The 126070-nt window shown below is 42.5% G+C and overlaps 3 protein-coding genes across 8 annotated transcripts; all 3 read right to left on the bottom strand.

Annotated features, from left to right (window-relative positions):
* Window positions 1-8737: 8737 nt before the first annotated feature.
* LOC115155536 (enhancer of polycomb homolog 2) lies at window positions 8738-18959 on the bottom strand. 3 transcript variants are annotated; one of them, XM_029702226.1, is made up of 14 exons: window positions 18529-18959; window positions 17371-17530; window positions 16897-17042; window positions 16519-16725; window positions 15835-15983; window positions 15140-15275; window positions 14677-14889; window positions 14449-14556; window positions 14131-14279; window positions 13603-13928; window positions 12902-13038; window positions 12580-12730; window positions 12105-12384; window positions 8738-10026 (listed from the first exon to the last, which is right to left on the bottom strand). In XM_029702226.1, exons 1-14 carry the CDS (start codon window positions 18679-18681, stop codon window positions 9954-9956), a joined length of 2388 nt encoding a protein of 795 aa, XP_029558086.1. In that variant the 5' UTR covers window positions 18682-18959; the 3' UTR covers window positions 8738-9953. The 3 variants fall into 3 exon arrangements, with proteins under 3 accessions (XP_029558086.1, XP_029558087.1, XP_029558089.1); XM_029702227.1 differs by having other exon boundaries at window positions 14473-14556; window positions 18529-18958; XM_029702229.1 differs by lacking the exon at window positions 18529-18959 and adding an exon at window positions 18165-18252.
* A 385-nt stretch (window positions 18960-19344) lies between these two features.
* Window positions 19345-61469, bottom strand: LOC115155534 (methyl-CpG-binding domain protein 5). 4 transcript variants are annotated; one of them, XM_029702222.1, is made up of 10 exons: window positions 61120-61469; window positions 49158-49856; window positions 34158-34260; window positions 33776-33956; window positions 30786-32951; window positions 26806-27041; window positions 25645-26670; window positions 24630-24706; window positions 22293-22368; window positions 19345-22123 (listed from the first exon to the last, which is right to left on the bottom strand). In XM_029702222.1, the coding sequence occupies exons 2-10, from the start codon at window positions 49265-49267 to the stop codon at window positions 22061-22063; spliced, it is 4038 nt and encodes a 1345-aa protein (XP_029558082.1). In that variant the 5' UTR covers window positions 49268-49856; window positions 61120-61469; the 3' UTR covers window positions 19345-22060. The 4 variants fall into 4 exon arrangements, with proteins under 4 accessions (XP_029558082.1, XP_029558084.1, XP_029558083.1 ...); XM_029702224.1 differs by lacking the exon at window positions 61120-61469 and adding an exon at window positions 40662-40796 and having other exon boundaries at window positions 49158-49233; XM_029702223.1 differs by lacking the exons at window positions 19345-22123; window positions 22293-22368 and having other exon boundaries at window positions 25707-26670.
* A 4348-nt stretch (window positions 61470-65817) lies between these two features.
* LOC115155533 (activin receptor type-2A-like) lies at window positions 65818-123636 on the bottom strand. Its single transcript, XM_029702221.1, has 11 exons — window positions 122469-123636; window positions 100273-100495; window positions 97530-97642; window positions 94736-94890; window positions 74614-74757; window positions 74118-74261; window positions 73598-73743; window positions 72779-72893; window positions 72361-72499; window positions 70900-71030; window positions 65818-69162 (listed from the first exon to the last, which is right to left on the bottom strand). The coding sequence occupies exons 1-11, from the start codon at window positions 122521-122523 to the stop codon at window positions 68968-68970; spliced, it is 1560 nt and encodes a 519-aa protein (XP_029558081.1). The 5' UTR covers window positions 122524-123636; the 3' UTR covers window positions 65818-68967.
* Window positions 123637-126070: the final 2434 nt, after the last annotated feature.

The raw sequence follows: 126070 nt of genomic DNA, 5'->3' as shown, positions 1-126070 counted from the left end.
GCCTAAACATTTTCCACCTCAGACATTTTGTCACTGTTGAATCTTTTGACTGCAAGCAGGGTCTGACAAGGTGAGAAAATAGTCTGTATTGCATCAAGCAAGGTTCCATGACTGTGGTGACCTTGTTCCCTCCAGATCTCTTTCAGAGTAAGTGTGTCTAGAGTAAGTGTGTCACAGTGTAAGTGTGTCACACTAAACCAGTCTCCTCTTGCTCTGAGGTACAGCCGGAGCAACTCTAAACTGACCTCAGATCAGTTATTCTGTCTGTCTAGGAGGTGTCACACTAAACCAGTCTCCTCCTGCTCTGAGGTACAGCCGGAGCAACTCTAAACTGACCTCAGATCAGTTATTCTGTCTGTCTAGGAGGTGTCACACTTAACCAGTCTCCTCCTGCTCTGAGGTACAGCCGGAGCAACTCTAAACTGACCTCAGATCAGTTATTCTGTCTGTCTAGGAGGTGTCACACTAAACCAGTCTCCTCCTGCTCTGAGGTACAGAGGGAGCAACTCTAAACTGACCTCAGATCAGTTATCCTGTCACAACAGTACGCCTGTCTGATTATTCACTTAGTATAGGACAGATAACCTGTCTCGTTACACTGTGGCTGTTACAGATACAGGTATCCTGTGTGTATTTGTTTTCTCTCCTTCCGCCCTAGTCACAGGTGGCAGTCATCAGTCGCCAATCTGTCGCCAATCTGAAGACACACCTGCTCCTTTTCTCTTACCCAATCACATCCCCTTTCCCTTGGTTTAAAAGAAACCCAATCAGTTGTCTCTGGAGCTATCGCTCTTTTGTTTTTGTGCCTACATCTCACATTGTCTGTTATCATGTGAGTATGTATTGCTGTGGTGTATGGCTGTTTGTTTGTTGGTGGGAAAAGAAAAGGGGACACCAAGCCAAGTCGCCCTTGCGCATACATTACCCGTAGGAGAACTTTGTGTAAGTACCCTAGTTAGAACTGGGCGGACCACCCACTGTATTTTATTGGTTAGTTAGCTAGCTGTTCTTGAAGCAGGCAAGACTAGCTTAGTTTTTTTTTCTTTAAATAGTTATTAGTTCTTTCCTTGGGTCCAGCTCAGCCCCTTTACCCCCCCATTACCGAGTGTTTGAAAAAATTAAGTGTTTGACGGTAGATTTAGGTTGTCTGTTTTTAGTTCTCACTGTTCCTTTTTACTGTCATGATTTGCATGAGATATGTTACGGGTCTCGATTCCATCCCCCCTGGACTGCAGGGCCAAAGGGATTCGTAACAGTGGGCCTGGAGGTTACTTTGGAGACAGAGACAATCACAGATTTTTCTGTTAATAGCATCCTGGGATGGGCTTGAATGAAGCAGGCCCACAAACAGTTACACAGGAAAACAAAGGATGGAGAGGAGACATTTTCAAGACAAGATTTGTATTTATGGATCTCCATTTCCTGGGGTCCAGCAAAATTAAGGCAGTTATACAATTTTCAAAGCACACGAAATGTGTGCCCTCAGGCCGCTACTCCACTACCACATATCTACAACAAAATCCATGTGTACGTGTGTGTATAGTGCATATGTTATCGTGTGTGTATGCATGTCTCTGCCTATGTTAGTTTTGCTTCAGAGTCCCTGCTGTTCCATAATGTGTATTTTTCTGTTTTTTAAATCTAATTTTACTGCTTGCATCTGTTACCTGATGTGGAACAGAGTTCCATGTAGTCATGTCTCTATGTAGTACTGTGTGCCTCCCATAGTCTGTTCTGGACTTGGGGACTGTGAAGAGACCTCTGGTGGCATGTCTTGTGGGGGTATGGATGGGTGTCTGAGCTGTGTGCTAGTAGTTTAAACAGGCAGCTCAGTGCTTTCAACAGGTCAATACCTCTCACAAATACATGTAGTGAAGAAGTCAGTCACTCCTCTACTTTGAGATGGTGGGTTATGAGTGTTTTAGTACTTGTGTGTATTTGTGTGCGTGTAGTTGTGTATGTGTCTCATTCCTCTAGTCTCTCACCCCTCTTGGAGACAGGCCACCACCAGACACTACTCTATACTGCTGTAGGAGTGAAATATTACTTCCCACGTTGTTGTCCTGCTAGTCTAATCTAAAAAAAATTATCTGGGACAGTTGACATTCGGTCAGTGTCACGTTCGTAGTTAGAAGGAGACCAAGGCGCAGCGTTCCACATCTTTTAATAAATGAAACTCAAACAAAACGTGACAAATGGCGTGCTCACAGGCAACTAACCAAAAAACAAGATCCCACAAAACCCAGTGGGAAAAGGCTGCCTAAATATGATCCCCAATCAGAGACAACGAATGACAGCTGCCTCTGATTGGGAACCGTATCAGGCCAACATAGAAATACAAAAACAGATGTTCCCATCCGAGTCACACCACATCCGAGTCACACCCATGTAATTACCTTAGTTTAACAAAGGAGATTATTTGAAAAGCAGCAGAATTGATGGATCTTATAATGGGAGGTTCCTCCTGACTAAGAGTGGGTTTACTCACCCTGGGGCATTGGAGTGAGGTGGGGGTGGGATTCATTCAACTGAAGGTCATATGCATTTTCCCCGTCAAGCAACAGTGTTTCTAGCTATCCTCCAGAGTCATGTTCATCAAAGCCCTTTAATAAGTACAGTGCATTCGGAAAGTATTCAGACCACTTGACTTTTCCCCCCTCATCAATCTACACACAGTACTCCATAATGACGAAGCAAAAACATTTAAAAAAAAAATGGTGGGCAAATTAAAAAATAAATAAAACCTAAATATCAAATTTACATAAGTATTCAGACCCTTTAATCAGTACTTTGTTGAAGCACCTTTGGCAGCGATTAAGGCCTCGAGTCTCCTTGGGTATGACGCTACAAGCTTGGCACACCTGCATTTGGGGAGTTTCTCCCATTCTTCTCTGCAGATCCTCTCAAGCTCTGTCAGGTTGGATGGGGAGTGTTGCTGCACAGCTATTTTCAGGTCTCTCCAGAGATGTTCGATCAGGTTCAAGTCCGGGCTCTGGCTGGTCCACTCAAGGACATTCAGAGACTTGTCCCAAAGCCACTCCAGCGTTGTCTTGGCTGTATGCTTAGGGTCGTTGTCCTGTTGGAAGTTGAACCGTCACCCCCAGTCTGAGGTCCTGAGTGCTCTGGAGAAGGTTTTCGTCAAGGAGCTCTCTGTACTTTGCTCCGTTCATCTTTCCCTCGATCCTGACTAGTCTCCCACATCCCCACAGCATGATGCTGCCACCAACATGCTTCACCGTTGAGATGGTCCGATGTTTCCTCCAGACGTGACGCTTGGCATTCAGGCCAAAGAGTTCAATCTTGGCTTCATCACACCAGAGAATCTTGTTTATCATGGTCTGAGAGTCCTTTCGGCAAACTCAAAGCGGGCTGTCATGTGCCTTTTTACTGAGGAGTTCCTTCCGTCTGGCCACTCTACCATAAAGGCCTGATTGGTGGAATGTTGCAGAGATGGTTGTCCTTCTGGAAGGTTTTCCCATTTCCACAGAGGAACTCTGGAGTTCTGTCAGTGACCATCGGGTTCTTGGTCACCTCCCCGACCAAGGCCCTTCTCCCCCAATTGCTCAGTTTGGCTGGGCAGCCAGCTCTAGGGGGAGTCTTGGTGGTTCCAAACTTCTTCTATTTAAGAATGATGGAGGCCACAGTATTCTTGGGGACCTTCAATGCTGCAACCATTTTTTGGTACCCTTCCCCAGATCTGTGCCTCGATACAATCCTACCTCGGAGCTCTACGGACAATTCCTTCGACCTCATACCTTGGTTTTTGCTCTGACATGCACTGCAAACTGTTGGACCTTATAAAGACAGGTGTGTGCCTTTCCAAATCATGTCCAATCCACTGAATTTACCACAGGTGGACTTCAATCAAGTTGTAGAAACATCAAGGATGATCAATGGAAACAGGATGCACCTGAGCTGAATTTTGAGTCTCATAGCAAAGGGTATGAATACTTATGTAAATAAGGTATTTCTGTTTTTTATATTTAATACATTTGCAAACATTTCTAAAAACCTGTTTGCACTTTGTCATTATGGGGTATTATGTGTAGATTGATGAGGAAAATGTTTTATTTCATCCATTTTAGAATAAGGCTGTAGCGTAACAAAAGGAGAAGGGACCCGAATACTTTCCAGCAGTGACCATGTAGCTAGAATGCTAACATACTCTAGTCTGGTTTATAATGTTTTGTCAAATTAATAAAAAGTTGATAAACAGAATGACAAACAAATTAGATGTTGGACAACTGGAGACAACTCACCCTAAAAATTTACTGAAATGAAATACAGTAGAATTCCACAGAATAACTTATGCCTGTAGGGAGAGATTGGCTGGTGTGCCGGCTTTCACATTCTCCACTGTGTCGCAGTAGTTTGTGAAGACTACACCCTACACTACTACCCCTAATTCCCCCGTGGCCGGCTACAGCCAGGGAGCCAATAGGAACGTCAGGGCTGCTTTACTGTGATGAAACATTTATTTGAGCTGCGCTGTCACGCTACCCAGATAGGAGCGTGAAATGTCTTAATGAGTTCAGAACGCTCTCCTCCTGTCTACCTACACTCGGGGGAGGCTAGTGTTCCATACAGTTGAACACTAACACATGGAATTGAAAGTTCACAGACCCCAGTATTTAGTGCTGGCCCTCAACTTCACATGACTGTCTGTTCATGTTGGGCAATAGCTCTTTATGTACCATGGTTTCAGGGGGCATTGTTTTACGATGTTTATTTATGGGTCTCAAACTCCATCTGTAACTGCAACACTGATCCACAACATTGAGCCATAAAAGTATTTTATCTCTGCCTGTCTTTGTTCTGGACCAGCTTTCTGACAGAGGAGCGATTTTTCTTTTATAGCGCAGGCAAGTGTGACAGGAAGGCTGTCTGCTGTGTCTCAATCTCTTGTTCAGTTGAGACCAAGATCTTCCCAGCATTGTTAAGGTACTGCGTTGTGTTCTATGACGGTTCTAATGCTACAAGAACTGTCAAAGAGACAAGGTTGCCACTCTCAACCATTCCAACTGTCAGAGAGACAAGGTTGTCACTCTCAACCATTCCAACTGTCAAAGAGACAAGGTTGTCACTCTCAACCATTCCAACTGTCAGAGAGACAAGGTTGTCACTCTCAACCATTCCAACTGTCAGAGAGACAAGGTTGTCACTCTCAACCATTCCAATGTCTTTCTAAGAGAATGTTTTCAATATAGAATGAAATAGTAACATGCCACGTCTCCTATAAAGGCACCTCAGGTCAATACACCCCATGTGTTCTAATTGACATGTAAGCATTACTTCAGCCTAGCTTGAAAGACAAATGGGAAACCCATAGCAGTATGGCAGAAATATGCAAGATTTACAAATGTGACCACACACACACACACTATATCCCACAATCTCAATAAATGATGTGTGAACACACAAACACGCAGCAAGCACACACACACACACACACACCCGGTCAAAATGCAATTTTCTCAATAATAGATGTGTTGTCCCAAAGGAAAGCCCAGACCTTCGCTCTGCTGGAGTGCATGGTTTCCATCCCGATGAAGGATTCAGTTCAGGCTTTATTAAATCAACATGCTCTTATTGTGTGCTGTGGACATCACTATGGTGGAGGACTGCCTGACTAGGAACATCTTTCAGCAGAATAAACCTTCTCTGCATCACCTAGGGAAAGTAAAGACAACATGCTCTTTTGGCAAACCTGATGCAGAGAGGGAGAGTTCATGTGTTGCTGTGGGAGAAAACCACGTCAGATGTACACCTGTACAGTGTGACCAGCCATATCAGCCTGTTCTTGGTCAGGGATAGCTAGTGTAAAAGCACATGCAGCAACTGTATGTCTGTGTGTTTGTAATTGTTGATGATGATTCCAGCCAGTGACCTTCTGCTCCCCTGTCAATCATTTCTAATGACCTCCAGCCTCCATCGTCATGGAGACAGAATTACCCAAGAGACTGTGCTCCTGCCCCTGTTTAGAGGGAACATTTATCAATAGTAAAGAAAGACACAGCACTATTTCACCCATATAAAACACACAGACTGGAACAGAACTGAAACAAGGCTGAACTTGTTTGCTTTAATACTGAAGAAAGTCTATCCCCTCAATAGCCTACACATTGTAGTCTCATGTCATTGTTTACAACAATGTATTTTAAACTGTAACACATACAAATGAATCATTAATTCAGTTCAATATAATGTATACAGTATATCCTCTGTATCTGTTTAATCATTCATGTTCTTTTTATTTCTCATTTAATTTGCGACCGGTGTGAAGCTGTTTGAGGAGTTGCAATTATATCAATGAAATCATCAGCTTCTTTCGGATAAGCAATTAGACTACTGTAGGTTACAAAATGGAAATTATACTGCAAATCAATACCTCTAAATGTCAGGGCAAGAATAAGAGGATTACATGGAGCATTGCTTTATTTTACATGATACTCTATACTCCCCTGGGCTAAGGCAAACACTGGTCAGGCCATATGCAACCATATGTGTGTGTGAGCAAATTATGACGTGAGTGTTTGTGTTGGAGTGTCAGTATGCGTGTGTGTAGAGTCCTGTGACTGTGCACAGAGGGTAAAAATACAAATAAAGTACAAGGGTCAACTCAAGCTCACTTAGATATTGCTGTGAAGTTGTATGTGTGTGTTTGTTTGTTTGTATGTCATAAATGTAAACAATTTAACATTTGCTAAACACCACCACCGTTAGGCTATGGCAGCCTCTGCAGCATCACTCTTCCCATGATATGAAAGTATTTTTTGAGGAGGCGCGAAAATGAAATACATTATTTGGTACAATTTTGATTATGGAAGATTGAATAGGCTTGCTTGGAATTATTTGTAGCTGTCGTCTTTATCTGTGCATGAGAGCGCATCCAACTCAGTTTCCCTATCAGAAAACACGCGATAACGTCAAGTCGCGCACGCAATTCAGGAAACAAGCGCGGATGAGAGTCAGCTCACTGGACCGCAGTAAATGACTGGAGATGCTTCCATTGATAGCAGAATTATTGCTAAAAATGTCGGTCCCTTTTGGCGTTTACACCATTATTATTCCAAACAATTGCCAATTAAGGCCCCAATGAATCACCATCCATGTCCATGATCAATTTACACATCACCGTTTCTTTTGCCAAACTGAATTTGTGAGTGAATATAAGCACCTGTGCACCATGGCTTTGTTTGTAGACTACACAATGAACATTAGGTCTATCAAATTGTTTTGCTCACCGTTATTACCACCGTATCTTTGTCCTTGAATTTCGGGATGTATTTGTCTCCTCTGTTGGTTCAAGGGCCTGAATCGGCACATCACTTTCACACCGCACTCAGCAGCATCCGCCATGTCCACAGTACTACGTTGTATCCAACCAGATATCCAAAATAACTTTCTCTGCTTATCGTGAAGTTTACACCAGTTTTCTTCGAAGATGTGACGTTAACCACTCCTTTCCATTGTGGTTCGCTGAAATTCAATCTCGAGCGTCCATTCCTGTCAATTAAACAATCGGTGGTAGGTTGAATTCAAGTTTTAAAAAATAGCTTGATGAATGGTCTGTCTGTTATGTACTTGAGTTCAAGTTTCCCTTTTCGTGGTCAAATATTTGCTTCAGACTTCCAGTATTCCCGTATCCACCGACGGCGCCTTGCATCATAACCAGCATCCACCAATTTGAAGCTCGTCGCACTGATGCTGTTCAGTCAATCCCATCTAGGTCCAGCCAAGTGATGGGGATGCTGATGTTGCAGTTTATCACGTGCTTGCATCCCGAACATGACACCTATGCAATTTTGGGAGCAGTAGTGAAATCATATTAATAAACGATAAAATAAGTTATTGCCATTGATATTACTTTGCAAATTTTGTTATACACCTAGTCCCCTAATTTAACTCATCACCACATAAGACATTTCTGTGTAAAATAGAATTGATGGTCCAATATGATCCTTTAAGAAGGCACAGTGATGCCGAAACGTTGATGTTTTGCCCAATAAATTACTGGGAATTTATATATGTTCAGCTATTTTTTTTCTATATAGCTTGCAGTTTATTCTGAGTTAGTCAGCACCTCTATACAAAATACTTTTCTCTGGGTGTGCACCAGCTCATGCTTCTTATTCGATAAATATGATCCTTTGAAAGCTAATCACTCAACCCAATGCTTCCCTCTAGTGGGTTTCCTATGAATGAGGGGGCCTCTGATGTTCCCAATGCTAATAACGGGTCCTTTCAACCTGGTCTCATAGATGTAACATAGCTGGGTTAGGGGAAGGGTTAGCGAACCTGCTAAATAGTTGCAAAGTAGCTATAACTGTCCATGATGAAATTCGAACAGGTTGCGAGATGTTAAGAGTTGTACACCTGATCAACCACACTGCTTTTGTTTTTGCCTCAAGTAACCATGTCTTATGTAAACATAAACCAAACATATACTAACTTGAGCATCTCAAATTTACCTCTACTATGTTACGTCTAGTCTATGAGACCAGGCTGGTCCATGTCTTTAGTTGGCCTACCTTACATGACTAAAACCTCACTCTTGATCTTGTTCGGAATACATTTCAGACTGCAGTGAAGGATAACTACTAAGCACAGTATAGAACATTCTGAAGACTAAAACATAGTAACAGATGTAGCATACAATCACTTTGAGTAAAACTTCACTTAAGGCTAAATACATAATTCACTTCGGGGGGAAGAAATAGCAAACAAGAGGAAAGAGTTAATATACTGATATGAATAGATATGTTTATTTCCCAGCACTTTTTTCTGAAACCCTCCAAGAACAAGTAACAGGGAAACATGTATGTCTGAAGAAATAGTGCATGAACACTAGATAATTATCTAAACATGTTTCTAATATCTGTACAGGAATCACTACATCAACTACACTAATCTACAGGAGGTCAAGCACCGACCATCAGACATCGTTTCAACATGTTTCTTGCCCCTTCACCAAGGGAGAAAAAAAAATCCCCAAAATATTGATCTGCACCCCCCAAATCCAAAGGGTTAGTCATTCAACAGAGTTGCCAAGTAATCTTCCCGATTTTACCGCGTAATACATTAGAATGGTAAGATTCCTATGTACTCTTCATTGGCTCCCTACCTGTTTAAAAAGACAAATATATTTAAAAAAATGTTTTCCTGTTTTACATTTGCAGATAGATCTTAGGATGCATTTATTTGTCATTTCAAAGTCAATTTAAATAAATAGGTTTGTATGGCGAATGGCACATTTAAGATGTCTTCACTGTTTTTGGACAATTCTGCATCGAATGAAAAAATAAAAAACAGAATTAAAAAGACAATTCCTGTTACAACTGACAAAGTAACAGAAAATAAATTGTCTGAAGGGGAAAATACCATTACTAATCTAATGTTACTTACAAAAAGACCATATCTATTCAATTTGTGAAACCAAATCAAAAATCAGGATAATTTTTCCATCTTCAGAAAAAAAAGCACAATAATAAAATATGCTAGCAACACCGATGTCCACATTTTGTGGATTAATTTCCTCTTTAGAGATACAAAAATGTAAACATTGCAAAATAAATAGTGAAAACGAGTGATACAGGATCCGTGGTTCATGCTCATGATCCCAACAAACATGTCTTTTTTTTGCTTTTCTACATGTACATTTTTTTTTTGCATTTTCAAGTGCAAAAGCATGATGACAAATTCGCTAGAATTCAAGTAACAGAAAAAAAAAAATACCAATGATACAAATATACTATTTTACAAGTTAGTGATATTCCCAATTTACAAAATGTACATTTATAATAGACAAATTTGTTATAATATTTTGATATGCTCGATTCTGTATAGGTCCTTGTATATGCTTGCCCTCTGGTGGCTGGGGCTTGCATTCTTCCTAGCGGAGGCGAGTTAGTTTGTCACATTCACCGGTCTGAGAGGAGGAGGAAGGGAGGAGGTTATGTCACCTCCATTGGTACTGTGGTCTCTGAAATACCGTTCAACGCAAGTCTCTCCGGTTCGTGATTATCCCTGAAAAAAATTAAGAAATAGTCATTCGTTATTCAGATAAAAAGCAAATTGGTACACCTGGAAAATTAAAAACAAGTTATGTATAGTACCAGTCAAATGTTTTGACGCACCTACTCATTCAAAGGTTTTTCTATATTTGTACTATTTTCTACATTGTAGAATAGTGAAGACATCAAAACTATGAAATAACACATATGGAACCATATAGCAACCAACAAAAAAAAAAAGTGTTAAATCAAAATATTTTTGATTCTTAATTTAAAAAAGGCACTCGCACATCTATCTTTTTTGCAGGTGCATGGTAACAGTTGAATAAAATGAGAAAGAAGAACCCTGCACACTGCTCGACAGTATCACTGCTCTTTAATAAGCTTTACGTATCAGCCTCATGGCCTTCGTCAGGGCTTTTGTGAGTTTTTAAAATTAGCACCCTTATGTTGACCTAGCCCCACCCACATCCGTTCCACACATCGAATGGGGGTTAGAGTTGAGGGAAAATAAATACGCACTATCAAATATAATATGAATTTCATAAATATTCAAATAAAGTGTGTACATAAAACGTATTTAACACGTCTGTAAAACCACAATGAGGACATAGACCTACCAAGCAAGTTTTCATAAATCATAGTGTACCGCGCAAGAAAAATGTCAAAGTAAATCTGAAATAGGGGTATAATTCATGTTCAAATTTACAACATAACATACATAGGCATTTCATCATTAAGACCTTTAAGAAATAATGTCTAGAGGGTGAAAATCTAAAAATGATCTTTTGCTCAGAGTATTATTACTATCACCTCCCCTGTTTGATATCATACATTTCTCTATGCCACAAAATCTTTAAAAAAAAAATGTATCACAGGCCACATTGACATTTAATAATTTAGATAACATGGGTGGTGGAGCACATAATGTCGAACCGTTTTCCTGTATGTGGGTGGCAGAAATACACACTTCATATTGTTGCACTGTGCACAACCTCTGCATTTATAGCTGCCATTCGGGAAGAGGGCATAAAAGAGCCTGGCTGATTTTTTTTTGTGGCTGGCAGTTGGCATGGAACAATTTATCGTGGTGGATTCTTAAATTCAGCTGGCAAAGCTGAGTCCAATGATAAAATATGCCAGTGTTTCTTGACAGCATCTCCCACTTTTCACGAGTTCAAAGTATATGTGGTTGTGAACATTAGAGTTATTTAGCTCTAGTGGCTCTTTTTTGGTCAAACAGCCTTGGTGTATTTAGGTCATTGTCCTGTTGAAAAACAAATGATAGTTCCACTAAGCCCAAACCAGATGGGATGGCAGATCGCTGCAGAATGCTGTGGTAGACATGCTGGGTAAGTTTGCCTTATTCTAAATATATCACAGACAGTGTCACCAGCAAAGCACCCCCACACCACCTCCTCCATGCTTCACGGTGAGAACCACACATGCAGACATCATCCGTTCACTTACTCTGCATCTCACAAAGACAACAGTTGGAACCAAAAATCTCAAATTTGTACACAGACCAAAGGACAGACTTCTACCGGTCTAATGTCCATTGCTCATGTTTCTTAGCCCAAGCAAGTCTCTTCTTATTGGTGGACCTTCATGTTTTAAAGTAATGATGGACTGTCATTTCTCTTTGCTTATTTGAGCTCTTCTTGCCATAATATGGACTTGGTCTTTCACCAAATAGGGATATCTTCTGTATACCACCCCTACCTTGTGACAACACAACTGATTGGCTCAAACCCATTAGGAAAGAAATTCCACAAATTACCTTAACGCACACCTGTTAATTGAAATGTATTCCAGGGGACTATCTCATGAAGCTGGTTGAGAGAATGCCAAGAGTGTGCAAAGCAGTCATTAAGGCAAAGGGTGGCTACTTTGAAGAATCTCAAATATAAAATATATTTTTGATTTGTTTAACACTTTTTTGGTTACTACATAGTTTTGATGTCTTCACTATTATTCTACAATGTAGAAAAGAGTAAAAAATAAACACCCTTGAATGAGTAGCTGTCCAAACTATTGACTGGTACTGTATATCAGCCATTCTAAACGAAAGAAGAAATTAAAAGGTCTTACCTGGCCATGCTGCCGATGGCAGGCGTCACCTTGGGCACGCGGTCCAGGCTGCTTGCGGCCATGGTGGCCAGCTTCAAGGCAGACGGTGAGGGCCGGGCATTGTGGTGGTGGTGGGCAGGGGAGACAGCGCTGCCGTGGCCCCGGTGATGAGGCAGAGACTGGGGTGTGGTCGAGTGGGAAGCAGGGAGCAGAGGGCCACCGCTGGAGGGGGTCCGACCTGACCTGTCCAACCCTGTGCCGCCCTGGGATGTGCTGGTGGAGTGAGGGGGTCTGGAGGTCCCTGCAGGAGAGGTGATATGACACCGTCAAACCTGAGTAGGCCTATTACCTGAATAAGCAAATATCTTAAAATGTGAATTAATTAAGTGGGGTGGTCATTTAGCAATGACTCAATTCCTTTACGGAACCCAACAACAAAATAATATCTGAGAGTAGTCCATAAGATTTCAAATGTATGATATATTCTGAAGCGGACCTAAAGGCTGGACGACCCCGTTGACGCTGGTGTTGTCTGGTTTGTTCTCATTGTTGACCTGGCCTGGAGCACTGATCACAGCTGACGCAGCAAAATGGGCGCCGGCCGAGTCAAGAGTCTTTGATATGATACAGTCAGTGGAGCCAGCAGTCTACAACACAATATAATCACAGTCTTTAGAACAGAACACGGCCATAGCAGTCATCCAAACACACACGGAGCTGTTTGAAACCTATCAACACATTAAATGAAAATGCATTCTGCCCCACCAACTGGACTGTAGTCATTAGGAATGCTGTGTAAGGGGTGAAAGACTGTGTACCTGTGTGTTTTGTCGCTCGGGCAGTGAGAAATGCTGCTGGGGAGGAGGAGCTTTCAGCTGCAGTTGAGCCAGCTGCTGTTTCTGCATCTGGGCCAGAGCCTGCTGATGGACCTGGTATTGTTCCTCTGTGATGCCACCTGCAGATACAGGAGATCAAGGCCATCAGACTAAGAACAACAGAGATAAAAGAGAGACCAATACATATACTAAGGTGGTGTACACAGCAACGAGGGAGGGAAGACGAGCAGACTGTAATACAGCATCCTTGAAGGGAGGAGGAGATGAAGACTGCCTGCGGTGCCACTCCTTAACACTAGGGGTCAGAGAGAAGAAGCAGCCAAGGAAATTGCAAACAGAATGAGGAGAGAGGCCAGTTCCTTAATATGCAACCTCCTAACATGCTACGGTTCAGTGGCAGTCTTTCCACTTCCCTGAACAAATAATTTCTGATTGGGAGTTGTGAATCAACATTTCCTGGCAGCTCTGAGAACAGTTTCTGTAGAGTAATGTGAGGAAGACCAGGGGGGCTGACAGGAAAACAAAAACCACAATGTGAAAATTAACAGAAAAACCAAATGTGTTCCACAAGCAGTACTATCACAATATAGCCAAGATAGAAACTGTATACAGTTAAATTATGTTTGGTAGAGGCTTGAAAAGTGGAAGATGGACCTTCACTATGGTGTTGAGGAGGAGCTCACCTGAGCCACTGTTCTTGGTGTGGACAAACAGCCCTCCAGACAACCTGTTGTCCATGGAAGGTCTACCCGTCCTCCCTTCCCCACTGCCGTCACCCTGTGTGGACCTAGGTCTGAAAAAGCGCCACCTCAGGGCTTGAATGTTGCTCAGAAGGTCTGTCAGCGAGGATGCAGAGCCAGGCATAGTTCGATGGTTCTGTGAGGGTACCTGGAGGTCAGAGAGCTCTGGAACCGCAGAAAGGCCCTTGGGGAAGGAGGAGCTGAAGACGGCTGAGTCTAGCTGCTTCAGTACTCCATCCAGGTCTGACGATGCCCGATCCAACAGGACCCTGAGAGAAGAGGAGAAACATTCATTCTGATAAATCATAATGCGAGTTAACATTTATGAATAGACTTAAATCAAAGTCACGATAAATACCTAACCTACAATATACCTAACCTATAGCATAACTATCTGAACAGAAGACAGCGAAGACAAATATTTCTAAGGAGAATAAGTGGACGCAGTGTGAGAGGTATGCTGTGACGTACCTGCCACCTCGGCCCACCCTCCTACGGGCCAGTCCCACACAACGTTGGGGTACAGAGAGAGCGGTGAGTGATTGACGATGCCGCAGAGCATCCAGCCCTGCCAACTCAGGGTGATCCCACAGGAGCCCGGAGGTCTGGTCCAAACAGGGCTGAAGAGACAGAGGAAACCGTTACTCATTTAGGCTAGCTACCACAGTGATATACAGACAGGATCAAATACCACCTTAGCCACAGACTAGACCCAATAGCACAATATTACCACCGATACTAATAATGTGTGGAATTGCAAATGAATGTGAGAGAATATACTTTAATTACAGTTGTGATTGCAGTGAGACTCACAGCAAGGTAATGGCATCCTGCTTTCCTTCTGAAGGCAAACGTTCCATCTGGATCATTCTCCTCGTCCGGTTCTGATGGTGGAGACTGAAGAAGACAAAACCAACACTATAAAATGCACACTTGCACACAACCTAAATATGTCATAACGCATGAACTTCTTCGATATGATATGATCATCAGAACCCTGTTCTCAGAGGTACTGACCAGTGGGTAGTCCTCCTCTCCAGAGCTGTGGAAGTCATACTGTTTAATATCGGCCTTGTTAACGATGTGCTGGCGCTTGGCAGGCCTGCCGGGGCGGCACAGAGGTTCCCGCCTGGTGTACTTTTTCTTTGGTCTGACAAAGTCAAAGGGATCCTCGTCCTCCACCGAGACGTGGTGGTACCCATGGTGCTGGAGACCACCTGACTTGTGCGTCTGAAAGAGAAAGACAGTGGAGTTAAAGGTCGTTAAGTGTCAGAGCCACACAGACAAGATTTCTTCAGAGTCAAATGATCAGAGTGAGAAGAGTTCATTGCTGCACTCAATTTTTTGAAATGTGATCAGTGTGCTGCAGGTTTCATCCTCCAGCATCTCCCTATTCTGAACTGCTTGATGGTCAAATGTAAAACCCCCCACCCCCAGGTAAAAGAGGTAATGTTATGGTTGATAGAAACCCTAATATTACCTTGATTTTGATATCAGCTTTGTGGTTATGGCGGTTCCCGTTGGTTACAGTGATTGGAACTGTGTAGACGGGCTTCTCAGCCAGAGGGGCTGTCACCTCACTGAGGACTTCACCCGTAAAGTCACCCATCTGATATCTACACGGAAACAAACATAAATAATAAGAATACATTCATTCAATATACAGGGGGGGAATGTAAAATAAAATAGGCAGCTGTAACTTGACCATCATTCATATTGACTGACGGTATTCACCATCAACATGAAAGAACAGGCTGAGACAAGCCTTTTCTTTCAGCACCGGAACTAGTAGCGTGTTACAGTGTTAGAAACTAGGTGACCTGCAGCCCACTCGGACAATGACCACCCGGCATGACCTGCAGGTCATGCAGCCCGCTCCGACAATGACCACTTGGCATGACCTGCAGCCCGCTCCGACAATGACCACCCGGCATGACCTGCAGGTCATGCAGCCCGCTCCGACAATGACCACTTGGCATGACCTGCAGCCCGCTCCGACAATGACCACCCGGCATGACCTGTAGCCTGCTCTTACACAGGAAGCCCTGCTGGGTTCCTCCATGCTCCACTAGCAGGACACAGGCTACAGTCACACGCGCATTGTGAGAAACAGGGCACCAATAAGGCACAGACTACAATTTCACAACACCCCCCTCCAATGCTTTTAAGGCTCACCTTTTCTCCATCACCTCCAGGGTGAGGTGCAGCAGCTCTCTCTTGCTCTTCTCCCGCCGCTTGATCATCTCCAGGATGGTGACCGTCCGGCTGAACTCCCTCCTCAGCTTCAACATCTTCTCATAGGACGCCTCGTCATTCTTACGGTTCTAAACATCGAGAGACACGGTCAAACAACTATAACAACCCTCAGGATCATCAAGCATACACAGGGGACCTGAGTGAGTGACATGAAACAAATCACATGCAACATCATTCAATTAATAATGAAATAGTGCAAAGCTCCAAGCCTTGATAGAACAGAAACAATTTTTACAAGTTTCCTTTGCAATGGGGCTCCTGAGTGGCGCAGCGGTCTGCGTCTCAGTGCTAGAGGCGTCACTACAGACCCTGGTTCGATTCCAGGCTGCATCACAACCGGACATGATTAGGAGTCCCGTAGGGCAGCACACAATTGGCCCAGTGTCGTCCGGGTTAGGGTTTGGCCGTCATTGTAAATAAGAATTTGTTATTAACTTAATTGCCTAGTAAAATAAATAAAATAAATAAAATAAAATAAGAGTCGCTACAATGAAGGCCATCAAAGACTGAAAGAGCAGCAAATGATTGCCTAATACTGAAACTGCATGTAATCTAAGTGCGAGGAGACACTTCAGTCCAAGCCATGTGATTCTAATTTCTCACCTTCCTGGTCTGCATCTTCTCTGTGCGTCGTCTGAAGGCCACGTAGGCGTCGTTGTTGGTGGAGCCGTCCCTCTTCTCAAACTTGATGAGGGGGATGAGCGACGGGCCCCGGCAGTTCTTCCTCTTCCTCACCCAGTAGTCGTACACTGCCTTGAGGAGGTAGTCATCCTCGTTCAGCAGCAGTTTGGCCTCTGTGATAGTGACCATCTGTGAGAAGATGTGAGATGAAAGTTTAGTTTATTACACCGTTTTCTTGATTATTTTCCAGAGCAAACGCCTCTTAACACAGCATTACAACCAGGTCAATCTTCTATTAACTCAGAGAACCTCTTTTGATAACACAATTGCTGCTGGTCCAGACGGAGGGTGTTATGTTACCTGATTTGTGCTGGCTTTCTCCAACCTGTCCACCATGGTCTCAAACTGTATGGGTTTGATTTCCATCTTGCGGTTGAGTCTGTTGAGGAGGATCTCATCCTCTGAGTCCATGTCGTAGTCTGGCTGCTCATTGTCCAGACCCAGGGCTGTGAGAGGAGGAAGAGAGGATATAATGAAGTTAGCAAAGGCTTTCTTGGTGCAAATGCTTTAGTGTAGGGCCTTTTTAACCAAATACAGTTGGTCGGCTGCTGGACAGATTTCATCTTGTGAAAGTGTGGTAACAATTGACATCAATTGTCCTGTAACCTTGGCTAAAAGACAGACAGTCATATGTACTAGCTAGCTGGTCAAAGAGTCACTATTCAGATTTGGCACGCAACCTTTCAGAAACTATTTGATAGCTTGTCGACATTTGTCCTCTGAGTCAATATGCGTGCGTGTGTGTGAGGCTGCTTCCAAGGAAATGCTACTGACGCTGGATGTGGAAGAGCTGTTTGGGGATCCTGAGCTCTCCTTTGTAGAGGCGGTCATAGTAAGTGATGTTGCTCTCCGCCTCAGGCACCGGGATGACCATGTTCTCCTTTTTCTCCCTGAAAACCGACTGAGCAGAGATGGCCCTCTGGAGATGGTGCTCCTGAGAGAGGGAGAGAAATATTCAATTTCTTTGAAACCCTATATTTGCACAATTCAGAAAGCGAGAGTGAGAGGAAGAGAGAGAGAAAGAACCAGATACAAGTGAGTAAGGGAGAGAAAGAATGAGATTATCTTAATGTGTTTATTTTGTAACTGACCTGCTCTGTATTTTAAATTAAATAAATCCCATGTTTGCATAGCATGACTGCAAGAGGCTGCCTTTCATATACTGTACAAACGGAGAGCAGACAAGACCGTTTTTGTCTGCAAATAACACTCTGTATGGCCTGGGTTCATTGGCAGCACAGCTGCACAGGGAAACCAACAGCGGTTTGCAGTGATGAAACCTCCTGCAACAACTTGAAAGGTGTAGGACTCCTTTCATTGCTGTTTGACTGCAGGCAAAACTACATCTGCACTGATGTAACAAGAACACAGATCAAAGGCAGAAGTAGCTAGCTACCCTGCTAGTCTAACAAGTGGGCCACGGTTCTTTTACTGCGCCTATAGCCATCTGCCACCCGCACATCTCCTGTTAGTTACTTAGTAAAGACAGCTAGCTAGAGTTAACCCAAGTTAACTAACCGTTAACCCAAGTTAACAACTCGTATACAGTAGTTACTTTATTTAATTACCTACTTCAGACGTATACAGTTGGATAAGAAACTCATTGCTAATGTTAGCTTAGCTAACTTGTTACGACAACGCACGCCTGTTTGTTATCAATAGCAACCAAGAACATTTACGTAAAATCATTCACGTCACTAGTCGAAGAAAGCGTCACCAATCACAGAGAAGCCTCGTTATTTACGCTATGAGAGTATAAATTGGCGTAAAGACCACGATTTACTACGCAACGAGCGTGAAATGAAGGACCCTAAGCATAGACAGAACATACGCACAAGACGTTGCGTAAACGTATCGAGAATACAATCGCCCTGCTGTGCACCTGAAATATTTTTTTTTTTAAGAGATCTCAATTTTAAAACGTTTTCTTACCGATTCTTCTTCTTTTTCCATCCCCGTAGGCATTTGCGGCACAGCCCGGTTGATCGAAACGCAGTCATTTAGGTCTGGAAGGTCTTTGTTGCGGTATATGGGGAGAGGTTTGGCGGCGTCTAGCGCTCGCGCTCGGAACGATAGTTTACTCATTGTTGGCCCCTATCGCAATCACATTGAATGCGAAGAAAACATGTATCCCGCCCGAATTCGCTCAAAAACTCGGTATAAATCCACAAGGGACTCCGCTGTTTCCACAATAGAAGGATTCATTGGTTCTCATTCGGTCGAAATTCAATGTGAAAAGCCATTTCTGGTCGCGTTCACATGGATTTAGATGCTATTTTTCTCGGTTGATCCTCTCCCAGTGCCATGAAAAACATGGCGGACATGTCCACAGCGTCTGAGAAATCCCGACAGCCAGCGCGACACATCCGAAAAACATGGGCCCTGGTGTTGCGCGCGCATCTCATACAACACGCATGAAGAAATCATGTAACATGGTTTTAATGACTATGCATGCACCACACTTTGAATTTTGCCTGGTTAAGTATGACTTTTTAGTTGTGTTGGAAAAACATAACATGGGGATTGTTCACTTATCCCAAACACTCAGCCCAGTATGCTCAATAACATTTCAGCCAATCATTTCAAAAGTTGCAAAGAGGGTAGTTGAACAATTTACAGATCACTTAAGTGTCCTTGAATATACAAAATATAACATTTTACACTGGCAATGTAAAATACAGATGTGTTCGGATTTGAAGTGAATTAGGGTAGGACTGGAAGAGACTATAAAAATCACATAAGCCACAGTTGATAGAATACATAATTTTATTGCAAAATTAATGCAATACTATGTCAAATTTGTACATCCCTTTGGAACAAACACAATGGAAAGAATTTGAACGAAGCATAATAGCCACCTTCCACTGCCTGTAATTTCAGGCACACTTTTTTAAATGTGAAACATTTCTGCTGGAGAAGCAGAAAGGGGAGATGCTACAGCTGTTATGTATGCAGAAAGATATTAAAAACTATAAGAACCTCAAGTACAAAATATACTTCAATATTGGTGCCACATTATGTGACTGTTAAAATGCCAAATGACTTAAAATAAAAATACTTTACAAAAAATAAAAATATTTTCACACCATAAAACCAATGTGGGCCACTCAGCTTGTACCGTACCGTATGTTCTGAAATAAAGATCACAAAATGACATGGAAAAAACATTCAATAAAAAGCTAATTCAAACAATGTTTTTTATATAAGATGGCAAAACATTTATTCCATATAAACACAATCACTCAAGATCATTGCAGTAGACAAAAAGTTGAAAATGGAAGACCTAAATAATTTTTATGCAATGTAACTCATAATACTTTAATGATAAATAGGCCTAGTATTAGGCCAAGTATTTTGAAATGGAATACAACATTTAACATGATTTACTTAGTCCATAAACTAGTGGTGAGCTCTTCATATTTTAGGAGTAAGAGTGCTAAATTAAATAATTATAAACAAGATAGATATAATGTTGATGACACTCGTATTAACACTTGGTCACCTAGCAATTACATTTTAGGATGCCCTGTTGTTCTGTTAGAATTTAATACAGATTACTTGATATTGTATTTTAAATACAACATTTTTTGGACAAACTTATCAAGAACATTTCAGTTATACAATTTCAGATTTACCCAAGACTGATCAAATCAGAAGGTTCCCCTCCTGAGTCAGGGTATAAAGTACAGAAAATTAAGTTCACTCATTTAATATAAACATTTAAAAAATGTCTTCAGGCCGTGGGTATATACTCAGTTGACACAAGTAAGAAAAAAACCACTATACGCACGTACAAGCATCCAAAGACATTACACTTCATAAATAAACACAAATATATAAATTCATATTTAAAAACCACTGACTGAATGTTTATCCATATATAGGCTGTTAATTTGTTAGGAGAAAAATATAATACTATAAAGGCTTTTCAGAGTGTACAACTCTTAGTATTATTGCTAAGTAACCATTTTAATGCAATGTAACAAATCTACAAATAAATATGTGATTCATAAATAAATAATAAAGTACAAAAGCAACACAATGAAAATCAACTAAATTAAGGCCACCTATTCAATAGAGTATTAAAAAGGTAAATAATATAAACTAAGTCCCAACCTGTGATGGGGCATAGCTTTGGCAGCAGGGGTTATAGCATTGGATATAAGGCTCAAATCAAAGTTCACTGTCATACTTTCTTGGGTCGTTTAAACTTGCTTTTCAGAGCAAAGGAAACCAATGCGTATAATACTGATCTCTTCTGAACTGTAAATGTGCAGTTCATCCAATAAGGCATTTTGACACTTGAAAATGACACATTCAAGGGAAAAATAAACAAGAAAAAAAAAAAACTGAGCAATGCTCAAATTACATGATTTGCACCATTTAAATATTAACTTAATTGTAAATTAAACACTAGTGACAGAACCATATATTATAACTGTTAATATTGAATACTTAAGTTTCAGAATGCATGTATACCACAAATTTGTTTATACTTTACAATAACTTACCCCTTTTTTAAATGAACACAAAACACTCACAATTAAAGTCATTTGGCAGATATAACACAGAAAATCTGTATCAAAAATATTCAGAGAAAATACATTTTAATTTGGGAGTAAATATAATTTAACTTAGAAGCATTTTTCAGACTCCTTCCCTTGATGGCTTTTTCTTTTCTTGGATAAAAACATAAGAGAAAGTATTTGCATGTCTCTCTCTATGTTCAGATAAACCCACAGTATCTATCTTCAAACCTTCCAGTTTACTTTTCTTGGGACTCCTCTGTATGCCTTTCCAGCAGGAGAAGATCATCCTTACTGAAAATAGTGTCTGTTGAAGTTCAAATGTTCCTAATCCTTCTGCGGTTTGATGCTTAACAGCATGTTTCAATAGATCTGTAGAAAAACGCCTCTATGCTGCTTTTCTTTCAAAAAAAGAAATCTCTGGCCGCACTGTTTTGTGCAAAATAAAAACATAGGAGATCGACATGTACATTAGAAAATGAGCATTAGATCGACTCATCTATGATAATACTGAACAATATATACAATTAAATCACTGAATATAATGTACTGTTTTCCTTTGTCTATAGTACATCTAAAATGCATCAGAAATATTTGTACCAACAATTTCCTCATATGGAAAAGAATGAGATTCTATATAAGGACAAGCTAGCAGTGGATATATCATAGCGATTATTTTGCAGCTAGGTTCCTCCATCCTTGTACTTCTTTCACTGTCAGTGTCTTGGTGGTGGTCAAGGTGGAAGGGGTGTTGACTAATTGTAGCACCAATCCAGTTGGAATAAGTACCAAGCTGATTTAACAGAGTGGACAATGGTCGCGTCTAATGCACACACAGCTAACTAGCTAGCGGTTCCACATCGGCTACAATGAAACCCATTGGCTAGGTGGACCGCTACTCAGAAGGCCACTGAAGTAACAGATCCACACATTCACTGTCATCTGGAGATCTTCCTCCTCTTGGGTTTAGGGGTCTTGACTTGTCTGTCTCTCTGTGACATCTGGTGCGCCAAAGAAATTGGGAAATGAAAATGGAACACCATCTTTAAAGACTGTAGACTCACACACATTTGGGCACCCAAAGGTCATGTCTAGAGAGGTGTGTATATACAGTACACACAACCAAGTACTATGAATCTACCCATGATGTTTAGACGTCAGAGTACTCACATTGCCTGTCATCTTATCCAGCTCGCTCATAGCCTCCTGTATAGCAGCTTCTAGGTGGTTATTCCGTTTTCCCCCACTGTAAGAAAGATAACATTTGTATTACTGTATCCTTATCTGAAAAAAACTACAGGAACAGATTTTATATATATTTACATTTTTTATTTAACTAGGCAAATTCTTATTTACAATGACGGCCTAGGAACAGTGGGTTAACTGCCTTGTTCAGGGGCAGAACAACAGATTTTTACCTTGTCAGCTCGGGGATTTTGGTTACTGGCCCAACGCTCTAACCACTAGGCTACCTGCCGCCCCCTGGTTCTACTTATATCCATCTATATCCAGTCAAAAGTTTGGACACACCAAAACATTAGAGTTTCTTTATTTGTACTATTTTCTACATCAAAACTATGAAATAACACATATGAAATCATGCAGTAATCAAAAGTGTTAAACATATCAAAATATATTTTATATTTGAGATTCTTCAAAGTAGCCACCTTTGCCTTGATGACAGCTTTGCATTCTTTCAACCAGCTTCACGAGGTAGTCACCTGAAATGCTTTTCCAACAGTCTTAAAGGAGTTCCCAAATATGCTGAGCACTTGTTGGCAGCTTTTCCTTCACTCTGCTGTCAAACTCATCCCAAATCATCTCAATTGGGTTGAGGTCAGGTGATTGTGGAGGCCAGGTCATCTGATGCAGCACTCCATCACTCTCCTTCTCGGTCAAATAGCCCTTACACAGCCTGGAGGGGTATTTTGGGTCATTGTCCTGTTGAAAAACAAATGATAGTGGGACTAAGCGCAAACCAGATGGGATGGCGTATCGCTGCAGAATGCTGTGGTAGACATGCTGGTTAAGTGTGCCTTGAATTGTAAATATATCACAGATAGTGTCACCAGCAAAGCACCCCCACACCTTCTCCTTCATGCTTCACAGTGGGAACCACACATGCGGAGATCATCCGTTCACCTACTCTGCGTCTCACAAAGATAGTGGTTGGAAACAAAAATAAAAATGTGGACTCATCAGACCAAAGGACAGATTTCCACCGGTCTAATGTCCATTGCTTGTGTTTCTTGGCCCAAGCAAGTCTCTTCTTATTGGTGTCCTTTGTAGTGGTTTCTTTGCAGCAATTCAACCACGAAGGCCTGATTCATACAGTCTCCTCTGAACAGTTGATGTTGAGATGTGTGTTAAGTGAACTCTGTGGTGCAGTTAATTGCAGATTTCTGAGGCTGGTAATTAATGAACTTATCCTCTGCAGGAGAGGTAACTCTGGGTCTTCCTTTCCTGTGGTGGTCCTCATGAGATCCAGGTTCATCATAGCGCTTTATGGTTTTTGCGACTGCACTTGAAGAAACGTTCAAAGTCCTTCAAATTTCCGGATTGACTGACCTTTATGTCTTAAAGTAATGATGGACTGTCGTTTCCCTTTGCTTATTTGAGCTGTTCTTGCCATAATATGGACTTGGTCTTTTACCAAATAGGGCCATCTTCTGTATACCACCCCTACCTTGTCACAATATAACTGATTGGCTCAAACGCATTAAGGAGGAAAGAAATTCCACAAATTAACTTAAGGCACACCTGTTAATTCATATGCATTTCAGGTGACTACGTCATGAAGCTGGTTGAGAGAATGCCAAGAGTGTGCAAAGCTGTCATCAAGGCAAAGGGTGGCTACTTTGAAGAATCTCAAATATAAAATATATTTTGATTTGTTTAAGACTTTTTTCATTACTACATGATTCCATATGTGTTATTACATAGTGTTGATGTCTTCACTATTATTCTACAATGTAGAAAATAGTAAAAATAAAGAAAAACCCTTGAATAAGTAGGTCTGTCAACTTTTGACTGGTACTGTATATGTTTTTTAATTAAATATACTCCAGTCTGAACTTAAATGACTAAAACCAGGTAGAAAATGTGTAGAAGTAAGAATAAACGTATATATAAATAATATATATATATATATATATATATCTACCCTCTGGACAATTTGTCTTAAATCACAGTATTTTCAATATTTATTAGCAGCGCTATTTAGCGGATTTGGTTGATTTTGTGGTCTCAAACCAGTGAGCTTGACATTCTTCATCAAGAATATGGGAAATTGCAATTATTGATAATGAAAAGGTGGGACTGTTGTTCTCGTTATGTAAATTGGTGCATTTACTATCAACATGCATTAAACCTAGTTTTCCAGATTTTTGGCATTTTGGCTAAACAAATAATAGCAATGTGAATATTGGAGCGAGACAGACAACCTGGTTCAATTTGCGTCCAGAGACAAAACCAGTTGAGAACCACTGATTAGGGTAAGTAACTTACTTTCTAGTTATTTTGTTAGCTTTGTGTAGTGTCTCCAGATCCTCTGTTAGTGTCCTCTGGAAATTGTCTGACTCTACCTGTGGGCAAGTAGAAAAAAACATTACCAAAACACCGACCGGGGGAATAAAACCAAAACTTTACCAAAGGATCATCTGCATTGAGAGTGTTAAGACAGCCAAGTGAAACTAAAAGAACATTACCCTGTTCTCAGGACAGGAGTATTGAATGAGTTTGCAGAATGACTCATGTCAAAGCAATGACTTCATTTAACACTCAATCACAACAATTCAACTTCAATAAAGCCTTATTGTCTTATGACTAACTGGCAAGCTTCTTTAATTAAACACACGACAGAGAATTTAACAGTTTTCTAATTAAAAGAGGCAGCATTTTCTCCTACCCTTCCAAACTGCTTTCAATTTCTGATTTACTCAACACAAGGGGTCAGATTTATTCAAATAGCTGTCTACACATAGGCCTATAAAAAGGATGGGTGTGGCAAATTCATCCACCACTGCATATTATCTGTACGGTCAAACTAGGCAAGAAACCAAACTGAAATAACGCCTAGTCCAAATGTTAGCCTAAATTAACGTGTGTCACACAAAAAATATAAAAGCACAAATAGGCTGTAAATAAATTCAAGCAATGGATGTCGACAGAAGTGAAAATGGGGGCGAAACGACTAATTCTTTGGCATCACCGAGGCCGTTGGCAGTGCCACAGAGCAGAAATCGTTTTTGAATGCAGAACACCTGAGTTCTTCTCTTTCCCTGCCATGCTCCGTGTGAAGAATATAATATCCTTCAGGGACATGCCATGCATAATATCAGCACACTCCTCTCTTATACAAAGCATCATCAAAGGTATGGTGCACAACAGTAGTAGCAGCAAAAGTGTAATGTAAAATAGTGTTGAAACTGAGGGTGGAATTGTGATGGAGACCTCCACTTCCTTATGTGGTGTAGTCATGTGACCAATCAATCACACAACATTGACAATACAATAATCTCACTTTGCCCTGTATGCTGTTCACCATCCCAAGGGAGTACATGTGCCCCTCGCTCCCCATCTTGCCTGGCCATGGAGGGAAACCTTTGCCCTGGCCCCAGAGCAGCTCTCCCGGGTAGTGGGTCTGAGTTCTTGGCCTGTGGTGGAGCTGGAGCCCCTCACTGGAGGATGGTGAGTCCCCAGGCCTCAGGTCCTCCTCGCCGCTCAGGCTCCCGTTCAGGTGCCCATTGTAATACCTGTTGTAGCAGTGACCGTTGAGTTGGCCGTCGAGTTGGCCGTTCAGATGTCCGTTGAAGAGGCTGTAGTCCTTGGTGAAGTGGCCCTCTGGTGGGGACAGGCTGGGGTGTCTGGGTCTTCCCGAGGTGTGGCCCCTACCGTTGCCATTCATATGGGCATACAGGCCACTGGGGACTTGCAGTGGTGTTTGATCCTGGGAGCCTAAGTGGGCCTGACCTTTGGGCCTTTCTGGGTAGGTGCCGTTTCTGCTCTGGGCTAAGGACAGCTGTTGGAGGGGCTCGTCATCACGCCACAGACCAGCCTGCTCCTTGCCCTCTGCCTCCCCGTCCCATTGTCTTCTCTGGCCTCCACGTCGAGGCGAGCGGAATCTTGTAGGAGATTCCATGGCAACGGGGGAGAAGATGTTGTTCCGTTCAGGGGTCTTCTTGCGGGGCCGGCCCACCTTGGGATGGTGTCGGTGCTCCGGCACTGGCTCCTGATATGTGCGGAGGGGGCCGGTGTGGATGACAGAGTTGACCGCATGGGAGAGGTCAACAGGCTCGCAGACAACAGTAGCAGCGAAGGTACTGCTACCACCCGTTGATGTAATGACATTAGACGTGCTCTTGCTGGCCGTGCCCATCGCTTCCCTGTGGATAGGATCAATAACTTCTCCCCCACCACTGTGAAGGCCCTGGGGAGACTGGTATTCTCGATGACCCTCCTGGAGGCAAGGGGCACCGGTTTGGGACATCATCCCCGGTCGACTCATCATAGCTCTGTTGGGCAGTGGAATCCTCTCAGGCAAACCCCCCTGTAACAAAAAGAGAGGGAGAAGGGCTGTTATGTTGACAGTAATCAACAATAATCATCCTTAAAATACAACACTAATCCAAATACACAGAAGAGAAAATAAGGCTCAAACAGACCAGGAACACATCAGCCTGACCTGGAATCTCTGAAGGAGGCTGTTCATGGGGTTGGAGGAAGCACCACCAGGAAGAGGGGCAACAGGATGGGAGCCCTGGCTTTGTAACCTGTGGAGCTGCTGGCTCTGTATGGAGTGACGACCCGGACCCTGAACAAGCTGTTGCTGTGTATTGGCTTGGCTGCTCCTGATGAGAGACTGGAGACTCTCCTCTTGGGCCTGCCTCAGCTCACAGCTCAGAGAACTACTGACCTCAACTGTACAGGGAGGGAGAGAGAGAGAGGTGTGAGAGATTACAAAGAAACACAAGAGGGGTGAGAAAGTTGGGAGAATGAGGAGTGAAGTGAGGGATTAGGTGTGTAGAGGGAGATCTGATCATGAGTGAAGTGAGGGAGAGTCTAGGGAGATCTGATCATGAGGTCAACACCGCTCCAAGCTAACTGAGGCTTTTCAAAGATAAGCAAAACACTGAAGTCTTGGAACTTGGCAAACTACAGACGACAACGGGAGACCTAAGCAGGGGATTCTCTGAGAGGAAGTAGTGAAGGGGGATCACTTGGGAATAGCACAATCACTCCAAATAAGACAATTACCTGTGGTAATTGGAAGAGGATGTGTTGAAATACAATGAGACAGTAAAAGAGAGTAGTGTGGTCGTAAAAACAAGCCCAAAATGTACTCCCATTTACTTCCCTTGATTTGTGAGGACTTGATTGTACAAATACGAAAGAAAAAGGAAACCGACAAGACAAGTGAGAAAAGAAAACAATGTTGTTGAGATGAAAACCAAAGGGGTCAACTGGGGTTCATTTGGGCTTTTCCTGACTACACACTGACTTCAGACCAAATATAGGTGTTTTAGATAAGATGGCTACTGACTCTTAAATCAAATCGGGATATAAAACTTAAAACGTACACTTCTAGAACTCGAGCCATATGCCTAGATGGATATCCATACATTACCTGAAAACTGTCAGCAAGGGTATGGTGTAGAACAGGACAAGTAGTCAACAATAGCAGTCAGTGACAACATTAGGAGTCTATTGCTATTGAAATAAAAAGGTTCATTTAACAAAAACAGATGACAAACCTCAACAAAGTAGCCAGTAGCCACCATGATCCGCTAACTTTGACGGTTTCGGAGGACATTTGCTGAATCCACAGAGCTTGGACAGGAAGTGAATGTGATCATATGTGTGGAGCTCCTGTATCGAAACAGAAATGCATCCATGTTTATGGATGTGTGGCACATCTCTCACTGTAAGGGCATTGGCTTGTCCAGGTGAAAGTGCTCCCTACTCTCTGGCAGATAGCTAGTGACTAGACACTACTATGAAAGTGTATAAAATACAAGATTCCACCTACTGTAATTAGCTTACGCTAAAGGGTTCATCTGTCTAGATACATTCGACTCCTGATAATTGCACATCAAAGGAAATGCAATTTCCCTTCAAGGGGAGTGCATCTCACTAGTCCCAATTCAAATTCTTAATGTTCTCGTGCCACCGCCTGCTATCGGCATTCACAACAATCCCAAGCCGTTGCATACATCAGGAGTGGACTGTACGTCATTTAAAATCAGACTAGGGCTAAGAGAATGTATCTAGACTAAATGCCATTACTAACCTTTACTTTACTACGTATCACTTCAGAATAAAATGACAGAGACAATAAGTATATGGTGGCATAGCTGGTATCCTACTCATCCACCCAACTACCTATAACCATTAAGATTAGAGCTGGGATGATAAACCGAAAACGATCGACACCGACCATACCGATCACTTATCGCAGACATTTTTGCTGATGTCATTCATTGCAATAAGTAGCCTATACTAGAGAAATGTGAAGTTTGAAATGAAATAAGTTCTCTAATATAGGTGACTGTTAAAGAGACAATTGATGGCTACAACCCTCAAACTAGTAGTAGTAGTAGTTTAAAGAATAATAATAATAATAATAATAATAAACAGCATGGTGCACATTGTTATAAACGTATCCTTTGGTTTATCATTATGGCATCAACTCAGGCAATTTAGAACCATATGGATTTTTGTCCATATCGCCCAGCTCTAATTAAGATCAAATCCCAATCTCAGTAATTCAGATTAAATATTACATTACTTGTTTACTAGAACCGCTGTTCTCATTTTCCATGACCCTCTCGCCCATCCTTCGCTCTCTAAGTGCAGGAATGTAGGTTACTAGAGGCTAGCTCCAGGACACAGAGACATTAGCCAAGAGGACGCACACAGCGAACCAGTGACGCGTGGCTAGTGGCGCTTCTTGGGCTCTCAGTCACAAACTGTCACCCTTGGCAATGCAGAGGCCTGGCTGCAGACCACAGAGGACATAGCAAGGAAGTGCATTCCACAACACTGAGGACTCTCCACTCACTGTCTAAAGGCTGATTACAATGACACAGATAGAAACTAGGCTTACTGTTTACAGTAGAACAACTTCTAGCATAATACTTGATCATCTAACTTGGTGAGTCGTTGTTATTGTCGTTTGGTCTTCTATCATTTCATACAATGAGAAACACACATGATCATAATAGCCAAGATGGGAGAGTTGGGTTTCAGGTTAAAGCACTGCTGAAAAGATGACTTAGTTGAGCTGAAAATGGGTTAAAGAAATTAGAGCCAAAACAAAAAAAAGCACGAACAATAAGGCCTGATGTGAGAAATACAAGTTGAAAAACATCAGAAATGTTTTATCTGCCTGCTTGTACAAAATGTTTGCCTTTAAAGAGGTCTTGCACAGGCTTAAAATACATCACTTTTATTTGGCTATGCAGCAGAAAATGTTTTGCAGTCAGCTCAATGTTGAAAGCTTCTAAAAGAGCACAAGTGACAAAGACGCCAACAAAATGAGACTGAACTGAATGAAAAGGACAAAGAGTTATGCAAAAAATAATACAAAATAGTCGTTTTTTTGTGATCATTGTAATAATGTAGGCTAATGTACACTACGTTCAAAAGATTGGGGTCACTTAGAAATTTCCTTGTATTTTTCCCATTAAAATAACAAATTGATCAGACATACAGTGTAGACATTATTAATGTTGTAAATTACTACTGTAGCTGGAAACGGCAGATTTTTTATGGAATATCTTCATAGGTGTACAGAGGCCCATTATCAGCAACCATCAGTCCTGTGTTCCAATGGCACGTTGTGTTAGCTAATCCAAGCTTATCATTTCAAAAGGCTCACGGATCATTAGAAAACCTTTTTGCAATTATGTTAGCACAGCTAAAAACTGTTGTCCTGATTAAATAAGCAATAAAACTGGCCTTCTTTAGACTAGTTGAGTATCTGGAGCATCAGCGTTTGTGGGTTCGATAACAGGCTCAAAATGGCCAGAAACAAAGAACTTTCTTCTGAAACTCATCAGTCTATTCTTGTTCTGAGAAATGAAGGCTATTCCATGCGAGAAATTCCCAAGAACCTGAAGATCTCGTACAATGATGTGTAATACTCCCTTCACAGAACAGGCTCTAACCAGAATAGAAAAAGGAGTGGGAGGCCCCGGTGCACAACTGAGCAAGAGGACAAGTACATTAGAGTGTCTAGTTTGAGAAACAGACGCCTCACAAGTCTTCAACTGGCAGCTTCATTAAATAGTACCCGCAAAACACCAATCTGCCGTTTCCAGCTACAATAGTCATTTACAACATTAAGAATGTCTACACTGTATTTCTGATCAATTTGATGTTATTTTAATGGACAACAAATGTGCTTTTCTTTCAAAAACAAGGACATTTCTAAGTGACCCCAAACTGTTGAACGGTAGTGTATATCCAATTATTTGCAATACTAGAACAAAAACTATACCAGTTCTCCATAAGGTTGCACAATAAATTACTGTCCTTCGCTTAACCACAAAAACGTGTAGGTAGAGACTATTGACTTAAAACATCATAATATAAATCTATGATTTTGCTACACACTTAGCATAAGAGGACAAAAGTCAACAAAATCAAGAAACAGCTGCTTACCTGACTTAGAGAGTGCTTGGACACTGCCATTGGACATCATGGGAGGCAATCCTGCCCTGCCTCTGAAGTGGGGGTTGCCTTGCACCTGGGATGGTTTCTGATAACGTCCAAACTGCTGCTGCGAGTTTGGGTTGTCCTGCATTGACCCCATGGCTGCATGTTGTCTACCACCGTAACCCAGCACACCAACGTTCCCAGCTGAGGCGGGATCCTGCATTACGTTCATTGGCCCGTTAAACTGCTCCATGTTTAGATCTTGGCCTGAAATCTGACCTTCGTTGTTCATGTTCTGGAAGAAAGGGACCAACGCTCTGCCCTGGAGCTGAGGCCCCCGCAAGCTCTGCTGCAAAGCTGACATATGAGGCAAAGCTTCCTCCAAGAAGGGAGATTTGCTGGATCGGGCTGGGCTGTGGCCCACGTGGCTTGGCCCATTATGGGCACTCTGGTGGCTCATGGACTGGAGTAGCTGGGCCATGGATGTGTTTGGGGGCAGGCTACCCTGCTGAAACATTCTCCTCAAAGGCTCTGGAAAGCTAGCCGAACTTGATCCTGAGCCACCCATTGGATGCTTGAGCACGTCGAAAGCCCTGTCATTGTTGACGCCACCACCGCTGACATCATTGGACAGTTTCCGCTTGCGATTCGCCTCTCTCTGCTGAGCCATACCCATGAGTTTGTCTCTTAATGCTGCTCTTCCGGTTTGAACCTCGCTCGCCAACGGCCCAGGATTAGGTAGATATCGCTGGTTTAAAGTGCTGTGTCCATCTAGGTTCCCACCTCTGCCTCCACCAACTAGCCCTGGGTGTCCCAAACCGCTGCCACTGTGAGCCTCTGCGCCTGCAGCCGCTGCGCTGTCGGGATGTTTGTTTTGATTCACTAGCTGTGCTTTGGCTGCGGCTGACAGAAGACTGCTGGCTGGGAAGGAAGCAGGATTCTGCTGATCTAGCATCTTGTTAAGGGGCATTCCTACCGAGTGATTCCTTTGAAGGACACTATCAGAACCAGGAGCTGGAGGGCACATGGAGTTGGAAAGCCTGCTTAGACTACTGTTCATCCCCCCTGGCAAGTAGTTGGGGTTATCGTTCAAGTGATGGAGTTTGTCCATCTTATATGAACTTGGCGGCATTGCAGGTCGAGGGGACCCCAAAGAGGCCCGAGGGGACCTGGGAAGTGGCTTTGAACCCCCACAAGGAACCTGGAGTCCCGTGGGGTGAGCGAAGCTCCCATGTTCAGAAGATCCGGAGGAGCAACGTGAACGGTGGGGTGACTCCTCCACCCTGGCAAGGACAGGCCCAGCCATATGTACCGGGGACACAATAGGCGAGGACGAGACAGATGAAGGGGTAGGGTGGTGCTGGACCCTCTGGCCATGCCCAACATGTCCAGACTTCCCAGTTGGTAAAGGCAGGTTGCTGGGCAAAGGGACACTGGTAGGGGGGATGTTTACATTCATTGGTGGTACCTGAGAATGAGCACTGTGTTGGAGGCCAGATACATTTGACACTAAGGGACCCTGGCTTGGAGCCTTGCTTGGAATGGGGTCCAGGATACCAAGAGGGTCCATCTCAGAGGAGGGAGGGAGCTGAGACAGGGACAAGTGCGACTGTGGGTGTGGATGGCATGCAGGCTGGAGCTTATGTTGAAAGTTGTTGTGGGGGAAGCTGTAGAAGGGCTTCTGCATATTGGGGCTTTTGGCATTGATGGGTACATTAGTCCTTCCTGCTATGGCACACGAGGGCTGGGTGGCCGAAGGCGAGCCGTGGAGCAGAACACTAGGTGGTGAGAGAGGTGTAAAACGATCACCGTTCATAAGGGCAGAGCCTGGGCTGCAAGCCCCATGAAAACCAAGCATGTTGGGCTCAGGACTCCCCAGAAGTTCAGTCCTTGGGGAGGGAGTCCCATCACCATAATGCTGCGAGCCACATGAGGTGGAGGAGGAGGGGCTGAGCAGGACACTGTGGCGGATACGATAGGGTGACCGTTGTTGGCTACAGCGATCACTTCCCCCCAGTCTTGTCCTGCTGTAACCAGAGTACGGATCTCGCTGAGGAGAACCCAGTTCATGGTTATAGTACCGTTGACCAGGTATTGTCATCTTGTTGGGTGGACCATCGTACATATTGTTCTTTATTGCTGGATGACTCATGGGACCCACCGTCGCCGTACCTGCAAAGCAGAGTAATATTGTTCATATTAGTAATCTCAGTTAGTAGTCATCTTAGTTTTGTCAAGTTGATATTACAGATCAAAATTGAGATGATTCTGAGTGACACAATCAGCATTTTCCATTCTGAACTTGCAAATATACAAACAGTGCTTAATTGACAACAGACACCTTATATTTACAGCAAACAGTTAGAAAACAGCAGATAAGCGGACTGAACGTTATCGAAATATAATCTAGCTGATATGTGTATGCATGTTCAGACAGTGTCACATTTTTGGTTGTCTTTTATAACACAATGCTGACAGGGCACAATGCAGCACAGCAGCTGTAAAAATGCTGCATGGAACAGAGCATTTCTGACAGAGCTGATCTCAATCTGTCATAAAGATATTGTCTTTCATTTTAATTTCTCCATGGCATATGGAAAAACTGAACAAAACTTGCTGAGAATGCACAGATGCTCACGTCATCATATCTAGTGACACCCATTGGAGGGTAAAAGCAATTGAATGGCAATCAAATGCTGTAAGATCTCAAAGCACTGGTGAGTATAGGCCTATTTCTGAACGTGATCAGATATGAGATATTGAACTTCATTATCAACCAATAAGCTATATGAATGGTTGGATTGTTGTAAGTAAATAATAAAAATAACCATTTAGCAGATGCTTTTATCCAAAGTGACTTAGTCATGCATGCATACATTTCACGTATTGCTGGCCCCGGGAATCGAACCCACTATCGTGGCGTTGCAAGAGTCATGCTTTACCAACTGAGCTACAGAGGACCAGGAGGCAAGCTTGCCTCTCAAACCTCCACATACCAGTGCTACTACCGTGACTAGCCAGAGCCAGCGAGGGGTGCAGTGACTCCATGTTCCTGTGCAGAGTTGCCGTGGCAATGATCTTCCTCTTGTGGATACACAGCTTGGTGACATCGGCGTCGGCTCGTGCATCCTCAGCCATCCTATGCTTGACAGCCGCCCCGGGGTCAAAGCTGAATATCTGAAGGGGGGTGAAAGATGTTAGCGTGTGTAAGTGGCTACTCCTATAACATACGTGTCACCTCTCTCCTCCAACCCTGGCTACAGTTAGAAGTGTGTTAGTGTTCAGCAGCATGTGCAGTGTTTTCCCTTGAACTTTATGACCCAGCTACCAGGAGTGGCCCCATCACACACACCCACAAACAACTCCTGGCTGGCTCACCTTGTGGATGGTGAGAGGACACTCCAGGCCACACTTGCAGGTGCCATCAGTCAGCAGGTAACTCTTCACCTGCTCCAGACAGGCTAGCACAGAGCCACTGGGACTGGAAAGTGGAAGACGAGAAATTCTGTGACTGACCAACGTTAACGGCATACAGTAGCACAACCATACAGTAGCTACATAAAGACAGTCTGCATCAGAAATGGCCCCCTATTCCCTAAAGTGGTTCTGGTCAAAAGTAGTGCACTATACAGGGAATAGGGTACCATACGGGACAACCATACACATTCAATTATATCAAAATGGCCTGAATAAAGTAAATCAGTCACAGCAAAAAAAGCAAAGCTCAGAAAACATGGGAGGCCACATTACCATGACAACGGCTCACCTCACAATGACAACGAGTGTCATCAGCTTAAAAGGCTTGTTTCCGGAGAGAAAAAAAATCATTTACAAGCGTCACACCAAAAAAAAAGATCTTAATGAAAGTAAGGGAGTGAAAAGCGGCTGACGCGTGGAGAATTATGGTGCCATAAAACACAGATCCCGACAGCGTTTCACAGTTTTTCAGAGGACACAATTTTCTCTGTATAATACAGTCACTGTTCTCAAACATGCTTCCCCTCAAGGCCATGTAGCCCAGATCTGCCCACCAGAAAGGGAATATACTTAATATGAAGAGGGAGGGTGGCAATATTGGACTCTGGAAGATGTTATGCTTGACTGGCCCTGGTATTGAAACGCTTCCCTTCACTACAGCTCATGGACAGACAATATTGATATAATAACCGTCATGTCAAAGAAAATTTGGAGTCATGCAATGTGGTGTATAGCCCTCCCCACGTCGACTCGGGAAACCACACAGTTTATTAGACTACAGAAAAAATAAGTTATTAACTTCACTGGGTGGTGAAAGTGCATGGTGATGAGCTTGATGTTGCTTTCCAATAAATATTGAGGGTCTTATTCTGGTGACATGATCATCGATGCTTGGCTGTCATTTGACAAATAAAAATATTCTCGCTCTTATCCGTCATCTCATCATGTAGACTAGTCTACCCACACAGCCTACCCGCACTGTATCGAGGTGTTGGCTAGAGTGTAGGTGCCCAGACCAGAGCAGGCAGATACAATTAGAGTTGCAAAGGGTCAGAAACTTCCCTGTACATTTCCAGAATTTTTCCATGGGAAGTTAAGCCCAGGAATTTGGGGAATTTTGCTTAAATTCATCAAAAAAAGTTAGCTTATAAACAGTGAACCTTTTTTGTGGGATACACATTAGGCAATTCTAGGTCTTGTAGCATATTTTGGTTAAACTATCCCCAATTCAATGGAATTGCAACCCTCTGCACGCACAGTGCATTCTTCCATCACATGTGCAGCTGATTCTCAAGATCTTGCACACTAATGAGATGCTATTGAGCCCACACGACTACACTGTCTGGGCCAAGGACGAAATGCTGTCTGGTAAGTTTTGATTACAATACTGGGTGGGGTGAATATATTTTCTATGACCAACATGTTTTTTTGTTAACTAGTAAATAGTAGTCTACAGCAAAGTGTGTTTAAATCATTTCTAACTTGTTAACAATTTCTGCTAGTTAGTTTTTGCTACCATGTGGGTTTTAGCTTGCTTGAGCCTGCTAACTGAGGAGTGTTAATTCACCTTTTTCCATACATGTTTCATTTTAAAACATTTATCTTACAAAGGAGTTGTTTATCTGATTAATTATTTATCTGTACATGGAATTGTATTTGGGTTTTTTGAAACTAATTTTTTCCTAGTCTTTACAGAAAAAACACCATATGATATGGAGACATTTCACTGCAGCTAATGTAGAAGGAAAAGCTGTGTACATTTGCAAATACTGTGCCAAATCATATGTGAAGAATGCAACAAAGATGCAGAATCATCTGGCCAAGTGCATAAAGTTCCCTCAGCGCTCACAACAAGCAACCTCTGATAAAAGTCCCTCTACCTCTATTTGAGGTGAAAATAATGAATCAGAGACCTTATCGATAGCAACAGTCCATGGTCCTCCTGGAATCAGAAGTTTATTTGACTCAATGGAGGAACGTAGTCAGAGAAATGCTGATGAATGTCTTGCTCGAGCTATGTATGCAACTGGTTCACCTCTGATGCTCACAGGGAATGTGTATTGGAAGAGATTTCTAAATATTCTCCACCCAGCATACACCCCTCCAACCAGACATGCTTTATCTACTCATTTGCTGAACGCAGAGTTCAAGTGAAGGTCAAGCAAATCATAGAGAAAGCAGACTATTGCAATCATCTCTGATGGGTAGTCGAATGTTCATGGGCAAAGAATAATTAACTACATCTCCACCCCTCAACCTGTATTCTACAAGAGCACAGACACCAGGGACAACAGACACACCGGTCTCTACATTGCAAATGAGCTGAAGGCATCCATCAATGACCTTGGACCACAGAAGGTATTTGCACTGATGACAGACAATGCTGCGAACATGAAGGTTGCTTGGTCTAAAGCGGAGGAGTCCTACCCTCACATCACACCCTTTGGCTGTGCTGCTCATGCATTGTACCTGCTCCTCAAGGACATCATGGCACTGAAAATAATGGATAGACTCTACAAGAGAGCCAAGGAAATGGTTAAGTATGTGAAGGGTCATCAAGTTATAGCAGCAATCTACCTCACCAAGCAAAGTGAGAAGAATAAGAGCACTACATTGAAGCTGCCCAGAAACACCTGTTGGGGTGGTGATGTCATATTTGACAGTCTCCTGGAGGGGAAGGAGTATCTCGAAGAAATGGCCATATCAGTCTGCCGATATGGCCAGTCCCATCAAGATGATCCTCCTGGATGATGTATTTTGGGAGAGAGTGGTAAGCAGCCTGAAACTCCTGAAACCTATAGCAGTAGCCATTGCACGGACTGAGGGAGACAATGCCATACTGCAAGATGTAGACTCTGCTTGCAGATGTAAGTGAAGAAATCAGTACTGCCCTGCCCACTTCACTGTTGCTAAGCAGAGGAAACTGCAGTTCTGAAATACATCAAAACGCGTGAAGACTTCTGCCTGAAGCCCATACACGCCGCTGCATACATGTTGGACCCCAAGTATACTGGCAAGAGCATCCTGTTTGGTGCAGGGCCTATGGTGTCATCACTATCATGTCTCGCCATCTTGGCCTGGATGAGGGCAAGGTTCTTGTTATTCTGGCGAAGTACACTTCCAAGCAAGGGCTTTGGGATGAAGATGCAATATGGCAGTTGTGCCATCATATCTCATCAGCCACCTGGTGGAAGGGACTTTGTGAATCCTCAGAGCGCAACTGGTCCTTGTTTGGGAACACACACACACACACACACACCAAAGCACGTTGAAAATAGAGGTCGGCCGATTAATCGGAATGGCCAATTAATTAGTGCCGATTTCAAGTTATGACAATCGGAAATCGGTATTTTTGGACGCTGCTTTTGTTTTTTTTAACCTTTATTTAACTAGGCAAGTCAGTTAAGAACACATTCTTATTTTCAATGACGGCCTAGGAACGGTGGGTTAACTGCCTTGTTCAGGGGCAGAACGACAGATTTTTACCTTGTCAGCTCGGGGATTCAATCTTGCAACCTTACGGTTAACTAATCCAACGCTCTAACCCCCTGCTTTACATTGCACTCCACGAGGAGCCTGCCTGTTACGCGAATAAGAAGCCAAGGTAAGTTGCTAGCTAGCATTAAACTTATCTTATAAAAAAACAAAGTACACATGGTTGATGATATTACTAGTTTATCTAGCCTGTCCTGCGTTGCATATAATCGCTTAGGTACACGTTGCTCCAACCATAAACATCAATGCCTTTCTTAAAATCAACACACAAGTATATATTTTTAAACCTGCATTTTTAGTTAATATTGCCTGCTAACATGAATTTCTTTTAACTAGGGTAAATGTGTCACTTCTCTTGCAAACAGAGTCAGAGTATATGCAGCAGTTTGGGCCGCCGGGCTCGTTGCGAACTGTGAAGACGATATTCTTCCCAACAAAGACAGCCGACTTCGCCAAACGGGGAACGATTTAACAAAAGCGCATTTGCGAAAAAAGCACAATCGTTGCACGACTTAAAAATAAAATCGGCCGATTGAAATCGGCATCGGGTGTTTTGGGCCTCCAATAATCGGTGTTGAAAACTCATAATCGGCCGACCTCCAGTTGAGAAAAATTGGTGGCCATCTGGGCAAATTTGAGGCTTTTTGAGCCTGACAACGAGCCATCCTCAACAAGGTTGGAAAGTGACAGTGAAGATGAGGCCTCAGTCTGATGTTCAAGAGGTGGATATTGAGGAGTTCCAGGGAGAATACAAAAAACGTCACATTTAAATGGCATTAACATTAATTTGCATATATTCCCATTAATTCCCACGGAAAGTTTCCACCTCTGAATATTCCCCAAAACGTGCAACCCTAGATACAATTGCTATTTAACGCAAAAGTTGCGTCACCCCACTTGGTTCTGAAATCATCATCATCATCACCCACTAATTAACTTGTTTCAAAGTAATGCGCACAAGTACAGTGAAATGCCTATCTTGTTAGCTCTACACCCAACAATAGTACAGTAGTAAACAGGTAGAACAAAAATAAAACAATGTTACATTTACATTTGAGTAATTTGGCAGATGCTCTTCTACAGAGGAACATACTGTAGTCAGTGCATACATTTTCATACTGGTCCCCTGTGGAAATAGAACCCAAAACCCTGCCGTTGCTCAACCAACAGCTACACAGGCACATAAGCAAGCATACTATATACAGGGTCGATCAGTTCCAGTACCATATTCACAATGTGCAGGGATACTGGAGTGATAGATGTAGATGCACTATATATACAAAACCATGTGGACACCCCTTCAAATCAAATGAATTTACATCAGCTGATATCTCAAAGTGCTGTACAGAAACACAGCCTAAAACCCCAAACAGCAAGCAATGCAGATGTAGAAGCAATGAGTGGATTAGGATATTTCAGCAATACCCGTTGCTGACAGGTGTATACAATCAAGCTCACAGCCATGCAATCTCCATAGACAAACACTGGCAGTAGAATGGCCTTACTGAAGAGCTCAGTGACACAACATGGCACCGTCATAGGATGCCACCTTTCCAACAAGTCAGTTAGTCAAATTTCTGCTCTGCTCGAGCTGCCCCAGTCAACTGTAAGTGCTGTTACTGTGAAGTGGAAACGTCTAGGAGCAACAACGGCTCAGCCATGAAGTGGTAGGCCACACAACCTTACAAAACAAGTGCTTAAGTGCGTAAATACCATCTGTCCTCGGTTGCAACACCCACTACAGAGTTCCAAACTGCCCCTGGAAGCAAGGTCAGCACAATAACTGTTTATCGAGAACATGAAATGGGTTTCCATGAGCCACCGCGCACAAGATCACCACGCACAATGCCAAGCATAGGCTGGAGTGGTGTAAAGATCGCCGCCATTGGATGGATGGATGAATCACCCTTCCCCATCTGGCAGTCCTACGGACTAATCTGCATTTGGCAGATGCCAGGAGAGCACTACCTGCCCAAACGCATAGTGCCAAATGTAAAGTTTGGTGGAGGAGGAATAATGGTCTGGGACTGTTTTTAATGGTTCGGGCTAGGCCCCTGAGTTCCAGTGAAATCTTAACGCTACAGCATACAAGACATTTTAAAATGTTTACATTTTAGTCATTGCTGAGCGACTTACAGTAGTGAAAACATACATTTCATTTTCATTTCATGCATTTAAAAAAAATAAAAATTGTACTGGCCCCCCGTGGGAATCGAACCCACAACCCTGGCGCTGCACACACCATGCTGGCGTTGCAAACACCATGCTCTACCAACTGAGCCACAGGGAAGGCCATTCTAGATGATTCTGTGCTTCCAACTTTGTGGCAACATTTTGGAGAAGGCCCTTTCCTGTTTCAGCATGACAATGCCCCTGTCCACAAAGCGACGTCCATACAGAAAGTGTTTCTTGAGATTGTGTGAAAGAACTTAACTGGCCTGCACAGAGCCCTGACCTCAACCCCGTAGAACACCTTTGGGATGAACACTATACTGGAAACACTCAGTATGTTATTTTAACTAAAACATAACCAATCTTTGTTAAACCTAAATACCAAAAATAGTTTTTTCATGGATTCTGCGACTTGGTTAGCTTTTAACAGCTAGGACCGCTATTTCTTATCTCGGATACCCACTTAAAGTCGGCTTGAAAGAGCCACTAACTAAGCTAAGCTGCTAACGTTAGCCATCAAGCTAACGAAATTAGTCCCTGATGAGTTTTCCAATGGAGCCCTCTCTGGAAAAGTAAATGAATGGTTCCAGCGCTGTATTCACTATGCTTTGATCGGGAAAAACTGGATCACTCAGAGTTCCATTGCAGCAAGGATTATAGGCTTGAGGTGGCTTCTTTAATCACGCAGGTAGCCAGTCAACGTAAGAAACTGGGGAAAATGCAGAGTGGAATGTTTACCTTTTCTACAGCGGTGGCTTGACGGTGTTCGCGCATGTTGGATGAATCTCCGTCTTGTTGTTTGTCATTATGCGACTGGCTGGTGTTGCCCGGAGTTCGTTCGCCAGGGGAGCCATCTCTGCCTCTCCTCCCCATCTGATAGAGTCGAAGGAGCACAGCAAGAGGAGAATGGCAATCAAAGATCGTCACGTCACGAGCCGCAGAAGCCGAAAACAGCAGCCTCCCGCAAAGCAGTCTACATTCCCAAAGAGCGGTCCGGAGCGGATACAAATACTGAATAGTTTCACCACGCTGTAGCCTGATCTTCCTACACCTTCGTCGCTGGGGGTACCTGTGTCTGCAGCCGCTGTGCCTACTCCTATTCCTACGATTTAGAAGTTGACGTTGGCAACCTTTCATCCCTGCTCTGGATCAAGCGGGGCGTCTCCATCTGTCTGGAGACCTGCACCATCCTGTGAACAGTGGGAGTGGGCAGATTTCCTTGTCCTTCTCGCCAGCTGTGATTTTGGGCAGCTCCAACATAAGAAATGTGACTGTTCCTGGTGCAAAAACAGTGTTCTATCCCAGAGCTTGAGTAAATGACATTACTAAGCTGCTCGTGAATGTACTACGCCAGGACATCGATTCTATCGTAGTTTCAGTGGGTTTTAATGACATTATGAAGGGCAGCTCTGAACAGTTGAAACTGGATTTCAAAGAGCTGATTGACTATCTGCTAGACGCTAATAAAAGACCCATCATATCTGGCCCTGTGCCCTCTCTGAATCGTGGCATTGAACGCTTTAGCAGGATTCTTTCTCTTCACAACTGGCTATGTGATTACTGCAGCTCAATGGGTATAACTTTGGTTGACAATTTCAATACCTTTTGGAAACAAAACATTTTATAAGGAGGATGAGATCCACCCAAATCATTCAGGTTCCTGGATCCTTTCACAGCATTATAAGGCTGCGTTGAGACAATGACTTCAATGACCCCAGCTCAGTTAATCCCTACCATTGTGTCGCTGAGTCATCATAATGCTTTAGCAAATGTACATTATACCAGGGGCATAGACAACGTAAGTAACCTAATTTATGTCCCTCTAACTGCCCTGAATGCCTCTGCTGATCATACAGCTATTGTATGCAGCAATCACGTGTCTATGAATCAGATTTATGCTGTTAGCAATGAGCCGGTGTGGCCTAGCTGAAAGTCCACTGTGTGCAACTCACCCTGCACTAACATAAATAACATGAGAATATCTACTTCTGCTAAGCTTCCCAGTAGAGCTAAGAAAACAAGCAAGCATCCCAGAAAAGTGGTCAAAAAAGCCCACATTAACATATGTAGGTTAAGAAACAAGGTACATGAAATTAATAACTTGCTAGTAATAGATGGCAATCATATTCTGACTATCTCCAGAATTCACTTAGACCAGTGGTTACCGAACTTTCTATAGTCCCGTACCCCTTCAAATATTCAACCTCCAGCTGCGTACCCCCTCTAGCACCAGGGTCAGCACACAAATGTTTTTTTTTGCCATTATTGTAAGCCTGCCACACACACACTATACGATACATTTATTAAACATAAGAATAAGTGTGAGTTTGTCACAACCCAGCTCGTGGGAAGTGACAGAGCTCTTATAGGACCAGGGCACATACAATATAATAAATCATTTTGCTCTTTACTTAGCCATCTTACATATAAAAGCTTATTCGTTCATCTAAAATTGTGAATAACTCTCCACAGGTTAATCAGAAGGGTGTGCTTGAAAGGATGCACAAAACTCTGCAATGTAGGGTTGTATTGGAGAGTCTCAGTCTTAAATCATTTTCCACACAGTCTGTGCCTGTATTTAGTGTTCATGCTAGTGAGGGCTGAGCATCCACTCTCACATAGGTATGTGGTTGCAAAGGCCATCAGTGTCTTGACAGCATGATTTGCCAAGGCAGGACACTCTGAGCGCAGCCCAATCCAGAACTCTGGCAGTGGCTTCTGATTAAATTCAATTTTCACAGAACCGCTTGTTGCAATTTCAATGAGGCTCTCTTGTTCAGATATTGATAAGTGGACTGGAGGCAGGGCATGAAAGGGATAACAAATCCAGTTGTTAGTGTCATCCGTTTCGGGAAAGTACCTGCGTAATTGCGCACCCAACTCACTCAGGTGCTTCGCTATATCACATTTGACATTGTCCGTAAGCTTGAGTTCATTTGCACACAAAAAAAATCATACAATGACGGAAAGACCTGTGTGTTGTCCTTGTTAACGCAAATAGAGAAGAGCTCCAACTTCTTAAACATAGCCTCAATTTTGTCCCGCACATTGAATGACATGCTTCGAAGTACGGTAATGGAATATTTATAATTTTTTTGTCACGAAACGCGCCGGGCGCGTCACCCTTCGGATAGTGTCTTGAACGCACGAACAAAACAGAGGATATTTGAACATAACTATGGATTATTTTGAACCAAACCAACATTTGTTATTGAAGTAGAAGTCCTGGGAGTGCATTCTGACGAAGAACAGCAAAGTTAATCAAATCTTTGTAATAGTAAATCGGAGTTTGGTGAGGGCCAAACTTGGTGGGTGTCAAATTAGCTAGCCGTGATGGCTGGGCTATCTACTTAGAATATTGCAAAATGTGCTTTTGCCGAAAAGCTATTTTAAAATCGGACATTGCGATTGCATAAAGGAGTTCTGTATCTATAATTCTTCAAATAATTATGTTTTTTTGTGAACGTTTATCGTGAGTAATTTAGTAAATTCACCGGAAGTTTGCGGTGGGTATGCTAGTTCTGAACGTCACATGCTAATGTAAAAAGCTGGTTTTTGATATAAATATGAACTTGATTGAACAAAACATGCATGTATTGTATAACATAATGTCCTAGGAGTGTCATCTGATGAAGATCATCAAAGGTTAGTGCTGCATTTAGCTGTGGTTTGGGTTTATGTGACATTATATGCTAGCTTGAAAAATGGGTGTCTGATTATTTCTGGCTGGGTACTCTGCTGACATAATCGAATGTTTTACTTTCGTTGTAAAGCCTTTTTGAAATCGGACAGTGTGGTTAGATTAACGAGAGTCTTGTCTTTAAAATGGTGCAAAATAGTCATATGTTTGAGAAATTGAAGTAATAGCATTTCTAAGGTATTTGAATAACGCGCCACGGGATTCCACTGGCTGTTGAGTAGGTGGGACGATTTCGTCCCACATACCCTAGAGAGGTTAACAAAGTTAACCCTTTTCACTGTAGTGTCCAAAACGTCTTTCAAGCTGTCAGGCATTCCCTTGACAGCAAGAGCCTCTCAGTGGATGCCGCAGTGTACCCAAGTGGCGTCAGGAGCAACTGATTGCACGCGCATTACCACTCCACTACATCTCCCTGTCATGGTTAAAGACCATTTGATGTCACAAAGCTGTCCAGTACTCTCCTGTTGTCCTGGTTTGCAGAAGAGGATGTCTTCCTTAATTGACACCCCATAAATGTAAGGGACATATACCAGGAGCTGTGCCAGGTCCGCCACGTCTGTTGACTCATCCAGCTGTAACCCATATAATTCACTGGCTTGTATGCGAAGCAGTAATTGTTTCAAAACATCTCCTGCCATGTTACCAATGCGTGGTGAAACAGTGTTGTTTGATGACGACATTGTCTATATAGTTTTTTGAACCTTTCCCCGAGCATTGTCCCAACCATATTCGCGGCAGCAGGAAGAATGAAGTCCTCCACAATAGCATGGGGATTGCCTGTCCAAGCCACTCGGTAGCTCACCATATAAGACGCTTCTAGCCCCTTCTTATTAATGGTATCTGTTGCTTTTATACATGTCTTACTACTTGAAAGTCTTAATTCTCACTCCAAAAACTCCCGTGGCTTATTTTTCAAATTGGCATGTTTTGTTTCTAAATGTCTGCGCAAGAGTGAAGGTTTCATCGAGTTGTGAGATAGTATTTTTGCACATATAACACACTGTGGCTGAGGAAAGGCACTACTCCCAATATAACTGAAACCCATTTCAATGTAGTTCTCATCATTTTGTACATAATGCTGCTGCTACCGTCTCTTATGACCGAAAATAACTTCTGGACATAAGAACAGAGATTATTCACCACGAACTGGAAGAAGCTTTTTCCTTCAACAAATCCAACGAGAACGATATACTGCTCAGATCCCTGTCATTTGTATGAAGAAAAGACTGAGGAAAAGAGGACGTAGATCGAGCTGCCTTCTGAGAATCCATAGGCGATCGAGTAAACTCCCAATGCCTTCCGTTCTACTTACTAACATGCAATCATGGGAAAATAAATTTGATGACCTACGATTATCCTACCAACGGGACATTAAGAACTGTAATATCTTATGTTTGAAAGAGTCATTGCTGAAAGACGACACGGATAATATAGAGCTGGCAGGATTTTGCATGCACCGGCAAAACAGATGCTACGTCTGGTAAGACGAGGGGTGGGGGTGTGTGTATTTTTGTCAATAACAGCGGGTGCGCGATGTCTAATATTAAAGAAGTCTCGAGGTATTGCTCGCCTGAGATAGAGCATCTTATGATGAGCTGTAGACCACACTATTTACCAAGAGAGTCATCTATATTATTTGTAGCCGTCTATTTACCACCACAGACCGATGCTGGCACTAAGACCGCACTCAACCAACTCTATAAGGCCATAAGCAAACAAGAAAATGCTCATCCAGAAGCGGCGCTCCTAGTGGCCGGGGACTTTAATGGAGGTAAACTTAAATTTGTTTTACCAGCATGTCACATGTTCAACCAGAGTAGAGGTCGACCGATTAATCGGAATGGCCGATTAATTGGGGCCGATTTCAAGTTTTCATAACAATCGGTAATCTGTATTTTTGGTCACCGATTTCTATTTTTTTTTTTTACACCTTTATTTAACTAGGCAAGTCAGATTAACCTCTTATGGCTAGGGGGCAGTATTTTCACGGCTGGATAAAAAACGTACCCGATTTAATCTGATTATTAGTCCTGCACAGAAACTAGAATATGCATATAATTATTAGCTTTGGATAGAAAACACTCCAAAGTTTCTAAAACTGTTTGAATGGTGTCTGTGAGTATAACAGAACTCATTTGGCAGGCCAAAACATGAGAAGATTCTGTTCAGGAAGTACCCTGTCTGACCATTTCTTCCCCTTGTTGATTCTCTCTATCTATTACAAGGGATCTCTGCTGTTACGTGACACTTCCCACGTCTCCAATGGGCTCTCAGAGCCCGGGAAAAACCTGAATGACGTAATTCAAAGCCCTGGCTGAAACACACGAGTGCTTTTGCTAAGTGGTCTATCAGCAGACAAAATGCTTAGGCGCGGGACCTGCCTGCCCCCGCCTTTCTGTTTTTCCCTCTGTTTACAGACACGCAGATGCCCGGTCGGAATATTATTGCTTTTCTACGAGATAAATTGCATAAAAATTGATTTTAAACAGCGGTTGACATGCTTCGAAGTACGGTAATGGAATATTTTGAATTTTTTTGTCACGTTATGCGCACAACCGTGATTTACCATTCTGATAGTGTCTAGAACTCACGAACAAAACGTCGCTGATGGAACATAACGATGGATTATTTGGGACCAAACCTACATTTGTTTTTGAAGTAGAAGTCCTGGGAGTGCATTCTGACGAAGAACAGGAAAGGTAAGACCATTTTTCTTATAGGAAATATGATTTTGGTGAAGGCTAAACTGGGTGGGTTTCTAAATAGCTAGCCCGTGATGGCTGGGCTATGTACTCAGAATATTGCAAAATGTGCTTCATCCGAAAAGCTATTTTAAAATCGGACATATCGAGTGCATAGAGGAGTTCTGTATCTATAATTCTTAAAATAATTGTTATGCTTTTTGTGAACGTTTATCGTGAGACTTCAACTGTACATGTTTCAAGCAGACCCCCATAGTCTCTGTGCCCAATGAAGCGAAGGTAACCTGCCTAAATGATTACAGACCCGTGGCACTCACGTCGGTAGCCATGAAGTGCTTTGAAACAGGGCTGTAGTGGAGCGGGTCGAGAGATTCAAGTTCCTTGATGTCCACATCACCAACGAACTATCATGGTCCAAAACACACCAAGACAGTCGTGAAGAGGGCACGACAAAACCTTTCCCCCCCCAGGAGACTGAAAAGATTTGGCATGGGTCCCCAGATCCTCAAAAAGTTCTACAGCCGCACCATCGAGAGCATCCTGACCCGATGCATCACCGCCTGGTATGGCAACTGCTTGGCATCTGACCGTAAGGCGCTACAGAGGGTAGTGTGTAAGGCCCAGTACATCACTGTGGCCAAGCTTCCTGCCATCCAGGACCTATATAATAGGCGGTGTCAGAGGAAAGCCCATAAAATTGTCAGAGACTCCAGTCACCCAAGTCATAGACTTTCTCTGCTAACGCACGGCAAGCAGTACCAGAGCGCCAAATCTAGGACCAAAAGGCTCCTTAACAACTTCTACCCCCCCAAGCCATAAGACTAACAACTAATGAAATGGCCACCGGACTATTACATTGACCCCCCCCCCTCCAATTGTTTTGTACACTGCTGCTGCTCACTGTTTATCTATGCATAGCCACTTCACCCCTACCTACATGTACAAATTCTCTCAACTAACCTGTATCCCCGCACACTGACTCGGTACCGGTACCCCCTGTATATAGCCTCGTTAAATGCTATTATTATTACATTTTTTACTTTATTTGGTAAATATTTTTCTTAGCTCTTCTTAAACTGCACTGTTGGTTAAGGGCTTGTAAGTAAGCATTTCACGGTAAGGTATACACTTGTTGTATTCGGCGCATGTGACAAACAGTTTGATTTTGATATTTCCACCTTATTCCCATATTGTCCTTTTGCTTGTTTGATGACTCTGCAGAGGTCATCGATGGACTTCTTTTACTTGTTCCTGGCGGATTCTCAAAACATATTCCAATCAGCACTAGCAAAGCAGTCCTGTAGCAAAATATCTGATTCTGGTGAGCTTCTGCTTGTAAACAGGAAGCAGGAGTACAGAGTCATGATCTGATTCGCCAAATGGTGAATGAGGGAGGGCCTTGTATGCATGCCTGTGGGTAGAATAACAGTGGTCTAGGAATTTATCACCCCTAGTTGCAGAGGAGACGTGTTGATGGAAGTTGGGCATCGCGTGTCTTAACGTGGAATTTAAAAATCACCAGCAACCAGAAAAACAGCATCCAGATACATGTTTTCCTGCTTGTTTATAGCCTGTACATGTTTTCCTGCTTGTTTATAGCCTGTACAGTTTGTTAAGTACCAGCTTGCTGTGTGTGTAAACTAGTTTGTTAAGTGCCAGCTTAACATACACAATGAATATATAAGACAACTTTGGATTTCATCCCATCTCAAAATCATATGGTTTTGACCGTTTTAAAGTTTTAGTGATCTTCTACTCTCACCTCGGCCATGCAGCACGCCTAACAAAAGTGATTGCTGTCCTCGTTATAAAATTAATCACCTTTCTCCTTTATATCTAAAAATGACCATAAAGACTGATTTACTAAAGCAAAACCACCAAAACTATTGCTGATGGTGAACCTGAACAATCAAAATAAATGGTATTGTAGGTCCCATTCAGCAGGTAGCCTACAGCAAGATGAGAGTTGTCTCTGGTAACTTACTTTTATTCCGGTAAAACTTATTACATGCTTAGTTCGACACTGAAGGAGAGGATGCATCAGTTGTTACAAAATATGAGACCTTTTTGGAAGGTAGAAAGAAAGTACAAATATGAGCAGAACATTTGATTAAATCAGAGATTCGTAACGTTTGAATCGATTTTCTGACAGATGCTACATCTGGATCGGTTTGGGTTCCGCAGACTGATCATAACTTAATTTATAATTTTTTTCCCCAGAGGTTAGGTTGAACACAATTTTATAAAATAAAAATAAAAATGTGTAACAGGTTTTAGTAACAGATTTGAACAACGTTTTTAATTATATGTATTTTTTTATTTAACTAGGCAAGTCAGTTAAGAACAAATTCTTATTTACAGTGACGGCCTAACCCGGCCAAACCCTAACGACGCTGGGCCAATTCTGCGCTGCCCTATGGGACTCCCAATCACGGCCGATTGTGATACAGACTGGAATCGAACCAGGGTCTGTAGTGACGCCTCTAGCACGGATATGCAGTGCCTTAGACCGCTGCGTCACTCGGGAGACAAAAACACTTAAACATGTCAAAATCGGGGACCGATGCGTATCAGTGAATCATTACATCCCTAATGACAAGCATCTCAGAATATGAAGTAAAAGGACAATGGAAAGGGTATAGTGGGCCTAATATGCAAATATATGTTTTCTTTTATATCCTGTATGAAGGAACCTGTTCAACAAACACATTTCAAATGGTTACAGACAATTACATGAAAATCTTCCTGTAGAAGGAAAGAAGTCATTAGCCTAAATTCTGACTGGGCAGATGGGCCCCAGGCTAGTTTAAATACAGGTAGAGTAGGTCTTACCTTATGTAGACAACCCCGCTGTGGGTGATCCTCCGCTGCCAACCTATAGGGACTTCAGCCGGGGGCTTCCCCTCAGAACACAGACCTTCATACTTCTTTGTTCTGTTCATTGTCCGCTCCTTAAGTCCACACAACTACACCCTTGCGATGTGAGATATCACAAGTCTGTCAGAGAGCTCAGACTAGTGTGCGTCATCCTGGGGTCTCTCAGGAGTGAACTGACCAAGCAAGAGATGATGTGCTACAACAGCTTCGATGGTTGGAACTGCCAACTGCCAATCCCACCGTTGCCTGCCTCTTCTGGGACAGGTTCACTGTGGAACCAGACCTTTGAGGCCCTTTGTCCCCATCCTGTTTAATGTCGTCATGTTTAAAATCACCATTTTCATCAATGTTTTTGTGAAGAGGCCATGGTAATGGTGGGAGAACCTGCCGAAATTGAGATGGGTGACCTGAGGGAACTTGAAGCAGCGCTGCCCAGGCGACCTCTCTCACAGACCAATGTTTCACTTTCAGTTCACAGAAGCTGATATTGGACAAATCTGGATGGATCTGGTTATCAATGGTGATTAAGTGAGCTCTGGCTGATGCTAACTGCCGCTGGTACCTTAAAACTCCTCATGTTGCAGGTTATGTCAGCATTACATCCTCCCAGAGAGGATAATGGATTAAAGCAGCCACTGTCCCATATATTCCAACCTGTAAAACAAGTAAAAAGTAACACCATCAAATTTACTACAAAAAGCTTTTAAGAATATATTTATAGTCTAAATATATTTATAGTCTAAATACTCTCAATGAGTAGGAGCTCATTGAGAATAATATATCTAAATATTTCCCACACAAGACAGGCTTTGCAGAGCTTTTACATAGCCCAAAATAATGTTAAATCCATTGTGCACATTTAAAAATATTGTTTTTCCTCTAAGAAAGAAATCGCTCTTCAATGTAATTAAGACTAGTTGTAGAAGTCACTAGCGGTAGTTAGCTGTATTTGGCTATATGCAGAGTGAATGGTCACAAAATCATGATGGATTGGATGCCATTGTTCCAGGCACTGATGTGACTCTGAATACTGCTAAGGCTTAATGATACTGAGTCGCCACGACAATGGGCCAGCCTACCTGCCTCCCATCCCCCTTTTTAATCAAGCCCTTCTCTGGCCAATACTTTAAGAGATCAGTAGTGGCCATAGGATGGGAATATTCCCCCTGTGTATCCACAGCCATTTCTAGGTGGGTGGATTTGGAGGACAAATATATTAGACTTTATAAGCTATAATTTTCATTTTTGTTGTTTAATTTTAACCAGAGTCTTGCATTCTGTCATCTGAATGGTCAAATCTGTCTCCATCTCTTGTGAATTCTCTTGCTGAAATAGTGGGAGTGTAAAGGTGACAGTGGGCCTCCCAGGGGCTGAAACACTCGATAGCCCTGTGTGTCTCCTGGGCTGCGAGGTGTTCGTCTTCACCGCCAGGCCTGTCAGACCGACAACTTATCTGTAACTCTGGGGTGAAATAAAAACAGCAGCACTTTGATATTGCATTACAGAGTGTGAATCACGCTCGCTGTGCATTTTCTGTGACGGATGACTCATCCACACAGCCGAGCGTGCACAGAAAACGCTGGTAATTAAAGCAAGGGTGCCTTCCTTTGCCTAGATACCAATACAAAATGGCTTGGTATTAAATCAGAGCGCACACACACACACACACACACACACACACACACACACACAGAATTGCTCCATGATTGAGAGCAGTGGTAGTGCCACTGCCACAGACACCCTTGGGATATGTCTGAAAGAGGACAAACGGAACAGCAAAGGCCAATATTCAAATCTGATTGTTAGCCTACCATCATTGTGCCATCCTTTATTTTCATAGTTGACTGAAAGCCTGCACAATGTCAAAAATAATCACAAATATGGACTGTAGAAAAAAAAAATCAAAAAAAATCGAAGGTGTTTAATTTGAGGCTTTATCGTGTTTTACCTTCACAGTATGTGTGCCTAAAAGCCAGGCACATTTGTAGAGCATGATAGGCCTACTAGTCCCTCCCACATGATAAATCAGCCATAAAACACTACATGGCTCTCCAGTGTTCCGTCACTGCTCCATAGCTTGGAGGGGAACAGAGCGAGTTGAAAAATAGGCCAGGCTCTCTTGGATGCAAGGTAGCTGTTGCAAGGGGGGGGGGGGCTTCAGTGTTAGATTCAACAGCTTCAAATATTTTGGCAGTGTAGAGTTCCAGGGACACAGCATCTCTACTTGTGATATTGTGAACAAACAATCGAACTCCACGCCAGATGACAAAAGAAAACGATTGACCCAATGTATTAGAACGACATGTAAATGCAGCCTAAGTACCCATACAGTACAATAAAACATATTCCCTGGATAATAAAACAGAAAGCAGGCACACTGGGACTTAGTGCTGGGCAATATGGCCAAAATATATCACGGTATTTTTGTCATTGACGGTATGAAGCTATTTGACGTTTCTGAATAATAACTTGCTTTATGAGTAGCGCATGACCCTAGGATGCCATCAAATTCATTCTAAGTGGTTTTAAAATGGGCTTTCTCCATTCTGATTGCTTTATACTGTTCAAACAAACTACAACCAAAAATAGTAAGACATTACTGAAAGTGAAGTAGTCTTATTTGTAGAACAACGAAATCCTATTTTGTAGCCTCAAACTCTGGTACTCGATCAATGGTTGCCATTTCTATAGTTATTTGTTCAATTCCAGCCTTCACTTCCATAGTTTTGTCCAATTTCTTAATTTCCTGCACAAACACTGTCAAGTGCATTTTGTCTTAGTACGCCTCTATAAAATAAAAAAAAGAATATCAGAATATTATCATCATCATCATCATCATCATCATCATCTTTGACCATGTACTTTCGGGTTAATTTGCAGATCTTAATAAAAAGGGCAGTCGGACAATTTCCGGTGGTCTCTACTCCGAAGTTGTTGATTAGTTGTGCTAGCGTTTAGCTAGCAGTTCTCAGCTGTTAGCAGTTTTGTACTGGCGATAAAAATGAATTATTGCAAGAATTTGAGTAACTACAGAATCATTTAATTAAACAAATCAAACAAAATCACGTTAGAATGTAAAGTAAAAATCCACACCGGTGTGTGTATCTAGTAAAATGCAGTAAACTAGCGATGTAAGGATTAAAATGCTTAAGATGCAAGTGCATAGGTTCGAGGAACCCAAACCGATCCAAATATAGCTTGCATCGGTCAGAACATCGATTCGTTACAAAATCACTGATTTCACTAAAATGTTTTGCTCAATTTACTTTCTTTCTACCTTCCAAAAATACCTAATTTTGTGATAACTGATGGGTCCTCTCCTTTAGTCTTGAACTAAGCAAGTAACTGTGTTGATAGTCATTGATATAAAAGTAATTGTGCATGCCGAACAACCCCAGGGAATATCAGTAGCCTAATGACAAATTGAAAACAGGCTTTTAGAAATGTATTAAAAATTAAAACCTGAAATACCTCATCTACATAAGTATTCAGACCATTTGTTATAAGACTCAAAATTGTGCTCAAGTGCATCCTGTTTCCATTGATCATCGTTGAAATGTTTCTACTACTTGGGAGACCACCTGTGGTAAATTAAATTGATTGGACATGATTTGGAAAGGCACACACCTGTCTATAAAAGGTCCCACAGTTGACAGTGCAGTTGACAGTGCACGTCAGAGCAAAAACCAAGCCATGAGGTCAAAGGAATTGTCCGTAGAGCTCCGAGACAGGATTGTGTCGAGGCACAGAAGTGCAGTATTGAAGGGTCCCCAAGAACATCAATCTTCAAACATTCTTAAATGGAAGAAGTTTGTAACCACCAAGACTCTTCCTAGAGTTGGCCGACCGGCCAAACTGAGCAATCGGGGGCGAAAGGCCTCGGTTAGGAAGGTGACCAAGAACCAGATGGGCACTCTGACAGAGCTCCAGAGTTCCTCTGTGGAGCTGCGAGAACCTTCCAGAATGACAATAATCTCTGCAGCACTCCACCAATCAGGCCTTTACGGTAGAGTGGCCAGACAGAAGCCACTCCTCTGTAAAAGGCACATGACAGGCCACTTGGAGTTTAGAAAAAGGCACCTAAAGACTGTAAGACCATGTGAAACTAGATTCTCTGGTCTGATGAAACCAAGATTGAACTCTTTTGCCTAAATGCCAAACGTCACCTCTAGAGGAAACCTGACACCATCCCTACAGTGAAGCATGGTGGTGGCAGCATCATGCTGTGTGAATGATTTTCAGCGGCAGGGACTGAGGGTCTAGTCAGGATCGAGGGAAAGGTGAACAGAGAAAAGTACAGAGATCCTTGATGAAGAGCGCTCAGGACCTGAGACTGGGGCGAAGGTTCACCTTCCAACAGGACAACAACCCTAAGCACACAGCCAAGCCAATGCAGGAGTGGCTTCGGGACAAGTCTTTGAATGTCCTTGAGTGGACCAGCCAGAGGCCGGACATGAGCCTGATCGAACTTCTCTGGAGACACCTGAAAATAGCTTTGCAGCAACGCTCCCCATCCAACCTGACAGAGCTTGAGAGGATCTGCAGAGAGGAATGGGAGGAACCCCCCAAAATACAGGTGTGCCAAGCTTGTAGTGTCATATCCAAGAAGACTCAAGGCCTTAATCGCTGCCAAATGTGCTTCATCAAAATACTGAGTAAAAGGTCTGAATACTTATGTAAAATGTGATAAGTTATTTTTTTACTTCTTATAAATGTGCAAAAATTTGCAAAGACCTGTTTTTGCTTTGTCATTAGGGGGTATTGTGTGTAGATTAAATCGTTTTTCCCCCCCCTCAATCAATTTTAGAATAAGGCTGTAACGTAAAAATGTGGAAAAAGTCAAGGGGTCTGAATACTTTCCCGAATGCACTGTATATTCATTGGCTATCTAATAGTGGTAGTGAGGTGGTAGATGCCTAGTCTCACGACTCAGCTCAGGTTAGGGCTGGGCGATATGGTCTAAAAATGATCACGTCCCCCCCCCCAAACATGGGCGATTCACGATATGCTGTATATCGCAATGTTTGAATGCTGCTGCCACAGTTCTAAAACAAAAACGTCTTTCTCCCTTGAGGTAAACAGTGTAGGCTAGTATAACTTCTTTGTCGGTGGTCTTGAAGGCCTTCCCACCTCATACCTATCACACACAAACTAAAATGTCCAGTAACGTATCAGGCTGTTGGATGAATTTATCCGGCGTGAGCCAGCACTGGAATTCAACCGTATATTTTTATAAGCAGTTGTCATTTGAGCTTATCATTGTAAACTAAACACTGGAGCAGAGTTCTGATGCTGCCCAATAGCGCTGGGCCGTATATTGTGCATCTCACAGAATGGACCAAAAAATAAATGAAACTTAGGATCTGTGTTTATTCTACAGTACTCTTGGGGGAGTACACAAAAAAGCAGAGTTAAATAAACAAATAAAAAGCGTTATGGATGTTACATGAAATGGACAAGCTTTTTGGGGAGACTGAACATATTAGCAAAAGTCTGAGTCTTAGGTCAATACATGGATTGCCATTTCAAAGGCTTGGCTGAACACAAAAACAATAATTTAGAAAATATAGTAATTTCCATTATTAATTTAGAAAGTAAAAACAACTCACGGATGTTACATCCTCCATTACAAATGTTTGAGAGTCTAAAATAGACATTCACATCTTAAAAAGGGAAACTCCAATGTTGACACAGTCCTGAAATGTTTTGTATGTCAGCAGTCAAGAAATTGGACATTCAAGAAGCAAAGTGTCACCGGTTAGTCCTAGGTGCCATCTCCGTTCTGATAGGATGGTTGAAGCGCACGATGATAGCAGTCTGCCCAGAGAAAGCCAAGTGAGCTAAAGAGCCAAACCTTTTAATTACATTCATATGAGACAGCCCTCCATCAAGACAGCAGAGCCCCCGTTTCATCAGCATGTTATCTACACCGAGTGTACAAAACATTAGGAACACCTCTTTCCACGACAGACTAAGCAAGTAAATCCAGGTGAAAGCTATGATCCCTTATTGATGTCACTTGTTAAATCCACTTCAAATCAGTGTAAATGAAGTGGAAGAGACAGGTTAAAGAAGGATTTTTAAGCCTTGAGACAAATCAGACATGGATCGTGTATGTGTGCCATTCAGAGGGTGGACATCCAGCCAACTTCACACAACTGTGGGAAGATTTAGAGTCAACATGGGCCAGCATCTCTGTGGAACAATTGACACCTTGTAGAGTCCATACCCCAATAAATTGAGGCTGTTCTGAGGGGAAAGGGGATGCAACTCAATATTTGGAAGATGTTCCTAATGTTTTGTACACTCAGAGTATAGTTCGTCGGTATTAGATAGAACGTTGCAGCCGTGCCCGTTTGGAAAACAACTTGTGGTTACCTAGGTTACCCCACCAGCTCACAGCAAAAACTTGACCTTTTTCAAAACGCAATTTTCTTGTTGTCTGCTTGTTTCAGTCAATTACAAAACGACATTCAATAAAGAGATATATCTCTATATAAATAAATAGTTTAACTAGGCAAGCCAGTTAAGAACAAATTCTTATTTACAATGACAGCCTAGGAACAGCGGGTTAACTGCCTTGTTCAGGGGCAGAACGAGAGATTTTTATCTTGTCAGGTCGGGGATTCAATCTAGCAACCTTTTGGTTACTGGCCCAATGCTCTAACCACTAGGAAAAGTAAAACATGTCTAATGATTACTTTTCAACATTGCCTGCTCCCGAGCATTCACACTACTTTAAAAAAAAACGTAATATTGTAGGACTTCCCTCATGCCCCTTTTAAAGACTGTGCTAGAAGCCACATGAGTGAGTGCTAGCTACCACCCGGAATATCTAGCAAAGACCAACAAAATTAACAAACGGAATATAAAGCTACAAGTTGTGAGTGGAGTTACAAACGGACTATACTAAAGTTAAACGTCTTACCTGTGTAGCCTATTTTGACACCGGGTCCCAACATTTTCCACACCAAATAGCCTGAAGCCACAGGGCTCATCTCGCAGGCTCTATTGAAGCAATAAGGCACAAAGGGGTGTGTTGTGCCTGGATACAGCCCTTAGCCGTGGTATAATGGCCATATACCACAAACCCCTGAGATGCCTTATTGCTATTATAAAAACTGGTTACAAACTTAATTAGAGCAGTAAAAATATATGTTTTGTCATATCTGTGGTATATACCACGGCTGTCAGCCAATCAACATTCAGTGCTCGAACCACCCATTTTATAATTCCCTACGTGGGACAACACAGTCGCTTTTTGACATGTTTTGCTATTTCTGTATAAAAACTATATATAATTCGACGAAGTTGTCTCTTTTACAATGAGGGTGAACGGGAAAATGTTATCCACCAATTTGTGGGTGTGATCGAGGACAACTCATTATTATGTAAATATCAATTCGGAGTATAGAAGAACATGGAGTGAGCACCTCTCCCTCCTTGCGTCTCAGCCATGAAGGATTCTCCCATAAATTGAATAGATTTTCCTGTGCTGTTCTATAATTGGAAAGGACCCCACATCCATAAATATGGGATTTATGAAACACGGGAAGTAATAAGTGGTCCGGCGGGATGTAAACTCAGCAAACAAAGAAAATGTTCTCTCACTGTTAACTGCATTTATTTTCAGCAAACTTAACATGTGTAAATATATTTGTATGAAAATAAGATTCAACAACTGAGACAAACTAAACAAGTTCCACAGACATGTGACTAAAATAATTGGAATAATGTGTCCCTGAACAAAGGGGGGGTCAAAATCAAAAGTAACAGTCAGTATCTGGTGTGGCCACCAGCTGCATTAAGTACCGCAGTGCATCTCCTCCTCATGGACTGCACCAGATTTGCCAGTTCTTGCTGTGAGATATTACCCCACTATTCCACCAAGGCACCTGCAAGTTCCCGGACATTTCTGGGGGGAATGGCCCTAGCCCTCACCCTCCGATCCAACAGCTTCCAGACGTGCTCAATGGGATTGAGATACAGGCTCTTCGCTGGCCATGGCAGAACACTGACATTCCTGTCTTGCAGGAAATCACACACAGAACAAGCAGTATGGCTGCATTGTCATGTCAGGATGAGCCTGCAGGAAGGGTACCACATGAGAGAGGAGGATGTCTTCCCTGTAACGCGCAGCGTTGAGACTGCCTGCAATGACAAGCTCAGTCCGATGATGCTGTGACACACTGCGCCAGACCATGACGGACCCTTCACCTCCAAATGGATCCTTCTCCAGAGTACAGGCCTCGGTGTAACGCTCATTCCTTCGACGATAAACGCGAATCCGACCATCACTCCTGGTGAGACAAAACCACGACTCGTCAGTGAAGAGCACTTTTTGCCAGTCCTGTCTGGTTCAGCGATGGTGGGTTGTTGCCAGTGATGTCTGGTGAGGACCTGCCTTACAACAGGCCTACAAGCCCTCAGTCCAGCCTCTCTCAGCCTATTGCGGACAGTCTGAGCACTGATGGAGGGATTGTGTGTTCCTGGTGTAACTCGGGCAGGTGTTGTTGCCATCCTGTACCTGTCCCGCAGGTGTGATGTTTGGATGTACCGATCCTGTGCAAGTGTTGTTACACGTGGTCTGCCACTGCGAGGACGATCACCTGTCCGTCCTGTCTCCCTGTAGCGCTGTCTTAGGCGTCTCACAGTACGAACATTGCAATTTATTGCCCTGGCCACATCTGCAGTCCTCATGCCTCCTTGCAGCATGCCTAAGGCACGTTCATGCAGATGAGCAGGGACCCTGGGCATTTTTCTTTTGCTGTTTTTCAGAGAGTCAGTAGAAAGGCCTCTTTAGTGTCCCAAGTTTTCATAACTGTGACCTTAATTGCCTACCGTCTGTAAGCTGTTAGTGTCTTAACGACCGTTCCACAGGTGCATGTTCATTAATTGTTTATGGTTCATTGAACAAGCATGGTAAACAGTGTTTAAACCCTTTACAATGAAGATCTGTGAAGTTATTTGGATTTTTGCAAATTATCTTTGAAAGACAGGGTCCTGAAAAAGGGACGTTTCTTTTTTTGCTGAGTTTATTGTGCTATGACAGCTCAAACCGACACCCATATAGTGGACTTCTAGTAGTTAGACCGACCCTGTACATTCATTATTTGTCTTATTTCAGTATTCCATTAACGCGCAGTAGTTTATAAAGAATGGCCAGACCAGCTAGCCTAGCTACCAAAACTCCTTGCTCCGACCAAACGCCATGCCCACGGACATTCGTTTCTCCTCCGCAATGAGTCTGGATCTGAGTAACTAGCTCTAACGCTAACCTAACGCAGTAGGCATAGAAAGATGAGATCCCACTTCGGTATATTTTTCTTGCGACTCATCATAGGCTACTAGAACGCAAACGCATTCTAAGGGTTCTGATTGGTCACAGAAATCGATGGGTTGGACCAGAGCCAAAAGGGTTGGGCCAAAGTTGCGTTTACTAAATGAATCATTGGGTTTGATACTCTGATTGGTTAGAGACGATCCAATCGCTGATGACCTTGTTTTGTACAACACCCCAGACGTTGCATTTTAACGTTCAGAAACGTCAATAATCATCGCTGTCATACAGGTTTTCGAAAACATACACTGATATGCCCCATGTCTTTTATATCAGCTAGAAAGAATCTTTCAAATAAAAAAAAGATGCACTTACTGCAGCAGTTTTGCACAGATCCACAAGCTGTGTGTGCCCTCAGTTAAGGAACTACACTTCCTCCCCAGTTACTTTTACATGCTGACCACACCACCCGCGTTGCATGCACGAGCTTTGCAAAATAAACATATTATTCAATAATTTCATCCGAACTGCTCGGCTACGAGCTTCTGCATAACCATCAAGCATTTTAGATGCTAGTGTAACCGATGTGAAATGGCTAGCTAGTTAGGGGGGTGCGCGCTAATAGCGTTTCGATCGGTGACGTCACTCACTCTGAGACCTTGAAGTAGTTGTTCCCCTTGCTCTGCAAGGGTCGCGGCTTTTGTGGCGCGATGGGTAACGATGCTTCGTGGGTGTCAGTTGTTGATGTGTGCAGAGGGTGCCTGGTTCGAGCCCAGGTAGGGGCGAGGAGAGGGACAGAAGCTATAATGTTACATTTGATGCACTGCAAGTCCCGCCTCTCCCATCTCCTCATAGTTTTTTTATTTAACTAGGCAAGTCAGTTAAGCACAAATTCTTATTTAAATAATGGCCTAGGAACAGTAAGTTAAATGCTTTGTTCAGGGGCAGAACGACAGATTTTTACCTTGTGAGCTCGGGGATTTGATCTAGCAGCCTTTCGGTTACTGGCCCAATGCTCTATCCACTAGGCTATGTGCATATAACCATGTGAGTGATTGAAGGATGAAGCAGGGCCACACTCCAGTCCATTTGTTGGTGGTAATGCACCTTAAAATTGGTTGTCAACTGCCATATAAAATCCACAGAAGAAAAATGAACAAGGAGAAAAACGAACTAGAATTCCTCCTTTTTATCTGTGGATTAATTGACAGAGTAGAGCGCAAACGATTTTGTATGACTCAACATGGGGTCAAAATTCTATAAAGATCCAGCTAATCCAGTCGGTTTTGATATTTTAACCTGGATGTCATGAAAGCTTTTGGTAGGGATAGACAAAATCAACACAGGCATGATGGCGCACACAGACGCATGCTCGTTGCCGGTTTGGTCAGCATGTTACACACAGGTGTTCAGAGCAGGCTATATAGCCAATTACCACAGGTGGCCGCCTATGGCTTCCCTTGTGGGGACACTAACCCTATGAAAGGTGTAGTCATTTATCCTTCTGTTTTTTTATTATTGTTTTTGGCTGATATCAAAGATATGTTCCTTATCTTTCCAAAAACGAGTGCAAGTGTCGCGCTCTTAACAATACTCCCCTGGTCCGAAGATACTATTGTCAATAGGCACTAAAGCAGTTAGCTTTCATGAATGGGGTAGCAACAGACCAGACACTAATGTATAACATTACTTTCAACTGAAATGAAAAGGAAAACCACAATAATCCCCAAGATGTTGGGAAACAAATAATGGATCTCTTGATGCAACATGGTAATTTTTTGTCCTTACCTTTATCATAAAAATAAGGTTTTGACAGTGGAGCAATACTCTATTCTCTCTCACAAATTAATATCTACTAAGATTTCATTCTCTGTCCTATGGGATGTTTGCTGGTGGCCTATGCAGAGGGTCTGATTAACATTGGAAACAGACCAGATGCTGAACAAGCATCTAAACCCATACGAACATCTGCAAAACCAACATTCTGTTATTAGGCATTACAGTATAATAAATTAAAAATAAAAATAAATACTGTTACGGATTGCCATCACTATCCACTATATAGGAGGGAACCAATTAGGCCAGGTACATTATTACTGTGCCATAGCCACACTCCTCTGAAACCAGACAACACGGCATAAGTAGTTAACGTTACATATTGATGACATTATGTCGTGTGTGCGTGAGGTAGGCAGCACGCGCACTATTTTGAAAACCATGCGCGTTGTCGGGTGCTGATTTGACTGGCAAAATAATCTGCGTAGATAACTAACTGTTAGGGTAACTAACTTTCTTGCTAACTATAAAAAGTATGTAAATTGCAGCTGATAATTGCATGCTAATAGCATGCTATCTAGCTGGCTACCTAACCTTACTTCAGCTTCCTACTGGTGGCTAGCTACGCGTACGAGCCTGCTGCTATTGACGATGCCATAACAAACACAGCAAGAGCAATTTCACAGCCAAGCGACACGGATGGAGGAGATAGCTACAATAGTAGTCCTGTATGATAAAATAATATTTTTTTATTTTACATAGATTTTGGTGTTACTAGTCGCTAGCTAGCTATTTAGCTAGCCAGCTAGAGTTGCCTATAAATGCTTTCTTAAAATGTGTAAACTAATATAGCACTCTTACCTTTATAGCTTCCCATATCAGAAGACAAAAAACACGACACGGAGAATTTAGTTCAATAACAACATGAACCGAAGCCCTTTGCAGAAATGTCAGTCGAGCCAGGGCCAAAATTGAGACAGACACCAGGCAGAGGTCTGTTGCTGAGAGGCTTGAGAGTCAGAAATAAGGTTTAGCATATCCAAAATACCATGCCCTCCATTTCAACAGTTCACATTTTGCTTTTCAGGATTACATGTAGAGAAATGTAAAAATAAAAAAGAAGCATAGGTTCACGTTTGCTATTCCTTTGAAAATCTACATTAAAGCGCTCCCACGTACAAGTGCCACTGCTAGATTTCTCTCGAGCTTGTTGGGAATAGAAAGATGGGAGCGATGGATTGCGCATGCGCCACAGCTGGAGCCTGGAAAATCTGTCCCAGCATGCAACAGAATGTAAAAAGAACGCAAGGTTTAGAAATGGAGACATGTTGAAACATTCTAGTATCTTCAAAATTATTGTGGTGGATGCATGCCATAATGCAGGCATATTCTGATTATTTAATATATTGTGATTATTTTATGTGTTTATAGTACACTACTGCTGGACAGTTCATAATGCATCCATTGAATGCATTTCATTTGAAGGATTTCCCCCACAACATTCATAGTAAATAATGTGTATACATTTGGATTCTTGTTATTTAGCCGACGCTCTTATGCAGAGCGATTTACAGTTAATCATGCATTCATCTTATTAAAGGTCGACTTTGGGCACAAAAAACGGTCAACTCCGCCCCGTTCTCAATTTTCGAACATAAATGGAGTGTGCCTTTCTTTGGTGGTTATCGGTGTGTCATTCTGGTCATGCGTGCCGCGACCGACGTAGCAAAGTCGTTAACTAAACAAGCCACTTTAGCTAGCCAGTAATGGTGCTTTTAAGACAAATGGGAACTGAATAAACATTTTTTTAAATGAGGTCAAATCATGTTGTCAGTGATATTCAGGCCGGAAAGTCGGAGCTCTAGAAAGATTCTCGACTTGGAATTCGGAGTTGGAGGACCTTTCAAAACGATTTTTCCCAGTCTGAGCTATTCTTTTCCGGAGTTCCGAGTTGTCTTGAACCCACTGAAGTCGGGGATTTACGAGTTCCGAGTTGTTTTGAACGCGGCATAACTCATCCAGAATGTGTTTGGAAATAGGCAAAAAATAGCACTTCTGTAGCCAAATGTCTTTTTCATAAATGTTTGTTTTTAAGCATTAAATGACCTGGTATGATGGTGCATTGATCAGTTAGTTATACAGTTTAAAAGAGGTTATTTTTACCGAAAGATAACCTTTAAGATAGCTAGGTGATAAAACCACATATCATAGTTATAGTAAGTACATTGTTCCTCAATAAAGAAGTTAATGCTAGTAGGCAAAGAAAAGTGCACACGTATTTATTTATTATACATACATCTTAAGCGTATGTATTATCATACATCTTAAGTGTATCAAGCCCCAGCATGTTCAATTCACTGTAGGAGCCTTGCTGCTGCATCAGGATCATGCCTCCATCCCATAGTGTGAGAAAGGGATTCTGAGATGCAATGGGCTTTGCTGCCACCTAGTGAACAGATGGAGCTCTCCAGCTCCTTGTTGTGCTGAAATCTACAGTAAGACGTCTTGCTCCCAGACAAGTTAAACAACTTCTTTGCTCGCTTTGAGGACAATACAGTACCACTGACACAGCCACTACCAAAGCCTGTGGTGTCTCCTTCACCGTGGCCAACGTGAGTAAAACATTTAAACGTGTTAACCCTCGCAAGGCTGCCGGTCCAGACTTAACCTTTAAGATAGCTAGTTCTATTTCCGTCCAAACACATTCTGGATGATGTATGATAATACATACACTTAATTAAGATGTAATAGGCAAAAAAATAGCACTTCTGTAGCCAAATGTATTTTTCATAAACGGAACAGTAGCGGAAAGTTCTTCAGCGTACACATCACGGCCAAACTTAAATGGTCCAAACACACAGACAGCGTGGTGAAGAAGGCACAACAGCGCCTCTTCAACCTCAGGAGGCTGAAGAAATTTGTCTTGTCACCTAAAACACTCAAACTTTTACAGATGCACAATCGAGAGCATCCTGTTGGGCTGTATCACCAGCTGGTACGGCAACTGCTCAGCCCACAACCGCAAGGCTCCCCAGAGGGTAGTGAGGTCTGCACACCGCATCACTGGGGGCAAACTACCTGCCCTCCAGGACACCTACAGTGCCCAATGTCAGAGGAAGGCCAAAAAGATCATCAAGGACAACAACTACCCGAGCCACTGCCTGTTCACCCCGCCACCATCCAGAAGGTAAGGTCAGGACAGGTGCATCAAAGCTGGGATCAAGAGACTGAAAAACAGCTTCTATCTCAAGGCCATCAGACTGTTAAACAGCCATAACTTACAAAGAGGGGGTGCTGCCAACTTAGACTCAAATCTCTGGCCACTTCAATACATTTAATAAAAGGTATCACTAGTCACTTTAAATAATGCCACCTTAATAATGTCTACATATCCTACATTTCTCATCTCATATGTCGGTAGTTGACATACACCTTAGCCAAATACGTTTAAAACTCAGTTTTTCACAATTCCTGACATTTAATCCTAGTAACAATTCCCTGTCTTAGGTCAGTTAGGATCACCACTTTATTTTAAGAATGTGAAATGTCAGAATAATAGTAGAGAGAATGATTTATTTCAGCTTTTATTTCTTTCATCACATTCCCAGTGGGTCAGAAGTTTACATACACTCAATTAGTATTTGGTATCATTGTCTTTAAAATTGTTGAACTTGGGTCAAACGTTTTGGGTAGCCTTCCACAAGCTTCCCACAATAAGTTGGATGAATTTTGGCCCATTCCTCCTGACATAGCTGGCGTAACTGAATCAGGTTTGTAGGCCTCCTTGCTCACACACAGTTTTTCAGTTCTGCCCACAAATTTTCTAAAGGATTGAGGTCAAGGCTCTGTGATGGCCACTCCAATAACCTTAACTTTGTTGTCCATAAGCCATTTTTCCACAATTTTGGAAGTTTGCTTGGGGTCATTGTCCATTTGGAAGACCCATTTGCGACCAAGCTTTAACTTCCTGACTGATGTCTTGAGATGTTGCTTCAATATATCCACATAATTTTCCTGCCTCATGATGCCATCTATTTTGTGAAGTGCACCCGTCCCTCCTGCAGCAAAGCACCCCCACAACATGATGCTGCCACCCTGTGCTTCACGGTTGGGATGGTGTTCGTCGGCTTGCAAGCCTCCCCCTTTTTCCTCCAAACATTATAGCCAAACAGTTCTATTTTTGTTTAATCAGAGTAGAGGACATGTCTCCAAAAAGTACAATCTTTGTCCCCATGTGCAGTTGCAAACCATAGTCTGGCTTTTTATGGCGTTTTTTGGAGCAGTGACTTCTTCCTTGCTGAGCGGCCTTTCAGGTTATGTCAATATAGGATTTGTTTTACTGTGGGTATAGATAATTTTGTACCTGTTTCCTCCAGCATCTTCACAAGGTCTTTTGCTGTTGTTCTGGGATTGATTTGCACTTTTCGCACCAAAGTCCATTAATCTCTAGGAGACAGAACGCGTCTCCTTCCTGAGCAGTATGACGGCTGCGTGTCCCATGGTGTTTAAACTTGCGTACTATTGCTTGTACAGATGAACGTGGTACCTTCAGGTGTTTGGAAATTGCTCCCAAGGATAAACCAGACTTGTGGAGGTCTACAATTTTTTTTCTGAGGTCTTGGCTGATTTCTTTGGATTTCCCATGATGTCAAGCAAAGAGGCACTGAGTTTGAAGGTAGGCCTTGAAATACATCCACAGGTACACCCCCAATAGACTCAAATGATGTCAATTAGCCTATCAGAAGCTTCTAAAGCCATGACATCATCTTCTGGAATTTTCCAAGCTGTTTAAAGGCACAGTCAACTTAGTGTATGTAAACTTCTGACCCACTGGGATTGTGATACAGTGAATTATAAGTGAAATAATCTGTCTGTAAACAATTGTTGGAAAAATTACTTGTGTCATGCACAAAGTAGATGTCCTAACCGACTTGCCAAAACTATAGTTTGTTAACAAGACATTTGTGGAGTGGTTGAAAAACGAGTTTTAATGACTCCAACCTAAGTGTATGTAAACTTCCGACTTCAACTGTAAATACTGTATTCTATATCATCTACTGCATCTTGCCTATGCTGCACGGCCATCGCTCATCCATATATTTATATGTACATATTCTTATTAATCCCTTTACATTTGTGTGTATTAGGTAGTTGTTGTGAATTTGTTTGATTACTTGTTAGATATTACAGCACTGTCGGAACTAGAAGCACAAGCATTTCGCTACACTCGCATTAACATCTGCTAACCATGTGTATGTGACCAATAAAATTTGATTTACTGTACTTCAGCACTGCATCAGAAATTCTGCCAGCCGGATAGATGAGGGACTGCATGAATCGGTCCAGTTCTCAAAATATATATCCTAAATCAGCAGCACAGTTGTGACATTCATTCAAAGCCATACGCACATTCATGGGTTTGCACAGGTGGTGGATAAACATTGGATGAATGTTGTTGCATATTTTTCATTGCTCCCAGGACAGTGCACCTGTGTTTTTCATGCTCAGAACACACTCCAACCCTGCAGTAGAGAGATTATAAACAGACCGTACACATTGTTCAGAGCAGTCACTATACTTTATTTTAGGGGGAGAAATGGCATAAAATGTCTTCTGTACAATATTTAACTATCACTTCCAACCAAGCCCTGAAACGGTTTTGTTAAATACTTGCAAAACAAAGGAAAAGATGTCATGTTTATTTCGATAGCAGGATGGCCATTTATGACTACGGTGAGAATATCGGCAGGTAACACAAACCTCAGTTACAGTGACACCACTTCTATTGTGATGACGAAAATAATGCATCACCATAACATAGAAAATGTTAAATGACAAAAAAAAAACTCCAGAGCTTGTCAAATCTCATATTCCCACAGCACTGTTAACTACACAAGTCTATGGTTACACCATACAATCTGCCTTCAACACTGATCAATGTTGTGGGAAAGTTGAGTTGACAGCTAGGATGTGTGTCTGATTGGTCTGAGGTAATGAATGAGCCAATCCAGGGAGTCTTTGCTAGCCTATATAATAACAATACTTTTTCCTTTGAAAGAGAAGTGAGCATTGTCTGGGCCTTGACATAAATTAATAAAGTCATATTTTTTACAATACAATTACATATAAAATGAACATGAAATTCTTTTTTGGAATATTATTAACATGATAAAGGATTGTTTTCTTTTTCACCTTGAGACCATAAAAACAACCTCATGCTAAAATCACTATCTAAAACAACATTCATATGTACATACTGTGCATTTTCCATCCAGTCATCTGCTGTCATAGAGGGGTTTGGCTTATGTTAAGGGGTATACTATAATGTAGGCGACATGCAATGTGTGCCTCCTTAAGAACATGACGGTGTCATAGAAGTAGCTTGTTTGACATGAAAGAAACCTAGAAACCTTCTGAGGCCAGAGGGGGAGTATCTGTTTAGGGAGATAGAGTATCTGCACAGCAGTAGTGTTCCTAAAAAGATATTGTGGAACAAAATATGGATGCAAACAGATTGGATTTGACTTTCCTCTTTAGCGTCAGTGCTAAAAGATAATACAGACACAAAGTGTACATATCAAAATGGCAGCAGTTGCAAATCTGCCTCCCTCTGTTTTTGAAGATTGCTCTTCTGTTGGCTCCCCATGTCTACACTCCTGAATCAGAGTGGCTCCGGTTAGAGCGGAATAGCAAGAGTAGCATAGATGTCAGTCAGTCAGAGAATAAGAAACCCTGAGCTACACGGTGTTAGTCCTACAGATGCCGAGACCGCTTTAAATCCAGAACTTACATGTTGTTGCACTATTGAGTTGGCATACAGTTCTTGCCAGCGAGGATGTACTGGTTTTAAGTCAGAGAATAAACACAAACAGATGATTACATTGATTTAAAAACAAACGCTACATAGAGTGAAAGATAGTTGGTGCCATGGCAAGAAGCAACTGTCAGTTCCAACTTTGATTGCATACAGTTAAAACAGTAAAAGCATGATGTTATATCCCTGAACGTCTCTCTTTAAGTGGTAGGATATAACAAAATCTGTCTGATGGAGAGAAGCACAGAATTGAGTCACCAGTGTTTCTACTACAATTGGACTACTAATAGAACATATCTGGTTAGACTCTGAAAGCTACAATTGGCAATTTGAATCTGTTATGTGTTGTCTACAGTAGCACATAGCCAAAGTGGTGGACATGCTGTCAGTGATGAAGAATACAAGATTGAGGGGGGACACGTATCGATTTTTATCATGATGGCTACATTAGCAATGTAGAACACCTGACATGATCTGAATAACCCGTCTAAATGGACATCTACCTGAAAACCACAGAAGCCGTAAAGACCTCATGTATGCACCCCTCAACTAAGTTATCCAAAATAATGGCACGAGAATGAGTCAGAGCCTAAAAGCAGGGGGGGGGGGGGGGGGGGGGGGTTGTAGAGTAATGTATGCTTCCTGAGACGTATTGAAATACGGTGAAAATAGTAGACTACGAACAGAAAACACCACAAACATGGCAGGGAGAAAGAGTAATACAGTTACAGTGGTTTGTAGACATTCGAGTTTAAAATCAAAAGGGGGTTTCAAACAACCGACACCAGCGTCACACTTTTACATAGAGGCTCAAAAACAAAAAAAGGCATGCGTTTTTAATATTATGTGGACACCGCAAACCTAAAAATGGAAGTGCTTTAAAAATATTTTTCCTCAAATATTTTCATATTTTCAGGGATGTTTAAAAAGTTCAAAACATTTTGGTAAAAACAACAATGCTCACAGTCACATTTGAATAGCAGGGGCAACATAGAAAATACACAAAAAAATACACAAACAGAAATGAAGAAGGCAGAAACACTTGTTTGTGAATGGCCATTTTGTTGGCATACTCCATTATTTGAAAAAGCTTCAATACCAAACATGTCATCTGAATGTCAATGTCCTGTAGTGGTTTTAGTGTTACAAAGGAAAACATATTTATTTGTAGGATGTACAACTGAGGTATACCTTGTTGAGAGACTCAAGAGGTTGATGGTTATTTGTATAGAAATGCTGTGAGGCAGGTCCGGATAAATAACCTTGATTACGCTGTTCTCTCTCTCTCTCTCTCTCTCTCTGTCTCTCTCAAGCAGCGAAACACAGACATTCAGAAGCTGTTTCTTATTGGCATTACAGTAGTCATTCTGAGAAACACAAACAGAAAATGTGTTTAAAAACCAAGTTGCCCTTTTTTTTCTGCTGAAATGAAGTTAACTGTGTGTGTGTGTGTCTCGATTCTTCTTCTCTCCTGTTCCGCCTTTTCTTAGAAAAAAAACTGAAGTCAGTCCAGGAAGTACATTTTCCTTTATTTTACAAAAAAATGGTAATATCAACCAAAAGGTCAACTTTAAAATGACTTTGTCCATTGTCAAGGTGCTGGACAAAAATATTTGTTCAGTGAGGGGTCTAGATGATTGATTGTCCCCACCCCCCATCATGCCCTCCCATTTTAAAGGACCTGGGCATGAGCAAGTCTTTAGGTACACATGTAGCTAAATGCAATAGGAACCAGTTTAAAACTGGTCATTCTCCATGAACCCAGGTCCACTAAATGATTTTGGCGCCACTTTGGGTATAATCCCAGAGTTAGCAACAAACGTTGGAAAGAGTCCTGACCTTCTGCTTAGGAAGGCGAGTCTCTCTGGGTTCTGTTCTCCTGTTCATACGCCTAGTCATAGGCTGGATTCTTTGGGGGGGTAGTCCACGTTGGTCACCATGGTGACGACTGTGACGATCTCCTCGGGCGCGGTGATGTTGTTGAGGCGCTGCATCTGCACCATGCGCTCCTCCACACACCCTGCCGACAGGCGCGCCTCCGCCTCGTGGTCCCAGCACTCCTCGATGGTCTCACACAGCATGGTCAGACCCTGGGAGGGACAGAACACACACACACACGGTTACCCTCGGCGACACAAGGGCACAATGACACACATGGAGCGAGGCCCGTGGTGCGTCATGGTGGACAGAGAGAGACCAGACACCATTAAGTTAACTAATCTACTGTTACAGATCCACAAGAGAGGAAACAGATCTGGTAGGAGACACTGAGAAACTGTGAGGAGGAGGCCACTCGCGTTAGGATGCTCTGCAGACAGTAGAGATTCAGACAAACCATCTTAGCTAACCATAGTCAAGACATAAACAGATGAGGTAAACAGTGCCCTGGGTCATGGTAAAAATGTGCTTAACAAATCACATAATAAGGTGCATGGACATACTCTGTGAGCAAAAACAGTGTTTAACATGATTTCTGAATGACTACCTCATCTCTGTACCCAACATATATAATTATCTGTAAGGTCCCTCAGTTGAGCAGTGAATTTAAACACAGATTCAACCACAAAGACCAGAGGTTTTTCAATTCCTCGCAAAGGGAAGGTTGGTAGATGGGTAAAAAAAAGCAGACTTTGAGCATGGTGAAGTTATTAATTACACTTTGGATGGTGTATCAATACACCCAGTCACTAAAAATATACAGGTGTCCTTCCTAAATCAGTTACCGGAGGGGAAGGAAACCGCTCCGGGATTTCACCATGAGGCCCGCAAAACACCATTCTCAACGGTGACTCCTGGATGCTTGCCTTCTAGGCACAGTTGAAATGAAAAGCCATATCTCAGACTGGCCAATAAAAATAACATTTTAAGATGGGCAAAAGAACATAGACACTGGACAGAGGAACTCTGCCTAGAAGGCCAGCATCTCAGAGTCGCCTCTTCACTGTTGACGTTGAGACTGGTGTTTTGCGGGTACTATTTAATGAAGCTGCCAGTTGAGGACTTGAGGCATCTGTTTCTCAAACTAGACAATCTAATGTACTTGTCCTCTTGCTCAGTTGTGCACAGGGGCCTCCCACTCCTCTTTCTATTCTGGTTAGAGCCAGTTTGCCCTCTTCTGTGAAGGGAGTAGTACACAGCGTTGTACGAGATCTTCAGGTTCTTGGCAATTTCTTGCATGGAATAGCCTTCATTTCTCAGAACAAGAATAGAGAAGCGAGTTTCAGAAGAAAGTTATTTGTTTCTTATTTTTAGCCTGTAATTGGACCCACAAATGCTGATGCTCCAGATATTCAACTAGTTTTTTTTATCAGCACAACAGTTTTCAGCTGTGCTAACATAATTGCAAAAGGGTTTAATAATCTACCGTTTCCAGCTACAATAGTCATTTACAACATTAACAATGTCTACACTGTACTTCTGATCAATTTGATGTTATTTTAATGGACAAAAAAAAAAATATATATATATTTCAAAAACAGGGACATTTCTAAGTGACCCCAAACTTTTGAACGGTAGTGTATATTAGTGTTTTATTATTCATAAATCTTTGACAAATGTTCAAATTTTTCTTCCACTTTGACAGAGTACTGTGTAAATGGTTGACAATAAACATTTTTTTTTTTTTGTATTTTTTTTTTTTACAATTAAATCAATTTTAATCCCACTTTGTAACACAACAAAGGGGTGTGAATACTTTCTGAAGGCACTGTCCTCCATCTCCTTACTGTTGGCATGACAATGGGTTTTTGGTCATTTGTGGTAGTCACCCTTCAGTCAGGTCACAATGGTTGATTGGTTAAGATACATGGTGTATATGTTCTACTCACAGTGTGTTTCTGCCAGCACTCCCTGAGCGTGGGCCTCATCTTTTTGTGAACTACAACATCCTGCATGTCCTCCAGGGATGGGTGCTGGCCAATCTCCTCCTCAAACGGCAGCATGTACTCATCCACTGGGCCTGAAATAACACACAGCAGACTGTTACCTCAACACCACAGTGATCCATTCCAACAAAGAAAAAACCTTCACAAAATGCAATCAATATACCAATCATTACTTTCAGCTAATAAAGAAAATAAAACAGTGGTCTAAACACAATCAGTGATCTCTGAGTTTTTTCCCCCAAGGTATTCAGAGCTGATGCTTTGTGTTGTCTAACAGCTCTTGACCAGTGGAGGTCTCCCTCTGGGCCGTGAGTTGCTCTGACCAGGCTCTAACCCAGAGTTGCCCTCCAGTGATAACCAGAGGTCATGCAGGGCGTTCCACATGCTGACCCCCGACACAACAACCCGGGTTAGGCCTGGTCAATACGGCTCCATGGAACCAGACAGACAGAATCCAGACAGAATTCCCTGGATAGACACCAGGACTATGGTAGTGCAGGAAAGGACACCCCCCACCCCTCCTGGAGAGATACTGTGTATGCTGGCTTCTGCTCCAGCCCTACACCTGATTTAGCTAATCAAGGTTCCGAGTAAAGCTGGAACACAATCCTGCGGTAGGGTAGCTCTCCAGAGAGTATGCTAGGAAGACAGGAAGAGGGTTGGCCACTCCTACTCTGCGTGGGCCACCCCTACTCTGCGTGGGCCACCTCTGCTCTGCGTGGGCCACCCCTACTCTGCGTGGGCCACCCCTACTCTGCGTGGGCCACCCCTACTCTGCGTGGGCCACCCCTACTCTGCGTGGGCCACCCCTATTCTGCGTGGGCCACCCCTGCTCTGCGTGGGCCACCCCTGCTCTGCGTGGGCCACCTCTGCTCTGCGTGGGCCACCTCTGCTCTGCGTGGGCCACCTCTGCTCTGCGTGGGCCACCTCTGCTCTGCGTGGGCCACCTCTGCTCTGCGTGGGCCACCTCTGCTCTGCGTGGGCCACCTCTACTCTGCGTGGGCCACCTCTACTCTGCCTGGGCCACCTCTACTCTGCGTGGGCCACCGCTACTCTGCGTGGGCCACCCCTATTCTGCGTGGGCCACCCCTGCTCTGCGTGGGCCACCTCTGCTCTGCGTGGGCCACCCCTACTCTGCGTGGGCCACCCCTACTCTGCGTGGGCCACCCCTACTCTGCGTGGGCCACCCCTACTCTGCGTGGGCCACCCCTACTCTGCGTGGGCCACCCCTACTCTGCGTGGGCCACCCCTACTCTGCGTGGGCCACCCCTACTCTGCGTGGGCCACCCCTACTCTGCGTGGGCCACCCCTACTCTGCGTGGGCCACCACCACTCTGCGTGGGCCACCACCACTCTGCGTGGGCCACTCCTACTCTATGGTCCTTCCAGGGAGTGTGTTCTTACCGTCAGCAGCCTTGCAGCGTGCGGCCAGTTCCCACAGCACCAGTCCCAGGGCATACATGTCTATCCTCAGGAACGAGTCCCGCTGGAAGTTGATGGCCCCCTCCAGCACCTCAGGGGCCATGTACCTCCGGGTGCCCACCTGGAATGAACAGACGCACGCACACACACACACACACAGGTTAGAGATCAGTCTCAATCGGTGGTCCTGCCTGTTTTGGATAATTTACATGCAATTGTCTCAATCTGACATTAGGGAATACAGAGTTCCGCTTGTGCTGAACAGATTAACGATGTTGATGTTTTTTTTTTCTTTGTAACATGAACGTCGAGGTATGCTGACGTTTTTACAGTCATGTAGAACATCATGGAGTCTGGACTACACCTTCCACAACCATTCCTCCAATCACTCATCACTCACCTGTCCATGCGTGTCCCCAGCGGATCTCCCAGCCTCAAACCTCTGGGCCAGGCCAAAGTCAGCGATGCAGGCCGTCAGGTTGGACTTCAGAAGGATATTCTTACTCTTGATATCCCTGTGGATTACAGCAGAACAGAAACACACCAATGAGACAACAGACAGCGTGGGAAAGGAAAGATACCCATCATTTAACAGGATGAATGTTGTGTACTTTGACCTGTTCACCGGATGTGCTAACTGTCCCACACCTGCTGTTTTCAACTCTCTAGAAACAGCAGGAGCGGTAGAGATACTCTGAATGATCGGCTATGAAAAGCCAACTGACATTAACTCTTGTGGTGCTAACCTGTTGCACCCTCGACAACTACTGTGATTATTATTATTTGACCATGCTGGTCATTTATGAACATTTGAACATCTTGGCCATGTTCTGTTATAATCTCCACCCGGCACAGCCAGAAGAGGACTGGCCACCCCTCATAGCCTGGTTCCTCTCTAGGTTTCTTCCTAGGTTTTGGCCTTTCATGGGAGTTTTTCCTAGCCACCGTGCTTCTACACCTGCATTGCTTGCCGTTTGGGGTTTTAGGCTGGGTTTCTGTACAGCACTTTGAGATATCAGCTGATGTAAGAAGGGCTATATAAATACATTTGACTTGATTTACTTTCTGGAAGCAGAGTTAGATTTTTTGGGGGGGGTAAGTGAAGGAAGGCAGTGGATTGAAAAGAACATTGTAGAATAGGTCTTTAATGGCAGTGTAATGATAGAGGAACACAAACAGAGATAGATGACCAGGGAGGATGGGAGAGCAGGGAGCTGACCTGTGGGCGATGGCTGGCTTGTGTCCGTCCTTCAGACCAGGGATGTCTTCATGGAGGTAGGCCAGGCCTCGAGCCGTGGTCTGGGCTATGTGGCACAGCTCGCTCCACGACAACACGTTGGCCTTCAAATAGTCTGTCAACGAGCCCTGGAAATGGAGGCAGACAACCAGTTAATATAACAGCACCTATCAAATGTGGCTCACCTTGAAGTCAACATGCCACCATACCATCTGACATAATGCCAGCTGATTGTTCTACCTCTAACCACTAGAGGGCAGATATATTCAACACAGATAAAGACCATTCTAGTGTTTTCTGAAAAATAGGAAGAAACAGCTCTATCTAAAGGTTGTCTAGTTAATAAATACTGGACCAGTGTTGCTACACAGACTTGCATTTTCACAACGACGCTTGATGTCTTGGGATAAATGTTAAATTCTAGCATGACAACGTTGAATGAGTTGTGATTTAATTTGCTTTGTTTGTGCTGTGATCTTCTGACCAGCAGGGGGGGCTGTACCTTCTCGTGGTAGGCTGTGATCAGCCACAGCTCTATGTCCATGTTGTTTCCCCTCTTCTCTGCTCCCAGGAAGTGGAGCAGGTTCTCATGCCTCATCCCGCTCAGGTTGTAGATCTCATACTCGTTCTGCCATGACTGCTTGTCCTGAGGACGCCAAACACACAGAAAACTATTCAAGATGTACAATATCAACTGAGAATGAGTTTTGGATTCCTATTAGACATGAAAAGAAAAAAGAAAAAATATGATTGTTATTTAAAAATAGCATAATAATGTATGTTAGGTCATGTCAGTTGGTGCTCAGTGGTCAATCAAGGCCACTGTGGGCTTAGTGATTGGCCTCTAAAGTAGGGGGCTGGTCAGCCCAGGAGGATTACCTAGGGCCTGGAGCTTTAAGACTGATGACGCTCTCTTCTCCCTTCCAAAGAAGCAGAGAAAGCCTCCACACAGCCCTCTGTCCTGCTACTAGTGGTGGTTAGTGGTTACATTACTGTACCTGAATGGGGAATATTTTGACAGCCACGTAATCGTTGAGCAACTGAGCCTTCCACACGCAGCCGAAGCGCCCCCTGGCTTTGATCTCAATCAACTGCAGTGGCTTCTGTCCCAGGATGGGGGAGGGAGGCATGGGCCCCGGGTCCTGCAGAGGAGAAGAGAGAGAAACACACATCAAATTCACTGTTTGTTACACAGACACCAAGCATTAAATGGGACTGCAGTACATTGAAGTAGGATCCAAAATGGCTTCCATGTTGCAGGGCCAATGGTTGGGCTAGGAGGAAAAGAGAAACTTTTAACCAGCTGCTGGGCTGGGTGCTATGAAGGTTTGACAGAAGGGGCTTATGGGGGCTAGGGAAGTGATGAGCATGTTAAACTTAAATCACCAACCCGTCTCCTCTCGGGACTACTGGATGAGGCCTGACCTACTTACCGTAGAGTAGCATGGAGGGACTGACTGACTGCTGCAGCACACCTGGTCTGGAGGGATATCTATACCCGATTTACACTATAGGGCCAACCAGAACCATTCTGTTCTTTCCGGCTCGGCTTGGCCCAGGAGTTTACATTGCCTACTCTGAGCTGAGACCGCCACTTTTGACTGGTACTGTATACTGTAGGTACGGCTCTGATCTGCACTGGAGTCATGTAAAAGCATATGCTCTGTTCTAACTATAGATCATGTTTTATGGGCATGTCCATCATAGCTCCAAACAGTAATAAAAACAGACCTTTGCCTCGATACCATCAAGGAAGAGAACTACAGGATACCATCAAGGAAGAGAACTACAGGATACCATCAAGGAAGAGAACTACAGGATACCATCAAGGAAGAGAACTACAGGATACCATCGAGGAAGAGAACTACAGGATACCATCAAGGAAGAGAACTACAGGATACCATCAAGGAAGAGAACTACAGGATACCATCAAGGAAGAGAACTACAGGATACCATCGAGGAAGAGAACTACAGGATACCATCGAGGAAGAGAACTACAGGATACCATCAAGGAAGAGAACTACAGGATACCATCAAGGAAGAGAACTACAGGATACCATCAAGGAAGAGAACTACAGGATACCATCAAGGAAGAGAACTACAGGATACCATCAAGGAAGAGAACTACAGGATACCATCAAGGAAGAGAACTACAGGATACCATCAAGGAAGAGAACTACAGGATACCATCAAGGAAGAGAACTACAGGATACCATCAAGGAAGAGAACTACAGGATACCATCAAGGAAGAGAACTACAGGATACCATCAAGGAAGAGAACTACAGGATACCATCAAGGAAGAGAACTACAGGATACCATCAAGGAAGAGAACTACAGGATACCATCGAGGAAGAGAACTACAGGATACCATCAAGGAAGAGAACTATAGGATACCATCAAGGAAGAGAACTACAGGATACCATCAAGGAAGAGAACTACAGGATACCATCAAGGAAGAGAACTACAGGATACCATCAAGGAAGAGAACTACAAAGGCAGGATGATGCTGATGATGACAGACTGATTAAGAGGTGTTCTGGTCGCCGTAGTGACGGACCATGACCATTCTGTGTCTACAGACTGTTACAGGTCTATACAGATGTCCGATCTTAATTTAAACCAATTTTCTACGGCAGGAAAATATTTATGCAGCAACAGGGAATGTGAATTATTATGTGGATTATAATTCATGGACCATTTTTGTAGGGGTTGATACATTTTTCTTTACGACAAATTAAGTCTGAAATTTCAAAAGCGGAAATTACAAACTTTTGAAGCGTTTTTAAAACTCAAATACACTACAAGTTTGCGTTTCCTGGCTGCTTGCCTGCTTCAATGAGGGCCACTATTGGTCCTCTAATGGATTAGTTGAATAGCAGGGAAGGTAACCTCTTTAATGTCAGAGAATGTTTATCTTTCCCCATAGGTTGTACACATAATGGCCTGCATGCGTACAGCCAGAACAGGAAGGGAAGAATAGACAGATTAATGATAGCCAAGGAGGAACAGGAAGGAGGGAGTGGGAATGAAACCAAGTGAAAGAGGGCAGCATATAGGGCAGGATATATAGCCTGGGCCTAAAGCCTGCAGTCCAGACCTAGCCGCAGCCACACCCTGCACCTCTAGCTGTCTTCACAGTGTTCAAGGTCATGTTTACGTTGCCATTCTCTCAAGTGATCAATCATAGCACAGGCACTTGTAAAAATGAAAACAATGTCATTTTTATGGTCCAGCTGTCCCTGTAGGCTAGGACCGGGCTGAGAGGCCTAACATTTATCATCTGTGTGACACATTCTTTTGTCTTCAACAGGAGAATCAATATTGATGTTTGCAAGCTACTGCGAACGGTTATTCTTGTACTGACTTAGCTATACTGCAAACCAGCAGGCACTGGGTCGCTTCTGTTCAAAATGGTTATTACATTTAAGTAGCCTATAACTGTTGGTGTGTGTGTGTGTGTGGTTAGCCACCATTCTCCCACCCCACATTGATATAAGACACCATATCGATCATTTCACCATCACGTTCTTTGGCTGCATTCCTAGCATGCTCAGACTCTTGCATTCCAACCAATAAGGCAACGGTCCATGCACTTCCCTCCTGCTGCTGAATCCCAAACAGGACAGTGGATTTAGCGTATATCCGTGCACATCAAAAAATGAAAATAACAGCGCGCAGTTTCAAACTCATATAGACATGAATGGTGCATCTGAGGTGGTGGGAGTCTCAAGCTTGAGGGATATGATAAATCATATTCACAAGAGATGCAGAAACTGTGAACAGATCGTAACCAACTGCTGAATGAGAGAGACTTCTCTTACCTCTATCATAATATGAAAGGCGTGCTAGTTAAGGAAAGAGGTGGAAAGAAAACAACATTTCCAGCATGAGAGACAAAACAAATGGCAGCTGAGCTGATGACCTGTGGCCAGAGGATATGTTAACACTACTTCTGACCTAGGATCAGGGACACCATGGGTCTGTCCTGAAAGGTCTGTCCTGAGAGGTCTGTCCTGAGAGGTCTGTCCTGAGAGGTCTGTCCTGAGAGGTCTGTCCTGAGAGGTCTGTCCTGAGAGGTCTGTCCTGAGAGGTCTGTCCTGAGAGGCAAGTGTGGCTTCAACGGACCTCAACAACAAGAATGGGCCATTGTTACACAGCAACATCTGGAAGGAATAACCAGTCAACTGTGAGTTCCCCTGCTCACCTGCAGCCACGTTTTCATGTCACGACAACATCTGACAGTCTATTAGCCTGTCCTGTCCTGTCTTGCCCTGTCCTGCCCTATCTTGTCCTGCCCTGCTCTGTCCTGCCCTGCCCTGTCCTGCTCTGCTCTGTCCTGCTCTGCCCTGCTCTGTCCTGCCCTGTCCTGCTCTGTCCTGCCCTGTCCTGCCCTGTCCTGCCCTGTCCTGCTCTGCTCTGCTCTACTCTGTCCTGCTCTGCCCTGCCCTGTCCTGTCCTGCTCTGCTCTGCTCTGTCCTGCCCTGTCCTGCTCTGTCCTGCCCTGTCCTGCTCTGCTCTGCCCTGTCCTGCTCTGCCCTGTCCTGTCCTGCTCTGCCCTGCTCTGTCCTGCTCTGCCCTGTCCTGTCCTGCTCTGCCCTGTCCTGTCCTGCTCTGCCCTGCCCTGCTCTGTCCTGCCCTGTCCTGCTCTGCCCTGTCCTGCCCTGCCCTGTCCTGCTCTGCCCTGTCCTGCTCTGCCCTGTCCTGCTCTGCCCTGTCCTGTCCTGCCCTGTCCTGCTCTGCTCTGTCCTGCCCTGCTCTGTCCTGCCCTGTCCTGCTCTGTCCTGCTCTGTCCTGCTCTGCCCTGTCCTGCTCTGCTCTGTCCTGTCCTGCTCTGTCCTGCCCTGCTCTGTCCTGCCCTGCTCTGTCCTGCCCTGTCCTGTCCTGCTCTGCTGTCCTGCTCTGCCCTGCTCTGTCCTGCCCTGCTCTGTCCTGCCCTGTCCTGCTCTGCCCTGCCCTGTCCTGCCCTGTCCTGCTCTGTCCTGCCCTGCTCTGTCCTGCCCTGTCCTGCTCTGCCCTGTCCTGCTCTGTCCTGCCCTGCTCTGCTCTGCCCTGTCCTTCCCTGCCTGAGAAAGCTCTCTCTTTCTCCCAGAACTGACTCTGACTCTGACTCTAAACCCTGTTACAATACAATCCTATTGAATCTCCAGCCAATTCATTCCTGTTTCCACCATTCACACACCGCTGACCGATGACGCAATAGGGCGAAGGGAGTGACTAACAAAACTCCTGGGCAAATCCTAACTAGTAATGGTGTGTGACACAATGGCAGTATGTTAAGTGTGTGTGAGGAGAGAGGCTGCAGTCCGCCTGCTAACACCAGGTTTTCAAGCACAGCTCTGTGTGTATATTATAGTGTGTTCAGCCTGAGGACACTGTAAAAATGACAAGCTGACTGGAAGCATTTCAGCGGCTGCCAACAATTCCCTCAGAATTTAGCAATGGCTGTTACAGAGTGTGATTACGCTTCTGGTCCCTTCCCTCCCGACACACCGTCAAGCAAGTACACACAGTTTCTACACACGCACGCATACACACACACGCAGCTACATGCTACTGTAACATGTACAATTATTTGAGTGAGTGTGTGTGACTCAGAGTGAGCAAGTGATTCGTGTGTGTGAGTACAGATGTGTGTGAGTACAGATGTGTAAGAGTACAGATGTCTGTGAGTACAGATGTCTGTGAGTACAGATGTGTAAGAGTACAGATGTGTAAGAGTACAGATGTGTAAGAGTACAGATGTGTAAGAGTACAGATGTGTAAGAGTACAGATGTCTGTGAGTACAGATGTCTGTGAGTACAGATGTCTGTGAAAGCCAGAGCCTGCTGAAGTAAGCAAGCCCATGAGAATGTCAGAGAGTCCAGAATGTAGTAGAAACAAGAGTATAAAATGAAATCCCAGGCAGCGGTAACACCTGCGCCTGTGAAATAAAGCTGACCAAGGACTTAGAAGGACCCAGGTGACAGTAAGCAGAGTACGCCAAGACAGGTGCACTTTGTGTTGATTTGTCTGTCATTTCAGTGAGCCGTTGGTAGTGGAGGGAAAGGAAGGGTTGTAGCAGTGAAGCTGTATGACCTGTAGGCAGTGAGTGAGGAGAGACATTAAGGATGGTTAAAAGGCTGTGTGCCCTTTGTCTCTCTCCCTCCCTCTCTCTCTTTCCATCCCTCGCTCCATTTCTCCCTCTCTCTCTTTACCTCCCTTGCTCTCTCGCTCTCTCTCTCTCTTTCCCGTCCTCCCTCCCTCCCTCGCTCTCTGCTGAAGGACATGCTTACTCAAAAGGTGCCTTTATAAGGCTGATGAATAATGAACTCCACTCCACCCCCCTCCCCTATACCGTCTTCTCCTCTCCACTCCACCCTCCTCCCCTATACCGTCTTCTCCTCTCCACTCCACCCCCCTCCCCTATACCGTCTTCTCCTCTCCACTCCACCCCCTTCTATCCTCTTCTACTCTCCTCTCCCCCCCCCCCCTCTTTCCCCTCCTCTCCTCTCTTCCCCCTCTCTCCCGTCTTCTCCTCTTCCCCTGTGTGATAAATGGTAATATATGGTACCACAGTGTAAATGCATACCTTGACTTGTTTGGGAAGAATGGGTAGAATGAAAAGCACTTAATGTGCAGTAGCATATATTATATACTAGCATGACTCTGGAAAGCCTGTGCTATACATCAAGCAGCTGGCTGTAGATGGTCCAGCAGATAACAGCAGCTTCTGGAGATAAGGGGTCGGCAATAGTGATGGGGGAAAAAAATGGAGATCCATATCGGATTATATTATTTTTGACAATATATCGTATCGTTTCGACAATGTCGCAATATTATTTTTGTGCTAGCTGGCTGTAACTGCACCAAAACTCCAGTTTTTTCCTTCATAGTTCGTTCTCCATCTTCTTTTTAAATAGGGAGCAAATTAGTTTTCAGCACTTTTATTTCCATGACTGTTAGAAACTGGTTTTCTCATGGCTCACTCTTGTCCCTCTGCAGCAGCCATATGGTGAGCAACGCTGATAATCCCAATACATATCTAATCGGCACCTAAGTATCGTGATAATATCGTATCTTGAGGTCCCTGGCAATTCCCAGCCCTAGTCAGCAAAAGGCGGCCCGCAAGTGATTTTGTTCGGCTTTGTTTTACCAAAGTCAGTTTTGGTAAAAAAAACAAATCACCTGGAATTCATAAAAAAATGTGATTAATTTAGGAAATCTGTTCCCCAAGTATTCCCACGAAAAAAAAAAAATATATGTAATCAAGGTATGAAATGATTGTCATTTTCAAATACAATCTCTTTTTGAGCTTAGCTGTGGTCAATTTGCAATGTACAAACTATTATAATTACGTTCTGGCCCCCCGACCATCCGCTCCGCGGCTGAATCTAGTTGCTAGCCCTGCTGTAGATGGTCCAGTAGATAACTGCAGATGAAGAAAACACTGCTGAAACATGGTGGTGGCTAGGTAGCATTAACACTAGAACCGCTAAAGCAGTCATTTTGACTGCTCATTATTTTATTTCTCTGCCATTTTTTAAGTCATGCCCCCCTCCGTCCTTGACTTTTCTTAACGTCTATATAACACACTGTCGTTGTCCGAATCTTAATATCAAACAGAACTGGAGTTATAACTAGTTTTAGGAGGGCATGTCATTTAAATGGTTTCCCCTGTTGCCTCGCCTTCTCTCGACAGTAGGGCCTGCTCCGCTCTTTCTCCCGACAGTAGGGCCTGCTCCTCTCCTTCTTCAGACAGTTGGGCCTGCTCTGCTCTTTCTCCCGACAGTAGGGCCTGCTCCGCTCTTTCTCCCGACAGTAGGGCCTGCTCCGCTCTTTCTCTCGACAGTAGGGCCTGCTCCGCTCTTTCTCCCGACAGTAGGGCCTGCTCCTATCCTTCTTCAGACAGTAGGGCCTGCTCCTCTCCTTCTTCAGACAGTAGGGCCTGCTCCTCTCCTTCTTCAGACAGTAGGGCCTGCTCCTCTCCTTCTTCAGACAGTAGGGCCTGCTCCTCTCCTTCTTCAGACAGTAGGGCCTGCTCCTCTCCTTCTCCAGACAGTAGGGCCTGCTCCTCTCCTTCTTCAGACAGTAGGGCCTGCTCCTCTCCTTCTTCAGACAGTAGGGCCTGCTCCTCTCCTTCTTCAGACAGTAGGGCCTGCTCCTCTCCTTCTTCAGACAGTAGGGCCTGCTCCTCTCCTTCTCCAGACAGTAGGGCCTGCTCCTCTCCTTCTTCAGACAGTAGGGCCTGCTCCTCTCCTTCTTCAGACAGTAGGGCCTTGCTCCCAAGGATAAACCAGACTTGTGGAGGTCTACATTTTGTTTCTTCTGAGGTCTTGGCTGATTTCTTTGAATTTTACCATGATGTCAAGCAAAGAGGCACTGAGTTTGAAGGTAGGCCTTGAAATACATCCACAGGTACACCTCCAATTGACTCAAATGATGTAAATTAGCCTATCAGAAGCTTCTAAAGCCATGACATCATTTTCTGGAATTTTCCAAGCTGTTTAAAGGCACAGTCAACTTAGTGTATGTAAACTTCTGACCCGCTGAAATTGTGATACAGTGAATTATAAGTGAAATAATCTGTCTGTAAACAATTGTTTGAAAAATTACTTGTGTCATGCACAAAGTAGATGTCCTAACCGACTTGCCAAAACTATAGTTTGTTAACAAGAAATTTGTGGAGTGGTTGAAAAACGAGTTTTAATGACTTCAACCTAAGTGTATGTAAACTTCCGACTTCAACTGTAATTACCAATTGTGAATTAAGAATAGGACGGGCCATTATATTGTATTGATACACTGTAATTCTAATCTGTAAATGGTATGTACCCTATAACAGTCCACTGAATCCAAGCAGTCTTATCAGTCTACTCTGACCTACTTGGAGTAGGGTACACAGTGAGAGCGTGCATAATTGTACATGCTGAATGGCTTTCAAAATCTGCGAAAATACCCACATCGGCAGCAGGTGAGCAAGTTTCGGGAATGTGGTGATGAGGCTTGTGGAACCTTACATTGGCAAGGGGACAAATGTCACAGTGGACAATTTCTTCACTTCATCATCATCATTAGCGAATAAGTTGCTTGCAAAGAAAACAAATCTGGCTGACACCACTAACAAAGTGAATCGGGAGCTTCTCCCTCGGTGTAAAATAAGGCATCTGCACAGGCGTTGTAGTCCACAACGGTGCTGAAGAGTGACAAGATGACGGGAGAACTGGAGACTATTACGCACTACAACCAAACAAAGTTATGTCAAAGTGTGTCAAGCAAGTTAAAGGTATGACAACTGTGTCAACTGTTAGGACAAGGAATAACAGCTAAGTCAACTGTTAGGACAAGGGATAACAGCTAAGTCAACTGTTAGGACAAGGGATAACAGCTAAGTCAACTGTTAGGACAAGGGATAACAGCTAAGTCAACTGTTAGGACAAGGGATAACAGCTAAGTCAACTGTTAGGACAAGGGATAACAGCTAAGTCAACTGTTAGGACAAGGGATAACAGCTAAGTCAACTGTTAGGACAAGGGATAACAGCTAAGTCAACTGTTAGGACAAGGGAAAACAGCTAAGTCAACTGTTAGGACAAGGGAAAACAGATAAGTCAACTGTTAGGACAAGGGATAACAGCTAAGTCAACTGTTAGGACAAGGGATAACAGCTAAGTCAACTGTTAGGACAAGGGATAACAGCTAAGTCAACTGTTAGGACAAGGGAAAACAGCTAAATGAAATCCAACTGATGCCATTGCGTGATGACGCAATACACAAACACGAGCTTACAATAATTGACTATTTTTGACTGCTATCCTATCGACATATTCATTATAATGCCATTATTGCTTTTGTGCCGAATTTCACTATTCATCAAGGCCACTTGGTGCTTATAATGATTTTTCGGCAGCTGATGTTTTCATAATTTCATTGTGCATCTTGACCATGCGTCTTGGTGGTTGGGGGAATTAAAAAAATATATAGCTTTTACCGTACTCTAACACATATGCTTTCTGTCTCATAGTTGTAACAAAAGGTATTCTACAAATAAAATGTATTGAACACTTGAGTTTGTGTTTTTATGCGTTTTTGTTTTTAAATATAGCCTTGTAACATAAATGAATGAAAATGATATTGTAATATAATAAAAAAGTATTCTAAAATTACCCAAGACCTTCATAAACACAATCAAATGATTATTTTTGCGATAGTATATATGAAACGTATTCATTACACTGTTAGAATGTTGCAGTCAGCTTGAAGGGGGTTCCGTAGAGGCCCAATGGTTCTACTGTTAATGAAAATATGGCTTGTTATTGATCAAACTCAGGCATGTCTCATTGACCTGCGTGCAGCAAGCTTTTTTATAGCCATAAGGGAAGGGGGAGGAGCAGAGAGAGAAAGCGAGGGAGCAGAGAGAGCGAGAGCATGCATTATTTATCCACCCTCCCCCTCTCCTCTCCGAACGAGCAAACGCTTTCCTGTGCTTAGTGTTTTGTGGTGCGGGCGATGACAAGTGGGCGAGAACCACACACACGCACACATATATACACACACACACACACACACACACACACTTAATTGCCCTCTTCAATCCGCCTCTCATGATTATCAAGTACTGTACTTGCATAGGACGCCCATACTGAGAAAGGACCACTCATCCTAGCTAGGCCTAACCAGCCTTCCTTCTATCTGTCTCTAACAGACCCTGTTACACCGATTCATGTACAGCATGTCGACCGGTCTTCTAACTATTATAACACCAATGCAGGAGTGGACATTGGTTCTAAAATCAGCACTGATGTTATTATGTCAGAGAAGAGGGTCTCTTTGTAAAGAGAGGTCGAGTGCCCTTTGGTTCAGGAGCCTCAAAAGGGGTCGACGTGACCTCTGAATTTATAGATAATCCACACCACATGATCCACATGATTAACAGTGATAAACAGTGTTAAATAACACTAATATGTGAAAACAATATTTTGCTTGAACAACTATTTCATTTTGTCGTTATAACAAGGTTGGTAGAAACATGTGGAAATGTGTTGCAGCTCAAGTCGACTACAAAACCCACAATACAAAGCTCTCTCTCTGTGCTGGCTGACTAGCTGGTTAGCTAGCAAACGTAACAACACACAATAATACCAAAGTCAATATCAGCATGTAAAGTAGCTAGCTAGCTGTAAAAGCACCTAAACAAACTGCACTACTAATTTAGGAGCCTCTCATCGAGTTCAACTTGCAGTTCGTCTCAAGTACAGAGTACGTTGCTATAGCAACACCGGCCCTTTCCCACATTTCCCTCAGACACACAGGGCACATTGCGAGATAGTACTTGAAGGAGAAACTGAGGTGAATAATTTGGTACACGGTTTAGATTGAGCACATCTAAGCGAAATCTATACTTTGTCATGAGAATATAAACAGATGAATGTGTTCTAGACAAGTATGACCATACCATCTATTAGCTGATTTGGGGATCTTTTAAAAGAGTTAGTGTCCCCCCCCCCCCCATCTCCAGTAACAAGAACCACACGTCTGTGACCCGTTCCAACACGATTTCCTGACTTCACAGACTGACCAAAAAATGTAGATTGAACCCACTGATAGAACATCAGTACCAGTCAAAAGTTTAGACACACCTACTCATTCAAGGGTTTTTCTTTATTTGTACTATTTTATACATTGTAGAATAATAGTGAAGACATTCTCTCAACCAGCTTCATGAGGTAGTCACCTGGAATGGATTTAAATTAACCGGTGTGCCTTGTTAAAAGTGAATTTGCTTGAGCCAATCAGTTGTGTTGCGACAAGGTAGGGATGGTATACAGAAGATAGCACTATTTGGTGAAAGACCAAGTCCATATTATGGGAAGAACAGCTCAAATAAGCAAAGAGAAACGACAGTCCATCCTTACTTTAAGACATGAAGGTCAGTCAATCAGGAACAAAGTTTTCTTCAAGTGTAGTCGCAAAAAGTTACCTCTGCTGCAGAGGATAAGTTCATTAGAGTTACCAGCCACAGATATTGCAGCCCAAATAAATGCTTCACAGAGTTCAAGTAGCAGACATATGTCAACATCAACTGTTCATAGGAACAGGCCTCCATGGTCGAATTGCTGCAAAGAAACCACTATTAAAGGACACCAATAAGAAGAAGGGACTTGCTTGGGCCAAGAAACACAAGCAATGGTGGAAATCTGTCCTTTGGTCTGATGAGTCCAAATTCTAGATTTTTGGTTCCAACCACCGTATCTTTGTGAGACGCAGAGTAGGTGAACAGATGATCTCTGCATGTGTGGTTCTCACCGGGAAGCATGGAGGAGGTGTGATGGTGTGATGCTGCTTTGCTGGTGACACTGTGTGATTTATTTAGAATTCAAGGCACACTTAACCAGCATGGCTACCACAGCATTCTACCACAGCCATCCCATCTGGTTTGCGCTTAGTTTGACTGTCATGTGTTTTTCAACAGGACAATGACCCAACACACCTCCAGGCTGTGTAAGGGCTATTTGACCAAGAAGGACAGTGATGGAGTGCTGCATCAGATGACCTGGCCTCCACAATCACCCGACCTCAACCCAATTGAGATGGTTTGGGATGAGTTGTACCGCAGAGTGAAGGAAAAGCAGCCAACAAGTGCTCAGAATATGTGGGAAAAGCATTCCAGGTGAAGCTGGTTGAAAGAATGCCAAGAGTGTGCAAAGCTGTCATAAAGGCAAAAGGTGGCTACTTTTAAGAATCTAAAATATATTTTGATTTGTTTAAACCTTTTTTGGTTACTACATGATTCCATATGTGCTATTTCATAGTTGCGATGTCTTCACCATTATTCTACAATGTAGAAAATAGTAAAAATAAAGAAAAACCCTTGAATGAGTAGATGTGTCCAAACTTTTGACTGGTACTGCAGGCTTTCACCTAATTGACAGGAGTTTCATGATTTTTTTTCTGGAAGGTGGATTAGGGCATCACTTTAACTTGAGACTGTTGCTGTTCAGCTGTGGCACAACCTCAGGAACATCAGAAGGGATGCCTGCCTGCCTATGTAGAAATAGTCAATAAAGATGATAAAAGAACAGCATGGCTCCTCACATCTACTTCCCAGCTCAGACTATGTCCAACATGATACACTGGCTTGATGCCAACCTGACCATCTGCCAAAGGTGTCCGTACATTCATGCCTACCGATCAAAACTAAAGGCCATAAAGAGGGACGATAATGTTATGTTGTTATAAACTCAGCAAAAAAAGAAACGTCCTCTCACTGTCAACTGCATTTATTTTCAGCAAACTTAACATGTGTAAATATTTGTATGAACATAACAAGGTTCAACAAATGAGACAAACTGAACAAGACATGTGACTAAAATAATTGGAATAATGTGTCCCTGAACAAAGGGGGGGTCAAAATCAAAAGTAACAGTCAGTATCTGGTGTGGCACCAGCTGCATTAAGTACTCCTCCTCATGGACTGCACCAGATTTGCCAGTTCTTGCTGTGAGATGTTACCCCACTCTTCCACCAAGGCACCTGCAAGTTCCCGGACATTTCTGGGGGGAATGGCCCTAGCCCTCACCCTCCGATCCAACAGCTCCCAGATGTGCTCAATGGGATTGAGATTCGGGCTCTTCGCTGGCCATGGCAGAACACTGACATTCCAGGAAATCACACCACAGAACGAGCAGTATGGCTGGTGGCATTGTCATGCTGGAGGGTCATGTCAGGATGAGCCTGCAGGAAGGGTACCACATGAGGGAGGAGGATGTCTTCCCTGTAACACACAGCGTTGAGATTGTCTGCAATGACAACAAGCTCAGTCCGATGATGCTGTGACACACTGCCCTAGACCATGACGGACCCTCCACCTCCAAATCGATCCCGCTCCAGAGTACAGGCCTCGGTGTAACGCTCATTCCTTCGACGATAAACGTGCATCCGACCATCACTCCTGGTGAGACAAAACCGTGACTCGTCAGTGAAGAGCACTTTTTTCCAGTCCTGTCTGGTCCAGCGACGGTGGGTTTGTGCCCATGGGCAACGTTGTTGTTGGTGATGTCTGGTGAGGATCTGCCTTACAACAGGCCTACAAGTCCTCAGTCCAGTCTCTCTCAGCCTATTGCGGACAGTCTGAGCACTGATGGATTGTGCGTTCCTGGTGTAACTCGGGCAGTTCTTGTTGACATCCTGTACCTGTCCCGCAGGTGTGATGTTCGGATGTACCGATCATGTGCAGATGTTGTTACACGTGGTCTGCTACTGCGAGGACAATCAGCTGTGTACGGACATTGCAATTTATTGCCCTGGCCACATCTGCAGTCCTCATGTCTCCTTGCAGCATGCATAAGGCACGTTCACGCAGATGAGGAGGGACCCTGGGCATCTTTCTTTTGGTGTTTTTCAGAGTCAGTAGAAAGGCCTCTTTAGTGTCCTAAGTTTTCATAACTGTGACCTTAATTGCCTACCGTCTGTAAGCTGTTAGTGTCTTAACAACCGTTCCACAGGTGCATGTTCATTTATTGTTTATGGTTCATTGAACAAGCATGGGAAACAGCGTTAAAACCCTTTACAATGAAGATCTGTAAAGTTATTTGGATTTTCACAAATTATCTTTGAAAGACAGGGTCCTGAAAAAGGGACGCTCTTTTTTTGCTGAGTTTAATATAATTCCTCACCTTACTTTCAGGAATGTCTTACATTTTAAGACCAATATATCCATTCATGCTTCCGTTAGTTAAGGCAAGTGAAGACGTTCTACTACGCAAATGTTCTTAGAATTCACTTCTTTGGGTGCGCCATTTACTAAAATGGCTGCCAAACTGACAAGTATTTGAGGCCTAACTTAGCTTTGGTACAGCCAGGCTTTCAAAAGTATGTGGACACCTGCTCGTAGAACATCTCATCCCAAAATCATGGGTATTAATATGGAGTTAGACCACTCTTCTGGGAAGGCTTTCCACTAGATGTTGGAAGATTGCTGCGGAACATTGCTGCTGAAAAACAGCTTCTCTCAAGGCCATCAGACTGTTAAACAGCCATCACTAACATTGAGTGGCTGCTGCCAACATGCTGACTCAAATCTCTAGCCACTTTAATAATTAAAAATCAGATGTAATAAATGTATCACTAGTCACTTTAAACAATGCCACTTTATATAATGTTTACATACCCTACATTACTCATCTCATATGTATATACTGTACATTATTTACATCTACTGCATCTTGCCTATGCCGTTCGACCATCGTTCATCCATATATTTATATGTACATATTCTTATTCATTCCTTTACACTTGTGTGTATAAGGTAGTTGTTGTGAAATTGTTAGATTACTTGTTAGATATTACTGCATGGTCGGAACTAGAAGCACAAGCATTTCTCTACACTCGCATTAACATCTGCTAACCATGTGTATGTGACCAATATCGCAACTTCATTTTTATGCTGATGATACTGTTATTTACTGTTGTGCCTCGTCTCTTACAAAAGCTTTCCAGAACTTGCAAACTGCTTTTTATACTGTTCAACATACCTTGTGTCAATTGAAGCTTATCCTCAATACTGACAAAACTAAACTAATGGTGTTTTCTAAAACAAGAAATAGACCTGTGAACCTTTCACCTATTACTACCTGTCAGGGCAAGGAGATTGAGGTTGCAACCTCATATAAATATCTTGGAATTTTGATTGATGATGGCCTCTCTTTTAAAATGCATATTCAACAACTTACAAAAAAATTGAAGCTTATTTTAGGAATAAGGCCTGTTTTTCTTTTGAAGCCAGAAGGAGGCTAGTATCAGCTACATTTATGCCTTTACTAGACTATGGAGATATTTTATATATGAATCCTTCCGCTCAGTGTTTGAGATCAATTGACACCCTTTACCATGGCACTTTGAGATTTATTTTAAACTGCAAAACCCTTACGCACCACTGCACTTTGTATACCAGGGTTGGCTGGCCTTCTCTAGTCACTCGTAGGCTCAGTCACTGGTATACTTTTATTTACAAAGTAAACCCAAAATGGCTACCTTTTTATTTGGGCATTTTTATTGTTCAGAAATGTGGTGGGTACTCTCTTCATTCGCTGGACTTTATCCTGCTAACTGTTCCAAATGTCCGAACTGAATTTGGTAAAAGGGCTTTTATGTACTCTGCACCATCGTCTTGGAACGCCTTACAAAATACTTTTAAACTGGAAGAACTTGTCCCGATTGGTATTTTTAAATCACTGATGAATGATCTTGAGACTGATTCCCTGACATGTCAATGTTTTTAATTTGCTGTTTTGATTTTGTTTTACTCTTGTGAATTCTATGGTTTTTACTAGATTATTTGTAGTTTTTCATGTTGTTTGTCTGTAATTTTTGTAATAACTTGGTGCTGCCTATCTTGGCCAGGACGCTCTTGAAAAAGAGATTTTAAATCTCAATGAGCCTTTCCTGGTTAAATAAAGGTTAAATAAATAAAAAATAGCATTTGATTTGATTTGGGACTTGATTCCATTCAGCCACAAGAGCATTAGTCCTGGCTCGCAGTCGGCACTCCAATTCATCCCAAAGGTGTTCGATGGAGTTGAGGTCATGGTTCTGCGAGGGCCAGTCAAGTTCTTCCACACCGACCCTCGACAAACCATTTCTCTATAGACCTCACTTTGTGCACGGGGGCATTTTCAAGCTGAAACAGGAAAGAGCCTTCCCCAAACTGTTGCCACAAAGTTGGAAGCACAGAATCATCTACAATGTAATTGTATGCTGTAGCGTTAAGATTTTGCTTCACTGGAACTCATGGGCCTAACCTGAACCATGAAAAACAGCTTGAGACCATTATTCCTCCTCCACCAAACTTTACAGTTGGCACTATGCATTGTGGCAGGTAGTGTTCTCCTGGCATCCGCCAAACCCAGATCTGTCCGTCGGACTGCCAGACGGTGAAGCGTGATTCATCACTCCAGAGAGCGTGTTTCCACTGCTCCAGACTCCAATGGTGGCGAGCTTTACACCACTCCAGCTGACGCTTGGCACTGCGAATGGTGATCTTAGGCTTGTGTGCGGATGCTCAGCCATGGAAACCCATTTCATGGGTAGTGAGTGTTGCAACCGAGGACAGACGATTTTTACGCCCTGCGCTTTCAGCACTCGGCGGTTCTGTAAGCTTATGTGGCTGAGCCGTTGTTGCTCCTAGGTGTTTCCACTTCACAATAACAGCACTTACAGTTGACCGGGGCAGCTCTAGCAGGGCAGAAATTTGACTAACTGACTTGTTGAAAAGGTGGCATCCTATGACGGTGCCACGTTTAAAAGTCACTGAGCTCTTCAGCAAGGCCATTCTACTGACAATGTTTGTCTATGGAGAGTGCATGGCTGTGTGCTAGATTTTATACACTTGTCAGCATCAGGTGTGGCTGAAATAGCCGAATCCACTAATTTGAAGGGTTGTCCACATAGTTTTGTATATATAGTGTACTTTGCGAGCCTTCATCTGACAGTGTGTGTGTGCGTGTGTGTGTGCGCGCTTGTGTGTGTGTGTGCGCGTGTGTCAGATAGGCACAGTAAATGCTCCGTCTCATCCCATCAGAGTAAGGGAGATGCGTTTCCTGAACAAGCGGCATTTCTCAGAAAATTCATCTCAGGCTCCTTCTCTAAAGCCGACTCCAAACTCTCAGCCAACCAATAGCACAAGCTCAAGTACAGTAACCATATACAACCCATAGCTACTGATCTGTCTTATACAGCAGTACTTCTCTCACAGTATGCCGTGATGGAGGAAAAGTTTATGAACAAAGCAGGCCACAGTAAAAACAAAGAGGTGTTGCGTCTACAGTGGCATATCTGCAGCCTCGGTACTAGTCTCTTTACATAATACACTCCCTGTACTCCATCCACTGAGGTGACTCCATGTCATGTGCCAAAGAGACTGGCCTTTCTGCCATCTTCAAATATGAACATTCTATCATTAATGGGCTCGAGGAGAACAGAGGGTTTGATCCTGATTCGATCACCCTCACAGCTATCCTCCAATCACAACGATTATGCAAATATTGGAACTCTATCTGTTTTTTTCTCCACAGAACATGTTGGTATCTGGTTGCTATGCAATTGTTTTTTGTTTGTCCAGAAGAAACAGTCTGTCAAAAGTTGTCAAAAGTTGCTTGCTCACATCTAAATTCTAAAACTAAACATACTGCAATACCAACCACAAAACATCTTGGTTTTAAGCCTCAAAATACAACAACTTGCCTAGCTAACAGCTAAATGTTTGTTTTTGACTTTGTTATAAATTCTAATTTTAGAATTTCCTTGCCCCCCAGCAACCAAATCGAACGCTCTGCACCTTATTGTGACTTTTTATTGGTAACGACCTATAAAACGTCACAATACGTTCGATTTGGCTGCACTTGAAGAGCATAGTCAGAACCACACATTTCTGATTATTCTATGCAAAACAATTGCGGACATTTAGCTCTATCATCATAGTTATACAGCAAGTAACTGCATGCTTTTCATGATCAGTAAATACCAGCCTAACAATATTTAAGAAATAAGGCACAGGGGTGTGTGGTATATGGCCAATATTCCACAGCTAAGGGCTGTTCATAATCACAACGCAAAGCACGACGCAACCCCCAAGGTGCCTTATTGCTATTATGAACTGGTCACCAACATAATTAGAGCAGTAAAAATACATGTTTTGTCATACCCGTGGTATACGGTCTGATATAACACGGCTGTCAGCCAATCAGCATTCAGGACTCGAACCACCCAGTTTATAACTCTCATTATACCATGGCATTGTTGAATATTTGTTTTGTCTTAAAGGGCATTTTAGAGCGTGCATTCTTTCCCTATAATGCACAGAATATCAGCACGGTATAATTCAACGGCTGTAGCTAGTTGACTCTTACATGTTCTATGTTGGAGCTGACTTTGAAAGCAAAATTCGAATAGATCCAAACTAGGACTGATGGTTTGGTTAGCTAAACTAGCAAGTCGGTTTGTTTGGTTACCACGGCAACTACTGTATCTATCTAGTAAACTTGCTAGCTACTTCAGTGGATGTTGAAGTACCGGCAAATGAACACATTTCTAGCTGTAAATGTGTTAAATTACAACCTATAAAACGTCACAATACGGTGCAGAGCATTCGATTTGGCTGCTGGGGGCCAAGAAGACCCCAAGCTCCGCTAAAAACATTGACAACTACGTGCCGTTTTCAAGGGGGTTGTTAAATAAATGTTAACTATTTGGTTTTAATATCATCACCTCTTGAAGAGCGTAGTCAAAATGAAACATTTCTGATCATTCCACTTTTAGCTCTATCATCAGAGTTATACAGCAAGTAACCACATGCTTTGCATGGTCAGTAAACTGATGATGCAATTTCAGAAACGTGACAGTAGCCTATCCATTTGGCATGTAGCTAGCTAGTTAGCTAGCTAAGCAAACATGTATTACTTGCTTGCTTAATTAGAGATTAGGTTTTTGGAAAGAGCTTGACATCGGTAAATCCTCATCCTGGTAAAGTTGTGAGTCAGACTACTGTCATCACCACTATAGATGACAAGCAAATATAGCCATCTAGTTTATCCCGCAAAAGTTAGCTTAGTAACTAGCCATATTGATGTGATCTGTTGTTAGCTAGCTAGCCAATTTGACGTGATCCATCAATCATGTCTTTCAGCAGTAATCGTGATTAAACACTTAAAAACTGTTGAAAAAGGGATGTTAGGTAACTTCGCTAAGTTGGCCTACATTGAAGGGAGAAAAAAGTACATTCGGTCTTCTTACCACTATGCTATATGTTTAGCCAACTGTACAAAGTTTCTACCAGTACAGTAGCTTACAAAGTAAACATAATTAGCTAACAGTACATTGACAAATGCACCCTTCTGCTGCTTGACAGGCAGAGCCCACAAAGGATGGAAAATAACCTAAACCACTCCTATTTGTCAGGTATAGTTCACTTGTATTTTATATCACTCAGATATCCACTTAATGGTGGCCAATATTGAGAGATATCTTGAGGCTACCCTCACATATTAATTGATGTTACCTGATCATGAAAAGCATGCAGTCACACGCTGTATAACTCTGATAGAGCTAAATGTGCGCAATTGTTATTGTATGGACTAATCAGAAATGTGTAGTTCTGTCTATGCTCTTCAAGAGGGGATATTACAACCAAATAGTTCAGATTTATTTAACAATCCCTTGAAAACGGCACGCAGTTGTCAATAGTTTGAGCGGAGCTGGGAGTCTCCATGCCCACAGCAGGCAAATCCAACACTCTGCACCGTATTGTGACGTTTTATTGATAACGACTTATTGAACTTTGAGATTGCCAAAAGGCCAGTCTCTTTGGCAATGATAAGGAGTGGCATGTTAGCTAAAGACTAGCATATCTAGTCTTTAGACTAGCATATCTGTGGACACTAAATATAGTATATATCTCACTGGTCACCCCCAAAGCCAATTCTTCCTTTGGCTGCCTCTCCTTCCAGTTCAATGCTGCCAATGACTGGAACAAACTGCAAAAATCTCTGAAGCTGGAGACTCTTACCTCCCTCACTAGCTTTAAGCACCAGCTGTCAGAGCAGCTCACAGATCACTGCACCCGTACATAGCCCATCTGTAAATATCCCATCCAATCTACCTCATCCCCATACTGTTATTTATTTATCTTGCTCCTTTGCACCCCAGTATCTCAACTTGCACATTCATCTTCTGCACATTCTACCATTCCAGTGTTTAATTGCTATATTGTAATTACTTTGCCACCATGGCCTATTTATTGCCTTACCTCTCTTATCCTACCTCATTTGCATATGCTGTATATAGATTTTTCTACTGTATTATTGATTGTGTGTCTGTTCATTCCATGTGTAACTCTGTGTTGTTGTATGTGTCGAACTGCTTTGCTTTATCTTGGCCAGGTCGCAATTGCAAATGAGAACTTGTTCTCAACTTGCCTACCTGGTTAAATAAAGGTGAAATAAAAATACCTTGCTTGCATCATCCAACCAACACAGATCAAATGCTAGCTACAAGTGAAATTAAAATGAGAACAACACTCATTCATATACAGCATCTAGCCTATTAAAGTTAAAGAGGGTTTTGTTCATTAGTGCTGTGTGTTGTCATACCTGTGTGGGCACCAGGACTAGAGGGTATGCCAGCTTGTGATGGCGATACATCCAGAACGAGAAGAGGATGATGGCAGTTATGCCTATGATGGGCACCAGTGAGTACATCAGAGTGGTGAAGACAGGAGGCTTCTGGGTAACCGGGTTCGACGTTGCTATGGAGGGAAAGAGAAGAGAGGGAGAGAGAAAGAGAGAGAGAATTAAATCAATCAATCTACATTATACCAGGACAAAAGGACTATTATAGGATGTACTCCAAAAAAAAGGAGCGCTGAAAGAGGATTTTGTAAAAATGAGTTCACTTTGCCAAGAATGTGAAAAAGAATGAGTTATGTGTTGCAGTCTCTGTGTTCATTATATAGAGATGATATGGGCTCAACTTTAGCTGGCTGATGTCATTTTTATCGAATGCATTTCTAGCTATCAAGCTAAAGCATGTTTGGTTCGCCGGCTCCCATCCTGGCACAGGCCCATTACAGAGCTTCATGAGAGAGAGAGATAAGACTGGATCGTGCCTCGTCGCCAAAGCAGAAGCCCCACCACATAATCACAATATCCACTCGTGTCACCTCTGAGGTGGATTCCCCTTCCTTCGCCTGCCAGCGTGACATCTAGTGTGTGTGTGTGTGTGTGTGAGAGAGAGAGACCTTGTGCCATTGCTTCTCTATGTGGGTGACCTCAGCTGAACTGGCATTAGGTAGCAAAAGAGGGGCACTGTTCATGATGCTGCCTGCCTGCCACAACCCCCCATGCAGTGCACCTCCTCCCACCCTCTACCCGTCGCTCCCCTCCCCCAGCTCCCTGCCCAGTGCTCCATTTTAGCTGCAAGCGGGATAAGAACCCGGATTAGCCTTTGAAATGAAAAACATAGCAGTCCCAAACCCCCATCCTCTCCACCCTGCCTCCTTTGCCTGCATCCTCCCCCCCACCCCCAGGCAGGATCACCACACGGCACACACCACGGAGTCGCTCTGGTCAGCAGGTGACGCTCTCTCCCACTCTCTATCCACTCCTAGGGCCCTATAAAATCTGCGTTACGGAGAACACGGCCGGAATCACGGAACCCAGACATTAAAACGGAATTCAACAATACTCCAAAATCTATTGAACTAAATGTACTGAAGACATGAACAAAATGCATCAGTGATTTATTTGTATTTTCCTGTAACTTTCTGAAATGGCACAGTTCTGTGTGTATGTGTACGGTTTCCCAAAAACCTAACTACAGAGTAGCCTATGCCTACCTGGCAGAATGATCTCATGATTATTTTCATCAATCCAGTGGCTATTTGTTCAGCAAACTCTGCAATCACATGAGTGCTACAGATACATTGCTATCCAAACAACAGTCTCTGGCTGGTGCACAGGTGAATCAAAGGGGAACTGCACCCAAAAATCGAAATGTATTACATTTTTCCCAAACCTGAAAAGTGGTCTCCGGATATGGTTTAAGCATTGTTGCGGACTTAGAAAAACAACAAAATTGGACATTCTATTTAAACAGTGTGGCTTTAAGAGCAAAAAAACAGAAAGAAATGGAAAACTGGAAAAACTAAACAGAGAAAAAGGAATTTATAGGACCCTACACTTCTGCATTGTCGCTCTCCAAAATAGGCCCTATTGCAAGGTTTAAAAAAAACCCGCAGCTGTGACTGTGTGACTATGTGACTGTTTATGACTATGTGACTGTGTGTGACTATGTGACTGTGTGTGACTATGTGACTGTGTGTGACTATGTGACTGTGTGACTATGTGACTATGTGACTGTGTGACTATGTGACTGTGTGTGACTATGTGACTGTGTGTGACTATGTGACTGTGTGTGACTATGTGACTGTGTGTGACTATGTGACTGTGTGTGACTATGTGACTGTGTATGCTGCCTCTGTCACTCGATTCCATAGTCAGGCTCCGACCTAGCTTTTTGTTCCAAATATCCAGGGCATTCCACATCTAGTTAGTCGCTGCTGCAAATACATGTCCACGTTCAGTTGCATAAGCGGAGGGAATAAGGCCCTTCCCCCACACCAACCCAACGCTTCAATACATCCTATTCTGTAACCTTTATCTGACTCCAATGCAAGAACACACTGATTTTCCCCATGAATTAACAGGACTATTCTGAAAAGGGCATTTCTGTTCATTGTTAAGCAACAATAGGACAACTGGAAAAGGAGTTTCCCAACCACAACATTAAGGCATTTTTGATTAGATGTTTCTTTTCATTATACTTTACTGAGGTGGTATTAAAAAAAAAAAAAAGATTGTTTAAAAATGAGTGTTTTTAGAACAATTACGAGAAGAATGTAGCCAGGACCAAGAAATTCCAGAACCAAGGTACATTAAGGAAGCTGATGTCAGTGTGTCCCTGCCCAGCTAGCTAAACCTCCTCTGACTGAGTCACTGCATTCCTCCTCCTGCTAAGAGGATGTTTAGCAGTGAGGCCCGTTAGCTCAACAGGGATAATGAGGACAGACCAGCCCCTTTAATCTGAAAAACACAGCAATCCCTGAGGAATGACACACAAGCAGCCACACAGGACACGGTCCGACACGCAATGGCACACACTTCCTGGACCTGGGCAAGCCACATAAAACCAGACCACAGCAGAACGTCAGCGTTACGTAATGTGTGAAAACTAACGGATTGGGTTATTTATTTTGTCTCGTGAAGTTAATAGGACACAAAAAGTCGCATTTCGAATTTCAGCTAAACAGATTTTTCAGTTCATATGGTGTTACACACACGCAGACACATGCACACGTGTACGCACACAGACAAACCCAGAACTTACTCTGAACAGCTTGTGTGTTGTCAGGAGTGTAGACAAACTTCTCGTTACACATGTTTCCTTCACAGCAGCAGAAGAACACGTCAGGGCTTTCTTTCTTCTCCACACATTCAGTACTGAAAAACAAGTGCGAGACGATGCTGTCAGTGTCACAATCATGTTGGAAAGACCACGCTTTTGTAATTTATTTGGTTTCTTTGTGTTACAATTGTATACAAACAAAAAAAGCTTTTCTTTCAGAATTTCAGAACTATCCTTGAGTTTCAGACCGGAGCGATGCAGGTATAGGATGTAAAAAAAACTCAAGTTCAAGTGCTTGGCCCTTATGATGCTGTAGTTTATGTTGTTGTAGGTACAGTATGTTACTTCCTGTAAACAAGTTTATTCTTTTTTGTGTTTCACCAAGTTGGGTGGGACGGAAAAAAATAAAGAATTCTACATTAACTGACAAAATTACATTCCATGGCAGTTAAACCACATGAAAGCAACGAATAGATAAACAAGCTTATTAGCCCAAGCAGAAACCCAACGAGCAATGTTCACTCCAAGAACAAGAAGAGAAAAGCAGTCAGACCGTTTGGCTGTTGTTTACACGTTACATGTAGAGCACGCACCTGCCGGTAAGCTGCCGCACGGTGCGGTCAGAGTTAGCTGCCGCACGGCGCGGTCAGAGTTAGCTGCGGTCAGAGCTACCTGTTGCTCTACATTTAGTAATAACATGGAAGCACGCCACACTTGAAAAATACATGGATCCGGTTGCTGCAGGTGGGAGCGGTTGCTGCAGTTGGGAGGTAAAGGGGTTCAACGGCATGTTAAGACAAGAGGACCAGGTAACTAAGCCTTCCTGGGCTCTGGTTCAACAGCATGTTAAGGAAAGAGCCGCCAGGTAACTCAGCCTTTCTGTGACTGGGCTCTCGCACGCTATAAAATTAAATGTTTCTGGTAATGCTAGGCTAGCTGACATGTTGGATGGATAGCTGAGAAGATATCACAATACAGTGGAATGGATGTGTGTATTGTTGTGAATTGTTAGATACTACAGCACTGTTGGAGCTAGCAACACAAGCATTTCTCTACACCTGCAATAACATTTGCTAAATATGTGTATGTGACAAATAAAATGTGATTTGATTTGGATGGAGAGCAAAGCTTAAAAGAAACAGCATGTTAACTGAAGAGAGGCTCAAAACACTTAAACATCAGCTGATATATGGACATAAGACCCTTAGTGAGGAAAAATAAAATCTCTCTGTCTCGGTCTGTTCTGGCTCAGAGGGCAATATGCAAACATCTAGGCCTAGCTTGTTTCAAAAAAACATTGCAGGTCTTAAATCACTTGAGAAGAAGCTCTACTGCTTATCACAGTAGCGTAGCTGTTAGAACAAGTTGAGACGGCTGATGCTGCCATTTTAAAACAGTTGGCAAGAAACCAGAGCGGTGTTCAAATACCCATACTAACATACTGTATACTACATACTTAATGAGTATATATTACATACTATTAGTTCATTTTAGTATATTGTAAACAAACGGTATCCTTTCAGTTGAGAGTACTAGCGTGTCGCCTATCTACCGGAAGTGGATGCTGTTGCTATGCAACCTCTTGCTAGCTTGTTAGCATAACAAATTACTAGCTAGACATTTTACGACTTCGGTGTGTTCGTAAATTCAATCTGGAGTGCGTTCTGGGAGTTTGTAAATTCAGAGCGGTGTCAGATTGTCCGTTCGTAATTTAAGAGCGTATTGCTCTTGGAGCGCACGTCAATGGACGCTCTGGCCGAGGAGTAGGGTTGATCATTTTTTGCCGACGTTTACTGACATTGGCCATATTCAACAGGTGTTGAGCGTTCGTAAATTCATCAGTTATTCTGCACTCTGGCACACTCAGAAGAGAGTACTCAGAAATCGGAGTAGATAGCCAGAGCGAATTAACAATGACCATTGAGAACGCTCAACGACTTTACCACTTAGCTAAGCTAAGAATGACATATAGTTAAAATACTGGCAAGTTCGATGTATTAGTAGGCAACTAACATTAGGTAGCTAGCTAACATACCGGTTCATACTGCTGTAATGATATACTGCGGTTTGTAAGGATAGCGTAGCTAACAAATTGTCAGCCAACGTAACTTATTTGAAAAGTCATTACTTTATTACATCGCTCAACATTTTCTTAACATTTGTCATAATTAGTTGAAGCAATGAAATTGTATCCGCTCTCGTCGGACTTCGGCTGCATATTCTCAGCCATTTTGTTTTTTACATCTGAAAACGTTGTGAAGCCACGCCCATTTTCTGAAGAATTGTATTATGGGCCCTAAAAGCAAGGAAATAGTGTCCACTGCTTGTATACTTCGTATTTTGGCGAATTTAGTACAACATCCAGGAACTTTTGACATACTAACTCTATCCATACTATGTTCAGTAAGCATACTACATACTCAATTTACGTCTCAAATAGTACGGTTAGTATGAGTATTGGAACACAGCTCAGGTTCATGATGATTTTTCTTGCTCCCCATTCGACATCTTTAACATCATATTCATGGAACGACCAAGTCCTCACATAGAATGGAGATCCTATATAGGCCTATAAGAATAGTTTTCACTGATATACTGATAACATTTGTGACCCATTGCAACACACCAATGACACGGTGGAATGATTAAGTGTGTCATTGGTGTGTTGTAACAGATCACAAATGTTATAGGAACCACCACAGAGCCCTGATGCAATAGGCCCTACCTGTCATAGCAGTTGTGATCATCCAGCCAACAGCCCTGCTTTACGATCTCTACGATTCCCGACACGTTCCTCCAAGTGGCGAAACAGTGTCTCCGCTTGTCCTTCTCCCCGGCACACGTCTCGATGCCACTGCGGTTCCCTCGGTTCTCCTGGATGGCAGCAGGGTTGGGGTTGTAGTTATAGTGGACACACTCCTGTGTTTCCATCCGACCCAGGATCGCCCCTGAGAAATAGAGACATGGAGACACTAGATCAGATTTTGAAGGTGAATGTTGAACAGAAGTCTTGTTTTACGGTAAATGGGTTGATGTAATAAATCATTTGAGAGAATAGATTTAATGGCGTTCAAAACACAGAAACAAGATCGAAAGAAACACATAACAAATATGCCTACTGCGTCCTGCACATCAACAGAGTTCATGTTGGGCCTGCCCTGTCTACAGTGTGCCATCATACAGTATGTCCTATTTGTTTCATGTTCTTTTAATCTACTACTTATCTATTGCTCTCATGAAGCAATGCACGGATGATGTCCCTTTCTGCCCAGTGCAGGAGCATTCCAGGACAGAGGCATTAAGAACACTCCAGTGCTACAGTGATCAATAACACAGTCATTGCCCCCCTACAGTGTGAAGCCTTACCACATCCCTGTAATTAACCAGTGGTGACGAGTGTGTCCCTCTAGAGACCGACATAGTCTTCAAATGCTGTGTGGGAAAATCTGTGGCCCTGGCAGGCCTTAATATGACTTGTTAGTGATTATGTTTGATAGGTCCAGGAGGGTAATGGGGCAGAACAATCATTTAGCCCACCGGTCTAGGCCTGACAGTATGCTCGGAGCTGTACAACCCACGCTACACGAGTCAATCAAACAATTGCCAATAATGTACTGTCATGCATATGGTCGACAATAGAATAGGTAGGCTGTAGAACAGGTAGGCTGTAGAACAGGTAGACTGTAGAACAGGTAGGTTGTAGAACAGGTAGGCTGTAGAACAGGTAGGATAAGTAACAGGTAGGCTGTAGAACAGGTAGGATAGGGAACAGGTAGGCTGTGGAACATGACAGGTAGGAATTATGAATTAACAAGTTTACGAGATTTAATAACTGAATAATTGATTAAAAAAAAATGGAAATCAGTAAAATCGCTATAACTAACGTACCAATTCATTTTTGTGATTTTACTGACATCAATTTGTTTATTAATTATTACGTGATTAAAACTCATAAAATCTGATAGTCTACCATTACTTGTTACTTTTGTAAACTTTCATTATCCCTCCTCATGAGAGAGAGAAACTTAAAAATGTCTTAAAGTAACAGAATTACAAGGCAATATTTCTTAAAATTACAGAAGGTAAACAGTTTTTTGTATCCGTTTATCCAGAAATCAAAGCCTTTACCTATACCTAACTTTTCAGATGGAAAATGGTTGAAAAATGAATCTATGCCTTCCTTATCCCCCCAAAAAACACTCTTAGCTTTCATTTGACAGCCAATTTGATATGCTCCTACGAATTTTCCTTGTTGGTGCTCATTGGTCCTATAAAGGGGAATGAGCTAGATACTCTCAGACACCAAAAAGGCCAAACAAAAAATGATGTATCTTTTAAATTTAATCCTTGACACTTAATCTTATCTAAATAACTGGGGGAAAGGATATTGAATTTAAAGTACAAAACAGCCTGAGGGTACCATATTGTTTATGAAACAACATGAGATGGTTTTGTGGTTAACCCTGACAAAACCTCAAGAAGTAGGCCTAACACTGACCGACAAAAACAAGGCTTATTCAGCTAAAGGATGTGGTGGGTGTGGTTTGACAACTTATTATTGCTAAGACAGAGAACAGAGGCTCTGACACAACAATGAGCATGTAAAGACCTCTCTCTCTCTCTCTCTCTCTGAGTACCAAATAGAGGAGAACTAACAGTTCAGGCATAGAAAGCTTTCTATAAATAGGCTTGTCAACTTGATTTAGCTCAGAAGGTATAAAATGCTACTGTTTAGCCTACGTATCTAATCTAAGTCTATTCTTAACACATGTTGTCCTTGGGGTTAAAAATACAACACATCCTTAGTTTCAAATAATTTCTAATTTAAAAAGTACAGAGATATTTTGAGAGAGACAGGAGAGAGAAAGAGAGAGAGAGAAGGTATTGAAAAGACAGGGAGAGAAAGTGAGCGGGAGAGAGATATGTGACTAATTTCAGGAAACTAGGCATATGTTGCGCCTCACTAGTTCACAGGAGAGCCATTTGAACGTAACTTTTTTTTTTTTTTATCTAAATGTGTTTTTTGACAGAAATGCCTTCTGGAACATGTGAACTTTCATGTGCTTTAAAAACAAATAAAATTGTTAAAATTACGAGCCTAGTGGGTTTAGCCACAGAAAAAGACGGCAACCTTCCCGCTAGCCATGATTGGCTGAGATAATGATGGGCTGGACATGCTGAAAGATGAGTTCGGATTGGTCTGCCATGTAGCCTGCTTCTGTCTATAATATGAGCTGCTCAGTATGTGTAGGTAATCCTTTCTAAAGCTGCTTTTTTTTAAAAAACGATTTCATATAGTAGAAGTGCATAAGTGTTAATCTCCACTTTCTGGAGGACCGAATTTTGAAATCAGTGGAATTAGAGTATGATAGCTCAGGAGATGGAGAACATTCTGCCGTTTGATTGCAAATATGCAGACGGAGTCAAAAAGAGAACACACAGAAGGCCGTTGTATAAAACACCTGTCTCCAGATTACATCTTCAAACTAAGGGCAACCATGGCATCCATAACAGAGAGAGAGAAGCGACCAACCATGTATACGGGTAAGAGAGTCTAGCTAGCTACATTTTCAGATATTACATGTTTCTAATTTTGTCATAAAGTCATTTTCATTTCAAGTTAAAGTGTACTGTTAGCTAGCTAGCTAACGTTAGCAGGCTGGCTAGGTAGCTAACATTACGTGTATGATCTGTGTAGTAATATTATTCCTATCTCAGAGCCATTTGCATTGGTAGTTATGTTAGCTACTGTAACGTTGAACCTGGTTGGTTAGCTACCTGCAGATTCATGCAGGGTAGTAACGTTATGAGTTGGGATTATGGTTCATTGTTTAGCTAGCTAGATGTCTTAACAAAAGACTCCACTATGCAAGTAACTATTTCAATAGAATTTTCATGATGTCACTGCAACAACTGTCGATAGACGTAGAGTGTAAATTCGCTCTGGCTATCTACTCCAATTTCAGAGCACTCTAGTCTGTGTGCCAGAGCACAGAATAACTGACATATTTATAAAGGCTCAACACACATTGAATATGGCCAGTGTCAGTAAACGTTGGCAAAAAAGCTTAACTACATTTTTTGCAAGCAGCACAGTTGCAGTCACCAATGCTCTAGATAACATAAAAACAGCCTAACCAGCTCTGCTAGGGTGAGTAAAATGGTCAGTGAGCTGTTCTCTCATTTGTGTCTGGAAGTAGCTTGCTAGCTAGCCAACGTTTGCCAGTTAGCTTGGGTGCTTGACTGCTGTTGTTAGGTCAGAACGCTCGGATCAACCCTCCTTTTCGGCCAGTGTCCACTCTGAACGTTCCGAGAGCGAAAAGCTCCGAATTTACGAACGGACAATCTGACAACGCTCTGAGTTTATGAACGACCAGAGCACACTCTGGCACTCTAGATTACATTTACAAACACACCCATAGTATAAGCCAGCCTTTAGTCGTGAAATCTTTGGTTGTTTAGTACATAGACTCACATGTGAATCCTTAAAGAGATGGGTGGGGCTAAAGCTTAAAAGGGCATGAACGATGCTGAATGGGTGTAAACAAAGAAGAGCTCTCCAGTAGGTATGAAAACATTCAAGGACCATTTTCTCAAAAGTGAGGTTACAAGTTTATCAACTTTCAAAGCAGAATTACTTTCCCATTGTTCCTCAACTGTAGTGTATGATATACCATGTTCTAGCTCTGAGTCTCACAATTTATTCAATGTAAAAAACACAATCGAATTATTCTACATAAGACCGAATCGAGCCGGTCGGTCACATATATCTACCATATCACAGGAAGCAGGGAGTAAGGACCTACAGTGGTGACGTTTGACACAGGGAGTCAGTGGAATGGTATCAAATACATCAAACACATGGTTTCCAGGTGTTTGATGCCATTCCATTTGCTCCGTTCCGGCCATTATTATGAACTTTTCTATCCTCAGCAGCCTCCTGTGGTCAGGACCTACAGTCATGTTTGGCCCAGGGAGTCAGGACCTACAGTCATGTTTGGCCCAGGGAGTCAGGACCTACAGTCATGTTTGGTCCAGGGAGTCAGGACCTATAGTCATGCTTGGCCCAGGGAGTCAGGACCTACAGTCATGTTTGGTCCAGGGAGTCAGGACCTATAGTCATGCTTGGCCCAGGGAGTCAGGACCTACAGTCATGTTTGGCCCAGGGAGTCAGGACCTACAGTCATGCTTGGCCCAGGGAGTCAGGACCTACAGTCATGTTTGGCCCAGGGAGTCAGGACCTAGTCATGCTTGGCCCAGGGAGTCAGGACCTAGTCATGCTTGCCCAGGGAGTCTGGACCTACAGTCATGTTTGGCCCAGGGAGTCAGGACCTATAGTCATGCTTGGCCCAGGGAGTCAGGACCTACAGTCATGTTTGTGCTGACAAACAATTATGAGCGACAACACAGTGCCAGCTAAACATCAGGGCTCGACATTAACACTTGTCCTGTTGTCCAGGACAAGTAAAAAAAAGAATAATTGTCTGACAAGAATATACTGTAGATTTAAGTTGTCCGAACGGAGAAGTAAAAAAAATTGAATCACACACAAATCACAATATCAAACAATTACTCCAGTCAGAATTGGATCAGAGGACAACACTGGAATAATATTAAAAATCTCATGTTTCTCTTTTAACCTTTATTTAACTAGGCAAGTCAGTTAAGAACAAATTCCTATTTACAATGACGGCCTAGGAACAGTGGGTTAACTGCCTTGTTCAGGGGCAGAACGACAGATTTTGAACTTGTCAGCTCGGGGATTCGATCTAGCAACCTTTCAGTTACTGGCCCAACGCTCTAACCACTAGGCTACCTGCCTCTAACCACTAGGCTACCTGCCTCTAACCACTAGGCTACCTGCTCTAACCACTAGGCTACCTGCTCTAACCACTAGGCTACCTGCCTCTAACCACTAGGCTACCTGCCTCTAACCACTAGGCTACCTGCTCTAACCACCAGGCTACCTGCTCTAACCACTAGGCTACCTGCTCTAACCACCAGGCTACCTGCTCTAACCACCAGGCTACCTGCTCTAACCACTAGGCTACCTGCTCTAACCACTAGGCTACCTGCTCTAACCACTAGGCTACCAGCCGCCTTGTCTAAACCGATGCTGACATGAACGAGGCACCAGATAATGTAGCCAAACTTTGAGACTTTTAATTACTTAAATATATGCTAATGAAGGATAATTTTAACATAAAAGCTTGATTCTGTGGACACTCGAGGCACGTTTCGTTCAGATCAAGACTGGAGAGTAAAGGACAGTTCCTGTTGCGCACCGCACATCAACCACTTTGAATCTGAGCGGAGGCGGTCAGTATTTTTCTTTAACTATTTACCCATAAATGTAATTGTTTAAAACCATCTTACCTTTAAAGTAGCTGGAATTATTTTATAAACATAATATATGCAATTTGTTCATGTTCTATTGGTTTTCAAATTAACTTTATTTTATTGTACAGCAGCCAAAGGCAATGGGACATCTTAGACAGTTATTCCCTAAAATGTCTTCATATGAATAAATAGGCCTAAACCTATGATGACAATAACAACCTCATAGAGATCAGTGCTACTATGGGGAAGAAGATAGCACCTGACTGTATGCATTCAAAAATAGCCAAGAAGAGGAAGTGTAGAAAAAATACCCAATTGTCATACTTGAGTAAAAGTAAAGATACCGTAATAGAAAATGACTCAAATAAAAGTCACCCGGGAAAAGACTACTTGAGTAAAAGTCTAAAAGTATTTGCTTTTAAATATGCTTAAGTATCAAAAGTAAAGGTATACATTATTTCAAATTTCTTAAGTAAACCAGACAACCTAATTCTCAGTTTTTTTTATTTATTTCCAGCTAGCCTGGGGCACGCTTCAACACTTGAACATATCATTTACAAACGAAGCATGTGCTTAGTGAGTCGGACAGATCAGAGGCAGTAGGGATGTTCTCTTGATAAGTGTGTGAATCGGACCATTTCCCTGTCCTGCTAATCATTCAAAATGTAACAAGTACTTTTTTGGGTCTCAGGGAAAATTTATGGAGTAAAAACTAGATCATTTTCTTTAGGAATGTAGTGAACTAAAAGTAGTGAAAAATATAAATAGTAGAGTACTGATTTTTTTTATTTAACCTTTATTTAACTTTATTTAACAGATACACCCCCACCCCCCAAAAAAACGACTTAAGTAGTACTTAAAGTATTTTTACTTAAGTATTTTACACCACTAACAAGAGGCAACTTTGCTTACACTGAACACATCAGATCCATTTCTTCATTACTCATGGCCCTAGTCCAAGAACAGCCCTGATTACCTCATTCATATTCATCCAAGTGTAAACAACGTTAAAACAAGAACAACATAATGGCTCATTAAAAAACAAATGGTGCTCTGCAGTCTGTGGCGGCATGGATGAAGAAAATTATTTTGGGAGGGAATTAATTAGCTAATTGCCCCTCAGTGGGGATAAATCCTGGGGATTATTTCCAAAGACACAAATCGCCCTCATCAGGATTACTGAGAATCTTTCGGAATTACTGTCACATCCACACATGGTGGAGGAGGAGGAGGAGGAGGAAGAGGAGGAGGAAGACACAGCCCAAGATGCACATCATCTGTCGGAGTCCCTATGCCATGATTACAGATCTGGACCAGCAAATTGAAACAGACAAATTGACCCAGGCGCTTAACACAAATCACAAAGGGCCCTGTTCAAAAATCAATTTGTTTATTGACTAATGGGGGATAGTTGGATTGGGCAAGACCTGCAACAATACTGTACAGACTGGGAGCCAACACAGAAAAAACATCTCCATTAGACTTGACTATTCTCACTCAACCCCTAGCCTAAACCTTCTTTTGAAATACATGGCCTGGAGACTGATTGGCAATCACGTCGGAGGCAGCAGGTAGCACTGGGCGGTATACCGTATTTTATGATATACCAGTATTGATGCTGGGACCGGTTTGGGTTTTTACTTGACCTTCTATACCGTTATTTGAATGTTTGGTTTGTTAAATGTGATACGCCATGTGTAATGTCAATTTTCATAGTTTGTTTCGCTAATTGAGTCATCTTGCTCTGCGCCACTTTCCACACAGTCTTAGCCACGCCCCCTGTCACTCAAGGAGCGCATTTGATGTTCCTCAACCAGAGACCCTTGCGTTTAGTCTGCAGGGTCAATGCAGCACATACAACAATGTTGATGACAACAATGGTGTTTTCACTTTGCTTCTTAATATAAATCCACTAGCGTTCTATAATGACACTATTAGTTTCTGTTTCTTACATCAGCTAGTTTGTCTTTTCTTAGCAAGTTGCCCTAAATCTTGTGAGACGCTAATTGTTAGCCGACAATGCTAATAGGTAGCTAGCTAATAAATGTACTGAGTAAGAGCAAACGTAGCTAGCTAATACAGCCTGATAATACCAGTGATGGTGTAGACCTAAATCATAATGTTGTTTGTGCAACAGTATCTTCTAAATCAAAGAGGAATATGCAAAGCAAGAATATGTTAGCTACATGAAGTATCTAAGAGAAAACATGCAATGTAGCCAAAGCTTATAGGGTCCCCTAGGAAACACGTACCAACACTTGAGTTCCTACCCTGTCACAATAACTCCTCCCTGGCATTTGAATTCGTTGTCATCTCAAACAACACTGTATTCAAAGTGCCCACTATTATATTCTAACTATAGAATTAGAATAGTCATTCTATTTCCATGATTCCAACAGTTTTGCTCTAATTCGCAAGTCAAATCGCAATTGCAACATTCGGTTAAAAATAAGTCCTAGATTATTTGCCCATATCGTGCAGCCCTACTTGGCAGTGTGGAAATGATCTCAAATGAGCAGTGGTGTAAAGTACTTAAGTAAAAATACTTTCAAGTACTACTTATGTAGGTTTTTTAGTATCTGTACTTTACTATTTTTGACAACTTTTACTTAACTACATTCCTAAAGAAAATACTGTACTTTTTACTCCATACATTTTCCCTGACACCTAAAAGTACTCTTTACATTTTGAATGCGTAGCAGGACAGGAAAATGGTCCAATTCAAGCACTTGTCAAGAGAACATCCCTGGTCATCTACAGCCTCTGATCTGGAGGACTAACTAAACACAAATTCCTTGTTTGTAAATTATGTCTGAGTGTTGGCGTGTGCCCCTAGCTATCTGTAAAAAAAAAAAAAAAATGGTGCCATCTGGTTTGCTTAATATAAGGAATTTGAAATTATTTATACTTTTACTTTTGATACTTAAGTACATTTGATCAATTACATTTACTTTTGATATTTAAGAATATTTAAAACCAAATACTTTCAGACTTGTACTCACATAGTATTTTACTGGGTGACTCACTTTTTCTATGACTTTTTCTAGTAACTTTCTATTAACGTATCTTTACTTTTACTTAAGTATGACAATTGGGTACTTTTTCTATCACTGCAATTGAGTGCAGGAAATGCAGAAATGATAAAAGTGCTGAAATTTGTTTTGGTTGAAGTTCAATTGAACAGTATAAAACAATCAGAATGGAGAAAGACTCATTGAAATCACTTAGAATGTACGTGTTGCCACCCTAGGAACACTCACTACTCATAAAGCAAATGTAGAAATATATTATTCAAAATACCGTCATACCGTCCAATTTTTAAAAAAATACTGTGATATAATATTTTGCCCATATCACCCAGCCCTAGCAGCAGGGTTACTTGGGGATACTCTATTGGTCCAAACATAATCAAAACAATCTTTCGAAACCCTTACTGAAAACAACAGCAATGCACAGCAATACAATTAACCCTACGCTAAGCCTCGCACCTTTTGGTTACTGTTGCAACTTCTGACATTTTCCCGAAAAGCCCAATTCCCCATTCAACTAGTGGCGAAATCCCCTCGCAATGATCTCAAACTGTTTCTAATACACAATGAAATTTAACACAGACTACCTCTTGCTAATCGGTATCCCCTTTCCCTTATCACGAAATTCTTCGGTATGTTGTGGTGGACCTGTAATTACAATTGCTTCATGGGAACCTGGTACAGTTGCTATCCATTGGAGTACTGTGATTGGTTGCCCAACATTATGGGGCCCTACAGTAGGCATATTCTTTAGATGTGGTGGTGCCACAGACACAACCAAAATGGAGTAAGAACCCCAGCTCATCAAGCCTGTCTGTAGCAGACTCCTCTGATTATCTTGTCTAGTCCAGCGCGGGCCGGGACAGCCCGGATTTAGCGGAAGGGGAGGAGGGGAGGGGGGGTGTTTTGAAAAGATGCCAAATGGGGAGAAAAGACACTTTCTTTTGTGCTCCATCTCCACAGGGTGTAACTGGCATGGATGCGAAACAAGTGCAGTTATAAATTTAGCTCGTACTTAAGAGTTTCGCACATGCAAACTCAGCAAAAAAAGAAACGTTCTCTCACTGTCAACTGCGTTTATTTTCAGCAAACTTAACAGGTGTAAATATTTGTATGAACATAACAAGATTCAACAACTGAGACATAAACTGAACAATTTCCACAGACATGTGACTAACAGAAATTGAATAATGTGTCCCTGAACAAAGGGTGGGGACCAAAATCAAAAGTAACAGTCAGTATCTGGTGTGGCCACCAGCTGCATTAAGTACTGCAGTGCATCTCCTCCTCATGGACTGCACCAGATTTGCCAGTTCTTACTGTGAGATGTTACACCACTCTTCCACCAAGGCACCTGCAAGTTCCCAGACATTTCTGGGGGGAATTGCCTTAGCCCTCACCCTCCGATCCAACAGGTTCCAGATGTGCTCAATGGGATTGAGATCCGGGCTCTTCACTGGCCATGGCAGAACACTGGCATTCCTGTCTTGAAGGAAATCCCGAACAGAACGAGCAGTATGGCTGGTGGCATTGTCATGCTGGAGGGTCACCCCTGGTGAGACAAAACCGCGACTCGCCAGTGAAGAGCACTTCATGCCAGTCCTGTCTGGTCCTGCGACGGTGCGTTTATGCCCATAGGCGACGTTGTTTCGAGTGATGTCTGGTGAAGACCTGCCTTACAACAGGCCTACAAGCCCTCAGTCCAGCCTCTCTCAGCCTATTGCAGACAGTCTGAGCACTGATGGAGGGTTTGTGTGTTCCTGGTGTAACTCGGGCAGTTGTTGTTGCCATTCTGTACCTGTCCCGCAGGTGTAATGTTCGGATGTACCGATCCTGTGCAGGTGTTGTTAGACGTGGTCTGCTACTGCGAGGACAATCAGCTGTCCGTCCTCTCTCCCAGTAGCACTGTCTTAGGCGTCTCACAGTACAGACATTGCAATTTATTGCCCTGGCCACATCTGCAGTCCTCATGCCTCCTTGCAGCATGCCTAAGGCACATTCACGCAAATGAGCAGGGACCCAGGGCATCTTTATTTTGGTGTTTTCATAGTCAGTTGAAAGGCCTCTTTAGTGTCCTAAGTTGTCATAACCGTGACCTTACAGCCTACCGTCTGTAAGCTGTTACTGTCTTAACGGCCGTTCCACAGGTGCATGTTCATTAATTGTTTATGGTTCATTGAACAGTGTTAAAACCCTTTACAATGAAGATCTGTGAAGTTATTTGGATTTTTACAAATTATCTTTGAAAGACAGGGTCCTGAAAAAGGGATGTTTCTTTTTTTGCTGAGTTTATATTAGTTCAACCAACTATTGATATCAAATTGATAAACACAGCATCTAATGGATGACACTTTCATGGCTTTGATCACTTCAACAAACTATAAAATTAGACCCAGGCTATGTGACACTACGGGCGTTAGAGTACTAACAGTTCCAAACAAGTAGTCTCCATGGAAGTCTGTCGTAGTTGTGCATTCATTCCTCATCCAAGCTAAGTTTCAGTTAATATCATGGCATTTGTATGCAAAGCGCTCTGCTCATTTCTGAGAATTTAGATCTACCTGTTACTCCTGGTAACAAACGAGGGGCCAAATAGCTTTGTTCAAAGTAAACTAACAAAACAGGACTGTTTTCAGCTGAAAATGTGATTGTTTCCCCCTGATCTCTGTCAGAGCACATAATGTCTCACTTCTTCCAGTTGGAGTGATAAGCAGACAGGGCCTGAGACCCAAGAGCCTGCTTGGAGCTGGACGGACATTCCAGCCAGGATTAAGGGATCTGACTTCATCACTGTGTTTAGCTGTTTTACAGTACGAATGAATGGGCCTGCAGTCTGCAGTCTTTGTGTCTGACGAACAGCATTTGGACAACACAGGCTTTAGAATGTGCCATTTGTTTTCTGAGAGGGGGACCTTTTCCGTCTATTCAATTTCTAAGAAGTCAAGACAATTTTTACAAAAATATAAAAAAGCTTTGCTGAACAAACACTTGAACTGTCCATAGGGTACATAGAGTTAAGTGCCCTACTTTTAAGTCCCATCAAACTTCCTCTTGTGAATTGAGCCTGGAACTTCCAGCTCATAGAGCACTTCCCCATAGAACCCTTCCCTGTGCATCTCCAACGGTTGTGTCATATTTAGTCCCAGTGTGTTATGGGGACTGCAGGTTGAGTCTGATGAGTGTTTAAAATGCCATGCTTTTTTAGGACAAATTCTCTATTCTAAACTACAGATGAGAACAGAATGTTCTCACTCTGACCTGAAGAACAACAGAATGTTCTCACTCTGACCTGAAGAACAACAGAAGGTTCTCACTCTGACCTGAAGAACAACAGAATGTTCTCACTCTAATCTGAAGAACAACAGAATGTTCTCACTCTGTCCTGAAGAACAACAGAATGTTCTCACTCTGACCTGAAGAACAACAGAATGTTCTCACGCTGACCTGAAGAACAACGAAATGTTCTCCCTCTAATCTGAAGACCAACAGAATGTTCTCCCTCTAATCTGAAGAACAACAGAATGTTCTCACTCTGACCTGAAGAACAACAGAATGTTCTCACTCTAATCTGAAGAACAACAGAATGTTCTCACTCTAATCTGAAGAACAACAGAATGTTCTCACTCTGACCTGAATAACAGAATGTTCTCACTCTGACCTGAAGAACAACAGAATGTTCTCACTCTGACCTGAAGAACAACAGAATGTTCTCACTCTAATCTGAAGACCAACAGAATGCTCTCACTCTAATCTGAAGAACAACAGAATGTTCTCACTCTGACCTGAAGAACAACAGAATGTTCTCACTCTGACCTGAAGAACAACAGAAGGTTCTCACTCTGACCTGAAGAACAACAGAATGTTCTCACTCTAATCTGAAGAACAACAGAATGTTCTCACTCTGTCCTGAAGAACAACAGAATGTTCTCACTCTGACCTGAAGAACAACAGAATGTTCTCACGCTGACCTGAAGAACAACGAAATGTTCTCCCTCTAATCTGAAGACCAACAGAATGTTCTCCCTCTAATCTGAAGAACAACAGAATGTTCTCACTCTGACCTGAAGAACAACAGAATGTTCTCACTCTAATCTGAAGAACAACAGAATGTTCTCACTCTAATCTGAAGAACAACAGAATGTTCTCACTCTGACCTGAATAACAGAATGTTCTCACTCTGACCTGAAGAACAACAGAATGTTCTCACTCTGACCTGAAGAACAACAGAATGTTCTCACTCTAATCTGAAGACCAACAGAATGCTCTCACTCTAATCTGAAGAACAACAGAATGTTCTCACTCTGACCTGAAGAACAACAGAATGTTCTCACTCTAATCTGAAGAACAACAGAATGTTCTCACTCTGACCTGAAGAACAACAGGAGCATACTTGAGGAAACAAGGCATTGTATTTCATTTCCAAGGCATTGTATTTGATTTGCCCTTTATAGTGAAGAATCTGGACTTCTCAGCTACAACTGATGAATGTAAATAATTCATACAATCATGGTGCTATGGCATACACCATCTTGGTTCCTGTAATCCACCTCAGTGAACACAGCAAGAGAAAAAAAAAAGTATCATAATCCAATTTCAGGTCAAAGTATTTATCAGGTTATGGAACCTGCCTGAAAAGAAAGGTAAATAAACCAGTTGCAGAGGTCATCCTTGCACCTTTTTCATTTGTGAAATTTGCCATTGAGCGCTGGCCCACAGAGCACACTCCAAGAGTTCTGATAATGATCTGAGGAAACAACAAACAAGCCGTCCTGTACCGCTGTCTGCTATTTGCTTTGGCAACTCCGTAGCGTGCTACGAGTGGGATGGTGGTTCGTTCGGGTTGACTGGGAGGCCAGGTCTTTTGTCGTTCAAGCATTCTTTTTGTAGATCACAACCTGATATGTATGTGCAGATTTAGAGTTTTAAAACTTTTTTTTTTTAAAGGAGAGAGCAAACAAACCCCAGGAAATGTGACCTGTGAGGTGGGTGCTCTATCATCCTATATGTGATACAGAATAGGGCTGTCCCTCGTCTGTTCTTTTGACCAATCGATTGGCCGAAAATTTTAAACGTGTGTTTTTCCATATATTGACACATCCTATGTGTTTTAATCAAATCAACTATATTCACTGAGCTTATTAATGCTTTAAGCACACGCTTTGATTAAATAATTAAGACACACAATTGACTAGAGGGAGTCCGACCAGCAATTGATTTGTTTGTGCCCGGGCCAAGACTTGCTTCGCTGTGGAAAAAAAAATTAAAAAAAAGACAGTGAATGTGACTAGAACCCGTTGTCTCTCTCTCCTTCCTACTGCAGCAACTACCACAGATCATCAAAGTGTATTATCGCGCTCTCCGTGTTGCTGAAGCGGCAACATAATTACAGCCATTTCTGACAGAAAAGTTCTGTTACCGAAATCCCTCATTTGTTTAGGAAAAACATTCCCTATTCCCTCAACTCTTGCTCTCTTTACGTGACATGTTTGCATTGCATAGACCAAAGACCTACTCGCACGGGACTAGTATTACTAGAGAACGTTGGTTATGTAATTATTACTCCAGAATGTCTGTTATTCCAGAGGACGATTCGGATGGGATTAGTTTTTTTTCCAAACTGCCCCATGTAATTCTTTCTTTTTTTCCCCAAAATAAAATGGACAGTTATGACTGAAGCCTGGAGGTTTTTATTCTAGGTGTGAAGATACAGTATTTCAACACGTCCAGGTGATGGGGCCACAATGATAACTCCAGCTTGGTTCCCAAGTTTCTAAACCATACCAAACCAGATTTCCTATAGTGTCAGCATAATATTTGAATTGAGGAAGTGTGATCATAATCATTAGGATATTATAGCCATCCGCAGTACATCCTAAATGCCCCCCAGCCTTCAGATGTGAGCTAAACAGTACATCCTAAATGCCCCCCAGCCTTCAGATGTGAGCTAAACAGTACATCCTAAATGCCCCCCAGCCTTCAGATGGGAGCTAAACAGTACATCCTAAATACCCCCCAGCCTTCAGATGGGAGCTAAACAGTACATCCTAAATGCCCCCCAGCCTTCAGATGGGAGCTAAACAGTACATCCTAAATGCCCCCCAGCCTTCAGATGGGAGCTAAACAGTACATCCTAAATGCCCCCCAGCCTTCAGATGTGAGCTAAACAGTACATCCTAAATGCCCCCCAGCCTTCAGATGGGAGCTAAACAGTACATCCTAAATGCCCCCCAGCCTTCAGATGGGAGCTAAACAGTACATCCTAAATGCCCCCCAGCCTTCAGATGGGAGCTAAACAGTGCAATTGCACTTGAGATGCATTTTAAGGCTACGGATGAGAAAGTTAACTTATCATTTCCAAACGTTTAGGTCAGTTGTATGCTGCAACAGCAAGGGTTGCATTAAATAGGCTCAATATTTTTTTACTTATGCATTTGCCAATATTCAATTCATAAACACAAAACATATAAACAAAAGGATTCACTGTTAATGTAGATATATGAATGGCTAACATGTAACCTATATTTTATGTAACTAGGCAAGTCAGTTAAGAACAAATTCTTATTTACAATGACGGCCTACCCCGGCCAAACCCGGACGACGCTGGGCCAATTGTGCGCCGCCCTAGGGGACTCCCAATCACGGCCGGATGTGATATAGCCTGTATATAGCTTATGCGCAGCACTTAGTTCAATTTATCAAATCAGTTATAGTTTTCTTGCACAAACCGCCAGCAACACCTTTCAAACTCAGACATTTCTCTCAAAACACAGGGATGTTGATTCGCACGGGACTAGTATTATCAGACCTTGGAGTTTGCCCCCAAAAAATGGTGGGTTATTCTGGCTGGAATTGTTCTCTCCTGCCATGTAAAAATTACTGACACGGCAGACTCGGACAGGACTAAAATGAACGATTTGGTGTTTTGCGCTTGTGCACATAATTTCATTACCCGACCTCCCCCAGTAAATCTAATCCCATCCGAATAGGGCACAATAAGGCCTGACCTATAGCATATCATAATCACATCCATAAATCGGTTGTAACAAACTCTGAATATCGTAAAACCAAAATGGAAGCAGAGGACTTGACAAACTGGAAACGAGGGAATATTTACTGGTTGCTCTGGAGGTAAAGGGAAAGCCAGATGTGTGGAATAAATGTGACTAGTTGTGGAACATACTGGATATCAAGAAAAAGAAGGTTAGGAACAAGCGCTGTGTGCATATTATGTGTTCCAAACAGGTGTTGTATAGATTACATCATCATTTTTATGACTGTTTGGAACAATGTAAAAAAACAATAAATAAAGTATAAGCGTACCAGAGACTCTGTTGTAACGTTTTTTTTTTGTTAAGCCTTTATTACAGCAAAGACTAAAAACAGTCACATTCATTCATGAATGCAATTTACGACATGGAACGGTTTATTTTTTGTTTAAGCTAATCATTCAAGGCTCGCTTTATTTTATTCTAAAACTAAAATGCTTGATTGCATTTCAAACCATGAATGACTCGTATGCTGTGTGATGACATGAACGAATGAATGATTGATACAGTAGCCTATAGCAGTATTGAAATATAGGCCTAACTAAGTTATCGTATTAAGACTAAACAGGATGTGCTCTCAGGCCTACAGCTCAATGGTAGTTATACAAGGCTGCTATACCAAGCCTACTAATGATCCCGTGTGGCTCAGTTGGTAGAGCATGGTGTTTGCAACGCCAGGGTTGTGGGTTCGATTCCCACGGGGGACCAGTACAAAAAAAAATAAAAAAATGTATGCATTCACTACTGTAAGTCGCTCTGGGTAAGAGCGTCTGCTAAATGACTAAAATGTAAATGATAGTAGGCTTCTTATTATAATAATATCAAGATCACGAAAAAGGAGCATTATTATAAATATTACTTTTCTGACAATTTGGAACCGTGTTAACACTAAATAAATTATAAATAATACCAGAGGTTATTTGAATGAAAAAAAAGTGTAAAGCCTTACAGCAAACTGAAAGATCAAAAACAAACAAATTTGTGAAATTGTTTACTTGACATGTCGTTGCGTGAGGCTTGGTGCTGACAGAATCAGTAGGCTATTAAACAAACACTCAAACAGACAACAGAAGCAGAATCTGTCTTATTTCTGTAGATATATTGATTTATAAAGTCAGAAACATTTTAACAGTTAGGCTATTGATTGTAGACTAAATTAAGTTTTACTCGTCTCTGCTGCTGCCTCCGCCACATTGTTCTCAACACCCAAATGCTGGTTACCTTTGCTATTCTGCACATAGCAACATGGTCTAGGACAAGGCACCACTTCAACATGATATTATTTTTGTTGCTACTGCTTGACTAAAGATATCTTGGTCGACCAAAAGCCTATCGACAAAGCAATCGTCCAGTCGACTAAATGGGGTCAGCCCTAATACAGAGGCAGAGAAACTTCCATCAGAGAGCCATTAATGAATCATGTTGAGGCAGGTCACACATAAATTATATTTGGCTAGCAACCATATGGGGGTGGAAGGATCTTTCAGTACTTAGGGTGAGGTACCGCACAGTCCACTGAGTTACACCTGACAGTAAAGGGTAGAAAGATGTGGGAAACAACCTAATATCACCCTATGGGGAGACGGACAAAGACCGTATGGAGCAAGTTCTTTGACCATCTTCTGTGGCTCAGTTAGTAGAGCATGGCGCTTGCAACGCCAGGGTTGTGGTTCGATTCCCACAGGGGACCAGTTTTTAAAAAGTATGAAAATTAATGCACTCACTACAATAAATCATTCTGCATAAGAGCATCTGCTAAACGACTAAAATGTCAATCTTAGAACACAGTTCCTACTGTAGTTTAGGCTATGTACCTTGTTTTTAACATAGCTAGGCCTTGTCTTTTACTGTACCTTGTTATCCCAATTTCTACTGTAGCTAGTCTCTCTACTCAGTAATTGTAGCTCGATTCTGCTGCAGCTCATCTCTACTCTAGCTTGTTTCTGTCCGGTGGCCTTTGATCATTTGCTTGAAGGCAACAATAAATGGAATGTGGTGTTGCTTCAGTCCCTTTCTCAGGATGCAAAGTTAGGGGATCTTAATGAGGGGCGTTGTTGCCTAATGTGACCAGAGAACCTTTGGTAACGAGCAGTACACATTCTAATGGTTCTCTTGAGGGCCCCCTCTTGTAAAAGCCGCAAAGGGTAATGCAATAATTGTAGTAGAAGACAGGAACTGCTTAAAATTCAAGAGGGCAGGATTTTGGGGGTTTTGTTGTGCGATACAGAAGAGCATTTACATGTGAAGCAGCGAAATTGGCCTTTTGTGCATAGAAATGTGCATAGATAAACCAGCTGGTCCCAGCACTTCAGAGTATAACAACCAGTTAAATTTCTATGCCTGTTGCTTGGTTGTTGGCGGATTAGTGCAAGGAGCTTGGTTGGGTAATCCTACAATGTGTTGAAAACATACGTATACACCAGGAAAACAACAGCAAGATATCCATAACAAAACATAGACAACCTCCCAAATACCAATTGTGTTTTTGCCAAAGACTAACAACAACCAATTTGTTGTACCACTGACAGATAAAAACCTACCTTAAAAACAAACACACCATAACCATGTACATATCACTCTAATCCCCGATAATTGATGGGTTCAACAAATGCATTAGGGCTCTCCATCCAATCAGGCATCAGTATGGATTCTGTGTGATTGTACAAAAGGGGGAGTTTTTTTTTTTTTTAAGGTTAAGTGTGTATTATCCTCCACCACATCCAAAAAATGAATAATTTTGTGACAGAAGTGGTGTTGCTCTCTAATGGTCTCCTGCTGAGCTGTCTGGATGAGCATTAATATGCTGGGGATGATGAGCAGTGAGCACTGCTGGGCTTGCATACCAAATGACACACTATTCCCTATATAGTACACTACCTTTGACCAGGACCCATAAGGCTCTGGTCAAATGTAGTGCACCACAAAGGAAATAGGGTCCGATTTGGGACATACCCTGTATCCCCATCCAGATCCAGCTGTGTGTGACTGGGCCCTGGGACCATTGGCCTGAATCTGACAAGCCTAGGGCCAAAGCAGGTAGACTAATGACCATAGACATGGCCCTTCTGGCAATCCTTTGAACACATAGCCTAGCCATTTTATTCCATGATATATATGTATGTACTGTATGTATCCATGTACACTACCGGTCAAAAGTTTTAAAACACCTACTTATTCAAGGGTTTTTCTTTATTTTTACTATTTTCTACATTGTAGAATAATAGTGAAGACATCGCAACTACAAAATAACACATATGGAATCATGTAGTTACCCCCAAAAAAAGTGTTCATCAAATCAAAATATATTTGAGATTTGAGATTCTTCAAAGAGCCACCATTTGCCTTTATGACAGCTTTGCACACTCTTGGCATTCCTTTAACCAGCTTCACCTGGAATGCTTTTCCAACAGTCTTGAAGGAGTTCCCACATATTCTGAGCACTTGTTGGCTGCTTTTCCACTCTGCAGTCTGACTCATCCCAAACCATGTCAATTTGGTTGAACTCAGGGGATTGTGGAGGCCAGGTCATCTGATGCAGCACTCCATTACTCTCATTATTGGTAAAATAGCCCTTACACAGCCTGGAGGTGTGTTGGGTCATTGTCCTGTTGAAAAACAAATGATAGTGGCACTAAGCCCAAACCAGATGGGATGGCGTATCGCTGTAGAATGCTGTGGTAGCCATGCTGGTTAAGTGTGCCTTGAATTCTAAATATATCACAGATAGTGTCACCAGCAAAGCACCTCCATGCTTTACGGTGGGAGATACACATGCGGAGATCATCCATTCACCCACACCGCGTCTCACAGACACAGCAGTTGTAACAAAAAAAACTCCAATTTGGACTCCAGACCAAAGGACACATTTCCACCGGTGTAATGTCCATTGCTCGTGTTAACTTTTAAGAAGGAACACCTGTTAATTGAAATGCATTCCAGGTGACTATCTCATGGAGCTGGTTGAGAGAATGCCAAGAGCGTGCAGAGCTGTCATCAAGGCAAAGGGTGGCTACTTTGAAGAATCTCAACTATAAAATATATTTTGATTTGTTTTACACTTTTTTGTTTACTACATGATTCCATTCGTGTTATTTCATAGTTTTGATGTCTTCACTATTATTCTACAGTGTAGAAAATAGTTTAAATAAAGAAAAACCCTTGAATGAGTAGGTGCTCTAAAACCTTTGACCAGTAGTGTGAGAGTGAGAGAGAGGAGAAAGAGACAGGAGAAAGAGTAGAGAGAGAGAGAGAAAGCATGTGTGTACTCCCTTACTACATTTTAACAAAGATAACCCCAAAAAATAAATGCAGGAATTAAATCTGGCAAACTGTCGTAAGATATAATCCTTCCTTTCCTTTCCCTCAAATGAAATGTAGAACCAGATTCACGAGATCAAGGGGAAGAGTAATTAACCTTGCTCCTAGGCATCCAACCAGCTCTGATCCCCACAGAATTCAACCTCTGCAGAGAGCGGGCCTTCCTATCGACAGGCCACCCACATTCCAACCAGCTTTGATTATACTTTAGGCCAGGGTTGTGTTCAGTAGGACACAGCATTGTGGAGTGTTCAGATAGGAACAGGCTTATATTATGTGGAACAGAACAGATGTCAGCTGCTCTATTGGTGATATTTCTATCTACAAGGTGGTGAACGTTACGGCCCAGGCAGTCGAGTAATGGAACCTGCCACTTCCTCAAAATAACGTCAACATACTGTAGCTCGGTCACGACGGTGTGCAACATACAGCTCAAGTAGCATTGAGGTGAGGTGTGTAACTGACAATCACCCTCTATTGAGGTCAAAGTTCTGCTTGGTGGAAATCCCATTCGTTAAAGTGAGCAGATTGCTTTAGTTCAATCTCCTTATGTGGCTTGGCTAGGCCCAGTTTACTCAACCTGGCATCAGAGCCATACGAAACACATTGAACGTATTTCTGAGAACCTCCAAGACATATGACATGTACTAATGGTCTAGTTACTTTATACAAACAAAAGTAGGGAGGTTGGTTCACCTAAACTGCTACATAACTTATCCTAACCTTTGTCGTTAGTTCTCCTAATCACCAACGTAAATTCTCCCCATAATTCTTGTTTAGATGCAACAATCTACCTTTTCTGAGAGAAAGACGTATAATACTAGATGTATGATCATTTACATCATCCAACTCGTATGCCATTGTATGACCGGGTAAGACGTATGATACTATACATCCTCTAATTCGTATGATATTGTACAACTACTATTCCATTCATAATGTAAACTAATGTACATAATAAATGGGAGGTTAACAGATTTACGTACCAAATCCTATGAATTGCACTGAGACCAGGTTGGTTTACTATGCACTGACTGACCTCTGCCTGGTGAAAAGTAAATGGAGCTTTGACTCAGGAGATGACTTTGAGTCTTTGCCCCCCACCTCCCCCCTGCTCTGTGCAAATTGAATTTTTTGGAGTGTAGAGTGATAAGCACAGATGGAAGACTGTTTCTCAGGGCAGGCTTCAGCAGCATGTGCCTGGTTTCAAACAAAACCGCCACACACACTGAATCCTTGAGTCCCAACAAGCGATCTTTTAAACAGGAGACCAACTTGCTTTTTGTCCAACTAACTGCTTTGGGATGTACCAACAAGAAACAAGTATTCCCTGTTGATGTTTCATTTAAAGAAAACTAAGTGAATACTACTGTACAACAGACCATTACATAGGCCTAGGCATAATAATATGCAAATAACATGCAGTACAGTAGCTATACCTGAATGTATCAGAATGCACATATCTACATAAGAAAATATCTAGGCAGTACAACTGGGATTTCAGAGCCCAGATCACAATCACACCATAAAATAAGAATTTGTTCTTAACTGACTTGCCTAGTTAAATAAAAGTTAAAACAAAATTTAAAAAAAATAAAACAAACCTAGACTGAAATAACATCAACAACAGGGTCAACTATAGCCTCATCAGATATTCCATTCTTACATCACATAAATACTCATAATGTAGTGGAGAGGATTCTCGATTGAATAATCTTCCTGCATAAAATATATAGCCGTCTTGACATTGCATGAAAAGCACACAACATATACATAATTATAGGCCGACAGCTAGCTGTTCTCAATCAGATGCACACGTTGCCTCCTCTCTCCACATGAGGCCTACTCTACTCCTGTATTGACTCTTCGCTTTCATCTCGCTATAGTGGCTAGAACGATGGCTATTGCTGTATTGGACTTGACAGACGATGACCACCAACATGATCTAATGTACAGTCAACTCTATTCAAAAAGCTGTTTAGTTTCAAGATGCTGTATATCCGATCGCATTCCCGCGTCATATGACCCGCGGCAGCGAGCGCACATAACAGGGACAGTAGGATAGGCTATAACATTATCATAGGCCTGCACTGTGATATGGATGTGTGTGAAATATTCTGACTATTGCATATGCATGAACATGTAATCGCTGGTCGATATTTGAAGACTGCTTCCTATCGAATACCCACCTGAAGAACATGAGATCAGAAAGACGCCGAATGCCAGTTTCGTTGCTGGTCCCATTTTCGGTCAAATGTCAAATCCTTTATTTCGAGTAAATCCTGGTGCCACGAATCCTATGGGATTAGCGTCCAAAGTATCAGAGTACCTTTTTATAGCAAATGCATCAGGTGACTGACTGATTGAAAGAGCTGCAATGCCTGTAACATACAGCATACAAATGTCCACTTCAGAATCCTTAGTGTTTATTGTATTCTTGTGGCATGGGACATGGTTTGAAACACATGTAAAAAAAGATATATATAACTATAAAGAAACTAAACTACTGCAAAAAAACAACGACGAATAGCTTGTTTGACTACTGGTTAATGTACTTGCTGCGTGGTGTATCCATTCTGCACACAATAATGCAACATTATCGCATTTTAGAAATAATGTCTAGCGCTAGACTATGTCCCAGCAAAAATAAATCACAAACTCTTACTTTGTTGCAATTTTTCCGACTATCTAGCGATAATCTTTCATCTAGACAGCTATATTGCATCACCGTTAACATAAACCGGATTTGCATAGGTTTAAGATTGCCAACTGGTTACCTCACTAATTAAATCACAAATACAATGAGTCGAGTTTGCGTAATTACATTTTACTGACCAAGTTTCACTCTTGCAAACATTACACCTTTCCAAAATCACATCCAAAGGAAAGTTGACGCCGGAGAAAACATCAACCAGCCATTCTACCGAAGGCTGTGTGTATTCCAAACGTTGTTTGTCCACAACATGCAAATAACGCAATATTGTCTCTAGCTGTCTTCAAAAAATCCGAATCTTGAATCACAGAAACTATATTTCGTATTTTAGATATGTCAATCGAGAAAGGATTGCAGTCGAGCTACACCGCTGAAGGCACATACGAAACCCGTGAAGCTAGCCCGATACGTTAGCTACTGGCTGGCTTGGTCGGTATCGATTCAATCAATGTTCACTCGTGCGAACGGGAAGTGTGGCATACAAGAAAACAACGAATTAGAGAATTTAAAATTAATCCTTTAGATGTAGTCTCTTTCGTCTAATATTGACGTTTTCCTTGAACGACTCGGTCATATAATTCTCATCACCTCTCCAAGTGCACAACTGTACTCAAGATGGCTGCTTGCACGGATTGTTTTTGATTTTTTTTTCTTCTTCATACTCATCTGTCACTACGCGACTAAAGCTGTGACCGACATGAATAACGGCCAATAGAGAACGACAAATCCGCCACAGCTTTTACAGCTCCACCAATCCCGTGAGGCATTCTCTTGTCTTGAGTCCATGACAATAAAACACGCCCAGGCGAGTGTACTGTGAGTAAAGGTATTGATGATGGGAGGGATGGCTGCAGATACGCTGATCAATAAAATGACTGGATTTTTTTTGTTGTTGTTTGTGAAAGGATAGGAACAGTAGTTTTGGTAATTGTTTCCTAGGAGACGCTAAGTAGGGTCACATATGCAAAAAACCTATAAAACCACGGACAACTCTAAACTGTCTTTAAGAAGGCATCTTTGGGACGTCCCAACTCTGACGTCACGTCATTGAAGTTGACATTAACACGGTGGTGGCTCGTTTTCCATCCAATTGGCGAGAGATTTTCATGCGAATATTTTAGAATCTGCATAAAGAAAATATATGCGCATTTTCCCACCAGTGGTGTGTTTTCAGTAAACGGACTTGTTGCGGCTAAAAAAGAAATCTGTGCGTGGGGACATTGTGCACACAAAATATACTTTTTCCGCTAAAGTTTTCATGTATCCTACCGAATAAAAATCTAAAGTTGAATGTGTTTCCAATAAGGAATTGTATCTTGAAACTGATGCTAGATGCATGCAATGTTTATATAGGCAAAATTTCACTTTCTTTGGTGAAAAAACTGCTTCCCCAACCTTAAATCTCACCGGTTGCCTAAAGCCTTCTTGTCTGTGTGAGAAAATAACATGTACATGGCATGTAGTAATAATATATATATATATATATATATATATATATATATATATATATATATATATATATATATATATAATGTAGTAATAATAATTTAACTGGAGATAGAAAACATTCTGGTATTTTAGCCTATATTCATTAATATTGATCAACCAGTCTAATGAGCACATGGATGTATCAAGGGATTATGAAACCAATATACTGTATGAAACCTGTACTACTGAGGTGCTTTGGAATTCCCCTGGATTAAAAATGTGGTTTTTTCAAATTCACATTTGAAGTGGAATTGAAACAAGTCCAACCTGACTGTCAACCTCTGGAAAGAATATTTGTTTTTTCTAACTTTCTAGGTTATATTGAATTATGTAAAACAGGTAATTTAAATGCATTATGATGAAGTAAATTTGGATGTTAGTTAACAATTTGAGAACTAGAATATGCTGCACATTTGTGTAAAGGTAATACTTTCCATGAGCTGCCTCTGGAATTAGGTAACCACACCTGACCTCATTTTTATTTGATCTTTATTTAACTAGGAAAGTCAGTTAAGAACAAATTCTTATTTACAATGGCATCCTACCCAGACAAAACAGGGCCATTTGTGCACCACCCTATGGGACTCCCAATCACAGGCAGATGTGATACAGCCTGGATTTGAACCAGGGACTGTAGTGACGCCTCTAGCGCTGAGATGCAGTGCCTTAGACTGCTGCGCCACTTGGAAGCGCTTTTCTTTAGTTGACCTAAAGAAAAGCGCTGGCGCTTATAACCTAAGCTTCAGTACGCATGTGGAAAATATCAAGGACACTAAGAGAGGATAGAAAGCCAGGATTTAGTCACATTTACTCACACCCAAGACCTGTCTCTCTAACCTACTTATGAGGCTATTACTCTAACCGCTAAATCACTTCAACACTCTCCTGAAATATGGGAAGTATTTGGTTGTGGGGTTCTATATATCACAGGAATACCAAGATGCCAGGCATTCTTCCCCTGAATGAGCTCATTAACTTTTAATCAGAGTTCTAAAAGTGCAAGAGATTATCCCAATGGATGTCAAAGAGTTTGCGTGAGATGTCAGGCAGATGTCAGGAGACAGGCCATGCATCTGTTAGAGCGCGTCGTCCCTGTCAGGCTGCTAATGTCCTTGAGAGAGCGTACACGTGTCTTTCTTCCGTGAAGGTAATTACTGTACTATTTCCCAGGATTCAGTTCTGCCAAGTAGCCTAGGACCTATTGTACCCAGTACAAGGTTTAACTCACTCAAAATTACCACTGTGCTTTAACTATCCGGTCAATCTTATTTGAGTACTTCAAAAGGCAACTCCCACATTTTTAATTAAACTTTTGGGTTCATGTAAAATACAACTCTAACCAATGTAGTGCTAAACCACATACTTGCACAACGTAGGCGTACTTCGCCCTAGCTCTCGTGAATAGCTAATCACTTAAGCACTAGTAAACCACATTACACCCTGTCCTCTGAAATCACATTAATGTTGAGCCTTGGCACATGTTAAGAATAATAGCCCATCTCCTTCACAGCATATACAGTTCTCTTTTACCATCTTACTGTCAGTCCATATATACCAGTTTCTATCCTTGCACTGTTTACAATGACTATT

Source organism: Salmo trutta, chromosome 20, assembly GCF_901001165.1.
Source record: "Salmo trutta chromosome 20, fSalTru1.1, whole genome shotgun sequence".
Lineage (NCBI taxonomy): Eukaryota > Metazoa > Chordata > Actinopteri > Salmoniformes > Salmonidae > Salmo > Salmo trutta.
The sequence above is the reverse complement of the archived record's forward strand: the minus strand, read 5'-3'. Positions and strand labels throughout refer to the sequence as shown.

Bases quoted from the DNA above. Each gene is read 5' to 3' on its own strand.
- LOC115155533 (XM_029702221.1), bottom strand. From the start codon at position 122,523: ATGGGACCAGCAACGAAACTGGCATTCGGCGTCTTTCTGATCTCATGT. The intron at 71,031-72,360 runs GTAAGAACACAC...GTGTTATTTCAG, and splicing joins ACGCTGCAAGGCTGCTGACG to GCCCAGTGGATGAGTACATG. The intron at 69,163-70,899 runs GTGAGTAGAACA...TGTCCCTCCCAG, and splicing joins AGTGCTGGCAGAAACACACT to GGTCTGACCATGCTGTGTGA.
- LOC115155536 (XM_029702226.1), bottom strand. From the start codon at position 18,681: ATGAGTAAACTATCGTTCCGAGCGCGAGCGCTAGACGCCGCCAAACCT. The intron at 16,726-16,896 runs GTAACATAACAC...ATCTTCTCACAG, and splicing joins AGAAAGCCAGCACAAATCAG to ATGGTCACTATCACAGAGGC. The intron at 15,984-16,518 runs GTGAGAAATTAG...CTCGATGTTTAG, and splicing joins AGAAGATGCAGACCAGGAAG to AACCGTAAGAATGACGAGGC.
- LOC115155534 (XM_029702222.1), bottom strand. From the start codon at position 49,267: ATGAACAGAACAAAGAAGTATGAAGGTCTGTGTTCTGAGGGGAAGCCC. The intron at 32,952-33,775 runs GTATGTGGAGGT...TCTGCTTTGCAG, and splicing joins TAGTCACGGTAGTAGCACTG to GTACGGCGACGGTGGGTCCC. The intron at 27,042-30,785 runs GTAAGCAGCTGT...CTCCCTGTACAG, and splicing joins CCAAGCACTCTCTAAGTCAG to TTGAGGTCAGTAGTTCTCTG.